This window comes from Chiloscyllium punctatum, chromosome 29 (genome assembly GCF_047496795.1).
Source record: "Chiloscyllium punctatum isolate Juve2018m chromosome 29, sChiPun1.3, whole genome shotgun sequence".
In the NCBI taxonomy this organism is placed as follows: domain Eukaryota; kingdom Metazoa; phylum Chordata; class Chondrichthyes; order Orectolobiformes; family Hemiscylliidae; genus Chiloscyllium; species Chiloscyllium punctatum.
The window spans coordinates 74,006,833-74,148,258 of record NC_092767.1 but is presented as its reverse complement, the minus strand read 5'-3'; the positions used below and the strand labels follow the sequence as shown (position 1 = coordinate 74,148,258).

The 141,426-nt window shown below is 46.0% G+C and overlaps 2 protein-coding genes across 9 annotated transcripts in view; one reads left to right on the top strand and one right to left on the bottom strand.

The window, feature by feature from the left end:
- Positions 1 to 42,864, top strand: part of znf296 (zinc finger protein 296) — a 45,579-nt gene extending 2,715 nt beyond the window's left edge. Inside the window, exons 2-4 of the mRNA XM_072549438.1 lie at positions 11,369 to 11,674; positions 32,650 to 33,509; positions 36,761 to 42,864. Of these exons, the coding sequence (XP_072405539.1) occupies positions 11,369 to 11,674; positions 32,650 to 33,509; positions 36,761 to 37,582 (1,988 nt within the window). The 3' untranslated portion in view covers positions 37,583 to 42,864. The remainder of the gene's footprint in view (positions 1 to 11,368; positions 11,675 to 32,649; positions 33,510 to 36,760) is intronic.
- Positions 42,865 to 70,943: 28,079 nt separating this feature from the next.
- clasrp (CLK4-associating serine/arginine rich protein) lies at positions 70,944 to 132,309 on the bottom strand. 8 transcript variants are annotated; one of them, XM_072549437.1, is made up of 22 exons: positions 132,224 to 132,309; positions 129,867 to 129,938; positions 125,782 to 125,916; positions 125,187 to 125,284; positions 121,175 to 121,276; positions 119,097 to 119,176; positions 118,213 to 118,297; positions 116,420 to 116,562; positions 114,230 to 114,326; positions 113,095 to 113,173; positions 112,853 to 112,926; positions 111,719 to 111,760; positions 106,494 to 106,712; positions 99,417 to 99,662; positions 94,503 to 94,706; positions 92,882 to 92,921; positions 89,434 to 89,494; positions 87,711 to 87,769; positions 83,683 to 83,729; positions 80,360 to 80,442; positions 73,798 to 73,825; positions 70,944 to 72,760 (listed from the first exon to the last, which is right to left on the bottom strand). In XM_072549437.1, the coding sequence occupies exons 3-22, from the start codon at positions 125,878 to 125,880 to the stop codon at positions 72,718 to 72,720; spliced, it is 1,929 nt and encodes a 642-aa protein (XP_072405538.1). In that variant the 5' UTR covers positions 125,881 to 125,916; positions 129,867 to 129,938; positions 132,224 to 132,309; the 3' UTR covers positions 70,944 to 72,717. The 8 variants fall into 8 exon arrangements, 7 of the variants coding, with proteins under 7 accessions (XP_072405538.1, XP_072405536.1, XP_072405535.1 ...); XR_011952714.1 differs by lacking the exons at positions 70,944 to 72,760; positions 73,798 to 73,825 and having other exon boundaries at positions 80,390 to 80,442; positions 92,878 to 92,921; XM_072549435.1 differs by lacking the exons at positions 70,944 to 72,760; positions 73,798 to 73,825; positions 80,360 to 80,442 and adding an exon at positions 80,483 to 81,511 and having other exon boundaries at positions 129,871 to 129,938; positions 132,152 to 132,284.
- Between the last annotated feature and the right edge of the window lie 9,117 nt (positions 132,310 to 141,426).

Sequence of the window (141,426 nt, the reverse complement as noted above, 5' to 3'; positions counted from 1 at the left end):
GCCCATTGTTTCGATGGAGAGGAGGGGAATTCTGTTCTGGGGCTAATACCACTTAAGCTGGTGCTATCACATAGTGTCTGTGGGATCTTGCTGTGTGGAAATTGGCTGCAGTGTTTCCCAGTAATCCAGACAAGGTCTGTCATGCTCCACTGCTTCTTAGGAACATAGCAGGAGCAGGTCATAGGCTCAGTCCGCCATTCAACAGGATCATGGCTGATCTTCCCCATTGGTCCCACTTCCCCATACTATTCCTTATATCTCTGTCCTGAATATACCTGATACTTTGTTGGCTGTGAAATGCTTTGTGTCGGAGGGGGAGGGCATCCTGGGGTCATGGAAGACGCTATAGAAATTCACACCTGACTTCCTTTCTAGTTGGACTCTGTATAAATGGCTTCATGCTACACAGGTTCACTGAAGCAAGCAAACACGAGTTATTAAGCATCTACCATGTGACCGCTCCACTTAGCTTCAATCTTGGCATAGAGGAGGGTTTAAGCCATCAGACTGGGAGGGGAGTTTACCCAGATGCTCCCTTGCCCCTTCAGAATGCTCTCCTGGTCTCTGATCTCTTCAGGCCTCCCATCTCAACCAATTTGGGTCTTGCTGATTGTTGAGTGTAAACCGGGAGAGTGTGATCAAGGTTTAGTTGAATAAGGCTGAGAGTGGGATCAATGAGATCATCACCGTTGACACCTATGGAGATGGCATGGCCGCCCCTAGCCTTACTAACAATGTCTTCGGTCATTCTTCTGTAGAATCTGATGGCCCCCAACCTACTATTTTTATTTGGGTTTCTGTGGGGACAGTCAGAAAGCTTTGTGCTTTTCGTCACGAGGGAAGTAACACACAGAATTCCAGGTTTGCCTACTTCCCAGCAAAACCCCAGGAGTTGTGTGTGAGGCAGAAGATGGTGTATGTATGGAATGAGCTGCCAGAGGAAGTGGTGGAGGCTGATACACATCTATGAATTACAACATTTAAAATGCATCTGGATGGGTACATGATAGGAAGGGTTAGAAGGATCTAGGCAAATGGGACTAGATTAATATATGGACTGAAGGGTCTGTTTCTGTGCTGTACAGCGCTAGGACTCTTAATTGTGACATCTCTATGCTTCAGGGATTCTAGCCTCTTGGACACTCCCAATTCCCAATACTCCACCATTGGTGGAGTTTCCCTTCATGCACTCAGGCCCTAATGTTTGTGAATCCCCTTCAAAAACTTCTCCCTCACCTCTAAGAAGGCTCTGCCCGCTTCAAAATCTCCCTGTGCATCTTGGTGTCTGATAATGCGTGTGTGAAATGCCTTTTAAAAGTCGCTATGCCAAAGCAAGTTATTGTTGTTTTCTGACTTAGGGGATGAGTACCGGGCTGTCTATGGCACTGGCAGTACTGGGGGCACATTGAGTGTTACACGAGTGAGGTTGCTATCGCATTTCTAAGGTCTACTAGATTAAGTGGAGGAAACAATCAGAGTGTTTGTCACTTTGTGCGCAGTAATCAAATCTCCCATCAAAGGGTTTCCTGTGACATTGTAACAGAATCAGCTTATAATTCTGTTGTACGCAACTTCGATTTTTAAGATAATAGCTCCTCATCATCTAGACCCCTCTGTGAGCACCGACGCTCCTCCCAACATCCCCCCCCCCTTCGCTGCCACTCCCCTGATGCCAAACGTTGCCCAAACACGGAGCCAGGCAGCTGGAGCTTGGTCTCAATCCGCTGGGACCTTGTGCAAGATTGGCCTGAAGCAATTCACCTGACACCCTCCCAGTGTGCTGTAGCCTAGACTCCCTTCCCCAGTGATCCAGACAAGGTCTGTCATGCTCCACTGCCTCTTAGGAACATAACAGGAGCAGGAGCAGGTCATAGGCTCAGTCCGCCATTCAACAAGATCATGGCTGATCTTCCCCATTGGTCCCACATCCACATACAATTCATTATATCTCTGACCTGAATGTACCTGATGCCTGAGCATTCACAGCTCCGGGGCTACAGGATCCCAAGATTTATAATCCTTCTTTAATGTATTCTTTCGTGGGATATGTGTGTCACTGGTAAGGCCAGTATTTGTCGCTCATTCCTATTTGCCCTTGAACAGAGTGGTTTCTTCAGCCATTTAGCCAAGCAAGAGTCACCTTCATTGCTGTGGATCTGGAGCTATGTGTGGCCCAGACCAGACCAGGAGGGCAGATTTCCTTTTCCTCAAGGGAATAATTGTAAAATGCCATTGCCAAAAGATGATGGTTGGCATGACTGAACCAGGAGTGCTCTGTTTCCTCCCATAGGGCAAAGATGTGCAGGTCAGGTGGACTGGCCGTGGGAATTGGGATTTAAGGGAGAGGATAGGGGTGTTAGTCTGGGTGGGTTGCTCTTCAGAAGATCAGTGTGGACTTGATGGGCCAAATGGCCTGCTTCCACACTGTAGGTATTCTATAAAAATCCAGATTTATTATTTGAATTTAAATTCCACCAGCTACCACAATGGGATCCGAACCAATGTCTCCCAAGCACTGACCAGACCTTACTGGATTACTATTGCTGGTGATGCTACCATTACCTCCCCACTGAAGAACGTTTGCCACATCTCAATGCTAAATAGCCGACTCTTTATCCTGAGACTGAGATGCTTGCTCTCCATTCTCTATTTAGCAAAACCAATCACTCAGTAAAAGTATTAAGAATCTTATACTTTTACATAGTCTTCATGGCAGAATGTGTTGGAATCCAGGTCTGTTATAGCCGATATCTCAATATAAAGCAACTTTTCGTGGAACCATATTGCTCTGAAAGAGGCCGTTCAGCACATTGTTCCTGTACCAGCTCTTCAGAGCTGTCTAATTAGTTTAATTCCACTGCTCTTGCCCCCATTATCCTGCAATTTGTTTTATAGACCATTTCAAATGTTTATCCCAGTTTTCTTTCAAAAGATTATCTTCAAATCTACTTCTATTGCATTCCAGATGATGACAACTTGCAGTGTACTAGTCTCACCTCCCCTCTCTGACTCCTTTGTCCATTCAATTGTGAAAATGTGCCCCCACCAGCCCCCATAGTTACTAAGCCTTCTGCCAATGGAAACAAATTCTCCATATTTACTCTGGTGAAACCCTTCATTCTTTTGAACACCCCCCCATGAAATTGTGTCTTTCTTATCCCTACGTTGAGGAGAACAATCAGAGCTTCTCCAATTGCTCCATGTCACTGAGGTCCGTCATCCCTGGTCCAATTCTACCACCTCTCCTTTGTACCCTCTCACAAGGACCTGACACCTTTCCTAAAGTGTGGGGCCCAGAATTGCATCGTGAGGTCTGTAAACTGATGTTTTTAAAGGTTTGGCATAGCTTTCTTGCTTTTAGAATATGTACTGTAAATCCTAGGATCGTGTGTGCGTTCTTTAACAGCCTCAACTTATCATTCCACTTTCAAATCTACTTGTGACTCGTGTACTATGAGGGCGTAATGGAGAGGTAGCAGGGGGAGGATGGGCCGTGTCTGTGCTTACCCCACTATACCATGCCATCACAAACATGTTTGTGGTCTCTTATATGTAGTCACCCTTGAAGAATGATCACTGACATAAGGAACTGAGGATGTCTGTTTAACTAGACCTCAATACCATCACAATTATGTGATGCAGAATCACAGTAGGGGGCTGTTCAGCTCATCATTACTGCCCAGGCTCTATAAACAACCAGTAGACCTAGCACCACTCCCTGAAACTCCACTCATTACTCTTTTTCAGGTAATAATCCAATTCCCTCATAAAAGCCTCTGTTGAACGTGCCTCACTCTCAGGCGGGCAAGACTGCAGACGCTAGAGATCAGAGTCGAGAGGGTGGTGCTGGAAAAGCACTGCAGGTCAGACAGCATCCGAGGAGCAGGAGAACCGACATTTCGGGCAAAAGCACTCTCAGGCAGCCCATCCCACTCCTGATAAAGGGCTTTTGCCTGAAATGTCGATGTTCCTGCTCCTCGGATGCTGCCTGACCTGCTGTGCTTTTCCAGCACCACTCTAATCTGGACTCTCATCTCTGGCATCTGCAGTACCCACTTTCGCTCTCAGCCCATCCCAGACCCTGACCACTTACTGTGTGAAAAGCTTTCTACTTATGCATTTTTTTTTTGCTGATCACTGTAAATCTGGTCTGACTCATTCTAGGTCCCATCATGAGTGGGAACAGTTTGTCTCTCTGTCTGTTTCTAATCTGCCCAAATCACTCATTTTGAACGTATTAAGTTGTGCGACATTTTTAAGTTGTTCACCACCAGCACCTCCCCTCCCCTCCCCACATTTAACCCCTGCTGCTGCCAGTGACAGACTTCTGCGGAACCCAAAGGTTGAACATCTCAAAATACCCTCCATTGTTGTTTGGGATGGCAGACGTCTGGAACAGAGGGACTGGTGGGATACTAATTCGACCAGTTTGACCCCTTTTCCCATTGGAAAAGTCAAAATGACCCCTCCAGGTGTCTTCAGGATAAAAAAAGGGGAGAAGATGCCTTCTTCAAGAATGAGAGGGAAATTCTAGTGTAAAACACGCTGTATGTAAGCCTGGTGCGATAGTTGCCTTATACCCCATTTCTGGGCCAAAGGAAGGGCTTGTGTAACATTGACAGAGATGCAGTGTTTCGAATCAGATCTTGAACTGAGGCACTTGTCTGCTTTGTATGAGTGGGTGTCAAAACATCCCACTGCCACTATTTGGAAGAAGAACATTCTTCCCAATGTTCTGGGGTCAGTACTTCTTTACAAACCGATGTCACTTAAAAGTACACAGAATGTCTGGCCAATTATCTATGTACTGTTTGTGAGATCTTCCAGCAGGCAAATTGTCTCCCTCTTTTGTTTCCTAAATAACTCAGCCTTGCACCGTACAACATCCTGAGGATGTGAAGGGTGCTATATAAATGCCAATCTCTTTTCAAACACGCTGGTGGAGTTTTGGGCTGCAGTTGACAGCAGGACTGATGAAGCAGTGGCTAGCTCACACCTCAAAGCCTGTCTTTGTCAGTTGGAAAACATTGATTGCAACTTTGGTCGGTTTATGAGCTTCTGCGTTGTGTGGCAGTGCATGCTGTGAGGAGGAAGTGTGCTCCAATCACCCCTTACTTGTTATCATGGCCAGCCATGGCTCAGTGGTCAGCACCACTTGCCTCTGAGTCAGAAGACTGTGGGTTCAATTCCCACTCCAGAGATTTGAGTGTGATGTTTAGGCTGATGCCCAGTACTGTGCTGTCAGATGTACGACCTTTCAAAAGATACAGTAGGCCTCACAAATAGAGAGGGGGACAAATATTGCTCAGCACTGTTTCAAAGTGCAGAGGAATGGTTGTCCTGACCAATATTTATCCTTCAATCAACCTTACTAAAAACAGATTATCTGGTCGTTCTCATTTTCCTTTCTGATGGAGGTCACTGTGTACAAACTAGCTACTGTGTTTCCTGCCTTATAACGCTGACCATACTTCAGAAGTACTTCATTGTTTGCCTACCGTTTTGAGGTTATGATAGCTGCTATATGAATGCAGGTTAGATGGGAAGAAACTATCGACTTGTAAAAGGACAACAAAGAGAGGATATTGATTTAAAGAGATTTGCAAATGAAGTAAAGATGATATGAGAAAAATCTTTTTCACTTGGCAAATAGTTAGGGTGTGAAATGCATTGCTTGGAGGTTCAGTAGTTCAGTTGAATCATTCAAGAGAATATTGGATGACTATTTGGTAGAAATAACATGCAAGGGCAATGGGAGAACAGGAGCTTGGCACTAGGTAATGATGCTCATTTGAAGAGCAGGCATGATAGCCTGAATGGCCTCCTTCTGTAAGATTCAATGAAAACACCTTTGTCTCTGGAAATGTATAATGCACTTAGTGCGTAAGTGGATATGTGTGAGAGAGAAAGTGGTAGCTTGTTAAGTTGACAGATAGGTTGAATGGGTAGTAGAGGCTTGATTAGATTAGATTCCCTACATTGCGGAAACAGGCCCTTCGGCCCAACAAGTCCACACTGGCCCTCCAAAGAGTAACCCACCCAGACCCATTCCCCTTCACTTACCCCTGACTAACACTACGGGCAATTTAGCATGGCCAATTCACCTGACCTGCACATCTTTGGACTGTGGGAGGAAACCCACACAGACACGAGGAGAACGTGCAAACTCCACACAGACAGTTGCCCCAGGCTGGAACTGAACCTGGCCCCCTGGTGCCGTGATGCAGCAGTGCAAATCACTGAGCCACCGTGCCACCCACGAAACATGAAATATTGTCGAGGTGGGCTGACATGCCTGTCTTTGTTCAATTTTGACAATGTCTGGATCCAGAAAAACCATTATAGCGTCATTACTGCACAGAAGGAATTCAGCCATAGAATCGTAGAGCTGCATAGCATGGAAAAGATCCTTCGGTCCAACTGAGCCATGCCGACCCGATATCCAAAATTAATCTGGCCCTGTTTGCCATAATTTAGCCCATATCTCTCGGGACCTTTCCTATTCATAATTTTTGTCAGTGTTGTAATTGTAGCAGCCTCCACCACCACCTCTAGCAGCTCATTCTATACACTCATCATCCTCTGCTGGTCCGTCATTCCCATTTTCCCACTTTTTTTAAAATTCATTCGTGGCACGCGGGTGTCATTGGCTGGACCAGCATTTGTTATACCTAATTGCCTCCTCATCTGAATGGCTTTGGCCATTTCAGAGGGCACTTGAGAGTCACCCACAGTGCTGTGGGTGTTACATGTAGCCCAGAGCAGGTAAGAACAGCAGATTTCATTTCCCCACAGGACATTAGCGAACAAGCAGGGTTTTTCAGACAAGTGATGGTCATTACTTGATCGCCATTAGATTAGATACTTCTTTAATTCAAATTTCACCATCTGCCAAGATGGGATTTTAACCCATCATTCCCCACAAGGTCAGCCTGAGGTTCTGGATTACTAGTCCAGTGATATTACCACTACACAACTGCACCCACCACCACCCTCCCCAAACTTCTGTAGCCCTTGTATAAATCCCCATATGTCTTAAAAACTTTACATGCTTGTTCCCTGGTCTTTGTGCAGTGAACTAATGGGAACAACTCTTCTTTGTCTGCCAAGGGAGAGGTGATGGCACGGTGTTAGTTTCTACTAATCCAGACGGCCCCTGGCTATTGCTCTGGGGAAATGGGTTCAAATCCCAAAATACTGGATTAGTGGTGCTGGAAGAACTCAGCAGTTCAGGCAGCATCCAACGAGCAGCAAAATCCGCCTGAACTGCTGTGCTCTTCCAGCACCACTAATCCAGTATTTGGTTTCCAGCATCTGCAGTTATTGTTTTTACCTCAAATCCCAAAATGGCTGGTGGAATTTAAATTGAATTAATGGTTTTGGAAAATAAAACTAGTCCCAATGATAATGACCATCATCAATTGGTGTAAAGGCCCATCTGGTTCACTCATTGTCTCTTCGGGAAGGGATTCTGCTGCCGTTACCTGGTCTGGCCCCTGTGATAGTCAGGGATTGAGCAGCTTCCTTGACAGGGCTGACCAAAGCAGAGGACAGGTAGAGGTCAAAGTCTGTGTGTGTTAAGCTGTGGGAAGGAAGTGTACTAGGTGTACAGTTACCCTTCTCTTTGTTATGTTGTCACAATGCACAGCAGTTTCCAGCCTTGGGTTTACTATCCTAACAAATGCAAAGCATTTTACCTTATGCAAATATCTCATCTTGTTTTCAAATCCTCATTTGGCATCCCCGCTCCCTATCTCGGCCACTTCCTCGAGTCCTACCAGCTTCCAAGATCTCTGCACTCCTCCTGTACTGTATCTCCTTGATTTTAATTGTTCCTTCATCTGTCTGCACCCTAAACGCTAGAAGTCCCCCCCTAAAACTCTCTGCCTCTAAGTTCTTCTGTTACACTCTTATTAAAACCTTGACAGTCACCTGTTCCAATAGCCCCAGTGCCTGAGTGTCAAACCCTGTTTGATAACAGGACAATGAAGTGCTTTAGGATATTTTTATCCTAAAAGTTAAAGGCACTACGCAAGTGCAAGTTGTTATTTTTGTAGCTGAGTCCTTTTTGTAGCTGAGTCCTCTCGTTGGCCCATAGAAAGACCAAAGGCTGGGACAAAAATTCTTAATATGGAAGACATAAAGGGGAAAATCTAGTCTACACAAGGTAAATGAAGGAGTGGGTTGTAGAGGAGGCTAAAGGGTTGATTAATGATCAAAGAGAATAACATAGATGTTGCGTCAGATGACTATGCTTTGCAGGGGCAGGAACTCAAAGATGGGGAGATTGAAATGAGACTGGGGTGAGCTCAGAGGACACATTGAAGGTCTGGTTTGTGCAGAAAGTTCAGACGCAGAGTCTGGGCATTCTTAGTGAGGTTGTAGGTCTGATGCTGAAATTTCACTCTCCGATGACAAGATGAAACTGGACATTGGAGAGACGGGGACGCAGCAGTAATGATACTGAACTAGTAATCTAGGTGCCTCAGCTAATTCTGTGAGGACAAAGGTTCAAATACCACAATGGTAGCTGATGGAATTTGAATCCAATTAATTAATAAAATCAGGAGGTGCAAGCTAGTCTCAGTGAATGGTGACCATGACAACTATCGTCATGAAACCAGTCAGTTCAAGGGCAATTAGGGAAAAGCAGCAAATGGTCTCCCTAGCAACACCCACGTCCTATGAAGAAGTGAAAGGGGGAGAAAATGACCAACTTTGTGGTTCGTATTGAGAGCTGCCTGTTAGGAAATTCAGATCCAGCTAGGTTGATTGTAAAACTGTGTAGCTCAACTGGACTTGAGCCTAGACTTGGGATTGGCCTGGGAGTAGTGCAGTGGTTGGCACTGCTGCATCACAGTGCCAGGGACCCAGGTTTGATTTCAGCCTTGGGTGACTTTGTGTGGAGCTTGCATGTTCTCCCCGTGTCTGCGTGGGTTTCCTCCGGTTTCCTCCCACAGTCCAAAGATGTGCAGGTGAATTGGCCATGCTAAATTTCCCCATAGTGTTAGATGCAGGGGTAAATATATGGGATTTGGTCTGGGTGGGTTGCTCTTCAGTGGGTCGGTGTGGACTTGTTGGGCCAAAGGGCCTGTTTCCACACTGTAGTGAATCTAATCTAATCTAATACTGGCCATGCAGATCCTGTGAATGAACAAAACAAAAATGCAGCTAAGCAGGATGGGGCCTATGACAAACTGACCAGGAGTGATTTTTGTTTTAATTGTTCATGTGATGTGGGCATTGTTGGCTGGTGTTATTGCTCATCCCTAATTGCCAGAGCACAGTTAAAGAGTCAGCCATATCTATGTGGGCTTGGTGTTACATTGAGGGACTGGCAGACATCCTTCCTTACAGGGCATTACTGAACCCAGATGGGTTGTTACAAATCAAGGCTGGTTACACAGTTGCCATTAGCCTACCCTTTTCCATTCCATAATTTTATCTAAGTATTTGTCATGGTGGGATCTGAATCCCTCTGAACCCAATTTGTTTTGCGTTCTGGATTACTAACCCAATTATATTACTGTTATTACTGCACCCAGCACCTCCTTCCTCTGAATGAGAAGAGTTCTATTCTCACTTTGGTCTCAGTGGGTAGAAGTCTCACCACCTAGTCAGAAGGTTCCAGATTCAAATCTCACTCCAGCGACACATAATCTCAAGTTGACACTTACAGTGCAGGGCTGAAGGAATACAGTGCTGCCAGAGGTGACTCAAAAACCTGAGGGGAATACTAAAACCAGTACCTGAAAGGAAATTTTAAACTTATGCCCTGGTATCCAGGCCAAATATTTGTCTTATCCTTCAGTCAACAGATGATCAGGTCATTATAAGACCCGGAGAAACAAGGGCAGGAGAGAAGGCATTTCATCCTTTCTAACCAACATCACCTCTCAATAAGATTGTGGCTGATCTGATGTGGATTTGACTCTGCTTTCCTACCTGACACCATAACCCTTAGCTCCCTTGTTGATCAATAAACTGTCTTAACTCAGCCTTGAATATGTTCCATGACCCAACCCCACTGCTCTCTGGGGAAGGCAATATCAGAGACTTAACAACTCTCTTGGAGAAAGAAATTCCTCCTTGTCTCCAAATGGAAGACTGTTTAATTTAAATCTGTGCTTCCAATTTCTAAATATCCCCTATGAGGGGAAATATCCTCTGAGCATCTACCTTCAGAAACTTATAGGTATTTTCTAATTGACCTGTGCAGAGATGTTATTATACACCTCAGGAACTTGAACCTGCGTCTCCAGGCTCAGAGATAGGGACATTATCACTGCACTACAAGAGCCTTTGCTCAGAATGTTTTAGTCTTCTATAAGATTACCTCTCATTCATGTGAACGTCAATGAGTATAGACCCAACCAGTTTGAATATTACCAAATAAGACAATCCATTGTCCCAGAAATCAGAATGAGAAGTACCCTCTTTCCCCAAATTGTAAGTGTATCCCTCAGTGGGATCTTGCTGTGTATAGCCACAAAGGTACTGGATTGTCTGCGTGCCACCTTTTGCATTTCCTGGGGTCATCATAGGCACAGTATAAATGAAAACTTGTCTGTCTTTGTGCTTGGAGCAGGAGGGGGAATGGAGAGGAGTGTGTCAGGGGCTGAGGGGTGACCTTATAGAGGTTTATAAAATCATGAGGGGCATGGATAGGGTAAATAGACAAGGTCTTTTCCCCAGGGTGAGGGAGTCCAAAACTAGAGGGCATAGGTTTAAGGTTAGAGGAGAAAGATTTAAGAGGGACCTTAGGGCAATCTTTTCATGTAGAGGGTGGTGCGTGTATGAAATGAGCTGCTGAAGGAAGTGGTGGAGGATGGTACAATAACAACATTTAAAGGTCAGAAGTCACACGACACCAGGCGAAGTCTGATGAAAGAGCAGCGCTCCGAAAGCTTGTGATTTCAAATAAACCTGTTGGAAGTTAAAAATCACACAACACCAGGTTATAGTCCAACAGATTTAATTGGAAGCACTAGCTTTCAGAGCGCTGCTCCTTCATCAGGTGGTTGTGCCAGCGCTCCGAAAGCTAGTGCTTCCAATTAAACCTGTTGGACTATAACCTGGTGTTGGGTGATTTTTAACTTTGCCCACCCTAGTCCAACACCGGCATCGCTAAACCTGTTGGACTATAACCTGGTTCACTTGACTTCTGACCTTAGTCTATGCCGATCCAACACTGGCACCTCCACATCATGGCTAACACTTAAAAGGCATCTGAGTAGTTTTATGAATAGGAAAGATTTAGAGGGATATGGGCAAACAGGATGAGATTAATTTAGGACAAGTTGGACCGAAGCGTCTGTTTCCGTGCTGTAAAACTTTATGACTAAAAATTGGGCTTTTTCTTTTGCAGGTGAGGACACAGCGTTGGATGAGGCCTCGACCCAGAAGGTTGCCATGCCGCCACAGCCCGACCCACGGCACCAGGACCTCCTGACCTGTGGCCAATGTGGCCGCAATTTCCTCCTCCGCAATATCCTGGGCTTCATTGAGCACAAGAAGAGCCGCTGCCAGAGGCCCGCTCGCCTCAGAGATATGGGCGGGGGTCCGCATTCCCCTCTCGCTGCCCAGCAGGCAACGGCCGACCCACTCGTGACCAGCGAGGACATGTATTCAGCCAGCATTTCAGAGATTGGAGTGGAGGACAATCCCGTGGGAGGCAAGTCTGCTTTTTTCTTTATAAAAATAAACTTCAATTATCATTAGTGTTGTCCACATATGAGTTTTGGATAAATTGCACACAGCTGAATTGGTAGCATGTTGGCCTCTGAGCCTCAAGGTCCTGGGTTCAAGTCCCACACAGGGGCCTGAGTACAAAAATCAATGATGATACTCCAATGCAGTGCTGAGGGAGTGCCCTGCCACTGGAGTGTTGACTTTCCCAAGAGATGGCCCCGTGAGTCCTCTCAGATTGATGTTAAGCATTGCATGACATTGTTTTGAAGGAGAGCATGGGAGTGCTCCCTGATTTCCTGGACAATATTTCTCCCTCAGTCAGCATCACAAGAAAACAGATCATCAGGTCATCAGCACATTGTTGTTTGTGAGAGCAAATTAGCTGCTACATTTCAATAGCACGGTGACTGCACTTCAGTAAAAGTACTTGATTGGCTATAAAGAGCCTTGAGGTGCCTGGTGAAGATAGCTGTATAAGTGCTATCTTTTGATAATGCAGAAACACTGCCATTTGGCCCATTGGCCCTATGCTTCTAATCCATTGCAAACCTCCAGAATTCACCAGACTGATCCCTGGGAGGAACGTCGCACCAAACACCAACATCCCCAACATTGACTACCTTGATCGGCTGCGGTGGACTGGGCACATCGTCTGTATGATCGACATGAGACTCCCCAAGCAGGTGCTCTACTCCTAGCTTTGAAATGGTAGGCGAGCCCCAAGTGAACAGAGGAAGCCCTTCAGTGGTACCCTCAATGGCAAAGTGCAGCGTTCCCATCGACACCTGGGAACTACTGGCCCAAGAACCCCCCCCCCACCACAAAGTGAAGAAGGAGCATCCACGAAGGCATCGAGCACCTCGAGAGATTGCCGTTGGGAAAAAGTGGAAGCCAGGCAGAAACAGTGTAAGGAGCGTGTTGCTGCACCCACCTCTTCTGCCCCAAGTGTAACAGAGCCTGCAGAAGCCACACTGGTCTGGACAGCCACCTATGGACTCACCACACAAGTGGAAGAGAGTCATCCTCATCTGTGAGGGACCGCTGATGATGATGATGACGACGAAAGAAAGACTGAGCCATGTATTTGCTAGACGTCAGAAGAATGAGAAGTGACCTAACTGAAGCATGTATGATTGATACAGGTCTCAACAGGATGTAGAAAGAACAGACTGATAAAAAGTGTAGTCTAGAATCAGGAGACAAAGTCTCATAATAAGACTGGGATGAGGAGGAATTTCTTCACTCGGACAGTGGTGAAAGTTTGGATTCTGTATCCCAGAGGGCATTGGGGGCTAAGCCATTGAATAAATTCAAGACAGAGATCATGAGCAGATACCTGGGAACAACACCACCTACAAATTCCAAATCACTCACAATCCTGGCTTGGAAATATATTGGCGTTCCTTCCCTGTCACTGAGTCAAACTCCTGCAACACCATCCCAACCAGCATTGAGAATCTACTTGGAGCACATGGAAGGAGAGTGGTTCAAGGAGGCAGCTCACCACCATCTCAAGGGGCATCTAGGGATGGGCAATAAAGGCTGCCCCTGCCAGCAATGCCTACGTTCTATTAATGCTTTTTTTAAAAAAGTTGGATTTCTAGTTACAAATGGCATCAAGGAATAGTGTAGAAATATAGCATTGAGGTAGATTACCAACTGTGATGATCTAGAATGGTACTGCATGCTTGGGGATCCAACTGGCTTACTCCTGCTCCTGTTTCTTGTTTCTGATGAAAATGACGTGAAGTAGCAGATCAGTCATGATCCAAGTGATTGGTCAAGCAGGATTGGAGGACCGAATGGCCTACACTTGCTCTTAAGTTCTCCTGTCCTGCTTCATCTCACTCCCATCAGTACAGCCTTCTATCCCTTCTCCCTCATGTGTTTATCACTTGCCTTAAGTGCGTCAATACAACTGACCTTGAGCATTGCCTGTGTAGCAAATTCCAGGCTCTCCAGACTCTGCATTTTTATTTTCTGAATTCCCAGTTGGATTTACTGGTAACTAATCTTATATTTATGACCCCTGGTTTAGATCCCCTCCTTTAGAAGTGGAAACATCTTTTGTGTGTCTCCTCTAGCGAACCACTTCAGGATTTTAAAGATCAATAATAGGTCACCTTTCAGAGTTGAGGTTGTTCAGTCATTCCTGTCTCCTGAGCAGCGCCACTCGATGGCTTCCATCAGTCTATGAACTTTACAGTTCAGGAACACCCTATATATACAGAGTGAGGGGAGAATGTTCCAAGCGAGGTGGAGGGGTTTAGGGAGGGTATATCAAAGCTCAGGGTCCCGAGGTGGCTCAGTTGAAAATCAGGGACAAACAAGAAACCAGAATTGAAGATAGAGTCATAGAGATGTACAGCACGGAAACAGACCTTTCGGTCCAACTCGAACATTGCTTAGGCAATGGCTGTTTTCCCTGGAGCATCGGAGGCTGAGGGGTGACCTTATAGAGGTTTATAAAATTATGAAGGGCATGGATAGGATAAATAGACAAAGTATTTTCCCTGGTGTGGGGAGTTCCGAACCAGAGGGGATAGGTTTAGGGTGAGAGGGGAAAGATATAAAAGGGACCTAAGGGGCAACTGTTTCACTGAGGGTGGTACGTGTATGGAATGAGCTGCTACAGGAAGTAGTGGAGGCTGGTACAATTGCAACGTTTAAAAGACATCTGGATGGGCAAATGAATAGGAAGGGTTTGGAGGGATATGGGCTGGCTGCTGACAGGTGGAACTAGAAAGATGTCTGAAATCATTGGAGGGTCATGCGGCTAGAGGAAATTAAGGACATATTTGAGGAGGAGGGACAGGAGGAAGACCGTGGAGAGTTTTGGAAACAAAGATACGAGTCTTAAAGTCAAGGAAATACTTGACTGGAAGCCAGTGTTGCTTACTGAGCATAAGTTGACAGGAAAACCAGGCTGAGTGTGAGTTGTTCTGTTGATTTATGGGATGTGGGTTTTGCTGGCCCTCCTTAGTTGCCATTTGAGAAGGTGACGGTGAGCTGTCTTCTTGAACCGCTGCAATAAATGTTCTGGAGGTAGACCACAGTGGCATTAGGAAGAGAATTCCAGGATTTTGATTCAGTGACAGTAAAGGAATGACAATATATTTCCATGTCAGGATGGCAATTGGTTTGGAGGGAATTCTTCCAGGTGCTGGTGGTGCCCTGGTATACAGTATCTGCTGCCTTGTCCTTCTAGTGCTCCTGAGTTTAGAAGGTGCTTTCTAAGGAGCATTGGTGAATTTCTGCAGTGCATCTTGTAGATGGCACACACTGCAGCTACTGAGTGTCAGTGGTGGAGGGACTTGATTCTTATGGATGTGAGGCCACTCCATCAGGTTTCTTTGTCCTGGATGGTGCCAAGTTTCTTGAATGTTGTTGGAGCTGCGGTCATTCATGCAAGCGAGTAGTATTCTATCATACTCGTGACATGTGCTTTATAGATGGTGGACAGGCTACGGGAGTGAGGAGGTGAGCTACTTGCTTCAAGATTCCTAACTTCTGACCTGCTGTTGTAACCACAATATGTCTATGGCTAGTCCAGTTCAGTTTCTGGTCAATGGTAACCCCAGGATCTTGATAATGGGGGTTCAATGATGATAACACCATTGGATGTCAAGGGATGAGGGTAAGATTCTCTATCGTTGGAGATAGTCATTGCCTGGTTTTTATGTGATGTGAATGTTACTCGCCACTTCACAGCCCACACCTGAATAGATCCAAATGGTGTCATGTTTGGCCATGGACTGCTTCAGTACCTGAGGAGTCATGAGTGGTGCTGAATGTTGTGTAATTATCAACAAACATCCCCACTTGTGACCTTATGATGGAGGGAAGGTAATTGATGAGGAACTTTTACAAAGATGTCCTGAAACTAAGATGACAGACTTCCAACAACTTTAACCATCTTCTATTGTTCCCGGAATGACTTCAACTAGCGGAGGGTTTTCCCCATGACTTCCAATAATTCCAGTTTTGCTCAGGTTCCTTGATGCCACACTCGATCAAATGCAGCCTTGATGTCAAGGGCTGTCTCTCTGAACCACCCCCTGTAAACTTTTCCTCTAAATTCAGTCTCCTACGATCTTATACTCCACAACCACCTGATGAAGGAACAGCACTCCGAAAGCTAGTGCTTCCACATAAACCTGTTGGACTGTAACCTGGTGTTGTGATTTTTAACTTTGTCCAACCCAGTCCAACACCGGCATCTCCAAATCATGACCCCTGGAAATGAGTTGTTTTGTTCCAAGTTTGAACCGAGGCTGTAACGAGATCAAGAGCTGAGTGGCTTTGGTGGATGCCAAACTAGGTATCAGTGAGCAGATTATTGTTAAAAGTACTGTTTGATAGTGTTATTTGTTGATGCGTTCTGTCACTTTACTTATCAACAGGGACATGATAGTTTGAATTAAGTTGCCAGGTGTGAGTCAGAATTAGTCAAGTCTAGAGATAGGAAAGGACTAATGAGGAATTCAGCAGTTGACGAGCTGAGACAGTCTTGGACTGGGTAATGTTACTGAGGTAGTAAGGGATGGTTTTTCTAATGAAGAAGTGTGGAGTTTGAAACTCTGTCAAGATCTAACAGGACAAAGAACAGAGAGAAAAAGTTCTACTGTGCAATGTAGAAAGATGGAAGCCATTCAGCCCATCTCGTCTGCCATAGCTGTTTTGAAAAAGTTACCCAATTAGTCCCATTTACCTATTCTTTGGAGGCGCTCTTGTGGTTCAGTGGGTAGTGTACCTGCCTCTGAGCCAGAAGCTCCAGGGTTAAGTCCAGCCCCAGGACTTGATTGGAAGGAAGGTGAGTTTGTAATGTAGCGAATAAAGGTTGGTTATCAATTCCTGCAAATGGCAGGCAGTAAGAGCAGGTGAGACTCCTAGTCAGCTGTGTGATAGAACAAAACTGGAGCCTCTTTCTACCGCTATCCATAGCTCCGCAAATCTAAAAGTGTATGTCGCTATAGCAACTCAAACACCCCTAGTGAACTGTAACACACCACCACCTACTCTTTCCCCATAGCCGTCTAATTGTTTTCAATTCCCTTTTCAAAGTTACGATTGAATATTGAATGTAATGAGTTCGGAGCAGGAGTCAACCATTTGGCTCCTGAAGCCTTCTCTGCCATTGAGTAAGATCATGGCTGATTTGATTGCTCTATATTCCCACCTCCTCTGATAATCTTTCAGCTCCTTGCTTATCGAGAATCTCTCCACCCCTTGCTTTAAAAATATTCAAAGATTCTGCTTCCACCACCTTTTATGAACAAAATTCCACAGAGTCTTATTCACTTAATGGTAAGGTCCTAGGGAGTGTTGTTGAACAAAGAGACCTTGGAGAGCAGGTTCATAGCTCCTTGAAAGTGGAGTCACAGGTAGATAAGATAGTGAAGAAGGCGCTTGCTATGCTTTCTTTTATTGGTCAGAGTATTGAGTACAGGAGTTGGGAGGTCATGTTGCAGCTGTACAGGACATTGGTTAGGCCACTGTTGGAATATTGCGAGCAATTCTGGTCATCTTCCTATCGGAAAGACGTTGTGAAACTTGAAAGGGTTCAGAAAAGATTTACAAGAATGTTGCCAGGGTTGGAGGACTTGAGCTATGGGGAGAGGCTGAACAGGCTGGGGCTGTTTTCCCTGAAGCATCGGAGGCTGAGGGGTGACCTTATAGAGGTTTACAAAATTATGAGAGGCATGGCTAGAATAAATAGACAAAGTCTCTTCCCTGGGGTGGGGGAGTCCAGAACTAGAGGGCATAGGTTTAGGGTGAGAAGGGAAAAATATAAAAGGGACCTAAGGGACAACTTTTTCACGCAGAGGGTGGTACATGTATGGAATGAGCTGCCAGAGGAAGTGGTGGAGGCTGGTACAACTGCAACATTTTGGATGGGTTTATGAATAGGAAGGGTTTGGAGGGATATGGGCCAGGTGCTGGCAGGTGGGACTAGATTGGGTTAGGATATCTAGTTGGCATGGACAGGTTGGACGGAAGGGTCTGTTTCCATGCTGTACATCTCTATGACTCATGACCCTCTGATGCAATTCATCTCTGTTTTAATGGTCAACACCTTATTTTTAAACAGTGACCCATAGTTTTAAATTTTCGCATAAGAGGCAGAGGGAGAAACATCCTGTCCACGTCCAGCCTGTCAAAACCCTTTGGGATCTTACATTTCAATCAAATTGCTGGAATTTCAAAGAGTAAAGGCAAAAACAGATATTAGTTTGATAAAGCTTCTCTGAATTGTCTCCAACACATCTACATCCTTTCTTAAACAAAGGGGCCAACACTGTGCACAATACTCCAGATGTAGTCTTGCCCATGCCCTGTACTACTGAAGCATAACCTCCCTATTTTTGTATGCAGTTCTCTTCACAATAAATGATAACATTCAGCTTCTACTGCCCTTGAGGCACTGCATTCCAGATCACAACAACTTGTTGTGGGGAAAAAAAAAGTCATCTTATCTCCCCTCTGGTTCTTTTGCCAATTAACTTTAAACGTGTGTCCTCTGGTTACTGATCCTCACTCCTCCAGCGGAAAGTTTCTCCCAGTCTAGTCTGTCAAAGCCCTTCACAATTCTCTCTCAATTCTCCTTCTACGATTTGTTTCTGTAGTGTGAACAAACCCAGTTTAGCGTCACAACCAGCAGGTGTTGGACATTCAGCCTCTTGAACCTGTTCTGCCACTTGATGAGATCATGGTCGACTTTTATCTTAATTCCAGTTCCCGCCTTGGTTTCGTAACCCTTGACTCTCTCTCCATTCCACTGGAGCTCAGTGTTGTCATTATTTGTCATGGAAAGCTAGCGTCAACAGCCTTTTAGGGGCGGGAGTTCCTGGTTTCATAGTAGCATAAAACCATACAGTACAGAAGCCCTTTGGCCCATCTAGTCTGTACTGCCTAAAGTACACTAAATCTACACTAATCCCACTTTCCCACACTAGGCCAATGGCCTGAATACTTCAAGTGTTCATCAAGTACTTTTTAAAGGTTGTGAGGTTTCCCACCTCATTTACCGTCCCAGGCAGTGCATTCCAGACCCCTACTAGCCTCTGGGTGACAAAAAGATTGCCTTCAAGGACCCTCTAAACTTAAAAGTGAGTCCCCTTGTTATTGACCCTTCAGCTAAGGGGAACAGCTGTTTTCTATCCACCTTGTCCAAACCCTTCATAATATGATTCACCCTTATCAGGTCACCGCCTCAACCTTCTCTGCTGTAAAGAAAACAACCTGAGCTTATCCTCACTTTGTAGCATTTTGGAAAGGCAAATCAGGGCAGGACGTATGCATTTGGTGGGAAGGTCCGAGGGACTGTTGCTGGACAAAGAGACTTTGGAGTGCAGGTTCATGGTTCTTTGAAAGTGAAGTCCCAAGTAGACAGGATAGTGAAGAAAGCATTTGGTATGCTTGCCTTTATTGGTCAGTGCATTGAGTGTAGGAGTTGGGATATCATGTTGCGGCTTTACAGGACATCGGTTAGGCCACTATTGGAACACTGTGTGCAATTCTAGTCTCCCTGCTATAGGAAGGATGTTGTGAAACATGAAAGGTTTCAGAAAAGACTTACGAGGATGTTGAACTATAGGGAGAGGCTGAATAGTCTGGGGGTATTTTCCCTGGAGCATCAGAGGCTGAGGGGTGACCTTTATAGAGGTTTATAAAATCATGAGGGGAATGGATAGGCTAAATAGACAAAGTCTCTTCCCTGGGCTGGGGGAGTCCAAAACTAGAGGGCATTGGTTTAGGGTGAGAGGGGAAAGATATAAAAGAGACCTAAGGGGCAACTTTTTCACACAGAGGGTGGTACGTGTATGGAATGAGCTGCAGTGGAACTGGAGGAGGCTGGTACAATTACAACATTTAAAAGGCAACTGGATGGGTTATATGAATAGGAAGGGTTTAAAGGGATATGAGTAAAATGCTGGCATATGGGACCAGATTTATTTAGGATATCTGGTTGACATGGACAAGTTGGACTGAAGGGTGTATATGCTGGGAGTATTCCATTCTATGCTGTGTATCTCAATGACTCTTAAGATGCTGTGTTCCAGACAATATGCTGATGAATATCCTCTGCATCCTCTCCAGTGTAATCACATCCTTCCTACAGTGCACATGGTATTCTAGCTGTGAACTAACCAAAGTTCTGTGCACTCCAGCATAACTTCCCTGCTGTTATGCCTCAAATGACAAAGACAAGCATCCTATATGCCGCCTTAACCACCCCAATAACCTGCCCTGGCACCTTTAGGGATTTGTGAACAAGCACTCCAAGATCCCTCTGTTCCACTGTCTTGCCATTTCATTGAGTACTCCCGTGTCTTGTTACTTCTTCCCCTTTGCATAAGGAAGTGCTTTCTGACATCAGAAATGTAATTTCAAGGTGATGCAATACTCCCTCTTGTTCTCTACCCTTTAACACCTCCTGTATCTTACTCTCTTTCACCACCCCCACTAACCCACCAAAGAGATAATTTCTATCTGCTCCATAGTTGACACTCCAAATCCCTGCTATTATTTTTCATATTTTTCTTCATTGAGATTTTGGGATAACTCTGGTGCTGGGATATCGTACAATCCTTTATTATATAGTCATGGCTGATTGTCTATCTCAACACCATTTTCTGGTGCTATCCCTCGATGTCATGAATAAATAGAAACCTTTTAAACTCTGTTTTGACTATGGCTTAAAGGCTGAGCTTCCACAACCCTTTAGGGTAGAGAATTCCAAAGATTCACCTCTCTCTGAGTGAAGAGATGTTTCCTCCTCTCAGTCCTAAATGGCAGACCCCTTATTTCCGAGACTATGTCCCTGTGCCTTCAGTTGCCTGGGCCACAGATTCCAGAATCTCCTCCTCCTTAAACTGCTCCATTTTTTGTCTTTCCTTTTCTGACATTGATCCATGTAAAGGAACCTCTAGAGAAGAAGAACAAAACATTCAGTTAAGGAGGTAAACTTTAAAGGGGAGAGAGAGAAAGAAATTGGTGGAGACATTTAAGGAAGGACTTCCAGAGCCAAGGGCGAAGGCATTTGAAGGTGTGGCTACCTGTGGTGGAGCCATTAAAATTGGGGATAAATAAGAGCCTGGGGTTGGATGAGTGCTACATGACTCTTAAAATATGTGGAGAGGTCATAACCCAATACAATCCTCTCCAGTTTCTGCAGACACACACGGCCTTTATAAGCTTATCTGGCTGGAGTGTCTCATTGCAGAGTGATCAGGAGCAGGAACCCTGGCCGATTCTCTTACCCTACTTCAGCTTGTGCTGATGTCAAATGTCATGATGACGAGGCAGTGTCACTGGACTAGTAATCCAGAGGCCCAGGCAATGCTCTGGGAGCATGGCTTCAAATTCAGCTGGAATTAAAAGCTTGTTTCAGTAATAGCAGCCACAAAATCCGTTGTCATAAAAATTTATCTGGTTCAGTGATGTTATCTAGGGAAACAAAATCTGCCTTCCTCACTCAAATCTGGCCCTATATGTGACTCCTGATCCATAGTAATATAGCTGTCACTTAACCTGCCCTCTGCAATGGCTAAGTGAGGCACTCGGCACTCAGATTAAAGGCAATTTAATTACCCAGGGAGGCAATGGACAAATCATATTATCACTAGACTATTTAGCCAGAAACTCAACTAATATTTCAGGGAGAAAGTGAGGACTGCAGATGCTGGAGATCAGAGCTGAAAATGTGTTGCTGGAAAAGCGCAGCAGGTCAGGCAGCATCCAAGGAGCAGGAGAATCGACGTTTCGGGCATGAGCCCTTCTTTAGGATTCCTGAAGAAGGGCTTATGCCCGAAACGTCGATTCTCCTGCTCCTTGGATGCTTCCTGACCTGCTGCGCTTTTCCAGCAACACATTTTCAGCTAACATTTCAGGGATCAAGTTTTAAATAACGCCATGGTGCACTGGTGGAATTTGAATTCAATAAAGACTCTGAAAATTTAAGAGTCTAATAATGACTAAAACCATTGCCAAAAAACCCCACCTGGTTCACCAATATTGTTTCAGGAAGGAAATCTGCTGTCCTTACTTGGTCTGGCCAGACATGACTCCAGACCCACGGCTGACTCTTAACTGCCCTCTTGGTGATTAGGAATAGGCAATAAATGCTGGGCTAGCCCGAGAGACCCACATCCCATGAGTGAATAAGAACAAAATTAGCCCATGGGGTATACAGTGCTTTAGTTCCCCCAAAACAATAAGGGGTGGCACAGTGGCCCAGTGGTTAGCATTGCTGCCTCACAGCACCAGGGATCCGGTTTCAATTCTGGCCTCGAGCGACTTTCTGTGTGCAGTTTTGCACATTCTCCCCGTGTCTGCGTGGGTTTCCTCCGGGTGCTCTGGTTTCCTCAAACAGTCCAAAGGTTAGGTGGATTGGCCATGCTAAATTGCCTGTAGTGTTAGGTGTATTAGTCAGGGGGAAATGAGTCTGGGTGGGTTACTCTTTGGAGGGTTGGTGTGGACTTGTTGGGCTGAAGGGCCTGTTTCCACACTGTGGGAATCTAATCTAATAAAAACTCCATTTTGATTTAGTCCCACTCACCTTTGATGGTATGTATTGCCATAATGAGGCATAATTGCTTTTAAATGTTCAATGTAAGGAATGATCTGCCAGAGGAGTTGGTGAAGGTTGCTACAATTACAACATTTAAAAAGTGTCTGGATAGGTACATAAATGGAAAGGGTTTAGAGAGATATAGGCCAAATGCTAGCAACTGTAACTAGATTAATTTAAGATACTGGGTCGGCATGGACAAGTCAGACCAAAGGGTCTGTTTCCGTGCCGTATGACTCTAATTGGTCACCATGGTGGTAGTTAAAAGCCGGGGGATAAAGAAATGAGAAGAAAAAAGGTCACAGTGATTTTAGTGGTGGGCAAGTCATTGAGTTGGGTGGCTCAGTGGTTAGTACTGCTCCCGCACAGTGCCAGGGACCCGGCTTCGATTCCAGCTTAAGGCAACTCTCTGTGTGGAGTTTGCACATTCTCCCTGTGTCTGCGTGGGTTTCCTATAGGTGCTCCGGTTTCCTCCCACAATTCAACGATGTGCAGGTTAAGTGAATTGGTTATGGGAAATTGCCCTACGGTGTCCAGGGTGGATTAGTCATGGGGAAATGCAGGGTTACACGGATGAGACAGAGTGGGATGCTGGTCTGTGCGGACTCGTTGGGCCGAATGGCATGCTTTCCACAGTGTAGGGATTCTATACTTTAAAGAAAAGAACAAAACTAAATGGGTAACAACCTAACCAGTGACAATTTAAAAAAGAATCATACCATGAAAGAATAAAGAGAAGGACCTTGCCCCTCACACAGGACAAACACAGGCAGAGGTACGGGGGAGGGGTGGGAGGTAAACCTTAGACTTGGGGCAATGCCCTCTCCTCTATTTCTCTCTCCATTTGCAGCCTTGGGGAGTGGGTGCAGATCGGTTGAGGTTGAGGCTGAGCCACCCCCCTCAGGCCCTGACCACCGGACACTCGGTTGGTCTCCCCCAACCCATGCCTGCTCAGGAACAAACAAAATAAAAGCCACAGTTCGTAGCTTTTTTTGAAAATAAGAAAAGTCCCCTCAGGCTGGGAGGAGGAAGTGAATATTCAAATCATAACATCTGCAGCTCCAGGAGCTTCTGCTTTTGCTCAGCGGCCACCCCATCCACTAAGTCCCGCCCCTTCCCCCTTCTCCCAGTCACATCAGGGGCCTCGCTGACATTTTAGGAGGAAGAGGTAACGGTGGGGTCCAGGATTCCCACGGTTGCAGGCCCATGGGGTGCCCGGGATTGCCACGGTTGCAGGCCCATGGGGTGCCCGGGATTGCCACGGTTGCAGGCCCATGGGGTGCCCGGGATTGCCACGGTTGCAGGCCCATGGGGTGCCTGGGATTGCCATGGTTGCAGGCCCATGGGTGGCTCCAGAATTGCCATGGTTACAGGCCCATGGGTGGGGTCTGGGATTGCCATGGTTACAGACCCATGGGGGGGGGTCCAGGATTGTCGTGGTTACAGGCCCATGGGGGAGGTCCAGGATTGCCATGGTTACAGGCCCATGGGGGGGGTCCAGGATTGCCATGGTTACAGGCACATGGGGGGGGGGGTCCAGGATTACCATGGTTACAGGCCCATGGGGGGGGTCCAGGATTGCCATGGTTACAGGCGCATGGGGGGGGGTCCAGGATTGCCATGGTTACAGGCACATGGGGGGGTCCAGGATTACCATGGTTACAGGCTCATGGGGGGGTCCAGGATTGCCATGGTTACAGGCACATGGGGGGTCCAGGATTACCATGGTAACAGGCCCATGGGTGGGGGATCTGGGATTGCCATGGTTACAGGCCCATGGCTGGGGTCCAGGATTGCCATGGTTACAGGACCATGGGGGGGGTGGGGTCTGGTATTGCCATGGTTACAGGACCATGGGGGGGGTGGGGTCTGGTATTGCCATGGTTACAGGCCCATTGGGGGTGGGGTCTGGGATTGCCATGGTTACAGACCCATGGGGGGGTGTCTAGGATTGCCATGGTAACCGGGGGGGGGAAGGTTCCGGGGTTGCCATGGTAACGCGCTGTGTGTGGGTCCGGGGCTGCCATGGTAACGGGCCTGGGGGGGGGGGGGGGTAGAGTCCGCCAGCGACATCGGGGAGGTGGGTGAACGCAGAAGGTGGCGTGAGGCGGGCGGGCTGGAACCTTGTTCGCAGCCGGTGTCCTCCGCCCAGTTTGTGGGGGGGCGGGGGTGGGGGGGGGGGGGTGTGTGTCCGCCTCTGAGAGAGGGAGGGGGGGGGAAGGAGGCCGGTAGCTGTAGGGCCCGCCTCTGGTCTCCTTGTGGCTGCCTCTCACCTGCACCACAAACCTGCACCAACCGGTATTTGGCAGCCACGCCCTTAACCTTGGGGATGCCTGGAGCTGGGCCAGGACAGTCAGACAAGATGATAATCTAAACACGTTTGATTTGAGGAAGCTTTGCAATGGCTTCAGGGAGGGCACTGCGCTCTCTATGTGCCATTCTGGTTCCTTCTAGCTGCACCTAGAGACACCACACACACACACACACATACGCTGTTCCTCACACCACCCCTCTCAGGTTTAAAAAAAATAATCAACCTTTGCTCCACACTGCCCTCCAACCCCTTCCCCTGGCTCCATGGGATCTCCTCCCTTCCCCTTCAGCCTCCACACAGGGGCTGGCCTTTGGATCACTGCCAGCCTCTGAGTCATAAGGCCATGGGTTCAGGCCTAAGGCCTGAAAACTCCCCGTGCCCCATACCGAGGGAGTGCTGCACTGTTGAAAACAGTGCCTTTCGGATGAGGTGAAGGTGGTTAAACCGAGCCGTCCTCCCCCACCCCACAAAACTGTGCCCTCCTCCCTCTCATGTGGATTCCCCGCCTGAAGAAAAGCTGGGGAGATTCCAACCCCCGGTCCCAATATACTGGGCCAATATTTGTCCTTCTTATAAAAAAATACACAGATATTCTGGTCATTGTTTCTGTGCGGTTTTGGGATCTTGCTGTGTGCCAGTTGGTTGCAGTTATGTTTCCTAGTGGCTACACTCAGAAAAAGTATTCTGTTGACTATAAAATGCTTCAGGGTGTCCTAAGATTGTCAAAACAGTAACTGTCCTTTTGTTTTAAATCTGAGCTTCAAGTCAATCTTCCCTTCTGTCATCTGTGCCGGTGCTGACTTTTCACCCGATGTTTACAGTGAAAGAAAGGACAAAGTTCAGGATCCTGTGGACTGCCTTGGTCTAGAATGGCATTTTTTTTATTGTGCGTTGACAGAATGTAGACGTCACTGGCTGGGCCAGCTTCTGTTGCCCATTCCTGACTGTTCCTTGAGGGGTAGCAGTGAGCCACCTTCTTGAGTTGCTGTAGTCCATGTTGTATAGAGTTACCCACATTGCTGTTAGGGAGGGAATTCCAGGATTTTGACCCAGTGACATTAAAGGAACAAAGATCTTTTCCAAGTTGGGATGGTGAGTTACTGCTATGTGCTCTGTAGTCGGTGATGTATTGCAACACTGAGCAATTACATTGTGTTCCCACTCTTGGGACCTGAAGCTTGTCAAGGTCTTTCAGGTCATTTTAAAGTTTAGGAGTCATCCTTTCCAAATCTCTTTGCTTCCATACCCCTTCCCTACCCCAAATACTGACAATACGCCTCTTCTCGTTTAAGACTTGTTTTAAAATCTACCAAAACCTTTCACCACCTCTCATACTTTGAGGCAGTATCACCTTTGCACCCAGACATGCTTTGTTAATGCAGCTTAAGTTGCTGCTGAATCATTGAGTTTCTCAGGTTGGTTCCCACTTGAGTCATGAGAAGCAAAGGAGGAATTGTAGTCCTACAGTAGGCTCCACGTTTATAGATGGGTTGGGTGGAGGGATGGTTTGCACAGGGTGATGTTTGAAAAGTAATCCTTCATCACAGTCTTCATGACACCCCACCCAGAACAATGTTATGTTTTAATTTCATGTTTCCTTCAAGATTTTAACATTTCTGTTAGTGTCACCATCTAATTTGGTTTAATTTGTATGATTGGCTTAATCAAAATAGTATAAAAGGAAAACAGGTGGGACTGGTGTTTCCAAGGAGTATAGCATAAGTACAAGGACCTGTTGTGGTGCAGTGGTGGCATCCCTACTCCCTGGACTGGGAGGCCTGAGTTCAGGTCCCACCTGCTCCTGAGTTGTGTAATAACAAGTCTGAACAGATTGATTAGAAAAATAGGTTAGCATAAAAAAATTAGACTGAGCAGACCTCCAATTCCGTTTTGATTTAGCCCCTTTCTGCGTGCCTACTAACCCCCCTTCACTTTTGATTATTCACATTGTAGTAATGGTCTTTCCTTGTAAATATCTCATTGGTTACATGAGTGTTTTACTGATGATGGTGACTGTTTGGAAAGAAAAGCAAAAATAACAAGAGTCATGGTGATTTTGGTGGTGGGAAGTTCACACAGTTGTGTGCAAAAGCACCTCTTGGAAATAAAGAAAAGTAAGACTAGTTAAGGGTTTTGATGTATGGTGTCCTATCCTATGGGCCAGGAGGCCTGGGTTCAAGTCCTATGTTGCTGAGGTGTGTAATAACATCTCTCAACAGGTTGATCAACAGGAAAAAAACAATAGAGGGCTCTACTGGTATTCTGTAATAACTTAGGAAGCCCGACTGAAAAGGAACATCATTTATAAAAGAAAGGTGTTTTGTTTTCTATCTCACTGTCTGGCTTGGATTCAAATTGGCAGTCACCTACTGTGGACATAATGACTCTCTGAATGAGATGATCTATTGGCTATGAACACTTATGCTCACCCTGAGCTTAAATGTCCCATCTTGAGTATATACTGAGTCAGAAGATTTGTGAGTTCAGCCACAGAAATGAAATGTTTGTGTGACGTCCCAAGACCATGATCTATAATAAAAGCAAAATACCGTAGGTGCTAGAGATCTGAAACAAACACAAATTGTTGGAGAAACTCAGCAGGTCTGACAGCATCTGTGGAGAGAGACACAGAGTTAACACTTATCGTTCTGGAGAAGATTCTTATCAAACTCAGATTGTATGAGTCCCACTCCAAACTTGAGCTCAGAAATCTAGACTGTCAGTGTCCCACATATCAGAGCTATATTTTGGGTGAGGTGTTAAACTGAGGCCCCAGCTGTCCTTAGGTGGATCCCTTGGCCAGTATTTTGAAGTGTTCTCCCCAGTGCCTTAGCCATTGTTTATCCCTCAATCAACATCATAAAAACAGATTATCCGGTTGTTTTCAAGTTAGTGTTGTCAGATCTTTTGCTGTGTTCGGATTGGTTGCAGCATTTCCTGCATTATAACAGTGCGGACACTTCAAACAAATAGCTAACTGACCATAAAGCAACATTGGTGGTTGTGTAAAGTGCTATATAAATGCAAATCTTTACTTACTATGGGGGATTAAAACACACAGGTACAACCCAAGCCACACAGGTTCTGATGCACCCCATACGGAACACACAGATGCTAACTTCAGTCCTCACATCTGGGCTGATCCCTAGGGGGTGAAGAGCAAGCTGTTATAATTTGCCCAAAAGTGACGGTGTTTGGCCATGCTGCGATGGCTCCCATGGCCGAATGGCCACTCGGTGGGGGCGGGATGTGGGAAAGGCTGAAGCTTGACCAGCTCCCAATATAGTGCAACTGACCAGCTCCCAATGCAGTGGGACTGCCTGCCATTGGAAGCGGGGAATAAAGACTCTCGTCCACATTTCACTGCCTGTCTAGAGTTACACGCCACTGTGGTTGCCTCTGGTAACCAGCCTGGCTGTAATCTCTCCCGACACAGGCCTGGAGCCACACCACCGTGCAATTTGAAGCACTCAGTGGAGCTTTTGTTAATTTGCATATTAACATATGTCTCCAAATCCCCGAGGTGTTGTCTGTTCATTAATATTCCTCCCGTTCCCAATCCCGGGACAGTTCCCTGTGGAGTCTCCTGTGCATCTCTGAAATTAACATTTGCGGGTGTGAGATGGGGACGGGAGGGGGTCTGGGGAATGGGAGAGAGAATTTGCATTTTTTAATTAGTCTGGATAATTATTATTTGCTGAATATTCATTCGACTGACTGCCTGCGGAACCATCTCATCCAGGACGCGGTAGAAAATATCCTTACCCCACAGCGCTTTGCAGGATTAGGAAGATGCACCTGTGTCAGGTCCAGTGAGACCCACTGCGGAAAAAAACACAAAAAGAAAAAATGATTAACCCCCCACAAACCGTGACGGGGTATTTGTTTTCTTTCTGATGAGCACAGGAGATGTCAGAGGCAGGTTCTTTACTCAGAGTGGTAAGGGCGTGGAATGCCCTGCCTGCTAATGTAGTTAACTCAGCCACATTAGCGGCATTTAAACAGTCCTTCGATAAGCACATGGATGATGATGGGATAGTGTAGGGGGATGGGCTTAGATTAGTTCACAGGTCGGCACAACATCGAGGGCCGAAGGGCCTGTTCTGCACTGCATTGTTCTATGTTCTACGTTCTATCTGTTACACGGGAGCTCTGCCTGATGTTTTCACCCCAGGAGCTATTCTGCAACAGTACAGAGTTGGAGTAGGTCTGCTGTCAAAAGTTTGAATCTTGGTTGAATAATGTTTTGTTCCTCGTTTGTCCCTTATCGCCAACTGCATCCTCGGGCCTGTTGTTTCCTCCTGTTCTTAGCTGATGCTTGGAAAGAAATACCTGCATTTAAATAGCACCGATCGCCAACGCCCCCCCCCCCCCCCCCCCCCCCCCCCCACCACAAGATGCCCCAAAGCTTCGGTCACTTTCCTTCACTGGCCTGTTCAGACATGTTAATACACATCCTCTGGAGGCAGGTGGGACTTGAACCCAGGTCTCCTGGCCCAGAGATAGGGGCACCATCGATGTACTGCAAACATCTCTTTGCACATTTTTTGAAGGGCTGGTCACTATGGTATTGTAGAACGTTGCAGCAGCTGCACTGAGGTAATGACCCAGATAATCAGTTACTAACTGTAGAATCGCTCCAGTGCAAATGTGGGGGGCAGGGGAATTCGGCCCATCGTATTTAAAGTCATAGAGATGTACAGCACGGAAGCAGACCCTTCAGTCCAACTGTCCCTGCTAACGAGATATCCTAAATTAATCTAGTCCTATTTACCAGCTTTTGGCCCAAATCCCTCCAATTTCCTATTCATATACCTTTTAAATATTGTAATTGTACCAGCCTCCACCACTTCCCCTGGCAGTTCGTTCCATACATGCACCACCCTCTGTGTGAAAAAGTTGCCCTTCAGGTCCCTTTTAAATCTCTCCCGTCTCATTTTAAATCTATTCCCTTTCGTTTTTGGACTCCCCTACCCTGAAAAAAACGACCTTGGCCATTCACTCTATCCATGCCCCTCATGATTTTATAAACCCCTGTAAGGTGACCCCTCAGCCTCCGACATCCCCTAGCCTATTCAGCCTCTCCCTATAGCTCAAACCCTCCAGCCCGGCAACACCCTTGTAAATCTTTGCTGTGCCCTTCCAAGCTTAACAACATCTTTCCTACAGCATGATGTAGCCCCAGCTTTCTGAATGAGGATTTCACTCAGTGCTGTTCTCTTGCCCTATAACCCTGCATTTTCTTCTTTCTCAGATAACCGTCTAATTTTGTTTTGCAGAAACTGCAGTGCAGAGAAAGTGAGGACTGCAGATGTTAGAGAGTCAGAGTTGTAAAAGGTGGCACTGGAAAAGCACAGCAGGTCAGGCAGCAGCCGAGGAGCAGGAGAGTTGACATTTCGGACATAAGCCCTTCATTAGGAACCCTGATGAAGGGCTTATGCCCGAAACATCGACTCTCCTGCTCCTCAGCTGCTGTCTGACCTGCTGTGCTTTTCCAGCACCACCCTTTCGACATAGAAACTGCAGTGCCTTAAATGGCATCGTTTTGTTAATTAGTACTAAATCTTAGTATCCGGTGGATGACACACATTTTACAAGAGCTTTCAAGAGGGAAATGGAGAAATTTTCAGGGCTTTGGGGCAAGAGCTGTGCGGAAAAAGATGAATTAGATAGCCCTTTCCAAGGGCCAGTACAGGCACAATGGGCAGATCATCCTCTGTGGATCTTTCCAGGGAAAAGGAGGCTGATGAACATCTGAAAATGATGGGTATAGAGTGTCAGGTAGGATGAAGATTAAGGGGGAGAACTAGGTGGAGCAGAAATGCCAATCTGGATGAATTTGCAGTGAGTTACACTGTACAGGATGCCATTCAGCCTTTGTGCCTGTACCAGCTCTCTGCAAGAGCACAAAATCTTGTGCTGCTCACCTGCACTTTCCCCCGCAGACTTCCAAATACTTTTTTCTTTGCATAATCAGATTCCCCTCCTGTAGCCTCAAAATACCCTACCACTTCCACACTCCAGGCAGAGTATTCCAAATCCCTACCCACTCACTGCGTAAAAATGTTTTTCCTCATGTTGCCCATGCTACTTTTGCCGAATCACCATAAGTAGGTAGGCCAAGGGCTCTGTTCTGTGCAGTAACTTCGAAGCTAAATAGGTTGGAGCTGTTTTCCCTGGAGCGTTAGAGGCTGAGGGATGACCTTATAGAGTGGCATGGATATGGTAAATAGACAAAGTCTTTTCCTTGGGGTGAGGGAGTCCAGAACTAGAGGGCATAGGTTTAAGGGGAGAGGGGGAAAGATTTAAAAAAAAACTTAAGGGGCAACTTTTTTTATGCAGAAGGTGGTGCACGTATAGAACGAGCTGCCAGAGGAAGTGGTGGAGGCTGATACAATTACAACATTTAAAAGGCACCTGGATGGGTATATGCATAGAAAGGGTTTAGGGGGATATGGGCCAAGTGCTGGCAAATGGGATTAGATTAATTAAGGATATCTGTTCGGCATGGACGAACTGGACCAAAGAGTCTGTTTCCGTACATCTCTGAATCTAAATTTGGGTTGACCACTTTCAGTGGCGACAACATCCATGGACTAGAGGGAGCCTCAGCTACTTCTACACAGACCTTGGAAGCTATAATTAAACATTTGTGACAAACGTGTGACAGTCAGAAGTTAATTTATTTAGGCAGGAAGTGGATGCAGATGTAACGTATTAATAGATGTATCAAATATTATGTAAGGCAAACAACAACAAGCTGCATTTGTGTAGCTCCTTATCTGTAATATCTCCTGAGACGAGGCATGTGAGTGTCATCAAATAATGTGACTCCGAGCTGCAAACAGACATGGCAGGAACTGTGACCACACAACTGGTTTAAACTGTTCAAAGTCGAGCTTTGTAAGGAAGGAGAAGTTTGGGGCGGGCTCAGACAACTAAAGTCACGACTGTTACAGGTTAAAATCTGCTGCTGCTAGAATTGGAGGATCCGAGATCTTTATTTATTCTTTCACAGGATATGGGTGTGCTTGTTGCCCATGCCTAATTGCCCTTGCTCGAGATGGCTCTGTGTTTCTGAGGGCAAGTTAAGAGTCAATCACATTGCTGTGAGTTTGGAGTCGCATGTAGGCCCAGACTATATAAAGATGGCAGATTTCCTTCCTATTATTGAACTCTATGAGCTTTTACAATAATTGATGATAGTTGTCAATGTCTCCCTCATTTTGTCAAGCTCACCTTTCCAGGTTTTATTAATTGAATTTAGACTCTACCAGCAGCCATGCTGGAATTTGAACCCCTGTCTCCAGAATATTAGCATTACTAATTGGATGACTGGTCCAGTACCATTACCAGGACACCACCATCTAACTGCATGGAAATAAGGAGGTGGGCAGAGGCATTGGGAAACAAGGATAAGATTTTGGAACCTGTGGGGGGTTGGGGGAGATCACTGGAATGGGAACTGATGCAGATCAGAGGAGCTGAGTACAGAGGGTCAGAGTGAGTAAAACTGATGTCCTCTGATTAAAAAAAGAAAGAAGAACTGCAGATGCTGGAAATCAGAAATTGCTGGAGAAACTCAGCAGGTCTGGCAGCATCTGTGCAGTGAAAGCAGCGTTGATGTTTCAGTTCTGAAGAAGGGTCACTGGGCCTGCAAACGGTAACGCTGCTTTCTCTCCACAGATGTTGCCAGCCCTGCTGGGTGTTTTCCAGCAATTTTTGATTTTGTTTCTGATGCCCTCCAACCGTTTGTCCTAAGTTAGATTGCAATTAGATTTGCCACAACCGAGCTTTCAAGAGGCAACTGCAGGGAATGTCAAATTCCAATGCTTGCTTTGTCTTTAGATCCAAAGACTGTACAGAGCTGCCTTAGTACCTGTGTAGGTACCTCAAGATAAATTATGAACAAAGTACATTTTTAAAATAACAAAAACTAGGCTCTGAAGAAGATTGGGTTGAAAAGGTCAACTCTGTTTCTCTCTTCACAGATACTACCACATTTGTTGAGTTTCTCCAGCGCATTCTGATTTTTTAATTTATTATTGTTGGTGTCTCTTTTCTTTCACAGATGAGTTGGAACCTGCGTATTATGTCTGCACCTCCTGTGAGGAGCCCTTTTCCAATGCTAGGGTCCTGCTGCACCATGCACAGTACACCCATGGCCTGCAGATCTACCTGGAACTGGATGATTCGGAGAGGACGGGGATCCCTCCATCGCCCGGGGAGGAGCAGGTCGCTCCATTCGCCTCCATGCTCGAGGGGAGCCCCTTCGAGGAGCCACGATGCCCCGAATCCTCAGTGCGTGGGCCCCGCTCCCCGGCCAACTCACTGCTCTTCGGCCCATCGGCCCTGGGCCAGCCGGAGTACAGCGACAGCGGCTCCGAGGAGGCCGTCTCCCGCCACCGTGCCACCGAGCGGACCTTCCCTATGAGGATGCCGGCGAAGGCAATGGACTTTTCCCGGAGGCTGCGTAAGCTGGCGGCGGGAGGTTTGGGGCCTGGTGCAGGAGGCCGACCGGCCTTCCTCTCGGGTCTTGCTTCATCTCCACCGCCCGCTTCCTCCTCCTCCTCCTCCTCCAGGCCCCACGGCCGCAGCAAGGAGTGTGAGTTCTGCGGCAAGAGCTTCAAGTTCCCCAGCAACCTGGTGGTGCACCGGAGGAGCCACACTGGCGAGAAGCCGTACCGGTGCCCCTTCTGCGACCACGCCTGCAGCCAGTCCAGCAAGCTCAAGCGCCACATGAAGACGCACATCAACCACGCCGGCATCCTCAACGGCTGGGCCGCAGCTCTGCCCGATGGCCCCCTCCTGGAGGATGGCTACCGACACCGGGCCTACCAGGCACCAGGCCTGGAGAATGGCATGGCCGAGGACGGCGACGAACACACCACCACCGACTACCCAGCTCTCAGCACTGAGCATGACATAAAGGTGAGGTCTGGCAAGTTACTCATCCTCCAGCTTCCTTCCCCTCAGCACCCAGTACAGGAGGAGGCCATTCGCCCCATCATACCTTTTGGAAGTACAATCAACTCCTTTTCCCCTCCCATCTTTTCCCATCGCCCTGCAATATTACTTCCTCAAGTCAATAAATGTAAGCCTGAGCAAGTTACTCACTCTCCTGTTTACCTCCCTTCGCGTTCCATCACATGCGAAGGCCATTCATCCCAAGGTGCTCTTTGAAAGAGTAATGCAGCTCCTAGCCTCCTTGCGTCAAATCAAACATGAGCCCTGGCTTACACCGCCTCCCCCAGTCCGAGACAACATGTGAGCAGGCCATTTGCCCCATTGTGCTCTTTGTGAGTGCTATCCAAATCTTTCTCCTGCAGCCCTGTAATATTTCCTGTGCAAGTCACTCTTGACCTAAAGGTGAGCTCTAGCAAGTAACTCACTCTCCAATTTCCTCCTCTCAGGAGCCAGCACAAAGAGAAGGCCATTCGCCCCATTGTGCGATCCAACTCCTTTCACCTCCATCCTGCTGTTTTCCCACAGCCCTGCAATATTGCCTCCTCAACTGGATACTCAGTAGCAGCAGTGTGTACCAGTGACAAGTTGCACTGCAGAAGTTCACCAAAGATCCTCAGATAGCCCCTTCTAAACCCACAACAACTTCCATCTGGAAGGACAAGGGCAGCAGATACATTGGAACACCACCAACTCCCGTCTAAGTCACTCACCCTCCTGACTTGGAAATATATCAGCGTCTTTCACTGCTGCTGCTGCACCCAAATCCTGGAATTCCCTCCCTGAGGGCACTGTGGCACAACCTCCATCATATGGACTGCAGCAGTTGAAGAAGGCCTTTAACCTTCCCAAAGGCAACACGCAATAAATGCTGACCAACCAGCGGCACCCGCATCCCACAAACACACCAGGAGATATAAGATCTTAATATTTAGGAGCAAGATTAGGCCATTCAGCCCATCAATCCTCTTCCACAACTGTAAGACTTTGGCTGATCTGTTTGTGGTCTCACCTCCACATTCCTCCCTACCCCCATTATAATTTGGGACCACTTAGATGATTAAAAATCTGTTTTATTCAGTCTTGAATTTATTCAATGACACACCGTCCATCCCACCACACCCCGGCAGTCTCCAGGGCAGCAAATTGCAAAGGCTAAAATTACTCTGAGAGAAGAAATTCCTCCTCATTTCCATCGTAACTGGGAGACCCCTTATCTTTACGCTGTACCCTAGTTTCCCTCAGGAAAGGAAATGTTCTCCTCTCAAATCCATTTAAATCTTAAGTCTCCTCTGATTCTTCCAGACGCCAATGAGTGTAGTTGTAAATAGCGATTTCTTAAAGAGTTGTTGAATGGATTCTGGCCATGGCTAGTGTTTACTGCCCATACCTAATTACCCTTGAGAAAGTGCTAGTGAGGCTCTTTCTCCAATCACTGCAGTCGATAAACATGAGAGAGGAAGCTAATCTTTAAATTGAGGTGGAGGAGAGGTGGGGTGGGGGTCTTTGACATTTTAGAGAAGAAGACATTGTGGATGCTCGGTCATTGAAAACGTTGAATAATTTGAGATATTTTGGGAATTGAAGGGTGTCGAGATAGTGTGGGGAGATGGAGTTGTGATTTGATGGGCTTAATAAATGGTAGAGGCGACTCGAGATTGACTAAGGTGACTAAGGGCAGATGGTGGCCTATAGTACTATCGCTGGACCCCAGACAATGCAGAGAGCCAGGTAATGTTTCAGGGACCCGGGTTCAAATCCCACCCTGGCAGATGGTGGCATTTGAATTAAATAGAAATCTGGAACTCAGAATCTAATGATGTCCATGAATCCATTATCACTTGTTGGGAAAAACCCATCGGTTCACTAATGTCCTTTAGGGAGGGAGACTGCCAACTTTACCTGGTTTGGACCACAGCAATGTGGTTGACTCTTAACTGCTCTCTGGGCAGTTAGGGATGGACAATAAATACTGGCTGGCTCCTAGCCGGCGATGTCCTCATCCCATGCAAACTTCTGCAAACAGGTGTCACTGCATTAGTAATTCAGATCTGCAGGGCTAAATCCCACCATGGAAAATGGTGAAATTTGAATTTGGTAAAGATCTGGAATTAAAAGAGAAATGAGCAAACATCTAACGATTGATTGTCATAATAAAGTGATCTAGTTCACTGTAGGGAAGGAAACTGCTGTCCTTACCTGGTAAAAACAATAACTGCAGATGCTGGAATGCAAATACTGGATTAGTGGTGCTGGAAGAGCACAGCAGTTCAGGCAACATCCAACGAGCAGCGAAATCGACATTTCGCGGAAAAGCCCTCCTGATGAAGGGCTTTTGCCCGAAACGTCGATTTCACTGCTCGTTGGATGCTGCCTGAATTGCTGTCCTTACCTGGTCTGGTCTACATGTGACTCCAAAGCCACAGCGATGTGGTTGACTTTTTAAAAATATTTATAATAAATATATATTTACATTGAAATACAATTTAAAATCAGAGCTTCTGGAAGAACCATTTATTCTTTCCTGTCTTGCACCATTCGTTCAAACTTCCCATCTGGCTTTACACTTCAGAGTAGGATTCCTCAAAACTCCCTTACTCACAACAGTCTTATCCAGGGGAATGTACAATGGTTGGCATCAGCTGGTTGTAGTTATGTACTTTTCATAAAGGACTTGACCTTGGCCACCTTCATCTTGCCCATTTTGGCAGTCACCTTACACAGGTAACGATCCACACCAGCAACAAGGATGTTACATTAAAGTCTGTCAGAGGTCCCATCATTGACGTTCTTTACACTGACATCTTTGCTAAATGCCTTTGTGCAATAAATGCTGGCCCAGTCATTGACACCCACATCCTGTGACCAATGAGGAAAAAAGCCATAGCAGAGAGATGGGCTTGGTTAGCCTTGGGTGACTGTGTGGAGTTTGCATGTTCCCCCGTGTCTGTGCGGGCTTCCTCCCACAGTCCAAAGATGTGCAGGTTAGGTGGGTTAGTGATGGGAAATGCGGTTTATGAGGTTAAGGTGGGATGCTGTTTGGAGGATCCTTGCTGAATTAATGGGCTGAATGGCCTCTTTCTGTAATGTTGAGATTTTATGATAACTGTGAAGAAGTAGGAATGTAAACGCAGGCCTGTACTGTTAGGCTGCAGGGGCCATTTTGCTGAGCTGTCACATTCACAATAACTCTTGTTGTATATTGTGTATCACAACAGATAAAGGTCCTGAAGGAGGAACCAGAGTCGGGTGAAGATCAGCAGCTGGGGAAACTCAAGGAGCAGTTGGACTGCCAGGCAAATGAGGCCCTGTCTGAGTCAGAACGCCTCCAGATGGAGGGGGACAGTGACCTTGCTAACGGTGAGACCGAATCGGCCAGGGCCTCTCCGCCAGGCCTGGCCAACGGTTTTGGCTTTCATTCCAAGCGGCTTCTTGCACCCCCACGGGGCCCCAGCCTTCTGAGAGGGACTCTCAGGCAGATCAAGGCCGAGAAAGACCACCTGTCGGAGGAGGCCAGCCGGAACTTCTACTCCCGGTGGCTGGCTGACTGCGCAGCCTCCCGGAGACCGGCGGGAGCCCCCTCCTCTACGGCCGCCGGCGCCCGGGCCTCCCCGTCGTCCGAGAACTCCGTCGAGAATGCCGGCTCCTGCTCCTCCAGCCCGCCCCGGGAGGCGTCGGCAGACAGCGGCACGGCCAGCGGGCACAGCACGCCGAAACGGCTGGGCGTCGGGCGGGGGCTGGGCGAGGGGCGCCGCCGCAACACCTGCGAGTTCTGTGGCAAGACCTTCCGCAATGCCAGCAACCTGACGGTGCACCGGAGGAGCCACACGGGGGAGAGGCCATACCGCTGCGAGCTCTGCAGCTACGCCTGCACTCAGAGCAGCAAGCTGACCCGGCACATGAAGACACATATGCAGCCGGGCAAGGAAGTCTTCCGCTGCAACACGTGCAACATCCCCTTCAGTATCTACAGCACCTTGGAGAAGCACATGAAAAAACGCCACAGTGAACACCTCCAGGAGCCCCAGCTCTCCAATTGAGGTGGGGAGGTGGTGGGGGAAGTGACATCATAGCCCGGTTCATGGGGGGGGACTTGGGGTGTAGGACCCTGACAGAGGAAAGGATGGACCTTCTAGATGGAGGGTGCAGTGAGAAAACTTTCCCTCAGTCATTCTGTACAGAACTTATGGGGCATAAGGACCAGGGCAGAGATGTGGGCTGAATGGTCTGGGTTCCAATTGGTAAAATTTGATGTAATCCCCGTGAAGATGAATGTTCTTCCCAGTCCCCATCCAATATGTTTATGAACATTTAAAGTTTCAGGCATTTAAACCTTAGCCGCGGCGGTGTGGGGAGCATGGGGGTTTCCCAGAACAAACAAGAGCCAAGTGGTGCCATTGTTGGCCAATTTTCAGTTGGGACGGAGGCCTTCCTGAGCTAGGAGTGGGATGTTATGGATAAATGGAGTGAGGAGGAGGACCATTGGTAGATGATGTTGGGGAGGAGGAAAGGAAGAGAATAGGAAGAGCTTTATTGGCCAGTTGGACAATATTTGAGGGGTGGGGTGCCAACCTCACACGCAGGAGGATACTCCGCTGTGCCAGCATTCTTCAGTTAGAATTTTTCTCGTGGGTGAGGAGAATGGAGGCATTGATCTGCCACTGAAAGGAAGTGCCTTAGAACTACACAGGGCCCCACATGGAGACTTCAAGTGTGGGACTCTCAAGGGACTAGAGACAATGGCAGAGAAACACCCACACCAGCGCGAGTGCCCACGGCACCCAGTGTTCCTTTGAAGCTGTGCAGCTGCCCGGAGGTCTGTGCACATGGATTGGAAATGTCTTGACATGACCTTACAGCTCCAACAGCTGTGCCCTCCCATCTCCGAAACGCCTCCTGTATTGGTTTCCTGACCCCCTTCTGCTCCTGGCACTCACCCCCCCCCCACCCCCAATCCTCTCAGATAGGTGAATGCCAGATATTTCCGAGTTTACATTCATCGCAATCCAAAGGCTCAGGTTCGTGCTCAGGGTACTTGGTAGCTGTGGAAGGTTAAAATTCAATAAACTGAGACCTTTTTGAACAGAGGAGCAGGGGCTGATGGCCTGCTCCTGCTCTGACGGAATTTGTTGTGATGCACACTGAGGTTGAATAGCTGAGACTCATTGTCAAGGCTCACTCGATAAGAACGGCCTATTAGGTGGGATAGTGAAGACAGGTGGGTGTCTCACTCATGTTGATCACTGAGCGTGTGACCCCTCTGCTCTCAAAGAGACTTCCATATTTGTGAACAGCAGCACCATTCTCTGATGGGTCAGAAGCGAAGCACTCTCCTTGGTCCCTTAGGCCTTTGAAAGGACTGCTGAGGAGTTCTCGCTGCTCCATGCTGACCCTCATGAGTCAGCCTCATGGTCTCGATCACACAAAACCAGTTTAGGAGGCCTGCTTGTGTTTGTAAGTGGGGCTGGGGTGATGAAGAGGGTGCTCAGGGGTGAGAATAACCTCCTGGAGCGGTGGAGGGAGTCACAGGTCCCTTTTTCCCTTGGGGTGGGCTATTATACTTGATGCCCGTATCAAATACCACTCCGTGGGCACAGGATTAAAGCCATTCAGCTCCTCAAGTATTTCAATAGAAATCGCTTTGAGCTGTCATGATCTTGTAAAAGTCTATATATAAATGCAGGTCTTTCACACCACATCAAGTCCAAATCTCTCGAAGTCATTACTCTGTAAAAATCCAACCCACTAATCATCAAAGCCACTGTTCTGACCCCTCCAACATCCTCTCCATTTTGAGATGGCAAGTTGCAAGTTTCAAATTTCCACCACCCTTTGCATGGAAGGGAATTTCCTGAGTTTTACTCCAGGACAGCCTGGTTTTTATTAAGACCTATAATGGATTTCCCCTCACCAGCACTGACAGGGATGATGTCAAACTGATAGCAGTCATATTGTTCAACAGTTCAGGCACATCAAAGCACCTTAGGCAAAACCGACAGCAATTTTAACTTTGGCTATTCTCTTCTCAACAACAAGGTGCATTTATTTAGCCCCTCTAAGGTTGCACTTCACAGGAGCATTACCAGTTTGATGCCATTTAAGGAGATATTAGACACACACCACCAAAACCTGGATGATGAAAGTTTTTGATGAATGGCTCAAAAGGATGTGAGAGAGGCAGAGGGGTTGAGGGACAGAGTTCTAGAACCACCCAAAGCCTACATTTCCCTGTCAGATTGCTTTGGTGGTCACTGCCATGGTGTGTCAGTTCAGTGTTTCTCCAGTGAACACCCTCAGTTGGAAGGCTGGCGGGTGGAGAAGCGGCTAGGAGAGGTGATTCAGTCCCCTCTGCCAATCACTTCCTGAGATGTCCAGCGAAAACTGCATTATGGAGTTCAACTGTGTTGCCATCCTTTGTCGAAGAGCTTACCAACTTGGTCTGGACTTGCCACAGTGGTATTTCAATCTGTGCAGAGAGCTGGTACGCCATTGCAATGACACGTCGCAAGAAGATGGTAAAGCCTGGGTCCTGTGAGGGATGGGGGGTGTTTTATCTGCAGCATTTTAAATCACGGTGCCCAGCACCTGGAATGACTTGGATCTGCAAAAGTTATCAGTGATGATACAGGGGCTGGTAAACGAGGTGTCTATTGGGGTAGTGGTGCACGTGTGCCAGTGAGTGTAATGGTTCAAGGAGCCTACCAGAATTGCACCTCCATCGGAGAGTTGGGTAGACTCCTCTGTATTTTTCTAATAGTCATGTATTTTTTACATGGTGCGCTGGGAGCGAAGCAGTTTTTTTCTTTGTAATGTATTTCACGCTGAAAGCAGTCAGGGTGCCCCAGGATTAGGGCAAAGGGTGCGTTTTGTATGACAATTTTTTGTATTACCAGTGTGTTTGTGATAACTTGTGTGGGTTTGGGTCAGTGTCAAACACGATTCTAATTCAAGAAGAAAGCTCGGGGAGGGTGGGACGGGCACAAAAGTACATTTGTTGAATGTTGTATAGTTTAATATTGTGAATGACTGAAAACTGGCATGTTCAGGGGTGGGGTGGGATGGGTAGAATTGCAGTAAAACTGTACAATATTTGCCAGACAGCACTGACCTCATCTGTTTTACTTTGTCACTGTGGGGAGTATATCTTTTGGCTGATGGGCTTTATTGTAATGTTTGGTAGGGAATTCTTTAGAGCAAGGCTTGTTTCACTATGCGGTGGGGGTGGGGTAAGTGTTTAAAGGGAGTGTGACATGTAGCAATGTTGTCACTGGATGTACTAGTTTGGGTGTTAACAGGAGATAATACACCCTTGCATGTAGTCTCTCACTCTCACAGTCACACTCATACATGCAAAGCCGCACTCTCTCAAACACGCACAGCCGCACTCTTAACACTTGACAACATACACTGATACTCACACCTACACACACTTCCACAGCCCCACACTCATCCTCACTCACCGACACACCCTCAAAACACTTTCACACCCACACACACACACACACACACATATATACAGAGACACAAATCACAATTCCCCTGATCTTTAGCTGTCAGAATCAGCTCTGCATCTCAAACCGATCTCATTGGTGTCCACTTGGGGATTGCTGATGGAGTCTGGTCAGCCATAGCCCTCTGAAACAGAAAGTGAAGGCTTTGAGTCCCCACTGCAGAGTCATGAGGGTCATATTTCAAGCAGACACAGTGTTCCACACTTGGAAGAGTCGTCTTTCGGACTAAGACGTTAAACCAAAGTCCTGTCTGCCCCTTGGGCAGACATAAAAGACCCCTTGGCCACTATACAGGAGAAGCTGGGAATTTCTCCCTGGCGTCCTGGCCAATGTTTATCACTGAACCAAATGCACAATAAAACTGATTACTTATCATTTATTGCTGTGATGTTGCAACTGAGGCTTTGGAGGGACACATTATTGCTTTAGTCCCACTACTCCATTGGTCACAATATGAAATAAAAATACTTCTCCCAGTTACCAAGATGGCCAATTAAATAAAGATGCAATAAATGGTTTATATGCACAGTCAGTAATAAAGGAGTATAAAACCTTATGACTGTCAATGTCCTCAAAAACCCACACATTCCCATATGTAGACATGCTTCAGGAAAAGAGAAAAAAATTAAAGAAAGCTCTAATGGATGGTTCTGTGGCTTAATTGGTTAAAGCGTCTATCCAATAAACTGGAAATGCACGGTTCAAATCCCAGTGGTACCTACTCATTGTATCGAAGGCTCCTTGTTTCAGATTCTTGCAAGGGCTGTAGTGGTGATCAAGCAAAACACCGTCCTGGTTGAGTTTCAGCCTGTTCAGACCTGGCTGGTCTGTGATACAGAGTAACGCCATCAGTGTGGGTTCAATTCCCGCACCAGCTGAGGTTACCATGAAGGTCCCCACCTTCTCAACCTCACCCCTTGCCTAAGGTGTGGTGACCCTCAGTTTAAACCACCAGCAGTCCTCTCTTTCTAATGACTATAATGATTTTTACAATTGTCTCTGGAGCCTTTTTGGCATATTTTGTTCAAAAAAAAGCAATCACTATTTCAAATAAACAAGCAGGCTTCACCTGGAGTGTTTTTTTTTTCAGCGATCAGTTGGATAGCTTGTTCTTTAGCAGGCTTTCCTCCTACTCCGCTTTGTCCTCAGTGATCTTCCCTTCAACTGAACCAGGTAAAACCTCCCAAGCCAGTCATTGTTCAAACAGCCCTAGCAGTGGTCTGAAGCAAAGCAAGCAGTCATGTGATTTCTAGGAAGACTAGTTTAAAAAAACCTCTCCAATGTCCACAGTGGCCGTCCAACTACCTCTTTGGAAAAAATCACTCCAGATATGTCCACAAAACTGGCAATACATTCATTCTTTTTCCACACGCATCTAACTCCTCCAAAGAATTTTTAAAATATCAAATAACAAGTTTCTTTGTAACACTGGGAGCTAGCTATGTGCAAAGTGTCCACATGCCCCATGGTATAACAATGGGTACAAGTCAGAGATGTTTGAATGGCTGTTAAACCTTCTTAGCAGGCTGTATAAACACTTCACTATATTGTGGAACAGCTAATGGTAGGGGTCCAGCTTTAAAGTGCAGTTAGTCTATGATTACACGGCTGGATTATCAGTAGTCATCGCAGTCCAGTGACAACATTGGGAAGCGGGAAGGGGAGGGGGAGTAGAAATGGGGGCTGGGGAAGTATTTTGTAAAAATACTGTCAACCCAAGTTTTGAAGAGCAAATATTTTTAATGTATTTTATAAAATTGAACTTCAGTGAAAAGCAACTTGCTGCATCACCTGAATTAAAAAAAAGAGAGATTTGGAAAGTGCAGTTGGCTTTTGATTTATCATCCTCTCTCACCCATGAGATGTTACTCAGTTGATAATAGTCATGGCCTAAACTAGGATCCCAGGTCTTAATCTGAGCCCGTGTTGAACTGAGCCTGGCTGACAGGCAGAGGTTTGGCCTCAGGACCACTGTCTGTAAAGCACACTCCCCTCTCCTTGCTCCCACCCCATGTTGAAGGGAGAGAACCTCACCCTCTCTTTTGTTAGCAAATAGAGTAACACAGCACAGAAACTGAGCCTTTGTCCCAACCAGTTCATGCTGAACATAATCCCAAACCAGGTTAAAATGAGGACTGCAGATGCTGGAGATGAGAGTCAAGAGTGTGGTGCTGGAAAAGCACAGCAGGTCAGGCAGCATCTGAGAAGCAGGAAAATAGATGTTTCGGGCAAAAGCCCTTCCCAACTAAACTAGGCCTACCTGCCTGTGCTTGGCCTATATCCCTCCAACCATTTCTTATTCATGTACTTATCTAATTGTCTTTGAGACATTGTAAGTTTTACTGCATCAACCACTTCCTCTGGAAGTTCATTCCATACATAAACCACTCCCTGTGTAAAAGAATTGCACCTAATATCTTTTTAAAATCTTTCTCCTCTAACCTTAAAAATATACCCCCTAGTCTTCAAATCGCACACCCTAGGGAAAAGAGACATGCCATTCACCTTATCTATGTATGCCTTTCATGATTTTATAAACCTCTATAAGGTCATCCCTCAACCTACACACCAGTGAAAAAGGTCCCAGCATATCCAGTGTCTCCTTATAACTCAAATCCTCAATTCCAGGCTACGTCCTGTTCTTCTGAACTCTCGCCAGCTTAATAATATCCTTCCTACAACAAGGAGACCAGAACTGGACACTGTACTCACCAATGTCCTGCACAAACTCAACATCATGTCTAACTCCTATACTCAAAAGGTCTGAGCAATGAAGGATACACACCTTCTTCAAGACAAAAAACTGCAGATGCTGGAATCCAAGGTAGACAAGCAGGAGGCTGGAAGAACACAGCAAGCCAGGCAGCAGCCTATGCATATGTGGTGCAAACTTCAAAGAATTATGTACCTGAACACCTAGGACTCTGTTCTATAACATTACCCAAAGCCCTACTTTTAATTGTATAAGACTTGCTTTTATTTGTTTCACCAAAATGCAATTTATCCAAATTAAACCCCATCTTTCTTTGCTCCGGTTTACTCCCACAGTCTAAAGGTGTGCAAGTTAGGTGGGTTGGCCATGCTAAATTGCTGAGGAGAAAGTGAGGACTGCAGATGCTGGAGATCAGAGCTGAAAATGTGTTGCTGGAGAATTCCTGAAGAAGGGCTCATGCCCGAAACGTCGATTCTCCTGCTCCTTGGATGCTGCCTGACCTGCTGCGCTTTTCCAGCAACACATTTTCAGCTCATGCTAAATTGCCCTAGTGTTCAGGGATGGAAAATGGAGAAGGACCTGAACCCTCCATGTTGTAGGTTGGGATGCTCTTTGGAGATTCAGTGTGGACTCGATAGGCCAAATGGCCTGCTTTTATACTCGAAAGGATTCTTTTCTGTTGTAAAAATGTGTATTGGGTGTGGGAAGGATTGAACACAGCTGTGATGGCTGATCCCTTCATGGCTGAACAGCTCAACGAAGCTCCCCTCCACCCAATAAAACACACAACATGGACAACAAAGAAATGATGCACATCAAAAGGTAGAGGGTTCAGATCCCACTGCATAGGCTTGACCTCATAAAATATTGTGACACACCCAGTGCCAGTACTGAGGGAGTGCTGCACTGTCAGAGGTGCTAGTTATTGAATGGCATATTAAATGGAGATTTCAGCTCTCCTCCTGGTAAGATGGAAAAGATTCCACTGTCGCTTTGAAAAGAAAAGCAGGTGGAATTCTACCGCAAAGTCCCGGCCAAAATGTATCCCTCAACCGACCACAAGAAGTAGATGATGGGAGTTTGCTGTTTGCAAATTGGCTGCTGTGTTTCTTGGGTTACAACAGTGACTTTCACTTCAAAGCAGACTGGGGACATTCTGAAGTCTGAAGGTCAAGCCTTGGATCCCAAATTCTATCCGACTCCTGACCTTGTCCTCTGTGACAATCCGCATATTTGGATGCTAAGTTGCAAAATTCTTGCAAACGGCAGAGGTAGAAGTTGCTTTGATCTCAGTTTTAGAGGGCCAGGGAGTGAGGATGAAGGGATATTGGTAACGGATTATTTGTTAAACCTTTGTAGGGTGGCACAGTGTTTAGCACTGCTGCCTCACAGTGCTACGGACCTGGGTTCGATTCCAGCCTCGGGTGACTGTCTGTGTGGAGTTTGCACATTCTCCTCGTGTCTCCATGGGTTTCCTCCCACAGTCCAAAGATGTGTAGTTTAGGTGAATTGGCCAAGCTAAATTGCCCGTAGTGTTAGGTGCATTAGTCAGAGGGAAATGGGTCTGGGTGGGTTACTCTTCGGAGGGTCGATGTGCACTTGTTGGGCCAAATGGCCTGTTTCTACACTGTAGGGAATCTAATCTAATCGGGAGCAGGCCAACAATGAGAGGCAGAAAACAACTCAGCTGCACCCAGCCTGTCTCTCTCGCGCGCGAACACCCGGAAATCTCCACTCAGAGGTTTATGGAGACTAGATCACAGAAAATATTTAGAGAGGAGGTAGACGGATGTTTGAAATATTGGAAATTTGAGTGCTATGAGAAGCTGGCACACAAGAGGAGTTGAGGCCTAGGACAGATCACCTATGATCTTCCTGACTTGGCGGGGCAGACTTGATGGGCCGAATGGTCTATTTCAGCTCCTGTTTCTTATGTGTTTCTCTCAGGAATGTCCCAGGGCACTTTAGAGCCAGTGAAACCCTTTGTGAAATGTAGTACGTATTATGAGGGAAAAGCAGCAGCCAGTTTGTACGCAGTCCCACAAACAGCAATGTCATCGTGTCCAAATCCTGAATGTTTTTAATCTTGAGATGTTGGTAGAAGCACAAACATCAGCCAGGACACTGGGCACTGGCGGAGCCTGAGGAGGCAGTAGTCTCCCTGATCTTGTTTGTGTTAGTGATCACTGGATCTTTTAGGCTGGTCTCGGTTTAGTTGCTAGGCCAAAATACGGCACCTTCTGACAGTGCAGCACTCCCTCAGCACCAGCCTCACTGTTTTGACATTAAGAACTGAAGAGGAACTTGAATCTCTGATACAGTGACAAGACTGCTTGTTAGGAAGTCACTTCTGAGGGAACAATGCACTGAAATTTGGTCTCTTACCTCAAAAACTGAGCTCCTTCTGCATCTCACACTGAACCAGAGTGTTTTTAATCACTGTATCTGCCTCCAAATTAACATTCTGACAATCCCTCCCCCAACCTTTTTAGAAAAAATGCTTTCTATTTTGACTCTATTCTGAAAATAAATTTTAACAGGTTATCAGCGCCCAATACAAAATCAAGCGATTAACAGAAGCTTCAGAAAATCAAAAAAGCTAACATTATTTGGGGTGATGATGTACCCCAGCCCCTGCAGTGCCCGCTGGACTCTGATTCTGATTCTATTCTTGTGGCACTGCCACTTCCAATCGTTCAAGATGTGCAGGCCAGTTGAATTGGCTATGCTAATAGTGTTAGATGCATTAGTCAGAGGGAAATGGGTCTGGGGGGGGTTACTCTTTGGAGGGTCAGTGTGGACTGGTTGGGCCGAAGGGCCTGTTTCTACACTGTAGGGAATCTAATCCATCACAGAAGCCAATCTTCCATCCATTGACTCCGCCTACACTTCCCACTGCCTCGGGAAGGCAGCCAACATCATCAAAGACCCCTCCCACCCCCGTTATACCAACCTCCTCCGTCAGGCAGAAAATACAAAAGCTTAAACACACATACCAACAAGTTCAAGAACATCCTTCCCCACACTGTTATTAGACTGCTTAATGGACCTCTCAAATTCCAAATCTGATTTTGATCATGCACCTTCATTGTGGCCATAACTTTGCATTCCTCTCTGTGTTCTATCGCCCCATGTACTTTGTGTAGTATTACTTAGATTAGATTACTTACAGTGTGGAAACAGTCCCTTCGGCGCAATAAACCCACACTGACCCACCGAAGCGCAACCCACCTAGACCCATTCCCCTACATTTACCCCTTCACCTAACACTACGGGCAATTTAGCATGGCCAATTCACCTAACCTGCACATCTTTGGACTGTGGGAGCACCTGGAGGAAACCCACACAGACACAGGGAGAACGTGCAAACTCCACACAGTCAGTCACCTGAGGCAGGAATTGAACCCAGGTCCCTGGCGCTGTGAGGTAGCAGTGCTAATCACTGTGCCGCCCACAGAGTACGATCTGCCTGCATGCAAAACAAAACTTTTCACTGCACCTAGGTACATCTGACAATAATAAATCAAATCAAATCAAAAGAAATGGCTGGAAAAGCTCAGAATATTCTTCAGAAGTGGACCCGAACCATTAACTTTGCTTTCTCTCTCCAGATGCTGCCAGACCTGCTGAGTTTCACTGGCGATTTCTATTTTTGTTACTTCTCTGCCCAGGCCTTTATTAGCTACAGATTTGACCAATGCAGCCTTGTTTTCCTTGGCCCCAAATAAGCTGCAACCAATCTCAACTCTGCCTTCTGTCCAATTCTACACCAGGTTGTGTTTGCCCAACCTTCCTGCTTTGACTGACTGCAATTTACTGCAGCCCCACAATCCTTCAGGGTTTACCATCTCCTTGGGCATTTCACAGAATTACTGGACTGTTATGGCACAGGAGGCCATTCGGCTCACGTTAGCATCAGTTCTCCTGCTTTTTCCCTGTAACCATTCCTTTAGAGAAAACAGTCCAATTCCTTTAAATTGAATGTGACTGAACCTCTGCCACCCCACACTCACGAAGCGCATTCCAGGCCTTAACCCCACAGTGTGGGAAGAAGATTTTCCTCATGTCACTTCTGCCAATTACCTTAAAGCTGTGCCCTCTCATTTTCCAACATTTCACTGATGGGATCAGTTAGTCCCTCTGTAGCCACCTCATAATTTGAAAAACTCGAGCAAACCGCCCCTCAACCTTCTCCAATCTCACCACTTACCGAAAATCCTCATCCCTGGAACCATCCTGTTGAATGTCTTCTGGATTTTTTTCCTTAACCTCACCCACCTCACCATCAGTGAACCAACTGTGAACTCCCAGGGCCCGGCAGATAATGGAATTCTCTGCCTAAACTTCTCAGTCTCTCTTCATCTGAGAACCTAATGAAGATCCAAAACCTTTCATCCCCTGTTTTGAATTTTGAAATGTTCTTTTAGGATGTTACTTTTCCTCTTGATTAAGCAAGGTTGCATTCTTGGGTACAAGTTTGTTCTCTGTAACCTCCTCTAGCCCTCGCACAGACAGAATCCCTACAGTGCAGATAGATTTGGCCCGTCAGGTCTGCACTGACCCTCTGAAGAGCATCCAATCCAAACCCACCTATCCTTGTAACCCTGCATTTCCCATGGCTAACCCACCTAGCCTACACATCCCTAGAGACTACAGGGTAATTTAGCACGGCCAATCCACCTGCACATAGAGTCATACAGCATGGAAGCAGACCCATTGATCCAAACCCGTCCATGCCGACCAGATATCTTAAATTAATCTAATCCCATTTGACCCATATCCCTTAAACCCTTCCTATTCATGTACCCAACTTCTTTGGACTGTAGGAGAAACACACATAGACACAGGGAGTACATGCAAACTCTGTTGCCCAAGGCTGGAATCAACCCCAGGTCCCTGGCACTGTGATGTGGTAGTGCCAACCACTGAGCCAACATGTCACCCTATTCCCCTGAAATATCTCCCCTCAACTAACTCTGGCCTCTTAAGTCTCCCCAGACTTTAATCCAGTCTATCATTTAACAGGTTATAGATAGGGAATTTAACAGAAACAGCCATGCCTAGACTCCAAACTCGAGAGCTCCCTCTCTAAGCTTTTCCATCCCCCTGCTACCTCCTTAATGCAACTTAAAACCAACCATTTTAGCCAAGCTTTCAGCCACCTGACCTAGTACTGCAGATCCTTCTGTTAAACTTTATTTTCGCTGAAAGCACCATGGGACTTTTGATTACGTTTAAAAGGTGCTACACAAATAAATTTTGTTTCTGGTTACTATAAAGTCACTTTCACATCCTCAGGAAGTCACACTGCACTTGGCAGCTCATGAATTATTTTTGAAGTGCAGTCATTGTGAAGCCTTTCTTATACGGCATGGTCTCACAACCACCACAAGATAAAGTAACAATTCCAGGACTAGTTAAGAGAGAAATCATGTTCAGGAGGGAATATTCCCTGGCTCTTCATCAAGATAGTTCACAACGAGTTTCTTGCGCCTATCAGAAAAGGCCAAGGTTCAACATTGGATTAGGAATCCCAATTCTTCGCTAGATCTACTCATGGTCTTGCATTACCAGGTCGTTATCAGATTGCTGTTCATGGGACATTAACACAAAGCAGTTGCCACTTTTCCCACAACAGCACAGTGACGACACTTCAAATGTACTGCAGAGTGTTAAGAGTTTAGAAAACATCCTGATGGGTGGCTCGGTGGTTAACGCCGCTGCTTCACAGCACCAGAGACCCAGGTTCGATCCTACACTTGGGTGACTGCGGAGTTTGCACATCATCTGCATGGGTTTCCTCTGGGTGCTCTAGATTCCCCCCACCCAGGGGGGATCAGCTGTGCTGAGTTGCCCATCGTCTGCAGGCTGGATGGGTTTTTTTAGATTAGATTCCCTACAGTTTGGAAACAGGCCCTTCAGCCCAACAAGTCCACACCGACCCTCTGAAGAGCGACCCACCCCCTACATTTACCCCTTCACCTAACACTACAGGCAATTTAGCATAGTCAATTCACCTAACCTGCACATCTTTGGACTGTGAGAGGAAACTGGAGCAAACCTACGCAGACACGGGGGAGAATGTGCAAACTCCACACAGACAGTTGCCTGAGGTGGGAATTGAACCCAGGTCTCTGGCGCTGTGAGGCAGCAGTGCTAACCACTGTGCCACCGTGGGAAATGCGGGGTTAGAGGGATAGAGTATGGGGCTGAGTGGGCTGCTCTTCAGAGGGTTGGTGTGGACTCAATGGGCCAAATGGCCTGTTTCCACACTGTACAGAATCTATGATGTTGTGCTGGACACCAAGAGAAATGTGAGTCTATACTTTTCCCAAGTTCCCCACCTCCCTCGGCTTTGTGCTGTTGGTCATCCATGTGGTCAATCCTCATGCCATATAGTAGGAGTGGGCCATTCAGCCCGCAAGCCTATGGCACCATTTCAGATCATGGCCGACCATGTGTAGCAATGACATTTTCCCACACCATCCTCATATCCTTGGTGTCTTTAATATCAAGAAATACTTCAAACCCTGTCTTGAAAGGGGTGGCCCGATGGCTCAGTGGTTAGCACTGCTGCCTCATGGCACCAGGGTCCCAGGTTCGATTCCAGCCTCGGGTTACTGTCTGTGTGGAGTTTGCACATTCTCCCCGTGTCTGTGTGGGTTTCCTCCCACAGTCCAAAGATGTGCAGGTCAGGTGAATTGGCCATGCTAAATTGCCCACAGTGTTAGGTCAGAGGGAAATGGGTCTGGGTGGGTTACTCTTCGGAGGGTCGGTGTGGACTGGTTGGGCTGAAGAGCCTGTCTCCACACTGTAGGGAATCTAAAAAAAATACTCAATGACTTGAGTGTTCTGTGACAGAGAATTTCAAAGATTTCGTCATCCCCTGAAGAAAGTCCCCCTCATGTCAGTCCTAAAATGGCTTACTTTTTATTCCGAAACAGTGTACCCTGGTTCTAGAACCCACAACCAGGGAGAAACATCCTTTCTGCATTTACTCTGTCTGTCCCTTTAAGAATGATGTAAGATTTTAAGAGATTGCCTCTCACTCCTAAAACCAAAGACTACAGGCTTAATCTCTGCAAAGATCAGTCCCACCACCCAAAGAATCAGTCTGGTGAAGCTCTGCTGCATTTCTTACATGGCAAATATAGTGTTCCTCAAACCAGAGGGGCAGGACTTCACAAATACTCCCAAGATGCGGTCTCGGTTTATTCTACAGAATGGTAGCAAGACATCTTTGCAGCTGTGTTCATATTTGTGATAAATATGTCCATTTGCCTTCCAAAAGTCCTGCTGCACCTGACTCATGAACAAGGACACCCAGGTCCCTTTGGACGTCAAAACTTTCCAATTGCTCACCATTTAAGAAATCCTCTGCACCTGACTTAACCACCTTCATTGTTGTTAAAATTAATAAACAGAAGCGTTAAAGATAACAAAAGAAAAGTTTCCCCAGGGTGTTGCTCAGAGCAATGACCCAGAGTTTAAAGCATCAGTTCCAGGGGATTCGAGACAGACTAAACAAGGAGAAGGAAGATTATGTTTAATGTTATATCTGAAAGATATAGTGCTTCAAAACCACCAAGATCTCTCAACAAGGAAACAGTCTCTCGGTTCAAGTGCCTAAGGTGAAACTTGAACTCGCAACTGACAATTAAGGCTAATTCTCTGATTGCAAATTGTCAATTTCAATGCAACTCTGACCTGCGATCCCTGATGACTTGGGGGGAGGGGAGGGGGGGGAACTGGGGACGGCTGGGAGGCGAGTTGGGGGGGCGTGGTGGTCCCTCATGAGAACGAGAGAGGGAGCGAGACAGACAAACACTCCCACGCACAGAAAGAGTCACAGGCATGGGTCACATGACTGGGAGCAACTTGTCAAAGTGTCTGGGCACCAGATCTCTCTGTGTCTGAACTCTCGGCAATTTTGGCAGGAGCAGGAAGGCGAGCATTTTTTTTTTTTAGCAAAGAGAAACGTTTTGCAAAGCAGATGTTAATTTTCCCTCGAAGGGCTTTGACCTGCTCACCTGCCCTCCAAGGGCAAGAACTCAGACTGGATTGGCCCCAGTCTCTCAGACGCTGTTGAGTCAGCAGGCAGTGGTTACCTTAGCCCTATTGATTGGACCTGACCTGCCAAAATAACAATGACCTGTGAATTGTAGGGGTCGATAGGCAGCCAAGTGCAGAGTGGATTGTGGACCCCTCCCTGACCCAGGGGAATTGAGGGATATCTCTGGATACCTACCAGCCTGGTTCCCACGGACGATAGGCACTAGTCAAAATGCCAGCTCTTTTTTTTAATTCACTCATAGGATGCATGAGTTGCTGGTTGGGCCCAGCATTTATTGCTTGTCCCTAGCTGCCCCTTGAGAAGGTGGGGGGGGGAGCTGCCTTCTTGAACCGCTGCAGTCCACCTGCTGTGGGCTGACCCACAATGCCCTGAGGGAGGGAGCTGAACTCTCCCAACCCCAGGTTTTCTGATCCCCCCATTTGCATTGATCGTTTTACAGAATGACATACAAATTAGGATCAGGAATAGGGCATTCGAGCCCTCGAGCCTGGTCTGTCATTCAATAAGATCATGGCTGATCTGATTATGACCTCAACCCCACCCCCTTGGCTAGATAAGCACCTATCGACCTCAGCTTCAAGATGTTCAGCAACTCTCTGCAAGGGAAAAGGAGTTTTGTAACCCTCTGGGAGATAAATATTTCTCCTTGTCTCATAGGATCTCAATAGTGCAGATAGAGGGCATTCGGCCCATCGAGCACGCATCAACGCTCTACCATAACCCCATATATACCATGGCTAACCCACCTCGCCTGCACATCCCTGGACACTATGGGCAATTTAGCACGTCCAATCCACCCTAACCAGCACATCTTTGGACAGTAGGAGGAAACTGGAGCACCCAGAGGAAACCCACGCAGACACGGGGAGAACGTGCACACCCCACCTGAGGGTGTAATCAAACCTGTGTCCCTAGTGTGTTCAAGTAGCAGTGCTAACCACTGTGCCCCCTAAATGGGAGATCCCTTATTTTTAAAGTGTCCTCCCCTAGTTCTATTCTCTCCCATGAGGGGAAAACATACCCATCTCAATAACACCACATCTCATTCTTCCCAACTCCAAAGGATAGAGGCTCAATCTCTTCGGATAAATGTCTCCTCCCTGGTCCCTAGTTAATCCGTGATGCATCACATCCTTTCATAGAAACTGCCGCATAACCTTTACCCTCTTTACCTCTGTAACACCCTCCAGTCCTCACAACTCTGTGCGATATCTCCACCCATCTAACTCTGGCCTCTTGCTCATCCCTAGATTTCAATGGGTGGGGCACTTCTTTAGCTCTGTTATTCCCTCCGTAAACCTCTGCCCATCTCAATTTTCTCCCTCAAGAAAGCTCTTTAAAATCCTCCTCTTTGACTGAGTTGTTGGCCTTCCCGTTATCCATGTGAGTGACTCGTACTGCGGTGCAGCACTCTTTGTCATAGAGACATACAGCACGGAAACAGACCCTTCGGCCCAACCCGTCCATGCCGACCAGGTTTCCTAAACTGAACTGGCCCCATTTGCCTGCTCTTGGCCCATATCCTGCTAAACTAAGGTGGTTAGCACTGCTGCCTCATAGCGCCAGGGCCTTGGGTTCGATCCCACCCTTGGGCGACTCTCTGTGTGGAGTTTGCACATTCTCCCCGTGTCTGGGTGGGTTTCTTCCGGGTGCTCCGGTTTCCTCACACAATCCAAAAGATGTGCAGGTCAGGTGGATCGGCCTCGCTAAATTGCCCACAGTGTTAGGTGCATTAGTCAGAGGGAAATGGGTCTGGGTGGGTTACTCTTCGGAGGCTTGGTGTGGACTTGTTGGGCCGAAGGGCCTGTTTCCACACTGTAGGGAATTCTAATTTAATCTAAACCTTTCTTATCCACGTACCTGACTTCCTCTGGCAGCTCGCTCCATACTCGCACGATCCCCTGCGTGAAAAAGTTGCCCCTCAGGTCCCTTTTAAATCTTTACTCTCTCACCTTAAACCTATGCCCTCTGGTTTTGGATTCCCCTATCCTTGGGAAAGAGCTTTGGCCTTTCGCCTCATCTAAGCCCCTCGTGATTTTATAAACCTCGATAAGGTCACCCTTTTGTTCCATGCCAGGTGCTGGATAAATGCAAGTCGTACCAGGAAATTCTCCAGTCCTTTTTCTTCCAAGTGACGCTCACGGCCCTCTCGGAGGAAAGCCCTCTGGTGCATTAGATGCTGTTTGGAAGTTTGGTTGTTAAGTGGTCTGGCTGTCATCCCAGTCTAATGAACAGACTAAATCCCCCATTCAGATAATTAGTGTCCAATTACTAGATCAGGATGCACATTATGCAGAGAGAGAGAGAGAGAGAGAGAGAGGGTGAATGCACCCTCATCTTAGACAGGGAAAACTCAGCCTCTCCAACCCACCTGAGATTGGCTCGACTTAGTGGGGTTCCGGATAATATAAACCCTGTGGATTTTCCTGCATATAGTTAACCACCTCGCAATTTGGAGCTGTTAATTAATTTGGAAAAGCGTGCGAATGCAAGTGAGCCTCAATCAGAGCACCCCCAACCATCCCTGTCAGATTTAACCCTGACATAAGGTCATAGACCGCCCCCCTGTGCAATGCCCTCAACTATTAAACGCTGCGCCAGCCAACACTGATCTCTGCCATCTGCGGCAGCCCAGACTCTACTCCCTTTCCTTGGCCACGGGAGACCACAAGGAACAGATGTAGGTAATTTCTACCTGGGCACAGAGCAGCCTGGTAATTACAGTCCTGGTGTGTGGGGGCTGGCAGGTTTGGAGGTGGGGCGGGGGTGCTGATAGAATGCCCAGCCATTGCTCGCTGAGCCAAGGCAGCTGGCCAAACATGAGAGGTCAGTGTTTCTACACAATGCCCCGTGCCAGAGAGCACTACCTCACTGAGTTTTATAAAGAGAAAGGATGTTAGAAAGGCGAATGCAAACGACAACCCTTGCTGCAGAACCAGCCTGCCCTGCGTCAATCTCCCACCATCCCCCTCCTACCTCCCTCAATCCCCCCGAAACAACAATGAACTGAGAAGCTCCTTTGAGGCCCCATATCCTAACAGCTACAGACCAGTACTGTTTGGGGGCAGGGTAGGTGATAGTGTCATAGGATGTGGCAGTGGTGTTGGGGGTGGGGTGGGGTATAGATGGTGTTGGGTTGGTAATGGCTTGGGGGTGTTATAGTGGATAATGGTCTTGGAGTTGGGTGGGTGATGGAGTGGGGGTTGATGGGTACAGGGTGAGTGATGATGTGGGGGAGCAAGTTAGCTGATGGGGTGATGGGTGAAGGGTGGGTGATGGAATGGGGGGTAAAGGATGGGTGATGGGGTGATAGAATGGGGGGGTGAAGGGTGCGTGATGGGGTGGAGGGGTGAGTGATGGGGTGGGGGGTGAAGGGTGGGTGATGGGGTGGGGGGTGAAGGGTGAGTGATGGGGTGGAGGAGTGAAATGGTGAGTGATGGGGTGGGGTGGTGAAGGGTGAGTGATGGGGTGGGTGGTGAAGGGTGAGTGATGGGGTGGGGGTGGTGAAGGGTGGGTGATGGGGTGGGGGGTGAAGGGTGAGTGATGGGGTGGGGGTGGTGAAGGGTGAGTGATGGGGTGCGGGTGGTGAAGGGTGGGTGAAGGGGTGAGGGTCATGGGATGGGGGTGCATGGTGAGGGGTCATTGTGCCTGAGTTGGGGTCCTCCCAGCCCTGTGGAGGGTGGGGGAGGGGGAACTGTCAGAAGCTCTGGGTGGGGCATTACCCTGAAGGGATGGGAGAAATGTTATGTCTCTCCCAGACCCGCTCTCGGTGGGATCTTGCTGTGTGCAAAATGGCCACTGTCCTTCCTGTGCTCAAAATCCAGTCCCCGAGAAGGCGCCACACAAATGCAACTCCATCACCAGGTCCCGAGGAGAGACTGGGATCGAGGTAAAGGGCGGACATGAAGGGGTTAGTGAGTGACTCAGTCAAAGCCCCCTGGGCTGGGGGGATCCCGCCAACATTGACCTCACCAATCCCCGCCCCATACACACACCCCCACACACACATATATACATCACCAAACTCTCTCCCGACCCCCGCATTCCCTTCCACCATCCCCTCTCTTCTCCCTTTTTTCCTAACACTTCTCCCCCATCCCTCCTCCTCTCCCCCACTCTCTTATCCCACCTTTCCCCCCTCTCCCCATCCCTCCTCCTCTCCTTTTCCCCCATCCCTCCTCCTCTCCCCTCTCTTTCCCATCCCTCCCTGTCTTCCTCATCCCCATTCTCCCCTCCCTCCCACTCACTTCCCCTCTCCCCGTCCCTCCTCCTCTCCCTCCTTTTTTCCCCTCCTACCGTTTCCTCCACCCACTCCCCTCATCCCCCTCCCTACATTCCCCCTCTCCCTTTGCCACTCCCCCCTTTCTCCTCGTCCCTATCCCTTCCTCCCCCTCACTCCCTCTCTCCCCTGTTCCCCCTCTGCCTCCCCTGCTCTCTTCAACACCCCACCTCCCCCACACCCAGGCTTCACTCTCCTTCTCTGCCTTCCCTCATTATCTCTCTTTCTGCATTCCCCCAATTCCCCCCCACCCCGGTCGCTTTCAGACACCGCCTAGATCCCAGCCCAACTCCCACCCCCTCCTCCACACACCGCAACCCCCCCACCCCCCCACCCACCCACCCCCCTCCTCACAGGTGGTGTTTCAATAAACACAGGTGTCTCATTCTTGTCAGGAACTGGCTGAACCAGGGCCTCCATCCCAGCCTCGGGCTATTTCTCTGTCTGGGTGCTTTTGGTAACCTCGCGACCTCGCTGTCTGGTCATCTGGGGTCAAGGAATCCCTTTCAGCTGGGAAAGAAGCTTTGAGAGTGACCCTGACCCTCACAGACCCAGACTGTGGGACCTGTGATTGCCTGTTTCCAACTCAGTGAATCCTTCCAGCTCTGGGTGTCGTTTGACAGAGACAGACTTTACAAGAATCATTAGGGAGGTTTGGATTAAATTGAGTCACCATTGCTTCACAGTCCCAGCCTGAACACGGGGATTTAATCCACCGTCCTTGCTAACTGTGTTCACTGCCTGTTCCTGGCTGATTAGGGTGGCACGGTGGTTAGCACTGCTACCTCACAGCGCCAGGGACCCAGGTTCGATTCCAGCCTCAGGTGACTGTCTGTGTGGAGTTTGCACATTTTCCCCGTGTCTGCGTGGGTGTGCTCTGGTTTCCTCCCACAGTCCAAAGACATGCAGGTCAGGGTGAATTGGCCGTGCTAAATTGCCCACAGTGTTAGGTGCATTAGTCAGAGAGAAGTGGGTCTGGGTGGGTTACTCTTCGGAGGATCGGTGTGGACTTGTTGGGCCGAAGGGCCTGTTTCCACACTGTAGGGAATCTAATCTAATCCCCAGCTGCACCCCTGAAGAGGCCAGTTGTATTTCCTGCACCGAGTTGACCATGAAGCATGCTGGGGAATCCTGAGGTGATGTACGTTGCTGAATAAATGCACTTTGGCTGTTTCTCTTCATTTATGAACCCACACTGAAAATGCGGACATCCTCTGTTTTCCCAGGATTCCACAGACACTCGGAGTTTGGGGACCCGTGACATATTTTACGAGACACAAAATTCAACAGTCACCGTTTGCCGCTCGGGTTTAAGGTTTACCAAGAGCTTTTTAAAATCAGTTTTATGGGATGTGAGTGTCGCTGGGTGGGGCCATCATTTGTTGCCCATCTTTTATTTTTGGTTTGATTTATTATTGTCACATGTACAGTGAAAAGTTTTGTTTTGCAGATCATACCATACAAAATGCACCGGGGTAATAGAACAGAACGAAAAATACCACGTTACAGCTGCAGAAAAGGTTCACAAAGAGTGAGATTAACATTAAATTTGAGAGGCCCATTCAGAAGTCAAATAACAGCAGCAAAGAATCTGTTCTGGAATCTCTAGTTGCCCTTGAGCTGTGTGGGTTGTTCGACCATTTCAGAGGGCAGCTAAGAATCAGCTACATTGCTGTGGAGGGTTTTTTTTTGGCTAACTGGAACTCTATCAATAAACCCATTGACTTGGATCCCATATACCACCACCTGAGAAAAAGAACAGGAAATGGCATCACCATAGGAAGTGATGTATCTACAGGAAATGATGTCACCAACCCCAGGAAACCCAAACCTAAAAATAGAAAGCAGGAAACACCCGCAGTGCTTTGTCCGGAGGCTAACTGAAGATGTTTCCTAGTACGGTGACACAACATCTGAAAATGAACCTTCCAGCTCAGCGAGCAAATGTATATCTGTTGCTGTTGATGTAGAGTCCCATGTGAGCCAGACTAGGTGAGGATGGCAGATTTCCTTCTCTGACGGCCATCAGTGAACCAGATGGGTCTTGAAATCACCATTGATAGTTTCATGGCCACCGTCACCAAGATCAGCTTTCAGTTCCAGATTTACTAAGTGAATTTGGATTTTACTTGCTGGGATTTGAACACGTGCTCCCAGAGTATTAGCTCAGGCCTCTAGACGACTCGCCCAGTGACATTACCAGTCAGTCATTATCCCTTGGTTTGTTAGAGTTAGAATTAGGTTAAGTTTGGGTTGAAGTTGGGGTTGGGTTGAGTTAGAAACGTTAAGTCTAGGAGCAGGTGGAGGCCATTTGGCCCTTCGAGCCTGCTCCACCAACCATCATGATCATGGTTGATCCTTTCTGTCATAATCCTACATCCCTCCATGACCTTACATTTGGTTTAGGGTTAGGTTATTAGTGCGTTTGGATTAGGGTTACCATTTGGTTTGGATCATTAGGGTTGGGTTAGCTTTGGTTAAGGTTTAGGATTAGAGATAGGTTTAAGGTTGGGTTAAGGTTAGGGGTGGGACACTGGTTAGCACTACTGCCTCACAGCACCAGGGACCCAGGTTCAATTCCAGCCTTGGGCAGCTGACTGTGTGGAGTTTGCACGTTCTCCCCATGTCTGCATGGGTGTGCTCCAGTTTCCTCCCACAGTCCAAAGATGTGCAGCTGAGGGTGGATTGGCTATGGGAAATTGCCCATAGTGTCCAGGGATATGTTAGTTTACCATGGGAAATCCAGGGGGATAGAGTGGGTATGGCCTGCTTCCACACTGTAGAGCTTCTGTGAAATCAGGGACGTTCGCTTTTGGTATAATCTATTTAAATTGGTTGGTTTTACTCCTCAGAGTCCCAGTTTGGGGCATTTGGATTTTGGATGGAAAGGTTGCGGTTAGGATTAGGGTTAGGGTCAACATGCATTGGTAACCACGAGGAGACAACACAGGCAGAAGCAATTTGGATCCTTTGTTGTCCTGATAGCCTGCAAGCACCATTTCGGAGAGAGGTTGGGAGGGGGGGAGCTGGATGTAAATTGGTTATTCCTGCCTCACCCTTGGGTTCCAACGCCGTCTTTCTCTCCCCTGAGGGTGGGGTGGAGCTATCAGGAATGTACAGACACTGGACCTTATTGCAGGGTAGCTCAGTGGTTACCACTGCTGCTTTACAGCACCAGGGTCCCAGGTTCAGTTCCAGCCTCGGGCGACTGTGTGGAGTTTGCACATTCTCTGCGTGTCTGTGTGGGTTTCCTCCAGGTGCTCTGGTTTCCTCCTACAGTCCAAAAGATGTGCAGGTTAGGTGGATTGGCCATGCTAAATTGCCCGTAGTGTTAGGTGCATTAGTCAGAGGGAAATGACCCTGGGTGGATTTCTCTTCGGAGGGTCAGTATGGACTGGTTGGGCTGAAGGGCCTGTTTCCACACTGTCAGGAATCTAATCTCATCTACCTCTGAGGTGTTCAAAGTAGGTCGGGAGAAGCTTTCCCACTTGTGAAAAAATCGAGATTTAAGAAAATACAAAAGTAATTGGGGAAAGAAATCCTTTTGATCCGGTGAGTGGCTAAGCCATTACCAGTGCTGTCCGTGAGTGGTGCAGGGAGCTATCAGAAGAGAATTTGACTCTTATCTGAAAGAAAGTCCTGGTGCTAGGGAGAAGGCAGGGGAACTGTAGTCATTCTGAGATTCTGTGAACATCCACGTTACAATATATAGAGTCACACAGCATTGAAATTGACCCCTTTGGTCCAACCAGTCCATGCCAAACATAATTCCACATTAAACTAGTCCCACCTGCCTGCCCCTGGCCCACATCTCTCTAAACCTCTCCTATTCATGTACTAATCTAAATGTCTTTTAAATGTTGTAATTCTATCCACAATCACCACTTCCTCTGCAGGTTCATTCCACAGGCCAACCACCCTCTTGAGGAAAAAGAATTGCCCCTCGTGTCTTTTTAAAATCTCTCTCCTCTCACCTTAAAAATATGCCCCCTAGTCTTGAATTGCCCCATCCTAGGCAAAAGACAACTACCATTAACTCTATCTATAAGGTCACCTTAGGGTGGCATGGTGGCCCAGTGGTTAGCACTGCTGCCTCACAACACCAGGGTCCCAGGTTTGATTCCAGTCTCGGGTGACTGACTGTGTGGAGTTTGCACATTCTCCCAGTGTCTGCGTGGGTTTCCTCCGGGTGCTCCGGTTTCCTCCCACAGTCCAAAGATGTGCAGGTCAGGTGGATTGGCTATGGGAAATTGTGCATAGTGTTAGGTGCATTAGTCAGAGGGAATTGGGTCTGGGTGGGTTACTCTTTGGAGTGGATTTGTTGGACCAAATGGCCTGTTTCCACACTGTAGGCAATCGAATATAATCACCTCTCAACCTCCTATGCTCCAGTGAAATATGTCCCAGGCTATCCAGCCTTTTTTTATAACTCAAACCTTCCATACCTGGCAATATTCTGGTCAATAATTTCTTCACCCTCTCCAGCTTAACAGTATCCTTCCTATAACTAGCAGAAAGGCCTCTTTAAAGGGGTTGTAAAAGATAAACCACCTGAGTTGGATTGTGAGAAGATAACTCTTGGATTGCTAGGTTCACCCAGTCCCTGGCTTCGATCTCCTGCAGTGTATTCCCACCACTTTTCCCTTCTAACTTCGTAGTGCATATTCTAAACCCCTATCCCTGTCCAAATCCACCTTTCCTGGTTTTGGGTGAACACAGTTGCATTTTCCTGGAAAACCCTTTTTGTCCACCTAGTGTTAAATGATGTTCATCTTGTAATCTGAAATATAACAATTAAGTTAGGGGTGTGCTGTTAACTCAGAGAAAGTGAGGACTGCAGATGATGGAGATCAGATTCAAAAAGTGGTATCTTCCCTCATCTGGAACATGGTATTTTCTGATAAACATTCTGATGAACAGCTTATGCTTGAAACATCAACTCTCCTGCTCCTTGGATGCTGCCTGACTGACTGTGCTTTTCCAGCATGTGTGCTGTTAATTGTTGGACTATAACTTACACACCCATTTCCCATTGTCTCTCCCAGCCTGCCTCAACACCTTCCAAATTCATGATAGTGACAAACTGACAGTGAAACAAACACAGTCTCTCTGGTACTTAACTGCTGTCAAAAGCTCTGCACCATTCCATAGAGTGAGTGCAATGAAAATCCACCAGATTGTACACTGCGATGGTGGGATTGCCCCTTCAGGAGAGATTGAAGAGTCTAGGGCTGTATTACTGGGAGTTCAGACAAACGAGAGGTGATCTCATTCATAGTTTACAAGATTTTTTACAGGGTAGATGCAGAAATGATGTTCACCCTCCAGGTTAGAGGTTAGGGAGAGGGTCAAGAACCAGGGGACATGGTCTTAGAATAAGAAGTAGACCATCGAGGACTGAGATGAGGAGTAATTTCTTCACGGAGAGGATGGGGAATCTTTGGAATTCTCTACCCCCTAGAGTTGAGTTTGTTTAAGACAGATTAATATCGACAAGTCTGGCAAAGATATCAAGGGATATGATACCCAAAGGGAGAAATCTGTAATATTTGGAAGTGAAATTACTGGAATCCTATTTGAAGTAGACAGGACCACTGTATATCATTTGCAAGTTTTAATGGTTTGATAGTGCAGGAAAATAGCATCCAGGTCGTTGATCAGCTATAATCTAGGTGAACAGCAGAGTAAGCTTGAGGGGCCAAATGGTCTACTCCCGCTCCTATTTCCTGTGGTCTTACCTTATCTCTATTGCTCTCTCCCTCACTGTCTTATATCTGTCTCTCACCATCAATCCCTCCTTCCCTCCCTCTGTCATGCTCTACTGTAATCCCTTTCTATTATTCGATATTTTGGTATCACACTCTCAGTTTTCTTTCCCCCTTACATTCACTTCTGCAGCTCCCTCAGGGCTGTCCGTCTTTAATGCTTGAGTATTGATTAAAATCTCGTGTTCCAATTCCTCCCCAGATTTGATTGCCACCCTCTCTCAAACCTTAATCTTCACAACCCTCTGAAATCTCTGCCTTCATCGGTCAAAGCATTGAGTATAGGAGTTGGGATGTCATGTTACAGCCCGACAAGACATTGGTGAGGCCACCTTTAGAGTACGGCATACAATTCTGGATGCCTTGCTATAGGAAGAATGTTATTAAACTGCAAGAAAGATTTACAAGGATGTTACTGAGCCTAAAAGGTTTGAATTATAAAGAGAGGCTGAACAGGCTGGGACATGTTTCCCTTGGAGCGTAGGAGGCTGACCTTCTAGAGGTGTATAAAATCATGGGGGGCGTGGATAGGGTGAATGACCAAGGTCTTTTCCCTGGGGTAGGGAAGTCCAGAATTAAAGGGAATAGGTTTAATGTGAGAGGGGTAAGATTTACAAAGGACCTAAGGGGCAACTTTTTCACGCAGAGGGTGGTGCGTATGCGGAGTGAACTGCCAGAGGAAGTGGTAGACATTTACAACATTTAAAAGGCATTTGGACAGGTACATGGATAGGAAAGGTTTAGGAGGGATATGGGCCAAGCGCAGGCAAGTGGGACTAGTTCGGTTTAGGAAACCTGGTGGGCATGGACAAGTTGGACTGAAGGGCCTGTTTCTGCGCTATAGGATTCTACTTCCAGCCTCTTGATTTTAATTGATCCACCATCAACTATACCTTCTGCAGCCTGGGTTCCGAGCTCGAGAATTCTCTCCCTAAACCTTTCTGCCCCCCTCACTCTCTCACTCCTTTGAGCCACTCGTAAAAACCTACCTCATTGACCAAATCTTCTCTCACGTAACTTAACATTCTTCTAGATTAGATTAGATCACTTAGTGTGGAAATAGGCCCTTTGGCTCAACAAGTCCACACCGACCCTCCGAAGAGCAATCCACCCAGACCCATTCCCCTACATTTACCCCTTCACCTAACACTACGGGCAATTTAGCACGGCCAATTCACCTGACCTGCACATCTTTGGACTGTGGGAGGGAACTGGAGCACCCGGAGGAAACCCACGCAGACACGGGGAGAATGTGCAAACTCCACACAGAGAGTCGCCTGAGGCGGGAATTGAACCCAGGTCTCTGGCGCTGTAAGGCAGCGGTGCTAACCATTTGGAGATGCCGGTGTTGGACGGGGGTGTACAAAGTTAAAAATCACACAGCAGCAGGTTATAGTCCAACAGGTTTATTTGGAAGTACTAGATTTTGGAGCGACGCTCCTTCATCAGGTGGTTGTGGAGCATCGCTCCGAAAGCTAGTGCTTTCAATTAAACCTGTTGGACTATAACCTGGTGTTATTTAATTTTTAACTTTGTACACTCCAGTCCAACAGCGGCATCTCCAAATCCTTTTTGTAGCGCACTGTCAAATTCTGCTTGATGGTCATTGCTATGAATCCACCTTGGAGGCATTTTGGTACATTAAGGCATTACAAGTTTATTCCTCCCCCTCCCCTCTCCCCGAACCCCCCCAACAAAAGCATTATTCAAAACAAAATACACCCTTTACAGAGAGGCCCCATGCAGACAGGTTGGCAGAGCATATCTGCTGATATCACCTCTGTCTGGTAGGTGTTGGGGAGGTTAATACCAGTGTTAACTGAAAGCCTGGAGGGTTGTAAAAGGGATTAGTGACTCTTGTCTGTCTGCTACTAATACCTTGGGAATGAAAAATCTTCTCACAGAGAAAAGCTCCATTTACAGAGTCACAGACACAGCCAAATTCCCCTTCATCTCCACAACATCTAACTTTACTCTGTGGTGGTGGTGGGGGGGGAGGATAATGAATTATCTTATTCTCCTCTGACAGTCCACTTTCAGTGCTCCTTCTTGCTGAACTTTAGCCCTGTACAGCTCAGGTGTGACCTTTGTTTCTTTACTTTAGAAACACAGAGTTTAGGATAACGGCTAGGCCATTCGGCCCGTCGAGTCTGCTCTGCCATTCAGTATGATCATGGCTGCTCGAGGGATTCAACTGCATTTCCCTTCTCGCTCCCCATTATCCTTGATTCACCAAGAGACCAAGTATGTATCTATCCTAGCCTTCAACATTAGAGGACGCCCAATCCTCTAGGGTAGAGGATTTCAAAAGCTCAGAACCCTTTGCACGAAAAGATTCCTCATTTTCAGTTTCCAGATCAGCAATGCCTTATCCTGAGACTGTGTTCCCTGAGTTAGAACATAGAATATTCCAGCGCAGTACAGGCCCTTTGGCCCTCGATGTTGTGCTGACCTGTGAAACTAATCTGAAACCCATCTAACCTACATTATTTCATTATCATCCATATGTTTATCCAATGACCATTTAAATGCCCTTAAAGTTGGCAGGTCCATCACTGTTCCAGGCAGGGCGTTCCACAGCCTCACTACTCTAAGTAAAGAACCTTTCCTCTAATATTAGCGCTGGGCATTGTCAAGAACGGCCCTGGACATATTTGAATGCACTGAGAAAGAGACCTTTCCATACGACAACACCTCTGGCATTGCAGCAGTCCCTCAGCACTGCACTTGGTGCAAAACAGCCTGGGTGGAGTTGTTCAGATTTCATGAGTGACATTTGAACCAATGAACTTCTGAGTCAGATTGATAAGGATTAAACATAAAATATGCAAGGCAGCTAGGTTTAAGGTGAGAGGGGAAAAGATTTAAAAGGGACATAAAGGACAACTTTTTTCACACAGAAGGCGGTGTATGTAAGGAATGAGCTGCCAGAGGTGGGTATAATCACACCATTTAAAAGACATTTGGACAGGGTACATGGATAGGACAGGTTTAGAGGGGGATGGGCCAAAGACAGGTAAATAGGAGTAGTGGTGCTGTAAGAGCACAGCAGTTCAGGTAAATAGGAGTAGTTCAGTTCAGGAAACCAGGTCAGCATAGACAAGTTGGGCCGAAGGGTCTGTTTCCGTGCTGTATGACGCAGGGAAGGTTGCTACCCACTCTGTTATAGTTGTCTTCAGGCGTATGGTAACAGCCCAGAATCTTTCTCTCCCTCCTCAAACCAACTAGTCCTGATGGAAAGTGGAGAAACGAGAGGATATAGTAACAATGTGCAAATCTACATTAATCTGCCTGTGTTTCTGCTTTCCTCGTCCAATTCTATCCCCCCGCCTTGCGTAGGCTAAGATTCCATTTCACAGGAGCTCTGTATCCAGCTTGTGTGACTGCCTCTGGCTGAGGCTGCTCAACTGTGGAGGCATCACTGTCTGCGTTTGTTCTTAATTTCACTTGCCAGCGGTTGGGAGCATTCTCAAACCTGACTTTTGCGTTGCTGGGATGAGCCAGTTTAGAATGTAGCAAACACCAAGAGTCAGGATCTTAAGTGAAGAATTGTTAACATGCGTTTTGTGTGGCACCGTTAGCAAAGTAAAAGGGTCCTCCTGTGGTGCAGCGGGAACATCCTTACCACTGGACGGGGAGGCCCGGGTTCAAGTGCCAAATGCTCCAGAGGTGTGTAATAATGTCTCTGAACGGGTTGATTAGAAAAACAGTAAAAACATCAGAGCATTTCAGAGGGGCGTTGTGTCTAAATTCGACACTGAGCCACACAAGGTGGTGTTGAGAGAGGTGTCCAAAAGTGTGTTCAAAGAAATGGATTTTAGCAAGTATCTAGAAGAGATAGGGTAACACAGTGGCTCAGTGGTTAGCACTGCTGCCTCACAGCACCAGGGACCCAGGTTCGATTCCAGCCTCTGATGACTGTCTGTGTGGAGTTTGCACATTCTCCCTGTGTCTGCGTGGGTTTCCTCCGGGTGCTCCGGTTTCCTCCCACAATCCAAAGATGTGCAGGTTAGGGTGAATTGACCATACTAAATTGCCCATAGTGTTAGGTATATTCGTCAGGGGTAAATGCAGGGGAATGGGTCTGGGTGGGTTACTGTTCGGAGGGTTGCTGTGGACTTGTTGGGCCGAAGGGCCTGTTTTCAAGTGTAGGGAATCTGAAGAGGAGAGAGAAGCAGAGATGCTTCCAAAAGGAATTCCAGAGCCTGGGACCCAGGCAGTTGAAGGCACAACTGGTGTAGGGGAGGCAGTCCTGGCACTTAACCTTGGAGCACCAAGTGCCATGGGGCTTGGAGCAGAGCAGAGATGGTTGTGGGGTTGAGGTCTGGATAAAAACAATGACTGCAGATGCTGGAGACCAGATTCTGGATTAGAGTGGTGCTGGAAAAGCACAGCAGGTCAGGTAGCATCCGAGGAGCAGGAAAATCGACGTTTCTGAGGAAGGGCTTTTGCCTGAAACGTCGAGTTTACTGCTCCTTGGATTATGCCTGAACTGCTGTGCTTTTCCAGCATCACTAATCCAGTGTTGGGGTCTGGTGCGGGCGGTTAGATCATGTGTGAAGGTCCTGCACTGAGTTGCTACACTGTAATGTCTACTTGAAATTTCCTACCTTACTGCAATGTTAGCGATGTACTATTTTTAACTTTTAACTCAGTAAGTAATGCAACTACTTTTATTTCTCTGCTGTTTCCAAGAATTGTACCTGGGTACTTCCACCTAAGATGTCAGCATGGACAAGTTGGGCCAAAGGCTCTGAGACTGCGGTAAGATTGCTGTCCACTATGCCACAGTTCTCTACAAGTATACGGTAAGAATCTTTGCTTGGGTGAGGTGACCTGAGGAACATGCTGTCGAGAGGAGATTCTCAAGCAGGGCTCAAAGAAACGACGAATTCTTTGTAACGATGAAACCTTCCCGCCTCAGTGTTCCAGTGCGGCAGGGTTCCCCTCTCTCATGGCTGGCTGAGAACAGATCCCTACCCACCAGCAGAGCGGCCACTCACTTCACAAGCCACAGTATCCGGCAGGTCAGGAAGATAAGGAAACTCACTCCAGTTCCCCCAGCGGGCCTCACAAACCACCAGCAAACACACACAGTCACGATGGTCAGTACAGATGGTCATTGTGGTCAGGCTGCAATCGAGCTGACATTTCCCACAGACAGCTTTCGTTTCCCACACTCTGGATCTCCCCCCTACCCCCCGTTCACTCCTTCCCTCTTGCTCAGCTTCTTCCCAAGGCCAGAGTGGGGTGGAGGCGGGGGGAGGGGTTGGTAGATTTAGCAGCATCAATCAAGGGACAGATGATCATTCAGCCCCTCCATGCGCGTGTTGCCCTTCCTTTCTAACATGTCTAATTTGTACCCAAACTCACCCCATTCTTAGTCTCAGTGCTGAAATTTTCAATTTGTACCCCCCCCCCCCCCCCCCCAGTTTTTGGGGTTCAGGTTTTCTGCATCCAGCCCAAACAGATCGATATTTTTACTCTCCACGTTAGCACCACCTCCTTTTCATCCACATAATCTTTAATGCGTCTCATCTTAATTTACATCGAGTTTTCCCCTTTAATGCATGTGCAAGGCCAATACATTCCCTAACTTTATGGGGGGGGAGGGAGGGGGGTTAATCCCTACCCTAACCCACACCCAGACCGAAACCTCAACGGTCAGGACAAGCATATCTCCGTCTTCCAGCTTCCCCAGGCAATTCTGTGTCGTTCTCAAAAGGCACTTCCTCAGATTAGCTCTCTCTCCATCCTCCCCCCAGTGCTCCTGCATTGACAATGAGTGAGACAGTGGCTATCACTATTCTGCCAGTAGCAGCAGGGAAATACACAGAAAGCACAGCCTCAGCATCTACCTCAATGCTCGTAGCTGGTGTAGACACTTTGCTCATCAGGTCACATATATGCTGTTCCTACTCTGGTAGTGTTTGATGGGGACAGTATGGACGGAGTTTTACTCTGTCTAACCCCATGCTGTCCCTGTCCTGGGAGTGTTTGATGGGGACAGTATGGACGGAGTTTTACTCTGTCTAACCCCATGCTGTCCCTGTCCTGGGAGTGTTTGATGGGGACAGTATAGAAGGAGTTTTACTCTGGATCTAATCCAGTGTTGTCCCTGTCCTGGGAGTGTTTGATAGGGACAGTATAGAAGGAGTTTTACTCTGGATCTAACCCGGTGTTGTCCCTGTCCTGGGAGTGTTTGGTGGGCATAGAATAGAAGGAGCTTTACTTTCAGTTTAAAAAGGTAGAGATACCATTTCATTCAGTTTTACAGCGTAGGAGCCTTATTCTGTATCAAACCCCACGCTGTTCCTGTCCTGGGAGTGTTTGATGGGGACAGTGTCAAGGAAGGAAGTGAGGACTGCAGATGCTGGTGGGGGAGAACATCTGCTTCCCTGTCCAGCCACAACATGGCCTCAAAAAACAGTGAACCATGTCTGCCTAAGCCACAAGAGAAACTACCCAGAGTGCCTCAGCCTTGACCAAAAGGCTAGCTAAGACACTTGGCAACAAACAGGAGATGACTCAAGCCACTTCCAGACTGGGGAGTACACTTCCCAAGACGGCCTGACAATAGACTTCCTAGCCCTCTGTAAGCACAACTGCACCTGATGCCCTAAGGGCAGCCTCATTCCTCACACAGACTGGAACTGCACAAAGGGTGCTCAGACTGAAAGGCACCAAGATACCTTGCTTGCGGACTAACCACAATGGAAGCCCCGTTGATGCCAGGATGAGAGACATTATCACCTACTCTCTCAGAGGATCGGAATCTTTTAACTCAATCACAGACTGATTGCTGCTGATTGTCCTCCCATTGATTGTGTTTTACTCTTGATCGTACTGTAATTCACACCACATTACTGTACCCCTATAAAACTGCCTGTACCCACTGCTCAGGGAAGGGAACCCTTGGTCTACCTGTACAGGCTGTCAGTTCTGTGTCAGCCTAGTCAGAGACGTAGAGCACAGAAATAGTCCCTTCGGTCCAACCCGTCCAGATATCCCAATCCAATCTAGTCCCACCTGCCAGCACACGGCCCGTATCCCTCCAAACCCTTCCTATTCATATACCCATCCAAGTGCCTCTTAAATGTTGTAATTGTACCAGCCTCCACCACTTCCTCTGGCAGCTCATTCCATACACATACCACCCTCTGCATGAAAACGTTGCCCCAAACGTCTCTTTTATATCTTTCCCCTCTCACCCTAAACCTATGCCCTCTAGTTCTAGACTCCCCCCACCTCAGGGAAAAGACTTTTGTCTATTTACCCTATCCATGCCTCTCATAACTTTACAAAACTCTAAGGTCACCCCTCAGCCTCCGGTGCTCCAGGGAAAACAGCCCCAGCCGATTCAGCCTCTCCCTGTAGCTCAAAACCTCCAACCCTGGCAACATCCTTGTAAATCTTTTCTGAACCCTTTCAAGTTTCACAACACCTTTCCGATAGGAAGGAGACCAGGAGTGCAGGCAATATTCCAACAGTGGTCTAACCAATGTCCTGTACAGCTGCAACATGACCTCCCAACTACTGTACTCAATACTCAGACTAATAAAGGAAAGCATACCAAATGCCTTCCTCACTATCTTATCTACCTGCGTCTCTACTTTCAAGGAGCTACCAACCTGCATTCCAAGGTCTCTTTGTTAGGCAACACTCCCTAGGACCTTACCATTAAGTATATAATTCCTGCTAAGATTTGCTTTCCCAAAATGCAGCAGCACTGCACATTTATCTAAATTAAACTCCATCTGCCACTTCACAGCCCATTGGCTGATCTGGTCCAGATCCTGTTGTAATCTGAGGTAACCTTCTTCGCTGTCCACTACACCTCCAATTTTGGTGTCATCTGAAAACTTACTAACTATACCTCTTGTGCTCACATCCAAATCATTTAGATAACTGATGAAAAGTAGAGGACCCAGCACCGATCCTTGTGGCACTCCACTGGTCACAGGCCTCCAGTCTGAAAAACCCTCCACCACCACCCTCTGTCTTCTATCTTTGAGCCAATTCTGTATCCAAAAGGCTAGTCCTCCCTATATTCCATGAGATCTAACCTTGCTAATCAGTCTCCCATGGGGAACCTTGTTGAATGCCTCACTGAAGTCCATATAGATCATATCTATCGCTCTGCCCTCATCAATCCTCTTTGTTACTTCTTAAAAAAAAACCTCAATCAAATTTGTGAGACACAATTTCCCACGCACGAAGTCATGTTGACTATCCCTAATCAATCCTGGACTTTCCAAACACATGTACATCCTGTCCCTCAGGATTCCCTCCAACAACTTGCCCACCACCGAGGTCAGGCTCACCGGTCTATAGTTCCCTGGCTTGTCCTTACCACCCTTCGTAAACAGTGGCACCACGTTAGCCAACCTCCAGTCTTCCGGCACCTCACCTGTGACTATCGATGATACAACTATCTCAGCAAGAGGCCCAGCAATCACTTCTCTAGCTTCCCACAGAGTTCTCGGGTATACCTGATCAGGTCCTGGGGTTTTAATCCACCTTTATGCATTTCAAGACATCCAGCACTTCCTCCTCTGTAATATGGACATTTTGCAAGATGTCACCATCTGTTTCCCTACAGTCTATATCTCCCATATCCTTTTCCACAGTAAATACTGATGCAAAAAAACTCATTTAATATCTCCCCCATTTTCTGCAGCTCCACACAAAGGCCACTTTGTGTCATTTTCTCTTCCAGCCTAATTGCTTGTAATAAACAGCTTGTCAATTTCACCTGATCCGTGCTAGTTGGTCTCTGTTCAATTGGGCAATTTCTCCGACAGCCGGAGATCAGAGTCGCGAATGGGGTACTGGAAAAGTCGATGTTTCGGGCATGAGACCGTCATCAGGAATGAAGAAGGGTTCTTGCTCAAAACATCAATACTCCTGCTCCTCGGATACTGCCTGATCGCCTGTGCTTTTCCAGCACCACAGCCTCGACAGTGTCAAGGAACACTTACTTTCTGTTTATAAGAGTAGAGGCAGCTTTATTCTGTGCTTGTCCAGCACTCATTTGGGAAAAAAAATGAAAATAATACTAGCCAGAGAAAACAGAAACTTTTACTTTTTGTTAAAGAAGAAACATTTTACAGAAATTGAGGCAAAAATTACAAACTGTACATGACAAAAACGCCTAAAAACGTTTAAACACTTGTCTGAGTTAAACTAGTGAAGCCCGAATCAGTCTGCAGTCACTGAGAGACACGATAATCACAGAATTACACCTTCACAAGCTGGGCCCTCCTTCCCATAGATACAAGAGAGGGAACAAAACAAGACAGACGATGTCAATGAATTAATGCAGCCCAAAGGGTAGTGAGCTGGAGGAGAGGCAATGTCAACTTGAGAAACACAGATGGTTTCCTAATTGATCTGAAAATTAACAACAAGTGATAAACCAAATCACTGCATTGGAATTTCAGAGCAGGTATTGTCCAGGACAGACACCTGCTGAAACCAGCCCCAAAACAGGACATCAATAAAGCCCTTCAATAGGGGGTCTGGGCTGGACCTGACAGCACATACCTAAGAGTAAACTCTGTAGAGAAATTGTGATGCTTTCTGGTAAATAATTTTCTTTTCAACTCAGCGATTGAAAACTTGTCAGGCACAGCATTTCTGCGGAACCAAACTGTCCGACACTTTAAACAGGACAGATGTTTCCTCCTGGTGGGGCTGTCTACCTGGAGTTCTACTTTCTGTTATGATGCTGTGCTTCACAGCCTGTTGGGTGCAGATTTGTTGCCAAAGTTATTTACAGAGTGATAAGAAACATTTAGCAACAGGACTTCAATTCGGAAGGACACTGGTATTTTGGGAGGGGGCGAAGGAAAGAGTGGGGTCACCACTGGCACACTGGGTGGGAACAGTACAACAGCCTAGAACAGACCTGTGCCAGAAAGCACAGCAGAAGTTTTCTTTACAAAAGCGTTACGTTTATTTGACATGGTTCTGCATTCATGCTGCGCAGTCACAGTTCTGTACCATCGGAATGCACTGTCCTGCTCTCAATCTTCCCAGGCAGGAGGGATACCAAGGTGATGGGCAAACCCTCACTGTTTGTGGAAATGTCTAATCCCAGTCTGAGCCTACTAACGTATTTCATTTGTCACTAAATACCCATTTCGGTTTTGACACACAATAACGTCTTTCTGGAGTCATCAGAATATCCTAGAAAAGCACGGGGGCCCAGTCTTTGAACAGGGAAGGGAAACCAAACCATGTACCAGACCTTACAGGAAGCACAGTTCAGTTGCTATCACTCGTGCCCTCCAGCACAGTACGGTCATAAACTAAGGCAAGACTTTCACCCACTTCCAGCCCCTTAGACTTACACCAGAGACTTAAGAGGATGGGCAACAAGTGGAGATACAAATGTACACACATTTGTCAATATTGTGACTGAAAAAGCAGACAAAAGGTTACAACAAAAGAAGAGGAAAAAAAGGCGAAGATTAAAAACAGAGCTGTTTGCTGGTACAGTCACTTTAAAGCAAGTCTTTTGAAGCGAGTCACTCTTTACTGTACTAAATGAAACTGTGAAAATTACAGACGTGCTTTGCTTCCATCCCTGGGTTATACACAGCTGCAGTACAGATAGAACCCAAAGTGAATGGGTGTACATTGCTGACACGATAAATAGTATGTACATACATACAGGCGCACGTGCACTGTAGTCATTACGCACTCAGCTCCTGCAGCTAGTTCTTGACTGCTGTGCATGGAGAGAACGCTTCGTTACCAGCCGTGTCAGTGGATCAAGAGGGATGCTACAGTCAGCAAGGGGGCCAACTGAAGGATGAGCATTGGCTTCTAATGACGATGGTGAGGGCTTCTCGAACGTGAGCGAGAACGTCTAGAAGATGAGAGAACGAAACAAACAAGTTATTCTCGGGAAATCATTATTTTTCATTACCCTGCTATCTCCATTTTCCTCCCAGAATGCTAATCCTCCTCCTGGGAGCAATTCTACACGGGGTTAGGAACCAACTGGATAGTTACATCAAAGAGGTTGATGGAGGATCGATGGACTAAATGGCTACTTTCAGAGTTACATGATTCTTCGAAAGATGAGCACCTCTGACTGCTGCACTCCCTCAGCACTGGGCTACTTCAGCCTCTACATTATGCTCAGGTCTCTGGTACAACAACTGGGACAATTTCAATTCAATTAATAAAATGGAATTGAATTTGAGTCTTAATCATCACCAAAAAGGAATAGATCTGCTGTTTCTACCTGCTCTGTCCAACATGTAACTGATAGATCAGATTAGATTATTTACAGTGTGGAATCAGGCCCTTCGGCCCAACAAGTCCACACCGACCCTCCGAAGAGCAACCCACCCAGACCCATTCCCCTACATTTACCCCTTCACCTAACACTACGGGCAATTTAACATGGCCAATTTACCTAACCTGCACATTTTTGGCATGTGGGAGGAAACCGACGCAGACACGGGGAGAACGTGCAAATTCCACACAGACAGTTGCCCGAGGCAGGAATTGAACCCAGGTAGCTGGCGCTGGGAGGCAGCAGTACTAAGCACTGTGCCGCCCATGCAGACCTGAAATTTCACACAAAAGGGTCAGGAGCAAGTGCCAATTTGAGACTGAGTGGATTGGTAGAGGAGCAGGGGGGGGGGGGGGGGGGGGGCTGGAGCAAGTCTCCACATTTATACAGCAGTCAGTTGATGGATCAGCTAAGGAATGGTCTGAAAATGTTGTGCTCCATCTGTGGTAAACCTTCAACACCAGTCCAGGACTGATGCATCAGACAGTTCAGGTCTGTACTGTTCAGTCAGCACACAGGACACTTCCAACCCCTCAGAGGGCAAGGTCTGGTTCACAAAAGACATATTCCTGCGATAGCGTGCAAAGACTAGTTTCTCTTACCTTCGTGATGAGCTGCTGTAATCACGGCCTAGAATAGAAGACAAGAAAATCAGTCACATTGGGAGATGGAATCATTGTGGATCCTCCGTACACCCACGTCACCTGATTCCAGACCACTGCACACAGAGTGTGAGCAACTCAATTCGCAGAAAGAGGGTGATTTCACTTAACCAGCTTGTCTGTTTCTGTACCAAGTGTGGTATTTTGGGTGGGGGAGCTGGAAGACAGGAGCACTGCATTGCTGCAGGTGCTGTCTTTCAGATGCAATATTGAACCGGACCTTTACCAAGTAATGCAGAAGAGACTATCTGTTATCCCAAGATTGACTTTCATTCAGAGTAAGGATAACCTTCTAATGGAAAGAATGTCAATGCACACTCTCTAGGCACAGCAGACAGATTCCTCTCTGACTGTAGCTCTCTTTAAGGCTGCACTACCAACATGTGTCATTCTTTATGATCCTTCAGCCACTCATTTGTACCCTTAAGACAGCCTTGCATTTATAGAGCACATTTCACAATCTCAAGATGTCACAAAATGGTACACAGCCACTAAAGAACGTTTTAAGGTGTGAGCACTTGCGTGCAATGTGAGAAATACAACAATTTCTCTACTGCAAGATCTCACAAACAAGTGATGTGATAAAAAGACCAGGTCACCTGCAGCAGGCACTGAGAAGGGAATTCATATCAAGTGGGAGACCGTTCCAAAGGATCTGTTTCCATGGTGCTTCCATGACTCTATATTGTTAAATTTGTCAGGGCCCAGAAAAGATTTACAAGGATGTAGCTGGGATATGAGGGTTTGAGCTTTAGGTAGAGGCTGAATAGGCTGGGCTATTCTCTCTGGAGTGTCAGAGGATGAGGGGGTCCTTACAGGGGTTTATAAAATCATGAGGGGCATGGATAGGGCAAATTGCCAAAACTAGTTTCCCCAGGGTAAGGGAGTCCAAAACTAGAGGGCACAGGTTTAAAGTGAGAGGGGTAAGATTTAAAAGGGACCTGAGGGGCAACTTGTTCATGTTGAGGGTGGCGTATGTATGGAACAAGCTGCCAGAGGAAGTGGTGGAGGAGAGTACAATTACAACATTTAAATGGAATCTGGATGGGATATCTGGACCTAAGGGTCTATTTCCATTCTGTGTAATTCTATACTATGAATGCTGGTGTTGCTTGGTACATCATAAAACCAGAGTTTAGGTTTCCCCAAATGCCAGCACTGAGATCCCGATTGCTGTCCAGGGAATTACATGCAGAATTAGGTCATTCAGCCCCTCAAACCTGTTCCACAATTCAATACAGATCAAGTCTGATCTGTCTATGTCTTTATCTCCACCTTCCTGTCTGAAGCCCATAACCTAGTTTTGCCTACTCTCTGGGAAAGAGTTCCGCAGATTAATGAGATAAAACAATTCTGCTCTTCTCCATCGTAAATGGAAGACCCTTAACCAAGTTCCCTAATTCCAAACATCTCCTCAATTCCATGGTCAAGCAGCCTCAGGACCTAGAGTGCCTCAATCGGATCACCTCTCATTGATCTAGGCCTGAATGGGTATGGGCCCAACCTGGTCAATCTTTCTGGATAAACTGAACCTTTTGTCCTAATAATCTTAAAACATTCCCTGAGCCATTTCCACTGCCATTTTATACTTAAGCAACTGTAAAGCTTGCATTCCTTGAACGTAGAACAGAACAGCACAGGAACAGGCCCTTCGGCCCACTGTGTCTGTGCTGACCAGGAAGCCACTCTAAACCAATCCCATCTGCCTGCTCATGGTTCCTATCCCTTCGCTCGATTTCCTGTCTCTGTTCATGTGTCTGTCTAAATGTCTCTTAAATGTTGCTATTCTGTCTGCTTCTAGCACCTCCCCCTGGCAGCGCATTCCAGGCACCTATCACTCTCTGTGAAAGCAAAAGGATGGGATCCCTTTTTCTAACATGGTGCTTATTTAAGATATTTAACATACAGCTCAGGCTGGATTTCATGGTTGCGTTGACGATCGAGCTGAAATGTTGCTTGTCACAGGCACCCCACAGGCTGAGGGGATGTAATCCTGTCTGACCCATCTCAGCTCAATCATGAATAAAGATAGGGGCTTGGAATAAGGCAATGCCTGCTGAGCAGTGGGAGGTGCGGCCATTTGCATACATAGCCAGCAGACACAGACAGACAGACAAACAAACAAATCGGCAGACAGACAGATACTAGTGGGAGACGGTGACTGCAAATTTGGATCAAGGGGACGAGAAGAAGAAAAAAGGATGTTATTCTGAACAATGCACAGTTCCCGCTGTCTCTCCCACAAACACTGCAACATGTGGAAAATTAAACCATGCAGGAAAACCGTGCGAAGTGGGCAATACTGGCACAGCCACTTTACAGGGAAAAAGCACAACTGGCAACAGCAAGTGCTATCTTTATTGTCAGCATGCCACTATCTTGTGGGTGTCGGCACACTGTCAGCAAAGGACAGCATCACTGTCTTCTCAAAAGACTGGGGATTTAACAGCATTAGTGACTAAACGAAGCTGATGATACAGAGTGTGCGCCCAGGAGGGACCCAAAGTGGGTGCCTCGTTTCCTGAACAACAATGCCCAGACTTCAGAAGACGGTTCACTGGCTGTGAAGTCCTCTGGGTCACGTTGAGGCCACGGAAGATGCTATACAAATGCAAGGTCTTCTCTCCCCGATGGTAGATGCTGTTGGCATTTCAGATGGTGAAAGCAGCCCTCTGGTGCCTCACAGGCCTGAGGTCCTGGTCACTGGTCTGTGACAAGCAGGCACCACACTCAAGGTGATCAGACCTTGCCAGAGCAAGTCATAGAGATGTACAGCATGGAGTGGAGCCTGGTACAATTTCAACATTTAAAAGACATCGGAAAGGGTATATAAATAGGAAGAGTTTACAGGTATATGGGGCAATTGCTGGCAAATGGGATTAGATTTAATCGGAGATATCTGATTGGCGTGGACGAAGGGTCTGTGTACGTGCTCTATGACTGTACGAACCCTGGGTCAGAGAGGAGTGTGAATGATAGATCCGACCCTCACTCGTGGTCAATATCCAGGTGGACGAGGTCAACATGGAGCAGTGACGCCCCTAGAGTTCAATCTCCCATTGTTAGTCAGGTGAACACAGCCACTGACGAAATTGGAACAGTACCCTAGTTAAGGGTCAGGAGAGGTGAGGAGAAAATTAGGTTGTAATTAAATTGAAAGGTCGAGCCGATAGCAGGTTGTGAAAAGTGAAACTTGCTTCATTCAGCTTTGAAAGCTTTGGGGTGTCTCTGAAAGACGTGATAAATGTTACATAATGCCTCGGCTCTTTCTTTCTCTCTCAACCGTGCCCAGCGTTCATAATCGGTGTTAAAAAAAAACACAACAGGCTAGTTTCTTGGATCCCTCCCTCCCACATCGTTTACTTTTCCAGGAAAAGAAAGGTTCCTTTTGGTGACAAACAGAAACTAGAGAGCAGCAGAACTGAGCAGTGTTGCACAGCACTGGGGGAGATCCCACAGAACTCCCCATCCTGAGGCACGGAACTACCTCAATAACTTGCATTTTCATAGTGCCCTAACTGTAATAAAGCATTGAGGAGCTACGTACAAAATCTGACACATGTAGGTCAGGTGACCCAAGAAACAGTTTGAGGAATTTCTTAGAGGTGGAGAGGAAGGAGTGAGGTTTTGGGAGTGAATTCCAGAGCTCAGGGCCCAGGCAGCTGAAGGCACAGCCACCAATGGTTCAGTGATTATTATCAGGAATTTCAACAGCCCCAGATATCCTCATAGCACTAACACTCGCTGGAGGTAGGAAACATCACTGTGTGGATTCAAAGAATAAAGTTGGTTGTAAAATTGGTCACAGTGGAGGGCGAATAAGGAGTCATTTTCTCTCCCCACTCAAAACCCATTATCGCTTTGTCCTGCCACACTGTTTCAATAGACAATAGGTGCAGGAGTAGGCCATTCTGCCCTTCGAGCCAGCACCACCATTCATTATGATCATGGCTGATTATCCTCAATCAGTATCCTGTTCCTGCCTTATCCCCATAACCCTTGGTTCCACTATCCTTAAGAGCTCTATCTAACTCTTTCTTGAAAGTATCCAGAGACTTGACCTCCACAGTCTTCTGGGGCAGAGCGTTCCACACACCCACCACTCTCTGGGTGAAGAAGTTTCTCCTCAACTCTGTTCTAAATGGCCTACCCCTTATTTTTAAACCGAGTCCTCTGGTTCTGGACTCACCCATCAGTAGAAACATGTTTCCTGCCTCCAGAGTGTCCAATCCTTTAATAATCTTATATGTCTCAATCAGATCCCCTCTCAGCCTTGTAAACTCAAGCGTATACAAGCCCAGTCGCCCCAATCTTTCAACGTAAGATAGTCCCGACACTCCGGGAATTAACCTTGTGAACCTATGCTGCACTCTCTCAATAGCCAGAATGTCTTTCCTCAAATTTGGAGACCAAAACTGCACACAATATTCCAGGTGCGGTCTCACCAGGGCCCTGTACAACTGCAGAAGAACCTCTTTACTTCTCTACTCAATCCCTCTTGTTATGAAGGCCAGCATGCTTTTGGCTTTCTTCACTACCTGCTGTACCTGCATGCTTGCTTTCATTGACTGATATACAAGAACACCTAAATCTCGTTGTATTGCCCCTTTACCTAACTTGACTCCACTTAGGTAGTAATCTGCCTTCCTGTTCTTGCCACCAAAGTGGATAACCACACATTTATCCACATTAAACTGCATCTGCCATGCATCTGTCCACTCACCTAACTTGTCCAGATCACCCTGTAATCTCCTAACATCCTCCTCACATTTCACCCTGCCACCCAGCTTTGTATCATCAGCAAATTTGCTAATATTACTTTTAATACCATCATTTATATCATTAATGTATATTGTAAAAAGCTGCAGTACCAGCACTGATTCCTGGGGTACCCACCGGTCACCACCTGCCATTCCGAAAGGGAGCCGTTTATCGCTCCTCTTTGTTTCCTGTCAGCCAACCAATTTTCAATCCAAGTCAGTATTTTGCCCCCAATACCATGCGCCCTAATTTTGCTCACTAACCTCCTATGTGGGACTTTTATCAGCTGCCCCAAAGCTTTAGCTGGAGCTGACAAACAACGGGAAACAAAAGGAGTGACCACAAAGAAGCCAGAGATATGCACAGTCCAAACTTTTCCACAACTCCTGAGAGGCAGGCTGAACATTCCAGCCACACAGAGTTAATAACGACAGCCTGGCCCAAAGCTCTGACCCACTTTCACCTGCATGAGCGGTTTGCATTTTCTGGGGCTGGAATGATGCTGCACAGAGGCTATTCGTCCCACTGTGCCTCTGCTGTTCCTTCCCAATTTATCTTGCTAAGATACAAAGGATCTGAGCACAATGAAGAGATTGCACCATCTGGTGGCACAATACATCACTACAACACAAACCTCTAATAGAGACTTTATTTACAGAACACCCATCACAACATTGGGACCTGGCAAAATGCTCTACAAAACAGAGCACTTTTGAAATGCAGTGACTACAGCCTTTTTATTCTTTTACAGGGTGTAGACTAGCATTTATTGCTCAGTACCCTCTTGAACCACTGGAGTCCACTTGGTGAAGGGATGCCCGGTTCAGTTTGGGAGGCAGTTCCAAGATTTTCACCAGAAACTCTGAAGGAACGATGACATATTCCCAAATCAAGATGGTGAGTAGCTGGAGTGGGGGGGTGGTGTATCCCATGTATCTGCTGCCCTTGTCCTTCTATAGGGTTGTGGGTTTGGAAGGTGCTAATGAAGGAGCCTTGGTGAGCTCCTGCATCTGCTAACTCGTACATATGGTTGTGGTAATGTAACAGCCGACATGAGTGTAGCAAGCTCTCACAAACAGTGAAGTGATAATGACTAGACCATTTCGGAATGTTGTTTGTGAATAACTGCTGGTTGGGATGCCACACCACCCTGATCCTCTTGTAATTTGTTCTTTACATCCACCCACCAGGACAGCCGGGGTCCTCCATCTAAAACCTCATCTGACAGGTTAGTGCCATGTTGAAAGCACATTTTACGGTCTCAGTAAGCATTTTCTACTGTCCCTGCCAACCTGATCTGTGCGTATTTTCTCCCTTTACGTTAAAGCAAGAGATAAAATATTATTCATGAGCATGTTAGAATAAAATGATGCAGATTGTAAATTCCTAGCTAGTTCTCAGCAAATTTAACCAGTGATAAGGCAGTCAAATCTTCAACCACAGACTTCTACAGCACAGAAAGAGGCCTTTCAGTCCAACCCATCCATGATGATGTTTATGCTCCACACCATTTGACCAGCATTTCTTAAGGTAGCACCTCCAACAATGCAGCACTCCTTCAGTACTGCAGCAGGCATACTATTTGGTGCTCTGTGCTCCAGGCACTGGGGTGTGACACGAACCCTGTGACCATCAGAACATACCCGCTCCAAGACTCGGACAGCAGAGAATGGAAGGGAATTGCAATCCCACCAACCTAAGGCTTCTGTCACATGAGAACTCAGAGACAGTGAATGCATACCGTGTCTTGGGGAGCACGAACGGCTCCTTCTCGGGTACTCCTTCTCCCACTCGTCCCTTTCTTTATCTCTGCGTTCTCGCTCCCTGCATTTTGTTTTGGCGAATTGTGGGGGGGGGGGTAAGGAGGAGAGAGAACGGGAAGTAAAATTAACAAACAGTACTGTACAACAAAAACAAAACACAACAAATTGTGGTCCTCGATGCTATCTGAACAACTACGCAGTTCCTAACTCCGATATTCTACTGGCTGGTCACCCCACAGGATAACTATCCACTTGACTACTTTTGCTCACTTTCCCCATCATAATGTTCTCACCCTAGATATTAAACATTTCAAAGGATATGGAGATGGTGCAGGAAAGTACAGGACAGGCTGAATGGCCTACTCCTGCTCCTATATTCTAGGTTCTTCCAACCCCTCCATAGCTTTGGAGCACCCGTTGGTTATGGTCAGCAACACTGGCTCCTCTGCAGTGAGGCCATTATCCAAAGGCAAAGCTAAACCTCTAGCAGGAACAGCACAGCATCTGTAACAGTGCACTGTTGGCTGTGCACACACAAAGACAGCCATTGTTTTTAGATTAGATTACCTACAGCGTGGAAACAGGCCCTTCGGTCCAACAAGTCCACACCGACCTTCCGAAGAGTAACCCACCCAGACCTATTTCCCTCTGACTATAGCAGCTAACACCACGGGCAATTTAGCATGGCCAAATCACTTGACCTGCACATCTTTGGACTGTGGGAGGAAACCGGAGCACCCGGAGGAAATCCACATAGACACGGGGAGAATGTGCGAACTCCACACAGACAGTCGCCCGAGGGTGGAATCGAACCCCGGTCCCTGATACTGAGGCAGCAGTGCTAACCACTGAGCCACTGTGCCATCCTAAAGAAGGGAAATTATTTTTGAAACTCTTCATGACGAAACAAGGGCCCAGAGGTATTGATATAACAAATAGTTGATCAATTAACTATGTAACTGAATGTGTTGGTTAACAGATGAAAAAATACCAAGGGTAATTTGGTGATGGTGGTGCCAAAAAAAGACTTCACTTGTATGTAAGAACACCTCTGGATATAAGGAAAAAAACCTAACTGATTGGGTACAGCCAGTTCTTCTTTCATGTAACGGTTGTGTTCTGAGGCAATCCTGCATTACAGAAAAATCACGCTTCAGAAACAGCACTTAGTGTTGGTGCTGTACTTGTGTTATAGCCAATGCACGTTTTAAACATTTGCGCTTTAGGAACAGTTCACAATTCGTCATGTTACAGTGAAATCGTGTTAACGAATTGCGCGTTATAGCAGAAACAACCTGCAGATGCTTGCGGTACAGTGGCAGTGACCCTAACTCTGTGCATGGAGGACTGGATTCTAGTCCCACCTGCTCCAGAGATGTGCAATTATATTTCTGAACAGGTTGATTTGAGAAATATCTAAAAGACGCCCAAGTGGAATCGCTGTGTGGGAGGAGTTGTAAGGCGGACTAGTAAACCCTGACCACAAAGGACGGTGACTGGCTTGGATCCAGATTGACAACAAGCAGATTCTGAAGGCAGCATTAAAAAAATTACTCTAAATGATCCACTCGAGGAATTTATGTTCTGTTCATGAGAAGTATTCTGGCACCACCTTTTGGGAGAGAAGAATTCAATGGAAGAAGCAGTGACCTTGCCCTTGATCATCCCACCCGCCCCCCCCCCCCCCCCCCCCCCCCCCCCCACCCCGTCAGAGTGCTGGAAATTGCAGAGTATGCCTGAACTTGCCAACAAATCAATTTTAATCAATGATAAGTTAGCCTTCTAAGGAGCATACGCAGTAGCAGCAGATCTGGATCATTTGGCCCCTTGAGCTTGTTCCATCATTCCATTCAATAAGGTTGTGGCTGATCGGACTGCTGTCAATTGGACCTTCTTGCCTGACCCAACAACCCCCACCCTCCAGCCCCTCATCTGTAACAACCTGCAATTCCATCAAAAATCTGACACAGCCGTAAATATAATCAACGGGTCAGGGTGGCACGGTGGTTCAGTGGTTAGCACTGCAGCCTCACAGCACCAGGGATCTGGGTTTGATTCTAATCTCGGACGATTGGCTGTGTGGAGTTTGCTCATTCTCCCTTGCTCAAGGGCAAGGTCACTGCTTCTTCCATTGAATTCTTCTCTCCCAAAAGGTGGTGCCAGAATACTTCTCATGAACAGAACATAAATTCCTCGAGTGGATCATTTAGAGTAATTTTTTTAATGCTGCCTTCAGAATCTGCTTGTTGTCAATCTGGATCCAAGCCAGTCACCGTCCTTTGTGGTCAGGGTTTACTAGTCCGCCTTACCACTCCTCCCACACAGCGATTCCACTTGGGCGTCTTTTAGATATTTCTCAAATCAACCTGTTCAGAAATATAATTACATTCTCCCAGTGGTCTGCATGGATTTCCTTTGGGTGCTCCAGTTTCCTCCCACAGTCCAAAGATGTGCCGGTTTGGTGAATTGGCCATGTCAACTTGCACATAGTGTCCAGAGATATGTAGGTTAGGTGCATTAGTCAGGGGAAAGTGTAGAGTAATACAGTCGTGGAATGGGTCTGGGTGGGTTACTCTTCGGAGGGTCAGTGTGGACTTGTTGGGCCGAAGGGCCTGTTTCCATACTGTAGGGATTCTGTGATTTGACCCAGCCTTCTCTGCTCCTTTTTCTGGGGGGGGGGGGAAAGAGGGGTGGGGTCTTGGGCAAATTCCAAACATTGATTATCCTTGAAGAAATTTCCTCCCATCTCCATGGACAGACAGCACCTCCCACCACAGCTCATACTGAAACACTGATGTCTGGAGTTAAACCATGGACGTTAGTTGATCTTGGGGAGGGCAGTACTTAAAAAGGACTTATATTCAAACAGCAAGGTCACTTGGTGAGGGACTGGCAAGTGTGTGGTGGATCGCAGCGAGAACAGGATTGAGCCAGTAGTTTGGCAACAGATCACCCCACCTGTATTTTGGCAACAAGCATGGGTCTGGGTACCAATAACAGCTGAAAAAGGGAACAAGCAGGGGAGCGCAAGTGGCCCTGAACTGTCTTTGCTGCTTTGGATAAACACATAAATTGTTCAAAACACAAGAATGTACAAATTATAACTGCTTTTCCCCTTGCTTCCCTGTTGGATCCACAAGATTGGTCACAATTAGTGAAGCTAAGTGGAGATCTGAATGCTAATCGAAGCAGAGATTACAGCAGATTTTTAAAGTAATTTACTGCGTGCAGAGAGAGAGAGAGCATGAGCGAGAGAGAGAGATAGCGAGAGAGAGAGATGGAGGGAGTAGTAAAGTATTACTTTAGTCGAATCTTTCGAGCCATGGCTCGTAGTTCATCCTCACGTTCCTGAAAAGAGAAACAGAAACACAGTTCAATCGAAGTGTTTAATCATAGATTGTTTCAAACTTCGTGCATGTAACAAGGTTCCCTTCCACCCAACTAGGTGGAAGTCCCAGGGTTGCAGCTTCCACTGATACTGTCACTGTTCACCGCTCACCACCACTGGCCTGACCCGACATTCCACTGCGACCCCCCACACTCTCCCTCTCAGCCACCCTCCTCTTCTGATCCACCAGCCCCCTAATCTCCTCCTGCATGCACAATGCCCCTCTTGCTCAACCAGCACATTCCAGTGACCCACTCTTTATTCACGGTCAACCAGCCTCAATGTTATCTGTGATGCAAAATTCCTTGCTCGCTCTTGTCCAGTTTCTCCAATTGCAGCATTCATACCCTCTCTCAGTATTTACATCTTGATTAAGCAGTGATAATGTTTGTTCTGCCCCTGGAATAAGTCTCCCACCCTAAAGCACTTTCACCAATACCTTAAATCCCAAAGCCCTCTCCTTCAGCTGTCTATCACGGTCATCACAAACCTGCTGAACATTCTCTTCTTCAACTTCTCATCAAGTTCCTTCCAGTCTCCTAATAACCTGTCTTGCACCATGCTCAAACCCATCAACTCTCTTAGCTCCACATCATCAGATCTGAGGCCAGAAGGCCTATTAACAGATCTAGCATGACCACTTTAAGAAATACACTGGCGAGACTGCTTTAATGCAGTCCGTTATGGCGCAGTTCCAGATTCAGTGGTCTGCTTATAGCAAAGACTGCCGTAAGGGATCATGATAAAGAATCAGTTTAAGTGCCGTAAGGTAAGACTTAAACCCACAACCTGTAGGGGCCAAACTGACAATTAGGTCTGGGGAAGGCAGTGGGGTAGTGATAATGTTACTGGATTAGTATTGCAGATATGCCAGGCCAATGTTCTGAGAACATGGGCTTGAATCCCACCATGGCGGGAGGAGACCTACAGCGTTCCTGCGTCCCACTCCCATTGGTGTCTCAGCCCTACAGACTGTCCTTGTCGAGCAGATCGCCAATTTCTTTGTGAAAGTTAACAAACAGGTGGCACGGTGGCTCAGTGGTTAGCACTGCTGCCTCCCAGCGCTAGGGACCCAGGTTCGATTCCAATCTTGGGCGATTATATGTGTGGAGTTTGCACATTCGCCCAGTGTCTGTGTGAATTTCCTCTGGGTGCTCCGGTTTCCTCCCACAGTCCAAAGATGTGCAAATTAGGTGAATTGACTGTGCTATATTGTCCCATAGTGTCCAGGGATGTTAGGTTAGGTACATAGTCAGGGTAAATGTACAGTAATAGGGCAGGGGAATGGATCTGGATGGGTTACTCTTTGGAGGGTCGGTGTGGACTTGTTGGGCCGAAGGGCCTGTTTCCACACTGTAGGGATTCTATGGTCTCGCTGCGTCAAAACACTTCCATCTCCAGCCTGGCTCTAGCATTCTTAAACTGTTGTCCTGTGGTTACTAACACAATGGTAGCTTCAGGCGACCAAACGATTGCAATCAAGGTGAGGGGCAGCAACACACTTGTGTTATTTATACTTGTATTTGGTACTTATCAAATTTTGTTGGAACCATTCCTCATTGGTGGATAAATCCCCAATCTGAGCACCAGGATCTGCTGGTAAACACAACTCTAAGTCATAACATTGTAAGAGAAGGGCAACTGGACCTTCAGGCCTACTTTGCCATTTGTTAAGTGACTGAGGTGACTGTGGTCTTAACTCCATTTCCCTCCCTGGTGCCTTCATAACCCTTGACTCTCCTGGCAATCAAAAAATCTTCACTAACTCAGTCCTGAATAAGTTAAATGATCCAGCCCCCACCGCTCTCTGGGAAGAGAATTAAATGGGAGATGCCTTGTTTTTAAACTGCACCCCTGGTTCGAGATTCCATACAAGATCCTTTCAGCAGCTATGCTATCAAGTTGCCTAAGAATACTATACATTTTTCTAAGGTCACCTCCCTACCTCCAAGCCCCACTATAAAGGCCCAGTCTGCTCAACCTATCCTCCGAGGACAATCACAACAACACATTCCAGGCATTAGCTTGGGACTCTTTTTTGAACTGATTACATTGTAAGTATATTCCTTCTTTAAGAAGGAAGCTAAAACTAGACACAGGACTCAAATGAGGTCAAACCAAGGTCCTGTTCAGTTGTTGCAAAGCTTTGCTACTTTTAAAACCCTCCCAGTAAAGACCAACTTTCCACTTGTCTCCTTAATTACCTAGTGTCCCAGCTGCAATACCAACATTTTGTGATGCACAAGTGATACTAGATTCCGTCAGTACTGTAACATTCTGCAGTCTCTCCTTCTCCAATTAATTAAATTACAGTCAGTGGAAATGAATATGAACAGGAATTTAAATATTATGACGTCTCCCTGCACACCCAAGAAATGCAGCAGTTCAGCTTTGAGGACAGAACCCTGTTCTAGACTAAGCACTACCCACATGTGATAAAGTTACGAAATACAACATTTTAAATACGAAGCAATCAATCAAAGAATCAAAAATGGCTAACTTCTATCTGAAGGCAGCTGCAATATAAAAGACAAAGTTTTATTTTAAGTTAATAGAGCCTTGGTCTGAAGCATCTGAAGCAAAACATTCTCTGAAAAGAGATAGTTGTATTTGGAAGGGAGCACTCTGCTCGAGTTAGAGGATAGGCTGTTTCGGCTTGACTTCGAGGTCGGAGCCCAATGTAAAGACAATGTCAAAGTGACACAGGGATCGAGAAATGCAATGGCCTGGTGGTATTATTGCTGGACTGTTAATCCAGAGACCCAGGTAATGTTTCTGGGGGACAAAGGTTCAAATCCTGCCACAGCAGGTGGTGGAATTTGAATTCAATAAAAATTGACCGACAGGTTTAGACATTACATCTGGATCGGCTCAGGCTTGGAGGGCCGAAGGGCCTGTTCCTGGGCTGTAAATTTTCTTTGTTCTTTATCAGGAATTAGGAATCTAATAAAGGCTGATTGTCAGGAAGAAAACGCCATCTGGTTGATTCATGTCCTTTTGGGAAGGAAACTGCCATCCTTACCTGTCTGGCCTATGGCAAGGCGGTTGACTCTTAGCTGCCCTCTGAGCAATTAGGGTTGGGCAATAAATGCTGGCCCAGCCAGTAACACTCACGTCCCGTGAATGAATTAAAATAAAGGAACCTGTTCCCGTCCCGAGTGATTTTGGAACAATCTAATCGAGAGATAACTTTTAGAGCCAGTGAAACCAGCACTTCTTCACACAAAGGGAATTTGGAAGTCACCTTCCTGAAAAGGTGTGGGATGCTTGAGACATTTGCAAGACTAATAATAGCTGTTTTCTGTTCACTGTTCCTCCTGGCAATGCATTGGTACAAAAGGTGATGTCACTGTCTTCATTTTGTACAGGCTGTAGCTACTTTTCCTTTGCTGCCCTCACTTGTCAGTCTTCTTGATGCCTGACTGTCTCCTTCCCACCCCCCCCCCCCACCCCCTCACCTCCTTCCCACCCCCCCCCACCACCACCCTCACCCCTCCCCCGGTGTTTCGAGAACACCTCTGAGTCAACGGTTTTGCAAACACTTTATAACTGGAAGATTTAACATAAAAACAAGAGGAAAATGTATCAGGACTTCCCAAAGCGGTAAGCCTGATTCAGGAAGGGAAGGTCTCTGGCAAGCCTGGATTGAAATGGAAAGAATGTTTTCAGATGCAGGCAGCTACATGCAGGATTGTGGGCAATGATGTCACACACTGATGCTGCCTGGGTGGTGAGTACATCGCCTTTTGGTTTAGCTAAGCATTTTATGGATTACGTGACAACAGCAGTTTAGTACAATTAAGCTACAGATCAGCTACGATCTGATGGGGCAGGATGAATAGGCTCAAGGGCCTTCCTTCTGTTCCAACGTTTGCCAACTTCCCACATCTGTTACAATCCTTCCTGTGGCTTGATTGGTTGTTGATGACCTGGGAGATTACCTGTCGCTCCTGTTCTTGCTGCATCTGTTTCTCCTGAGCCGCTTTCTTGTCAGCTTTGACTGGAGGGGGGAAAAGAAAAATAAAGGATGAACTTTTCTTCGTACCTGCCTGAAGAGGTATTCCCACTCCCACCCACCTCATCCTCACGTACTGGCTCCATCCAGGGCAGTCAACCCCCAGCCACACTCAATTCCTCTGGATGATGTGATGGATCCACTTGTGACCGTGTGACTGAGACCGACAGAGTGACGGCACCTTGGTCCTCAGTTTGTAATGGAATAGTTGGCCTGGAGCCAGCTGCGAGGGGTAATTTATATCTCACCCAAAATACATCTGGGCCTGGCAGCCACAGGATGGAGCAAATGGAGTGGGAGAATCAGTCAGGGTTTCCTTCCCCCAGACTTCAGCCTCAGAGACAACATGCACATACTGTGGACAGTGGGCACGGCTGGGTTTGATCATAATGACTTTTAGAGACAAACAGCTACTCCTCAGTCACTGTTCAAGGTCATGTGTAAATAGCGTGGTGTAGCTAGGGGACAACTTGTTGCTGTAGAATTGAGAGATAAAGAGTCACATGTATCAGGTCACAGAGGTCTACAGCACAGAGAGAGGCCTAGGCCCTTTGGACCATTGGAATCTGCACCAGACAAAGACAATCATCTAACCATTCGAGTTCCATTTCCCAACTTATAAGGCAGCACCTTTCACAACTGGACCATCACAAAGCATTTAATAGCCAGTGCAGTGCTTTTCGAAACATAGTCACCACCACAGCATGCTCCCACTAACAGCAATGTGACAGAGACCCAGATTCTCCTTTTTGTGTGTAAGACGTTGATGGAGTGATAAATACTGGACCAGGGCACTGGAAAGAATCCCCCTGTTCTTTGAAATAGCAGCCCCGGGATCTTTTACATCCACCTGAGCAGACAATTTAATGTTTTATCAGAAAGTCAGCACTTCCCTCAATACCACATTGGAGTGTCAGTATTGGTCTGTATGTTCAAGCTCCCAGATGGCCCTTTGGAAAAAAATGGGAGCTTTCCTCTGTATCAGTTCTGTGCTGTACCTGTCCTGGGAATGTTTGATGGGGCCATTGTAAACTGAGCTTTCCTCCATGTCTCAGTCCCGTGCTGTACCTGTCCTGGGAATGTTTGATGGGGCCATTGTAAACTGAGCTTTCCTCCATGTCTCAGTCCCGTGCTGTGTCTGTCCTGGGAGTGTTTGATGGGGCCATTGTAAACTGAGCTTTCCTCCATGTCTCAGTCCCGTGCTGTGTCTGTCCTGGGAGTGTTTGATGGGGCCATTGTAAACTGAGCTTTCCTCCATGTCTCAGTCCCGTGCTGTACCTGTCCTGGGAATGTTTGATGGGGCCATTGTAAACTGAGCTTTCCTCCATGTCTCAGTCCCGTGCTGTGTCTGTCCTGGGAATGTTTGATGGGGCCATTGTAAACTGAGCTTTCCTCCATGTCTCAGTCCCGTGCTGTGTCTGTCCTGGGAATGTTTGATGGGGCCATTGTAAACTGAGCTTTCCTCCATGTCTCAGTCCCGTGCTGTGTCTGTCCTGGGAATGTTTGATGAGAGTGTATTATTTATTATTATTTATGTAACACAGAATTAGGAGAACTGGTTGCTTGGTCAAAGCATCAACATAACCATCACCTTGAAGGACACAAAGCTAACAAAATTCCAGGAAACAAACTAGGACTTGGATCCTTACACTGTTTATTCAGTGCCTTTTGCATGCGGAGTTTCAGCTTCTCCTGTGGTGTCAGCTTTGGCTGGAAGAAAGAAAAAAAGGTGACATTTGTTCGAAGCCAATATTAGAGCAAGTCAGACAGTATTAAAAATCCTGCAGCATCACGTCGAGAGAAACAGCACAGAACAGGACTCATTTTTCACCCTGGAAACTGACTGCCTTGGCAACAGTCAACCAACCAGCCTGTGGGTAAGGGAGAGCCCAACACAGACCTGGGAGATTTTACACCATTTCAGGTTACATTTAAGTGTCTCCTGCAACCTAGATGAATGCAAACATAAGGTAAAGGTTTACTGCACACAGTACGCTCAGTAATGATTCTGAACAACAGCAGATGCAATCGGATTTTAAACTCTCTGCAAAATAGGATGCAAGGGTCTGACAACCGTGCCATTAGGAAATGCTGGCTGGCACTGTTGACCAGCCCCTAAATTACAACGTGCTAACCACATGCAGCACTGTTGCAAAGATTACTGATTGCAACATCATGGCAACTTCTCTGTTTGGTACTGAGCCGTTCAGGAAGTTAACACTTGATATTAGTATCCTGGGCAGCTCAATTTACGTTCATGACACATTGCAGTCTTGAGAACCCTGTTGGAATCTCATTGCTGAACATGTAGGCAGGTCCAAGCCACAGTCAAACCAACCTCAATATGATAATTCAGTTTTGTGGCCTAACCCCTTCTGGGATCAAATGGTCATTAAAAAATTGACAGAACATACTTTCTGTTAAGCACAGGACTAACACTTAAATGCCTCAATGAGGATTCCATGTGAAAACCTCCAGACATTAATCAGTGAACGCAAGTCAGCTTTGATCAGGCAACTACTCATATTTATAAAAAGAGATGGAATTGACCATAAGAAATTCAACATCATCGAACCTGGGGCCTCGAGTCTGGGATTCAAGAGGAAATGTTCAGGATGAGGTGGTCATATTTCTCGGTTTGCACCTCAAATATAACAGTGTTGGGAAAAATTCTGCACCCGCATTTTCTCCCCACTCTCACTGAGGTTATAGACTTAATGCTAAGTTTACTGCTGCTGCTGTGTTCTAATAAAGTAATGTCTAGTGTGACCACTGGCAGCTTAACTGAATTGAGAATATGGGGGTCTAGAGTAGAGGGGTGCTGGAAAAGCACAGCAGGTCAGGCAGCATCTGAGGAGCAGGGGAAAAAAAAACATCAACATTTCAGACAAAAGCCCTTCATCAGGAAGCCCTTCCTGATGAAGGGCTTTTGTCTGAAATGTTGATGTTTTTTTTTCCCCTGCTCCTCAGATGCTGCCTGACCTGCTGTGCTTTTCCAGCACCACTCTAATCTAGAGTCTGATCTCCAGCAACTGCAGTCCTCACTTTCGCCTGGGTTGAGAAGATGGTTTAACTAAATCTGAAAGTTGAGCTTAAAACCCACCCCAACGCAAGACTTGCAATTATGCAGCACCTTCCTCAAGATCCAAAGCACTTCACAATGAACTATGATTTGAAGGGTGATCTCTGTTGGAAATGCAGCAGCCAATTTGCCTACAAGCTCCCACAAACAGCAGTGTGACAGTTTCCAGATCAATTGTTTTAGTGATGTTGAAGGATAAGAACATTAGAGACAACTCCCCCCCCCCCCACACCACACAGTCTTGTGCCAGAGGATCTTCCAAAAGGCACCTCTGACAGCACAGTGTCCTCTCAGCGCTGACTGGAACGTTGACCTGGATCAGAGGCAACTTGTCAATGACACAACCGTGCAGTAAGGCAGACATCTCAGTACAGTACTGAGAGGAGACGTTTATCGGAGGGCCTGTTACAGGTAAATATAAAAGATGCTCTCATGCTTTTCTTGGGAGAGGTGAAGTGCCCTGGTTAATGGGTCTCACATACAAACACTAGTTATTTTTCTCATTAAAAGTCTGCCTAAATTGCCCCGTCATGTTTGTCCTGCACAAAAACAGACTGCACTTCCAAAACAATAGTTTGCTTAGTGCTATGCTGGCATTTGGTCATATAAACTAGCTGTGCTTTTCAGAGCGACACAATTTCTTTCTGGGCGGTTTAAAATGGCCACAATAACTCTAACTAGATCCTTGGAATGTGTGTAAATGTACATGGGATTACAAAGGACAGTGTTAGAATGTGCATCAGCTCCCTACGAGTCTGATCTTATTCATTCAGCATGTCATTCCCATAGAATAGCTTGGGAAAGTTTATTTTAAAAATAAAAGCTACTTTTAGTAACTCAGACTCAACATGATCAAAGTGAACGTGGAAAACTCCTGGCTTCCCAGTCATATAAACCTTCATCACACCTATTGCTGAACTCTACAGCTTTCCCAACACATTGGTCTGAAGGTTCGTGCACCATTCTGCTCCTTACTGAAAACGTTCAAACCTCCGTTGGAAAACTTTGAACACTGAACTGCCTTACCCCAAACACCTTATGAATTTTTACTGCCTACCCTGATGCGTTTAACCTTTTGTGGGATGCAGTTCAACAAACATCAGTTTGCGCTGTGCACAAGGCAGACAGAAGGGACTGTTGTATGGTGGAAGATGAACACTCACTGGATGGTTGCAGTACGTAGGCAAGCCAAAGGGAGCCACTCTACAGCCAGAAGAAAAGACCTGGCTTTACTTCCTCCTGGTCGCTGCACAATGTCTGAAAACGCTGCCCTAGGCAAGGTCACCATTGACGGCTTAGGGAGCACAGGGGACTTTCAGGTCTGTACGACTCAGAAAAATGCCTAACTTAGGACGATTTATTGGAATAGGTGTCGTGGTGATTCAAAAAGATTTAAAATAAGTTGCCTTATGACACTGTACAACCAATTAGCTAACACTGGCAAACCACCTCTACTGTTGCATGTTCAGCTGACAGAATTGAAATACTCTTCAGAAACTCACTTGAGTGCCCCTAGTGGCTAGGAGCTGCAAGTACAACTGTGACAGTTGACATAGCAAAATTCAATGGAAAATATGATACGTCATTAGAAAAGCTAACCAGCAATTATAACAACGTGGAAGCATTAAGCCAGAAAAATATAGATAGTAGACGACCTGTAACAAATTCTAAAATATCTCAGCAGTAACTTTAGAGCATTCACAGAATCACGGGAGAGAGGAAGGTTAGGAGATGAGCCTTATTGGTTCTTCGGCAGTACTTTGCCATTGAATTTTAGCACAATTTGGGGGAGACAGAAAGGGACCATAGTAGGAACTCATCACACAATTCTGTGTGTGAGCCAAACTGATATGCACTCTGCTTTGTGTTACCAGTCACTTGGCCTCAAGGACAATTTCAGGTTAGAAAGAAAAGCTACTAAAAGTTGCTGAAAGACTACTTGAGGCTGCATAAGTGTTTCTGTGAGGTTTTCAGAGGGGCTGTGTTAACGGAGGTGAGCTAAAATTCTTACTGACTTTGGCAGCTCCGGACTCTTTACCCACAGGAGTGTCAGACCTGGAATGAGAAAGAGAGAAAGCATAGTTCAGAGGACTACACGACACAATTTAACCAGCATCGGTGGTTCACGACCTGATGGGAAACAACAATACAAACTAGCAGATCCTAAATTTAACTGCTGATCTGTATTACCTCTGATGTTTTGCCTTCATCAGGTGCGAGATGCAAAACTGAACATAATCAACAACAAACTTGGTTTAAGAGTAGAAATTGCTGGAAGAACTCAGCAGCATCTTAGATTAGATTAGATTATCTCTGTGGAGATAAGTCAGAGTTAATGTTTCAGGGTTGAGTGACCCTTCCTCAGGACTGATTCATATTATGGGCCAATGGACTGAGAAGTACCAGATGGATAAATGTGAGGTGCTGCATTTTGGGAAAGCAAATCTTAGCAGGACGTATACACTTAATGGTAAGGTCCTAGGGAGTGTTGCTGAACAAAGAGGCCTTGGAGTGCAGGTTCATAGCTCCTTGAAAGTGGAGTCGCAGGTAGATAGGATAGTGAAGGTGGCGTTTGGTATGTTTAATGGCTTTTATTGGTCAGAGTATTGAGTACATGCAATTCTGGTCTCCTTCCTATCTGAAGGATGTTGTGAAACTTGAAAGGGTTCAGAAAAGATTTACAAGGATGTTGCCAGGGTTGGAGGATCTGAGCTATAGTGAGAGGCTGAACAGGCTGGGGCTGTTTTTCCTGGATCATCAGAGGCTGAGGGGTGACCTTAGAGGTTTATAAAATCATGAGGGACATGGATAGGGTGAATAGACAAAGTCTCTTCCCTGGGGTGGGGGAGTCCAAAACTAGAGGGCATAGGTTTAGGGTGAGAGGGAAAAGGTACGAAAGAGACCTAAGGGGCAACTTTTTCACACAGAGGGTGGTACGTGAACCGCCAGAGGAAGTGGTGGAGGCTGGTACAATTGCAACATTTAAAAAGCATCTGGGTGGGTATATGAATAAGAGGAGTTTGGAGGGATATGGGCCAGGTGTTGACAGATGGGACTAGATTGGGTTAGGATATCTGGTTGGCATGAACGAGTTGGATCGTGCTGTACAACTATATGACTCCATAACTCTGTCTCCCTATCGACTTGTAACAGAAATTGCTTGAAAAGCTCAGCAGGTCTGGCAGCATCTGTGTAGAGAAAAAAATAAGTGTTAATGTTTTGGGGTCGAGTCACTCTGATTTCTCTCCACCGATGCTGCCAGACCTGCTGAACTTTCAGCAATTCCTGTTTTTGTTTCTGATGTTCAGTATCTGCAGTTCTTTTGTTTTGATTTAAGGGCAGTGGGGCCATTCAGCTCCTCCCCACTCCACCTGCTGACTGTTTTAAAGACCCATCCGGTTTCTAATGTCCTTAAGGGAAAGAAATCTGCAGTACTTACAGACGGAACTACCTCCAACTCCAGACCCAAAATAACGCGGTTCACTCAAACGGCCTAACAAGCCTCTCACTTCAAAGGCAATTAGGGATGGACAACAAACAGTGATGCTGCCAGCCACTGCCATATCTCATGAAAGAATAAACTGACAGCCTAAACGTGAAAGATATGAGTGATAGGTGATTCAAAGTCATGCTTACTTTTTCAGTTTCTCGCCCATGGCGGGTGTAGCAGCCACTTTGCCCAGGGTCTCTTTGACGGGGGACAACGATTTGCTCTGACTCTGGGAGCCACTCATACTGTCGCTGCTGCTCTGACTGCTGCTGTTCCGACGTCGGCTTGAGCTGTAGCTTGTCCTGCTGCTCCGGCGATAGCGGTCATCTGAACGGGAATGACTCCTTGACCTTAAATAAGAAGGAAAGAATCCAACAACAGTGTGAAGCAGGGGCAAGGTACACACTGTCAATGTGCATCCAAGCCAGTCAGATAATCTCTATCCCGAGAGGAAGCTATCAACTACTCAGTCTTGCAGCTCTTTCTACACACCATTCCCATCTATTCCCCATCTGGATGCTTTTAATTATCAGAAGATAATTGTAGGCGGTACAGTGGCACAGTGGTTAGCACTGCTGCCTCACAGCCCCAGAGACCCGGGTTCAATTCCCGCCTCAGGCGACTGACTGTGTGGAGTTTGCACGTTCTCCCCGTGTCTGCGTGGGTTTCCTCCGGGTGCTCCGGTTTCCTCCCACAGTCCAAAGATGTGCAGGTCAGGTGAATTGGCCGTGCTAAATTGCCCGTAGTGTTAGGTAAGGGGTAAATGTAGGGGTATGGGTGGGTTGTGCTTCGGCGGGTCGGTGTGGACTTGTTGGGCCGAAGGGCCTGTTTCCACACTGTAATGTAATCTAATCATTATTGAGTAATCTAATCAGGCTAAACTGCAGTGTCGCTACCTCTGAGCCAGGAGCCTGGGTTCAAATCCTACCTGCTCCAAGGTGTGTAATAACATCGCTGAACAGGTTGATTAGAAAATACAAGAAAGACTATACATCTCTAAACAGGTTGATTATAAAGTATCTCAGCCTATTCAGAGGTTATTGTGGCACAGTGGTAATGTGCCCCTCTCAGAGCCAGGAGACTCAGGTTCAAGTCTCTCAGTGGTGTGCATTGGCATCTCTGAACAGTTTGATTGCAAATATCTGAAAACTGGTAGCTGGAAGTGATAACATATAGCTTTTGCATATTTCAAACTGAATACTAGATGGCACGTTCTTTGAGGGGTTCCAGAATGCCAAGTTCAAGCCCTATCCATTCATGAGGTGTGCAATGATATCCTTGAGCAGGTTTAATAGAACATATGTACATTGTATTCAACCTGTTCAAAAATATTATGATACATCTCTCAAACTGGAGCGATTTGAACCCAGGCGTTCTGAGCTAGAGGGAGGGACAGTACTAGTGCACCCAGTGCGTCCCATTTATATCTAGCCAGTCAATTAATCAATCAACTCCAATCTATATTAATAAATTCCTAAGCATTTCCTAGCTCCCTTGTAACTTCCTGCCCTCCTCTCCTGAAGGTACTGACTTGCTGGGTACTGTATTAGCATCACTGGAACTGGATATAAGTATTACTTGAATTCATGGCTCAGACATAGGCCATTCAGCCTTTGTGATCAATGTCTGCATTACAGCACTACATAACCCTCTTTATTTCACGGTCAGCATACCCTTCTAACTAGTCTTTTCTCATTTACCTAACTTCCCTCTCATTATCCGATTGAACACCATGAGTCTGTGTGATACTTGACCATCTACAGTATCAGAGACATGCCTTTTTACTCTGTATGTAAACATATCACCAGTTCTCCAGAAGACCCAAATAATTTTCATTTCCTGACACAGTGTTGACTCCTTGCTCTAACCCTGTAACTCGCTCCTAACAACATTTCTTCGAGTCTAGCTCCACTGCATCACCCCATTGACGGTGGATGAGTGGGTTCGCATTCAAATTCACTTTCTAAAACTATTCTATTGTCTATTTTCCCTTCGGATCCACATTAAAAGCCACATCTACGGTCAAAGCTCTGGTTTCGCTTTTAGCCACTGCAGGTACTATGGGTTGGCTTGCCTCCATTAGCTGTAAGAATCCTGCTCTCTCTTCCTTCCTTCGACCTTCTGGAGAAGTCACACTGGATTTGAAACGTGAGCTCTTTCTTTCTCCACAGATGATGTTGTCAGACCTGTTCAATTTCTCCAGCATTTTGTGTTTACTATTTTCCTATCTATCTTTATGTCATCCACAAATAGCTACCATGCATTTGATCCCTTCATCCAAGTCACTGAAATAGACTGTGAGCAGCTTTGGTCCCAACACTGATCCCTGCAGCACTCCATTACTTCCAGCCTACAGATCTGAAAATGTCTACTGTTTCCCCATTAGCTAACAATCCTGTATCCACAGTAAAACATTACCTTGAAGGCCACAAGTTGTTATTTTGTTCAGTAAAATTTTATTGCAGTAATCTGTCAAATTCTTCTGGAAATCTAAACATTGCTCCACACGATCCATGCCATCTCTTGCTTCCTCAAAGAACCTCAAATACATTAGTCAAATATGATTTCTCTTACATTAAACCATGTTAACGCTGTTTGATGACATTGACATTTAGTAAGAGTCCTGTCATTACATTATTAGATTCCAGCATATTCCCTATGACAGATGTTAAGCCAACTGGTCTATAGTTTCCATTTTCCTGGAACAGAAGAGTCTCTTTTGCTATTTTCAAATCTGAAGGTTATGGGTTTGGAAAATAAGGATAATCTTGTAGATGGCGCACACTGCTGCTACTGTGCACCAATGGTGGAGGGAGTGGATGTTGACAGTGATGGATGGGGAGCCAATCCAGCAAATTCTTTGTCCTGGATGATGTTGAGGTTTTAGTGTTGCTGGAACAGTGCTCATCCAGGCAAGTGGGGAGTGTTTTATCACAATCTTGACTTAATCCTTGTAGGTGCTGGAGAGGCTCTGAGGAATCAGGTACAGAGGAACCTCTATTATCTGAACGAGATGGGCAGGCACTATTTTGTTCGGAAAATTGATTATTTGGTTAATTGCTTCAATGCCTCTCCTCTGGGACTCTGAGTTTTCTGAAGTTTCCTTTCTCCTCGCTCTCCCTGCCTTGCTCCCTCTGTCTGTCTCAGGGTTTGTTTCTGAGCAGACACACACCTGTGTGTGTAAAGGACCTGCAGCTTTGCTGAAGCCTCCCCTCTCCCCTGGTAGGGGGAGAAAGAGTCTCAAAATAGCGCGCACACACAATATTTTAACTGCAACCTTTTGACAAGTTCCACTGTTGCCCTGTAGAGGACAATGTGTGTGTGAGAGAGATTAGGCTACACCCCAGTGTATAACTCCAGAGAAAGTGTGTGGGGGGGGTGGGGGGAGAGAGAGAGAGAGAGAGAGAGAGAGAGAGAGAGAGAGAGAGAGAGAGAGAGGCGGGAGATGGTGCCTGGGCTCCCATCAATATCCAGGACTGTTCTCAGCATTTTTAATCAGTGCAAATAAAACTCTTTGATGTAATGTTTCTATTGGGACCTTGAGATCTTCGGATAATCTGAAATTCAGCTAATCCGAAATTTGGATAATCGAGGTTCCTCTGTACTCACTTAAAATTTCCCAGCCTCAGATGTGTCTTGTAGCCCCTGTATTTATATGGCTAGTCAAGTTCAGTTGCTGGACAATGGTAACCCCCAGGACGTTGATAGTGGAAGGTTGAGCAACGTTAATGCCACTGAATGTCAAAGGGAGAAGGTTAGATTCCCTCAGGTTGGAGGCTGTAACAGCCTGGCACTTGTGTTGTTTTAAAGTGCCTTTAATGTAATTAAAAATGCTCCATGGGATTTTACTTTGCATTAGAAAACAAAAAAAAGGGCCTCATAAAGGCAATATTTGGACCACCTCATTAAAAAGGTAGGTTTTTAAGAAGGACCGTCTTAAGTGAGAAAAACGAGGTGGGGAGACTGAAAGGTTTAAGGAAGGATATTGCAGAGTTTCAGGGGCACATAATCTGAAGGTGTGGCCGCCAATGATGGAATGATTAAAATCAGGATGCTGGTGATGTAACAATTAGAGGAACATAGATCTTAGAGCGTTGTGGGGCTGGAGGAGGGTATACAAATTAAAGGAGGAGGGAAGCACTGGACAGATTTGAAAAAGGGATGGGAATTTTAAAAACTGCTGGGTAAGGATGTTTCTCTTTAAATTCCTTACTGAATTTACAAATGGGTGCCTCATATTAATGGCCCCCGATTATGAATGTCGCTGCAAGTTAAGGCAGTGTTTGGTACACTTGCCTTTATTGGTCGGTGCACTGAGTACAGGAGTTGTGGCTGTACAGTGACATTGATTAGGCCACTTTTGGAATACAGCATTCAATTCTAGCCTCTCTGCTTAGGCAAGATGTTGTTAAACTTGAAAGGATTCAGAAAAGATTTACAAGAATATATAGGGAGAGGTTGAACCAGGCAGCGGCTATTCTCCCTGGAGCATCGGAGGATGAGGGGTGACCTTATAGAAGTTTACAAAATCATGAGGGGCACGGGTAGGGTGAATAACCCTTCACAGGGTAGGGGAGTCCAAAACTAGAAGGCATAGGTTTAAGTTGAGAGGGGATAATTTAAAAAGGGACCCGAGGGGTAACTTTTTCACACAGAGGACGGCGCATGTATGGAACAAGCTGCCAGAGGTGGTGGTGGAGGCTGGTACAATTGCAACGTTTATGAGGCATTTGGATGGGTATATGAATAGGAAGGGTTAGAGGGTGATGGGGTAGATGCTGACAAATGGGACTAGATTAATTTAGGATATCTGGTTGGCATGGACGAGTTGAACTGAAGGGTTTGTTTCTATGCTGTGTGACTCTATGACTGCGGTTCTATATCTGGGTGGTACAGATGAGTTGGACTGAAGGATCTGTTTCCATGCCGTCTAACATCTTTGCCACTTTTTAACCATGGAACGGTTTAGTGTCTTTTTTTGTAAAAGGGCCCGCTCAACCTTTGCCGAGTTTACAACAGATTGCTGTTGTGTTAACCACGACAACGAACCGGCATCATACCTGGACCGCCTGCCGCGGCTGCGGGAGCTGACGTATCGCGTCCTGTCGGCCGAGCGAGACTGCGAGCGCGAGCAGCGGCGCCCATCTCGGGAACACCCCCTGCCATACCGCCCGTGGGACCCAGAGTAGTGCCTGTTGCGCGAGCGGGAGCGCGAGTAGCGGCTTGACCGCCGGTGCCCACGGGAACGGTAGTTGCGAGAGCCTGACCGAGACCTGGAGGACCTGGAAGAGGAAGAGGAACGACGCCTGTGGAAGTAAACAAAAAGAGAAGGCGGGGGGGGGGGGGGGGAGAAAATGAAAATCAACGGAATATACCCTATTACAGAACGCAAGCACCGAGACCAAACATGCCGCAACTTTCTCATACTCAAACCCTCATGATTGTTGAGTCACAAATGCAAAAATGAGTGGGGCAGAGGTGAAATTCAAGGGTGCCTTACCCTGGGCTTGAAACTGCACCAACATTAAAAAAAAACAACTAAAGTTAGAAAACTATTATAAAGACAGAAAATGTTGGAAATACTCAGGCTTGACAGATCCCTGAAGTGAGGGAGATGAAAAAAAATTCATATTTCAGGTTGATGACCTATCATAACCAAGAAATTGAGCAATTTAAGCAATAAGTGAGTGGGAAAAATGACAAAATAGAATTCCTATGATAGAGATGTGATATCTGACTTGCATCCTAACAGCTTCCAGCTCCAATGATAGGTTACTGACCTGAGGTGTTAACTCTTTGGTCACTATGTCTCCAGAGACATGACCTGACCTGCTGAGTATTTCCAGCATTTTCTGTCTCGATTTCTCAATTTAAGGGTCAGCTTGGTTTAAGTAGCTCCGCTGAGCTAAGGAATTTTTGCCTCATCCTGGGAAATCAGCACACAATCTAGGTTGACACACCATTGCAGTGTCAAATCGACTGTTGTACTGAATGAGGGGGAAGAGTTGGACTGTGATGGGGCAGAAGGATGTCAAAGAAATCTACCACTGCCAGAAAAGGATTATCAGGTTGTGCAACACAATTGTTCTTTGGGATCTCACGGTGTGCAAAATAGCCCTCATTTGCCTACACGACAATCACAGCGTCTCAAATTAACCGCTGAGAAAGGTTGAGGTGCTTTGCAAGATGAGCAGCTTAACATGGCCAAGTCTTACTTTGTTAAAACAGCCACAGCCTCTCATTAATCTCTATCCAGAAAACCTTTCTTCAAATAGAAGCACTGATATCATCAAAATTACTCTGGTATGGCTTGCCATCATGTCCACTTGCAGTGTCCTTAACATGGAAGGACACTCATGATGCCTAATGCCATCAATATGCAGCCTAAGTATCCATTTACTATGTAGGAAGAAATGCAGTCTAACTTCTGGTGAGTATTCTCCCTATCAATAGCATATACCATACAGGCAATAACATGGCTTAACACTTTGACAAAATATTGTAACCAGCCAAGTGCCATGACGGTTCATGTCCTCAATGTTTAAAAATAAAAACTTTTTGTGACTCCATATCAAAAACTGAGTCTATCTTCCTGTATTTCATCTCTTCCTGCTCTCTTGCCCATTGCACTTTACCCAAAGAATTAAATGACTTCGGCAGTTAGCCCTCACCAAAAACTGTCACCACTGCACCTCTCCCCCTTGAAATATCCCACCATTGAGCCAGTGCAAAGATGTGCACGCTGGTTGCCCAGAGTGTTCAGGGATGTGCAGGCTAGGTGGATTAGCCATGGGAAATGCAGGTTTATGGGGATATGGTCGAGGTTAGATCTGGATGGGATGCTCTTTGGAGGGTCCACACTGTAGGGATTCTATGATTCTTTCACCTCTTGCTCCCTATCCAACCTTCACTTCCTCAGGACATTAGGAAACCACCTTCACCAAAGTAACCCAACTGAAATTCTTTTCAATGTGGTTTGATTCAGCAGCAAATGAGCAGCTCAGCATGTTATTCCTCGCCTGTCTCCACAACACCATCTGGTCTCTGTGGTTCGCTTCATGTAAGTAATACAGCTCCAGTAAACTTGCTCCATCTACCTACTTCTGCAGACTCTGCTAACAGATGCTGTTCCTCATTAAAGCTTCTAGCGTTACCTCCAATGTTACAATCCTACATCCTACAGTTTGTGCTGCCCACTCAGGGCATTAAATCATCTGCAGGAGGAGGTGCGGTTCAGCCCCTCAAGCTTGTTTATCGTTGATCTGACCATGTTCTCAACTCCACTTTGCTGCCTTCCTCCCACCACCCTTACTCACTTGACCAACTAGTCTTGGCCTCAGCCGTGAGTACGTTTGATGACCTTTCCTCCACGCTCGGAGTGCAGAGGCTTTCACAGAACAATAACCCACAGAAAATAATTTCCCTAATCTCCCTCTTCAGAGTAATTCTCAAACCGTACTCTCCTAGTTCTTGGTTCTGTGAAGAGGGGAAACATCACTCCCAGCATCTACCCTTGTTCAGACCCCTCAGGATCTTACATCTCCTTTCAGTCAACTAAACTCTAATGAGTACTGGCCCAAAACTGCTCAACTTTTCCTCATAAGAAAACCCCTTCATCCCATGAATCTGTCTGACACTGAACAATAAATTACTTCCTTCAGCTTAACACCAGCAAGACTGAACCCATGCTGTTAGAAGCTTGACCTCAGGCACTGCATTCCCCCACCAGGATTCATCACAACACTGGAAAACGCAAGGACTCTACTAAAGGCTTCAAGCTCAAATCTTACTTGCCTGCAAAGTAAAAACTTCACCAGAACTACAAACTAACAACCTACCTTTTCCAGACACATGCTGCAGTTTCCTCGGTGCCCATTATTGCCCTTTATAAATTAATGTTCCCTTTTTAAGTTTCTTTCCTTGCATGTCAGGCCTGATGAATGCAAGATGAAAAGCTCTGACTTGCTGTCTCTTTGTAGCCACACTGCTCTTTTTAGAAAACCCCTTGCATTGTTAATCTCATATCTTTTATTCTGATACGGTGTCAGAGTATTATACAACATTTTGAAAGTGAAGGAATAACAGCTGCTGGACACTGAACTGAAACTTGAATTATTCCAGTGAATTGACCTGAGCAAAGCCCCTCACAGTTCAGAACACAAGCCCCTTTAGGACAGGGATTCCCAAGCTCTGTGCCAAGCACCCCACTGGGGTCACAGTCATAGAGATGTACAGCACGGAAACAGACCCTTTGGTCCAACTCATCCATGCCAAGCAGATCATGAGAACAGACCTTGGGCTTGTGGATTCCCGAGCACCAATGGCTGCTATGAAGCTCAGACAGATTTCTGACAGCTTTACATTCTTGTATATAGCTATTTTATTACTAGATATGGCTAATGGACTGCTGTCCAAAGCCCAGCTGCTGCTATTGCTACTTCTGTAAAAACCCTGTGGATAGGGAGAACTGGTACTTTCTTTGGGAAAAATCATGCCTTTTCATCAACGGAGATAGTGGAAATGTCACTTAACTAGTAAATCAATGGTCATAATGTGCTGGGAGAGCAAGACTCAAATCCTACCACTATTAATCACAGAATCTAAATGTAATTAACAAATCTGCAATATCATCGATCAGTTTTATGGTAATCTACTTCACTAATATCCTTTTACATAGACCACCACGCAGTACAGCACAGGTCATCCTCATCTGTATGGGACTGCCAATGATGACAGCACTGGTATAGGCCCTTCAGCCCACCATGTCTGTGCTGACCATGATGCCAATCTAATCTAATGCCACCTCTCTACACATGGCCCATATCCATTCTCTGCCTGTTCATTGTCTGTCTAAACGCCTCTTAAACATTGTTATCATATCTGCTTCTACCACCTCCCATGACAGCACGTTCCAGACAACCACCACCCTTTGTGTAAAAAAAATTTTCCTTTCACATCTTTAAACTTCTCCCCTCTCACCCTATACCTGTGTCCCCTTTTCGACCCCAGGACGATGACTACCAATGCTTCTCATAGTTTTATAAATTTTTAACAAGTCAGCGTCTATTGCTCTAGCAAAAACAATCCAAGTTGTCCAAACTCTCCTTGTAGCTAATACACTCCAATCCAGGCAACATCCTGATGAACTTCTTTTGCACCTTCTCCAAAGCCTCCATGTCCTTCCTATATCCTGGGGACCAGAACTGCACATAATATTCCAAATGTGGCCTAACTGAAGTCTTATACATCTGTGACACCACTTGCCAGCTTTTATACACATCCCTCCAGTCAGAAAAATACCTCTGCCCAACTACCTGCTGTCTCCTATGACCAAGCCAATCTTGTATCCAATTTGCCAACTTATTATGGAGCCTATGCAACTTAAATCATCTAGACCAGCCTAACAGGAGGGAACCTTGTCAAATACTTTAGTAAAAGTCATGGAGACAACATACACTCCCTACCTTCATCATTCATCTTCTTCATTTTCTCAAGAAGTTCAATCAAGTTTGAGAGGTAAGACCTCCCCGCATGAGGCCATACTGACTATCTGTAATAAATCCATTGAGTAAATCCTGTCCCTAAGAATCTTTCCCTATTACTGATGCAAGACTCACGAGCTTAACATTTCCTGGGTTATCCCTGTGGCCTTCTTTAACAAAAGAATAACATTGGCTATTTTCCAGTCTTCTGGGGCCTCACCTGTGGTTAAAGACAATACAAAGACCTCTGTCAAGGCCGCAGCGATCTCCTCCTTTACCACCTTCAGTATCTGGGGATAGATCCCATCAGGGCCTGAGGACTTATCTAGCTTAATATTTTTCAAGACATTCAATATCACCACCTTTTTAATATCAACGTGCGCCTGAATATCAACATAGCCCTCCCTAATCTTACCACTATCCAAGTCCTTTTCCGCGGTGAATACCAATGTGAAACTCTCAGTATGGACTTCACCCACTTCTCTGGCTCCACACGAATTCTCTGTTATATCCTTGTGTGGACCTATCATTTCCTCTGTTATCCTCTTGCATGAGGTGTATAAAATGCCTTGGGATTCTCCTTAATCCTATGTACCAAGAACATTTTGTGGCCCCTTCTCACCCTCCTAATATCTTGTGTAAGTTCTTTTCTGCTTTGTTTATATTTCTGAAGAACCCAGTTTGATTTCAGTTTACTAACCCTTACATAAACTTCCTTTTCCTTTCCAACCAAACTTTCAATATCTCTTGTCATCCAAGGTTCCCAAATCTCACCATCCTTATCTTTCATTTCCACAGGAACATGCTGGACCTGAACTCTGATCAACTGACCTTAAAAAAAAATCCCACACAGGATTTAATCTTAAACGGCTGCCCCAATCTAATTTCTCCAGTTTCTGCCTAATACTGTTGTAATCAGCCTCCTCCTAATTTAGCACTTTCACCAGAGTCTTGTCTTTATCAGTCGAGAATTATGATCACTATTCCCAAAATGCTCCCCCAACTGAAGCATCAATCACCTGGCCAGGCTCATTCCACAATACCAGATCCAACAAAGAAAAGAACAAAGAACAAAGAAAATTTTCGAGCCCAGGAACAGGCCCTTCAGCCCTCCAACCCTGAGCCGATCCAAATCTACTGTCTAAACGTGTCACCCAATTCCTAAGCATCTGTATCCCTGTGCTCCCCACCTATTCATGGCATGACCCCTTTCCTAGTTAGACTATGTCTTGTTTCAAGAAATCCTCCTGGATGCACCCATCAAATTCTGCCCTATCCAAGCCCCTGGCACCAAGGGAGTCCCAGTCAATATGAAGTAAAAATCACCCACGTTGATTTTTTTAATATCTTTCCCTCATCAAGTGGCTCTCTAAATTCTTTATTAAAATTATTCTGTGAACGTTGCTACATATGAGCGACAGTACACACTTCACTATTTTGTATTGAATGCATGTGACAATAAAGGATATTCACTCATTACATATCTGTTCATCTATTTCCCCACTGTCTATTGGAAGGCCTATAGGGTATAGGGAACAAAATGTGCTCTCTAGCCTAAATGAGACTACAGATTCTCAATTACCCTCAAACTCCTGCTCCCTGTCAGGACAGGACAACAAACTAATCCCTTGCTCAGTTGAACCTGACCTAACAGCGGAAGTCTGCACCCCCCTGCCCACTTAATTCTTGCACGCCCTCAAATTTTCACTCCAGTGTCTCACTGGAGAAAAGTTTGGGAAGCACCACTTCAGGACCAAGCAGGTAAAACTAAGATTCCAACAGCTCGTTTCTTACTCAGAGAGCAGTGTTATTCTGCCCACGCCAATGAGGGGAGGGAGGAGGGGGGGGGGGGGGGGTGGTGTGCGGGGGAGTGAAAATGATCTGCCCATTATATGCCTTGCTCATTTCTAGAGTACAGCATATTTGGAAACCATCACTGTACTGAATAATTTGTCCAGTTAGGTCCTGTCACTTCCCCTGCATAAGCTTATAATTCCCATGGAACTCTTGTAATGCAGTGGTAATGTCCCTGCCTCTGAACCAGGAGGCCTGGGCTGATATCCCACCTGTTCTAGAGGTATGTCATAACATCTCTGAACAGATCGATTAGAAAATATCTAGGATTGATCGAGCAAAAGAGGCAAGTCATTCTAAACCTTCTGACCCACGCTCATGTTGGTAAGAAGTTTACTGCAGTAAACAGGGCTAGTGGGACAGAGACAGGGGCAGGACTCAGACTGTGTCAGGGTTTAGGTCCACAAAAAGCCTAAACCTCAAGCTTGGGTGCCCTGCTCTTTCAAGCCAAAGCCCTGTATATCACTCAGACCTATCAGACTGTCCCTCAGACTTACAGAGCCACGCTCATTTGCAACACTGGACTCCCAGACGACCTCTCAATGATCCAGGGGGCTATTAAAATTCAGGTTTAGTGTCAGTTCCCTGCTTTCGGATTGATTTCTGCTTCTGCATGACCTGTCTCCAACAATAGCAACATGCTCTCTACTGCACAAGCCCCTGGCTGCTCTCAGAATTAAACTAAATACCAGATGGTGAAAACACGAAAACTCCCCTCTTTTGGACGTTCCAACCTTTCACCCTAGAAGCACAAGCAGCGTCTTTGGGAACGGTAAAGGAATGATTTTGAAAATTACCGACCGGGAAGAGCTGGTATGACCTGTGCCAGAGCTTTGCAGCGAGTTGGAAGTCCGGTGCCTGCTCAATGGGGTCTTGGCTGTGGCCACTCCCGCCTGTGCAGCTGATCCACCCTCATCTTCACTGCCCCCGAAACTCGTGATGTAAGTGATCTTCTCCTCGTGGGCCGGAGAGTTCGAACGTGACCGTGATCTCGTCCCGGAGCTGGATTCAGACTGCGATCTGAAAGATCCACAAACAGTCCTGCATGTTACATTTGAGATTTGGGCAGCAAAGTGCCTGAAGAACCACCCATCAACAAAACACAATAATGGTTAAAAAGGCAGAGTAAAGCTTCTTCCCTGAGTCGTCAATAACTCCCAGCACAGCCCTGTTTACTGAGTAAAGTGCCTTTTGGCCTGTCCAAATTCTAACATTAGCATCTCTGACCACACGCTTTGTGAGAGTTTCCTCCAGATTTATGGGCAGTTTTATGCTATGCAAGCATGACCACAATGAAGTATAACTTATCAGACTGAAAAGACTAACTGAAGCAAGAGTTAAAAAAATAATAAAACAGATATGGTGTCGTGGAGACTAGTAACCCAAAGGCTCAAACACTCTGGGAAAGTGGGTTAAAACTCTGCGGACTTTAAACTGAATTACTGAACAAAACAATCTGGAATTGAAAGCTAGCCTTACTGACCTTCAATGGTGGTGAAAACCTGTCTGGTTCAATAATGTCCTCCTTGGGAAGGAAGCTTGCCGACATTATCTGTGATTACATACGATTCCAGACAGGCAAAGTGGATGACTCTTATCCACCTTCTGAAATGGTCAAGTAAGCCACTCAGTTCAAAGGCAGTTCGGGATTGTCAATATATGCAGGCCTTGCCAGTGTGCTAATGTACCACGATAAAGTAAAGAAAGTTGCCCTCACACAAGTACAATTCAGAATAAAGTAAACCGGAACCAGCAAGACAATAACAGCATATCCAGACAGGCTGCTGTATTACTGCTTAGTGTATTACTTGCAACACGTGCAACGTTTTGTCACCAACAGTTTACAAGATTAATCATGCTGTGCGCATTCCTGTACAAACTGGAAGTATTGTAACTGAATCATTTGAGCCATTAAGATTGTACAACAAAATTTTGGAAGGTAAACCACTGAAAGGCTTAGCTTGTTCGATATGATAACTTGCTATCGCCTGTTCCTCGGGTTCAAAAGGGTGAGGTCAACTTGGGGAGATGGGAGACAGCCACCAAGAATACTACAGTCTATTTGATGGGGCCAGCTGGAACAAATGGGCACAATCTGAAAAGATTGGTACAATCAATGACTCTTAAAACAAAAGGTAGCTCGTTTAGAAAAATCAAGAGATATTTTTTCCCTTGAGAAAAGGGGAGTGGGAATCTGGAACACTCTTCCTCAAAAGATCTGCAGGTCAATCCAGATTTCTGAGATTGATATGTGATTGTTCAAAAAGGTGACACAGGGACAAATGAAGCAAAGGATGGTGTATGAATCTAAGAGAATAATAGAACAGGCTCAAGGGTCTGGATGGTTTGCTCCTGTTCTTCCCCCTCACAGATTGGGACGTACCAATTTCATTTGTTAGTAGCATTGGTTTTGTGTTACAGTTCAGAGTCTGAGTTGCTGTGACAACATGTACTTTTTAAAATGTGCCTGTAGTCTGTAGTTTGGCCAGTGGTGGCTTCTCAAAGTGACAGCTGTGATCCCTAGTGGAATTGCAAATGGAAATCTGAGAGTTGGGAGCTTTCGGGCAACAATGGCTGCCACGGAGCTCTGATGGACCTTCAAGGTCACCTTAAATCCTCACAGATTAACATTAGCACTAATTAAAAGGCGGCTAGAACATAACAGCTGCTAAGACTGGATATGGTTCTTGTCAGCATTTGGAATATTGAGAGAAGCTTTGGGCCCAGCATCTAAGGAATGATGTGCTAGAGTTAGAAGGGGTCCAGAGGAGGTTTACAAGAATGATCTTGGGGATAAAGGGCTTGTCATACGAGGACTGGTTGAGGATCTGGGTCTGTACTCGATGGGAGTTCAGAAGGATGAGGGAGAATCTGACTGAAATGTACAGAATGCTGAGAGGCCTGGATACAGTGGACATGCAGAGGTTTCCAAGAGTAGGAGAGACTAGGACGCGAGGACACAGCCTCAAAGTGAAATGATGATCCTTCAGAACGGAAATGAGAAATTTCTTCAGCCACAAGGTGCTGAATCTGTGGAACTCATTACTGCAGAAGGCTGTGGAGGACAAATCATTGACTATCTTTAAGATCATCAGATATAGGCTCTTGACTGGTAAAGGAATCAAAGGTTGTGGGTAGGAGGGAGGAGAATGGGATTGAGAAACATATCAGCCATGATCGAAGGGTGGAACAGATGCAATGTGCTGAATGCCCTAATTCTGTTCTAATATTTTATGGTTTTACTTTTTTTTATTGGTGGCTTAAATGGCCAATATTTGAAAGTCCAGTGAAAAGGGAGTCGCTTTTTAATTAAAAAGCTGATTGTTTAAATGGGCCGCCCCCTTTCTCGGCTCTGCCTCGCCCGCACCACCCCCCACCTCTCAGCTCTACCTCTAAACCATTCCTAATCATGTATCTGTCCAATGTCTTTTAAATGTTGTAATTCTAACAGCATCTGCTACTTTCTTTGGCAGCTCATTCCATATCTGCACACCCTCTGTGAGAATGAGTTGCCCCTTAGGTCCCTTTTAAATCTTTCCCCTCTGACATTAAACCGATGCCCTTATTTTGGACTCCCCTACACTGGGACAAAATACCTCGGCTAATTATTCCATCCATGCCCCTCAAGCTTTTATAAATCTCTAGAAGGTCACCCTCAGCCTCCGAAGCTCCAGGGAAAATAGCCCCGGCCTCTCCATATTACTCAAACCCTCCAGTCCAGACAACACCCTCGTAAATATTTTCTGTGCTATTTCTAGTTTAACAACATCCTTCCTATTGTGAAGCGACCAGACTGTATGCATATTCCAAAAGCGGCCTCACCAATATCTTGTACTGCCGCAACACGAACCCTGCTCTCCACCCACCCTATACTCTCTGTTCTGTTTGCTCCCAACCCAATCTCTTGGCTCAGGCTCCAGAGCTCGGGCATCTTCCAACCTTCAGAATGTGGTCACTGAGGAAAACATGTTTGGGGAGCACCGTGGTAGAGGCATTAATGCTTTTTTTCACCACGTGAATCTCCAGGAATCTCAACCGCTCTTACCGCCTACCTTCAGTGTGTGTTGGAAGGATGTGGAGATTGATACTCAACCTGTTCAGGCGAGTTACAAACTCATCTTTGGTTGGTTATCAGGTCCCAGGAGTGGAACCTGGAGCTTCTGATTCAGAAGGAAAGAGTACGACCCACTGTGCCACAAGACCCCTATATCTAATAGCACTCACTCATTTAAGAATTTGCTTTGACAGTTCTGCTTCCCAAACCAGTTAATAGCCCAGATACCAACATTCCACTCCTCCTCTGCCACCCCACCCTAAAACAATATGGCAACAGCGTGGGACTACCATGCTGGAGCACGTCTGCTCTGCCCACTTTTTAAAAATCATTTATTTTATACCAAATACTTAAATAGCTTAGGGTGTAGGTTTGCTCGTTGAGCCATAGGTTTGATATCCAGACGTTTCATTACCTGGCTAGGTAACATCATCAGTGGCAACCTCCAAGTGAAGCAAAGCTGTTGTCTCCTGCTTTCTATTTATATCTTTCTCCTGGATGGGGTTCCTGGGTGATGTCATTTCCTGTTCATTTTTTGAGGGGTTGATAGATGGTATCTAGATCTGTGTGTTTGTTTATGGCGTTGTGGTTGGAGTGCCAGGCCTCTAGGAATTCTCTGGCACGTACTGTCCCAGTCGAAATGGTGTTTTTTTTTCATCCGTGTGTAGGGATACGAGGGAGAGAGGGTCGTGTCTTTTTGTGTCTTACAGTGCGCAGATTCCTCAAGAACAAACCACGACAAGCAGACCAAACACAGCCAGAAACCCTAACCACCTTACTATACATCAAAGAAGTTTCAGAAATGACAGCCAGACTACTGAGACCCCTCGGACTCCTAGTAGCACACAAACCCACTAACACTCTCAAACAAAAACTAACAAACTTAAAAGACCCAGTACAACCCATGGACAAAACCAACATCATCTACAAAATTCCATGCAAGGACTGCCACAAACACTACGTAGGACAAACAGGAAGAAAGTTAGCCACCAGGAAACACGAACATCAGCTAGCCACAAAAAGACACGACCCTCTCTCCCTCGTATCCCTACACACGGATGAAAAAAAACCGCCATTTCGACTGGGACAACACATCTATCCTGGGACAGGCTAAGCAAAGACATGCCAGAGAATTCCTAGAGGCCTGGCATTCCAACCACAACGCCATAAACAAACACACAGATCTAGCTGCCATCTATCAACCCCTCAGAAAATGGAACAGGAAATGACATCACCACAAACCCCAGGAACCCCATCCAGGAGAAAGATATAAATAGAAAGCAGGAGACAACAGCTTCGCTTCACTTGGAGGTCGCCATTGATGATGTTACCTAGCCAGGTAATGAAAGGTCTGGATATCAAACCTATAGCTCAGCGAGTAAACCTACACCCTAAACCTCAACCTGAGCTACAAACCTTCACAAACCTTGCACTTAAGTAGCTGTACCTAGGTATCTTGTACCTAAGATGATGCCATAAGTGGCAACACTGCAAACGTTTCAACTCACTCATTCAATTCAAAACACGACTCGCCTCAGTGACAGCAGGGAGGGTACTCAAACTGGCTTTCACTCATAATTAACAGCGGGAATAATAAATCCCATCACCCAGTCCAGAACACCAGCTAGTAAATGCCTGCTAGAATCTATCAGATGGAGGACAGGATAGAAGTACAGCCCTGAAGCCTCCGTTCACTGCCTGCTAAAACATTTGTCCAGTCTCACAGTTGAGACGCCAGAAGCTCCGGAGCTTGTGGAACTGGACAAGCAGGAGGGAAGTAAATAGATGCAAAAAAGTAGGAAGAAGAGGATTTCAAAAATATTTTTTTTCCCTGAAACTACATGGTCTCTTTCCCCAAAAATATTTCTGCAAATTATTTACAAATCAAATTGTGTTATTCCCTCAGGAGTTGATTGATCTACTAGTTAGCATTCTCTTCTCTGTACTTCAGTTGGATTAGTTATAAATTTACCTTTTGTATGGATCATATGTTGGGCTGTCTCTCCTTGCATAACTGAAAAGGAAAGTAAACAACGTCAAACACCATCTCTTACTTGCATCTGCTCACCCTGCCTTGTCCCTTAAGTGATGCTCGCTGCCGGTGAGATGAGTTTGCCTGACATAGCAACAATACATTTCATTGAATGACGAGACAGTTTCAATCCTTTACTCCTCCAGTGCCTTAATCACTCCCTTCTACTGTGGACCAATGGCTGCTACCCTTTCACTATGGAGTATCCCTAAGCTTTTGCTGCTCAGTCAACAAACCACATGCCTCTGAATGTAGCTTGTGGGTTTGTGTCCTACACACCAGAGACTTGAGCACAAAACCCAGGCCGACACTCCCAGTACTGAGGGAACAAGGTACAGCAGGGAGGTGTCATCTTTCAGTGGAGATGTCAAACCCAATGTCTCATCTGTTCTCTCAGGTGGATGCAGAAGATTCTGTTGTAATTTCTTTAGAACAACAACTGAGCTTTCCCCTGGATAACTGTTACCTCTCACTTATTTCTCAGATTGCTATCACCATGCTGGTTGTGGAAACTTACTGTGCAAAAAAAAAATAATTTTTTTTAAATATATGACAATGGTGACATAATTTGAAAAGCACTCCATCAGCTGCAAAGTGCATTGGGATGTGCTTGTGAAAGATTTAGTGTAGAGCTCACCCACACTGCAGCACAGCCTCCAATTTGAATTTTGGGACATGCTGATCTCAGCTGGGATGGCAAACTGCCCTCAGTCACCCTCAGTGGAGCACAGACATGCTGATGTTAGGCAAGTACACTTGTCTTTAGTGGTGATGCTCTCTGCAGTTGAATACTCTGGACACTTATTATCCATACACACACAAGGGATGGACACATGGGTGAGGTATCAGAAAATGACTAAGTGGAACTGAGCCCTAACCATCAGTATACTTTGGATAGAATTGAAGGGGCAAATCTAAAGGCCATTTTTAAAAACCATGGCACGTATCTTCGCCCATGTCAGTGTGACACCGACAGATAGGCCACGTAGAGGAAAAATGGTAGAACATAAAAGGGTGGGACAGAAGGGAGGAGGCTTTTCAGTGATTGGAGACGTTGAGGAGAATGGTCTGTACCTGGGTGGGCTGATTTTCCTCCCCTTCAAACGCTTTTCTCTGAATTCTCTCCTTTGCCGTCGTGACCTTCGCCCCTACAAATGGAAAACATGGCAAAATAATTGCATGGCTTGCCTGTGCCAAACTCTGGCACCATCAGTAATGCACGTGCTCCCACGGTTGACATGTGGATTTAGATTCAGATTTCTTACAGTGTGAAAACAGACCCTTTGGCCCAACAAGAGAACAATGAAAATCCTTACCGAGTACATCGCCTTCTCCTCCTCCAAAGCCTTGGCGTGTTTAATTGCTTCCACCTCCTCTTTGTCCTTCCGTAACATCCTTCAGAGAGAAACAAGAATCCTACTGTAAACATTGGATGACAGGCTGGTGCACTGCACCTTCCACTACACTGTGCGAGGTGGTGAAGAGACAGATGTGGCGTCCCCATTCCCTCCCCCTCCCCCGCCCCAATCCAGCCGATCACCCTTCAATTAACATTTGTCCCCCAAAACAAGTCTACACTAGGAAGTGACGGTATAAATGCAGCTCCTTAACACAAGCCCAAAGTATAAACCCTATCCCTACTAATTTAGCACTCACTAGCTTGAGTCAGGAATTTTTCTGTTGAAGGGGTCTTCCATTTAAGACAGTGATGAAGACCGATTTCTGGGGTTGGATTCTATCCCCACATTGAATATACTCAAGGGTGAGTCAGACAGATTTTTATTCAACAACAGAATGGGAACAATTAATTTGAAGCCACAAGAGACCAGAAGGTAAGTTAGCTGGATGGCTGCTTTAAGATGTAGAGGCTGGTTCAATTCCCTGCGCTGGCTGAGATCACCTGTGGGGCAGTGAACCTCAAGTTAGAATCATGATAAGTCATCTCTTCAGATTAGATTAGATTCCCTACAGTGTGGAAACAGGCCATTCGGCCCAACCAGTCCACACCGACCCTCCGAAGAGTAACCCACCCAGACCCAATTCCCTCTGACTAAATGAGCTAACACTATGGGGCAATTTAGCACGGTCAATTCACCTGATCTGCACATCTTTGGACCGTGGGAGGAAACCGCACCACTCGGAGGAAACCCACACAGACACAGGGAGAATGTACAAAACTCCACACAGACAGTCACCTGAGGCTGGAATCGAACCTGGTGCTGTGAGGCAGCAGTGCTAACTACTGAGCTACTGTGCCGCCCCTTTCTAATGAGGGGGCAGCCAGTGGTCCTCAGGGCCGGTGACAACTTTCACTTGCAATTTTCAGCCCAGTCTTATAATCTTAACGAGTGGCAATTTAGCCTGAGGGGCCAAATGGCCTTCTCTTTCTCATGATTGTCAGGAGATGGGGATACCTCTGCCAGATGAAGGACAGACAAGTTACACCCTCACCTGACAAAGTCACCTTCAGACATCCCGTACGTGGTAGCGAGTTTGTTCAGCTCCAAAGTTTGTTCAGAGTTTAATTCATCAACATCCACTTCAACATCTTAAAGGTAGGAAGTAAATATTCAGAAAACGTTACACAAGAACGATTGAGACTAGCAGAAGAAATAAACCCTTAACCATGTACTGGCCTTCAGAGGTAAAGAGGGACAACCTGCACATTCAGCAACAAATTGGAGGTGCTCTCCCTTCCAGACTAAATCATTTGTAAAACAAAAATAACAACTATGCTGCAAGAAGTCTGTACAAGCTAGAATACAGTCACCTCCAAGATGTTTGCATGGTCTATTGCTCCAACTATTTCCTATGATGGATTTGTAAGATGCTTTATTTAACAGATTTTTGCAGATTTCTTTAACAGAAAAGGAAACAATATTTTTTTTAAAAATGCGCTCATGGGATGGAGCATCAATGGCAAGGCCAGCATTTGTTATCCATCTCCAATTGCCTTTGGGAGCAGTTAAGAGTTCTCTACACTCTGTCACAGATTGTATTTTAAAACAGAGTACAATTAGTGAGAAATCCAGCTCATTTCTCATTCTCCACTTGTTTCTTGCTTTATTCCTTCACAGGATGGGAGTGTGTTGCTGGTCTTTGTCAGCCTTCCCCAAGTTACCTCGAACCAAGTGGCTTTCTAGGACCATTTCAGACAGCAGTGAAGACTCAGCTACATTGCTATGGTCTGGAGTCGTATGATGGCCAAACCAGGTAAGGACAGCAGACCCCCTTCCCTCAAGGAAAGTTGATGATTGTTTCCTGGTCACCATTATTTTTCTCAACTTTTAATATCTTTCTTGGTGGGATTCGAGCCTATATCCCCAAAGCATTAGCCTAGGTCACTGGATAACTAGTCCAACATTACCACTACATCACCATCTCCACCCACCTCTTCTAGTACTTCACCTCACAGCATAACATTGGTACTCTGAATTCACCAGATGGTTTTAACTTCATTATGTTACTGGTTAGGTAGCTAGAGACATTTATGACGGAGTGAAGAATTTATTGCCACCATGCAAATTAAATTAAACATGTCAGCTTGATTCAGTTAACCAGAACCATAAAGTGACAGGCTAGAGCTTGACTCTCAAGACAGAAACATACAGCACGACACTTCAGTGGAGTGCTGCACTGTCAAGACAGGAAACTTTCAGACGAAAAGTCAAACCTGACATTAAAAGGTAATACTCAAGGAGTTCTCCCTCCAACACAACGAAGATAGAATTATTGTTTGTTCACCTCATGTATCAGTGGAATTTATGCACTTGCATACATTTCAAAAATGACTAACTTTTGAAGTATGCTCCTTCAGTCAGTCTTACCTTTAAATAATACTTTTACTTCAATTCAGCTGTATCATAATAGCAATTTATTAAACTGGCTACAGCACCCTCTTACCCCTGAAAAGTACTGCAGGCTGACTCACAACTCCAAGGGTAACTATATTAAAGGTTTATTCAGGATGCAGATGCCCTGTCAGAATGGAATTCCTTTCAAGCATTTGCATCTAAAACATTAAGCATGGCTTTCTCCTGTCTGTCCTATTCCATATTTTTAGCAATTTTCTAATTTATTTCAGGTCACACAGTTTCATCAATAAATTTCCCTATAAAAATCACTTTGCTTCTGAAAGCCAGGCAAGGTGCTGCCCAAATCTCAGGAAAACTCACAAGACTACTAGGGTCAGAAATTTGATCTTTAAATATTAACAGGTGAAGGCCTAGTGGTATTACAGTTAGACTGTTAATCCAGAAACACAGGTAATGTTCTGGGGACCTGAGTTCGAATCCCACCATGGCAGATGCTAGAATTTGAATTCAATAATAATCTGGAATTAAGAGTCTAATGATAACCATCAAACCATTGCCGATTGTCAGGAAAACCCACGTAATGTCCTTTAGGGAAGGTATTCTGTCATCCTTACCTGGTCTGCCTCCTTACCTACAACAATGCGGCTGACTCTTAACTTACGAAATTAGGGATGGGCAATAAATGCTGGTCCAGTCAGTGACACGCACATCCATGGACGAATAAAAATAAAAGTTATTCTACCTTCCTGTTTACAATATTTGACATTGCCCCCCTTCGGCTACAAAGGTTTTGGGGACAGTTTTCAGAAACTTTACAGTCGCTCACCTATGTCTGGAATTTCTTCATCCGAGTCACTCTTCTCATCGGAATCTTCCTCTTCATCTTCGTCTCTCTCCTCGATCTTTTCATCTGTGGTGACTGAGCTGTCATCGTAAGTGTAGCCAATGGAAGCTTTCTTTTCTGCCAGTCTGTTATGGAGGAAGGTGGACAGATGGTTAGCTGGTCATGCGGGGTGAAGGAGGAGGTCGGCTGTCATCAAATACTTGCTGTAGTCACTAAGTAACGAAAGTCGTAGTTCAGGAATGTAGTTTATTATACATGGAGCTCTTTTGCACATTTCTTTCTGCAAGTTGTTATGAGTGTGTCAAAGTTGCTACCACATGGACTAGTTGAGGTAAATAGCACTGATGCATTTAAGAAGTTAAGTAGATAAACAGAAATCAAAAGGATAAGCTGATCAGGTGGTGGGAAGGGAGAGCCATGTTACAAAGAGGAGAGGCTCATATGGAGCGTAAACACCAGAATGGAGCAGTTTGGCCCGTTTCTGGTGTGGCAAGATTTCCGTAACATTATTGTACAAAACTTCTGAGAGACCTGATAAGCCAATTCTTTGATATCTTTCTTAAGATAATTCTTTGATTGGCCTATCCCTCAGCATCTAAAGAGCACTCAATAAACAGTTAAAGATTTACAGATTCCAGTTAGCTGAGGGAAATGTTTTACAGCCGTTACCAAAGTGATGGCATTCAAAGCAGGAGGCAAAAGGTGACAGGAAAGGAGACTTTGTCCCCAGTCTATCCCACCAGGAATGACATTCCGCTATTCGAGATAAAAGCCTTGGAATTCAAATCTGGCAGGAATCACTACTGCAGTTAATGGTGTTATAGAATTCAGATGCATTGAAAATGCAAAGTTACTTCAAACAGTCAAACTAGTCAGCACAGCAGTGGAATGAATTCTGACACACATATCTATTTTTTTTTTTACAGCTTGCACTTCTGAATTCGCAATATTTCACAGGCACATTTTGTTTGGGTATCTGCAAACTATTCTACTGCAGGGGTATTGCAGGTGAGCCCCACCTCAAGATTATAGGGGTGGGTTGGGGGATTGGATGCTCTTCAGAAGGTCAGTGCTTCCACACTGTAACAATTTATAATCTCTAACCTGACCAGACAGCCAGCAGGAATAGGAATGCCAGCAGGAAACATTTTAGCTATTAGGAAAGAAGTGAACAGGTTGGAGCTCTTTTCTGTAGAGAGGCTGATCTGAGAGCTGCTTAAGATTACGAAATGCTTTGACAGGCTGGATGCAGAGAAGCTGTTTCCATTTGAAAGCAAGATCAGAACTAGGGGCTATAAGCATAAGACAGTTGTTAATAAATCCCAGGGAATTCAGGAGAAACAACTCCACCCAAAGAGTGGGGAGAATGTGGAACTTGCCAATTGCCTCTGAAGCGAACAGCGCTGGACACAATTAAGGGAAAGATAAATAAATAAACTGGAGAAAGGAATCAAAAGATATATTTATTAGGTGAGATGCACAGGGTTGGGATTAGGCTCATATGGGAACATTAACACCACTACTGACCAGCTGGACCGAATGGGCATTTCCTGAGCTATAAATGCACTTTCCTTCTCTGCGTTCATCACCCATCCCTTCAAGAGGGCAAAACTGCCACCTGCTGTAGCCCTGATTAACATCAATTCACTCAACACAAACCTGGTCCATTTGGGCACTAAGGTATCAGAAAGTCTGGACAACAAAAGAGAGGGATAATGCATAGCTACTTCCTGTTGCATCCTTTCACCCTCCCTCCCCCTGGATCCTGCACATACTTCTTCTTCTCATCATCGTTGGGTTTCTGCATGCCCCCGTACAGCTCATCGATGTAGATCTGGTACAGACACTGCTCCTCAGCAACTGAAATACAGAAAGACACCAGTCGGTTTAAAGCTTTAAAAGAAGGAATCGCCCAGTTAAGACAGAAGAACAGCAATTTTATTCTCAGAGAGCTGTTCACCTTTAAAATGCTGTAAAGCTTGGTTTACTCTAAGACGAGGCAGTCAGGTTTTTGATCAGCAAGGGAGTTAAGAGTTGAGGTCAGGCAGCAAAGTGGAGTGAGGCAATTATCATATCATCTACGATTTTATTGAATGAGAAAGCATGATTGATGGGCTGAATAGCCTCTTATCTTTTGATGTATTAGATGGGTTAATGCATCAGCTCTGTCACACTTCAAACATTGAACAAGTCGGATAATTGGACAGCTAAGATACAGATGAACAATGATCTAACTGGAAGCTAGAACAGGTTTGAAAGACTGATTGGCTTCTCACCTAGCTCCTACATTCCTATACATTTCCCCCTCCAGGTGGCTGTTGCATATTCCCAGTATTTCTAACACATCTTTCACCAAATGATGGCACAACAATTGTAATGGAGGAGCTGCAACCAACAATGGAAGCCAATCAAAATTCATCAGTACTTTTGGGAAATAGAAAATAAAATTAATCTCCCTGGAATTGCCTGTGGACCAACAAGGAAAACCGACAGAGCATATCATCACGAGAAACTGAACGGGCTGTCTTTTTCGTTTAAAAAGATTAGGACAACCACCATTTTGGCCAATTTGCCAGGTGATGTATCACAACAGCATCACTGATAGAAATTCAGCGAGGATTACTGGTTGGGTAATTCAAGAAACAATCTGGAAACTTACTGCCTGCAAAATCATTCTGCACCAGACCTCTGTATCGCTCGTAATTACACTTCCGTTCATCATTGTCATGTTCTGGAGAGCTAAAGAAGAAAAATTAAACCTTCATCACATGTTCAAAGAGTAAAGTGTTTGACTCAAGACAAGAGTCTTTTCTTCAAACAACCACCAAATGGTTTAGTAAGAGATGTTACTTGAGTTTGCAACTTCCAAGTCAACAATAAGCTGGTGTGAAGCTCTGACAGGTTAGATTGCAAAATATACCAGGGGGAGGTAAGTACAGGAAAGGGGTCAGCTGTTTCAGACAGACATGAAGATGAATTCTTTCATTACAGGACTGTGGATTACTGCAATTCTCTGCCCAAAACTTGTATTCAGGGGTGAGCTCAATCTCCTTTCTTGTTTAGAGTCAGAGTTGAACAGCATGGAAACAGATCTGTCACTCCAACTCGTCCATACCGACCAGATATCCTAAATTAATATTGTCCCATTTACCAGCATTTGGCTCATATTTCTCTAAACCCTTCCTTTTCATATACCCATCACATTGTGTTTTCTTTATTCTTTCGTGGCATGTGTGTGTTGTTGGCAGGTCTGGCATCTCTAATTGCCCTTGAACAGAGTGCCTTGCTCATTCATTTCACAGGGCAGTTAAAGTCAACCACATTGCTGGAAAATTCTGTAGTCCAGAGCAAGTAAAAGGACACCAGTAAACCAAATAGGATTTTCTGATGGATTGACAATAGTTTCTTGATCACCATTACTTTTCCAGTTTTTTAACCTTTGAAGGAAATATTGATTTTTAATTCCTCCAGATGCTGTGGTTATGCTCAGAGGGCACAGTCCTTGGTCTCTGGATTACTAGTCTAGTGATATTACCACTACACCACTGTCTCTCCTAGGGACAGACGCCAACCTTGACACACTACCTTATTTAAGATAAAGAAATGCAATAGGGTCTAATGCAGCTGTGGGAGCTTCACAATAGGGAAGATCATTTAGATCAGGACAGATGTTTGCTCACCAGGCCAATGGGGAGCGTGGTGATAACTTGGATTAAGGATGCCCTGTGTAATGACAGGCTGTTCCTTTACAGATGTAATTCTGTGCAACCTTCAACAACACATACCAACCTGAGACTAACACTGATTGGATGGCATTTTGAGGAAAGGTTGGGACAGGCAAGGCTGGAGTTTAGAGGAATAAAAAGTGACTTGGGCTCTTGTGGCACATTGGTAGTGTCCCTGTTTCCTGAGTTCCACCTGCTCCAGAAACATGTCAGACAGTGTCTGAACAAGTACTTTAGAACAAGCTAAAACCTAAATTTGATAGGTCATTGTTTAAAAAATAAAGGGCTGCTTGAAGACAGAGATGAAGAGAATTTTTCTCTCAGAGTTGACAGCCTTTGGAATTTCTTCATCACAGGACAGTGAGGCATAAGTTTTGAAAAATTTTAAGGCAGAGGTAGATACCTTCTTGATAAGCAACATCATCTTTTAAATTCACTCTTAGGATGTGAAAAATCACTGTCTGGATCACCATTTATTGCCTTCCTGTAATGGCTCTTAAAAAGATGGTATTATTTTGTACTTCCGCAGTCTATTTGGTGCAGGTACACCCAAGTGTTTGCGGAGGGAGTTCCAGGATTTTGACTCAGTGACACTGAAGGAACGGCAATATATTTCAAACCAGGATGGTGAGTGGCTTGGAAGGGAACTTGTAGGTAATGGTATTCAAATGTTTCTTTTTCCCTTGCCTTTCAAGATGTTAAATGGTGGGATTTCAAGTTGCTGTCTAGAGAGAGGTTATTGGGACTAGGTGGAAATATGGTGTGGAGGGCACAATCGGAGCAGCCATGATCTTACAGAACGGTGGAGCAGGTTTGAAGGGTCAAGAGTCCTGCTCCTGTTATTAATTGTATTGCCGCAACCCCCATTAGTTGAAGTAGCAATGAACAGGAGCTTGGGTAGAAGTGTGTGGAAGTCTGTGATTGTCAGGATCTTTGGAGGCTGAAAGGAAAGGAGTTTAAATTGACTAAGAATTAGGTAAGTTTCTCTTTCTTCCATCATGTCGATACTCACAGAGCACTCAGGAAAGGAGGGGTGTACTCCAGGATGTAATCCAGATGAGCCCGAACATCAAACCGATCGATCATGTTGTTGGTATCACCCTGCCAGGGCATCCTTGAGAAATAACAACAGGGAGCCATGAGCGAGACTGGCTGACCACTAGTGGCAATGCACAGGGAATGAATCAGCACCGACACTGGGAATCCCCATGTGAATTATGGACACAAGCCTCCAAAGGAGGAATTGAACCCACAACTTGTAATGCTACCCCTACAACAAGGATTGTTAGAAATAATGTTAACAAATTCAGAAATGCTGGCCTAGCCATCATGGCCCAAGTCACTCGAGTGAAATAAAAGCATCTTTTAATTTTAGAAGAGCATAAAATCTGGTGTGCAAATTGAAATCCGTAAAACAAAAGTTGAGATTTCAGTCAACAGGATAATTTGAAGTTTTACTCTTAATCAACAGTAATGGAGGAGATGCAACCAACAATGGAAGCCAATCAAAATTCATCTGTACTTTTGGGAAACAGAAAACAAAACTCTAGAGGAAGTGCACAACTGTTGGAAGCAGTTAGCGTGGGTGTCATACAATTCTCTAATAATGCCCCATAATTCTGTGAACTAAGCTATCACTTCAGCAATGAAGCCTTCTTAGCACAGAAACTACAGAAGCTCGACCACATGTGGCAATTCCAGCCAAACCCTCAGTGTTCGATTTATCAGTCTACTCCTGTTCTTACCTCTTCCTGTAGTCACTGACAGATGGCAGACCACTAACTTTGTGTCACCTTGCATACTAAGGTACCAAGAAGGTAACAGCACCAAAGCACATCTCGGCAGCAGACAAAACACTGGGCATTAACGGAAAAGGGAAGGGAGTGGCAGCCATAGCTCAATGGGTAGCATGCTTGCTTTACGGTCAGAAGGTAGCACATGGATTAAGGCTGACACTCCAGGGCATTATAGAGGAGTACTGCACTGTCAGAGATGCAAACATCCCCAGTGAGATGCTAAGTCCCCAGCTGTCATCATGAATGCATGGCACTCTTTCAAAAACAGCAGCTGGCATTCCAGTCAATCTTTACCTTGACTTTCAAAGTCAGAGCCTTTACAGCACAGAAAGCAGTCCGTTGTCTCCATGGTGATCACTAAACATCCTTTATGCTAATCCCATTTTCCAGCACTTGGCTCATAACCTTGTAGGCCTCGGTGTTTCAAGTGCTCATCTAAGTAGTTCTTGTATGTTGAGGGTTCCCAACTCCATAACTCTCCTAGGCAGTGACATCAATTTATCCACAATCCTCTGTGCCAAAATCATGTTTCCTCAAACCCCTCTAAACCACCTGCTCCTTACTTTAAAAACATACCCTCTGGTTACTGAGAGATTATTGAGAAATGTCTCCTTTTCTGTTCTATCTACAACCCATCATGACTACATCCCAATGAGATCCTGCCCCAAGCCTGCTCTGCTCTAAGGAAAACAACATCAGCCTATTCAACCTCTCTCTTCATAACAGAATGGTTCCAGACCAGGCAACATGCTGGTAAAGGCAAAAGTGAGGACTACTGATGCTGGAAATCAGAGTCTGGATTAGAGTGGTGCTGGAAAAGCACAGCAGGTCAGGCAGCATCCGAGAAGCAGGAAAGTCAACATTTCGGGCAAAAGCCCTTAAATCTTTTCCAAGCCCCCTCTAGTGCAATCACGCCATAGCAACAGTAGTAGGTCATTCAGCCCCTTGAGCCTGTTCTGCCATTTAATTAGATGTGACCTAACTACATATACTTTAACTCATATCCCTTAATACCTTTACTGAAAAAACATATCTATCTCAGATTTAAAATTAACAACTGATCTAGCATCCATGATCATTTGTGGAAGAGTGTTTCAAACCTCTCCCATCCTTTGGGTGTATAAGAGCTTTCGAACATCTCTCCTGAACAGTCTGGCCCTAATTCTCAGACTAAGCCCCCTAGTTCTAGAATCCCCACCCAGTGGAAACAGTTACCTTTATGCATTCTATATTTTCCAGTTAATACCATGAAGACTTCCATCAGATCATCTATATTCAAGTAAACAAAAGGCCTAATTTGTATAATCTCTCCTCATAACCTAACCCTGAACCTAACCATTCTTGTAAACCTGCGTTGTACTGCCTCCATAACCAATTAATCCCTGCTAAGGTGGAGTGCCCAGATCTGCTCTCAGTACTCCAAGTGGGATCTAATCAGAGTTTTGTATAAGTACAGTTTTCAAAGTTTGTGAGAAGATTTGTAGCTCGGGTGCTCGTTGTTGTGGTTCTGTTCGCCGAGCTGGGAATTTGTATGGCACTCATCCACAGACTCTAACAAACACATCGACCTGGACCCAATATACCGGCCACTGCAGCGGACAGCTTGAACCGACAACCAGAAGCGGCAGAGACAGGCCACTATAAATGCTGGAGGAAACAGCACAGAAGCGCATCACAGGAGGCTCCCAAGCACTGAGGATGTCACCTAGACAGGGGACGAAACGTTTGCAAGACAAATTCCCAGCTCGGCGAACAGAACCACAACAATAAGTACAGTTTGTACTCTAGTCTTCTGGACATAAAGACCATCATTCCATTAGCTTCTTGATTATTTTCTGCATCTATTTGCGCCATTTTAAAGATCTGTGCAACTGAATCGCCGCCCCCGCTCCCCCCCCCCCCCCCCCCCCCCCCCAGTCACTTCGGACATTCAATGTATTTAACTTCATACCATCTAGAAATGCAACATCACACACATTAGCTTCCTGCTGACGCACCAACCTCGTGTCCCAGCTGTGCCTTTGCAAACCCAAGTCAAACAAATTCAAGTGACAGGTTTACTAAGGAACCTCTCAAAGGTGAACCGCAACAAACAACTTTAATAGTTTCCATATAATTTTTAAACCATAAAACAAATGAAATAAACTGATGAACAATTCCTTTCGAAGGGAGTGCCATTGTATACACTCGAGCAAACATTTAAAAAGTATTTAATTCGATGAAAACCTCTTAAAGGAGAAGTCCCCTTTTAATACTCCTTAATAACCAATAATGAAATTAGCTAATATTCAGCCTCTTAAAATACCATTCCAGGGGCTAAAATCTACTTTTATAATTAATCGATTTGCTTTGATGTCTCGTGTCACAGCTTGATGGATCATGACCTGGACCTTCTGGCTTAGAGGGCTGGTCGGTATAAAGACCTAGGAGCGTTAACCACATTGAAACTCCATGAAGCTGATCTGATTTTTTTTAGATTAGATTCCCTACAGTGTGGAAACAGGCCCTTTGGCCCAACAACTCCACACCGACCCTCCGAAGAGTAAGACACTCAAACCCATATCCCTCTGACTAATGCACCTAACACTATGGGGCAATATAGCGTGGCCAATTCACCTAACCTGCACATCTTTGGACTGTGGCAGGAAACCGGAGCACCCAGAGGAAACCCACTCAGACACGGGGAGAATGTGCAAACTCCACACAGTCACCCGATGGATTCTTCATATGTGGCCTATGTTTTGAGATACCACCAGTACTACACAGGATTTTTAGATATTAAAGTCATCAAGGGGTGTGAAGGGAAAGCAGGAATATGGCATTGTTATTCAGGATCCACCACGATCATACTGAAGGCCGGAGCAGGCTCAAGGGCCAAACGGCCTACTCCTGCTCTTAGTTTCTATGTTTGACTTTCATCTTTTAATATCAACTGGATTCAGGCATGTTGTGGCAGTGCTCCAGGGCAGATAGACCTTGAACCCAAAATCAGAGGTGAGGACACCACTACTGTGCCACAAGACCCAAAGTCCATTTTGATTTAAAAAATCATTTTGTCTGAATGACTTAGAACACACCACCATTTCAGGTGGGACTTAAACCCAAACCCACCCCTGTGCCACAAGAGCTGTGTTTAAGATACTTAATCGATTAGCAGCCTCCACTCGCATGCTCTTAACAAAACTGTTAACATTAACAGTCCAGCAGTTCAGATAAGGTATCACTTACATGTTGAGGGGACTCTCTGCTGCAAGAGCCACGGCAGAATCCAGGTGAATTTTACACGCTCGACCATGTACCTGCAGGAACTGTGCTGGATCTTTTTTCTGGAAATCAAAGATGGCAGAATGCCGCATACATTGGGAAAAGAATTTTCAGATTCTCTGTTTAATATCAATTAACCCCAATGTTATACAGTCATACATCACGTAAGCAGATCCTTCGGTTCAACTTGTCCACATTGACCATGTTCCCAAACTAAACTATCCCCTTTTGCCTGCATTTGGTCCATAGCCCTCTAAGCCTTTTCTATCCATGTACTTATTCAAATGTCTTTTAAAAGTTGCAACTGTACCTGCATCCACCACTTCCTCTGGCAGTACATTCCATATACAAACCATCTTCTGTGGAAAAAACGTTGTCCCTCATGTCCTCTTTAAAACTTTCACCTCACACCTTAAAAGCAGGCCTTTTGGTTTTGAACTCGAAAATACCCTTGCTTTTTATCATATCTATGCCCCTCGTGATTTTATAAACCTCTATAAGGTCACCCCTCAATATCTAAATCGGAACAATGGACGTTACAATATCATGGCACACTCACTATCTTCTCATAGTACTCCCTGCGTCGTTCAGCCCGTTTCTTGTAGTCCACCATCATCCCACGCAGTTTCCGCTCATGTTTCCGAGCCTCGTGCCACATCCTGGATTCCTGACGTGACGTGACAAAACGGCAAATCTGAAGACACACAAAAAGTGATTCCCAATGAACAGCCCAACTTTCAACAACATGCTGCATTTAATTAGAGTCCTGAATGCACAACACAACCCAAGGCATTTCACGGATATGTCACCAGATTAAATGTGACATCAAGCCATAGCAAGGTGAGACACAGACAAGCAGATTAGGCCAAACTTTTGACCAAAGAGGAAGATTATAAGGATTATAAGGAATGCCATAAAAGAGAGAGTTAGAATGGCAGAGAGGATAAACACAGCAGGTGGGGGGGGGGGGGGGGGGGGGGGGGGGGGGGCGGACATTAAGGATCAGGTTGGTGAAGGCACAGCTGCCTATTAAAATTGGAGATATTTAAAAGCCCAGAATTGGACAAATATTGAGATTGTGGAAGGTTTCACAGATCAGGAGGGGTCACGTCCATGGAGAGGTCTGAAAACAAGGCAAAGAATATTAAAAGCAAGACACTGCTGGATCAGGAGTCAATGTGGGTGAGCAAAATCTGGTGAGAGACACCGTGTGGCTAGCAGACTGATATTTCCTTCTGTTGCTTATAAAGATTGACATCTGGAATGTGCCTAAAATAAAATACACATTGCATTTCTCCTCTATATTTCAAAGTACAGAGGATTAGCAATCAGGTTCAACACCAAGAAAAAGGTTATGACTGTGCTTTCCTTCACAGCGTGGTACCCAGCCATAAATAACAAATTTGATCCCTGATGAGCCCTAAAACACTAACTCTGGAAGTATACATAAATGTACGACATTTAATACATGGAAGATCATAGATGTACATGCTGGTAATCTCCTGAGAAATTGCTCAGTGACTCAGAACACGCTGGCCACCAGTTGAAACCAGTTCTTCAATGTTATTCCAATTTTGGAGATAATGAATGCAGGCTGAATCCTGACACTGAGGCTCATGGGACATAAGGAACTGCACACACAGCTGCCATCTGCATTTATCTCTGCTTTCATTCTCTCACAGGACATGGGGAAAGGTAATATTTCCCTATTAACTTGAAATTTTACAAGACTTGCTCTCTGTACAAGTGATTCCAGCATCTGCTGCCCTTTATTCCAATTGTTTATACATTTGAGTGGGCAGAATTGATTGGCCATTCCTAATTATCCTTGAGCTGAGTGGAATGGACAGTTAAGAGTCAAACGCATCACTGAGGATCTGGAGTCATGTGTAGGTCAGGATTGTAGATCACATTACACTGAAGAACATTAATGAACCAGATAGGTTTTTAGGACAACTGATGATAGTTTGACAGTCACTGTTACTGAGGTTAGCTTGTAACTCAAGATTTATTACTGACTGAATTTAAAATCTGCCTGCTTCTGTGCTGGATGTAAATCTATAGCCTGGGCCTCTGGATTACAACTCTAGTGACATCAAAGTCTCAAAAACAGACCGTTAACTGCAGATATATGATCACCAATAGAGGACCAAAGATTAGATTAGATTAGATTACTTACAGTGTGGAAACAGGCCCTTCGGCCCAACAAGTCCACACCGCCCGCCGAAGCGCAACCCACCCATACCCCTACATCTACCCCTTACCTAACACGGGCAATTTAGTATGGCCAATTCACCTGACCTGCACATCTTTGGAGTGTGGGAGGAAACCGGAGCACCCGGAGGAAACCCACGCAGACACGGGGAGAACGTGCAAACTCCACACAGAGAGTTGCCTGAGGCGGGAATTGAACCCAGGTCTCTGGCGCTGTGAGGCAGCAGTGCTAACCACTGTGCCACCGTGCCGCCCATGGGTTGGACAGTTGTGCATTTGAAAATGCACTTAGTTTTATAATCTTGATTCAGATGCAAAAAAAAAAGTGATGTTGGAAGTTGGTATGGGTAGGAACCAAGGGCAGTAAATTAACTAAACCAGATGCCAGTGAATACATGTGGCTTTCACCTGGGTCAGATTTGAGGAGGACAGTGAATCCAAAGCAGGTGAAATGGAACAAGCTTGAGAAACTCCAAAGATGAGGACACAGCTCCTTCACCTTTGAACAACATCCCAAGGCATTTCATTGATAAACAAAGAAAATAGATGCTCTACCAGGGTTTGAGTTTTAAGGATCAAGGGTGCATCATAGCCGTTAGGTTCCTTCTAAGCCACATGACACATTGAACATTTAACATTGTTCCATCATTGTTGCTGAGTCAAAAACATGGGACATAGGACATCAATTTCAGTATTCGAAGAGAGATTGAACAGTTTAAACTTATATTTCTGGAGTTTAGAAGAATGAAATGAGATCTAACTGAGGGGATTGACAGAGTAGATGTAGAAAGAACGTTTCCTCATCAGGCAGTCTAGAACGAAAGGTCATAATTTTAGGATAAGGGGTTAGCAGATTTAAAACAGAAGTGAAGAGAAATTATTTTTATTCCATTCATGGGATGAGGGCATTGCTGGCTTTTATTTTTTTTTCCACATTCCCGCCTAACTGCAGTAGTGCTTATCTTTTCCCCAGCATCCATGTTGTGTGTCTGCAGGTGTGAGACACAGTGAGAGACACAAGGTGCATGAATCTTTATTCAAATTTCCACCACCAGGAAGAGAGGAAACACCTGAGTGGCCAGTGACAAGCACTGCCCTTCACATCAAAGGGCAATGCTGCGTGATCAAACAGAGAAGGGGAGGGCAGGGACTAAATCAAAATAGAGTTGGAGGGGGAAATAATGCACTCCACTCCCTGCGGCGCCCACCTCTTCCTGAACAACTCCAGGGTGTTTGTGGAGACTGCATGCTCCTTCTCCAAGGACACCCAGGCCCTAATGTAACCGCGTAAGAGGCAGTCGGCCCTAACAACCCCCTCCAGGGCCCGCTGCCTCGACCTGTTGATGGCCAGTTTGGCCAGGCCCAGGAGCAGACCCACGAGGAGGTCTTCAGACCTGCCCTCCTCCCTCCGTACCGGGAGCCCGAAGATCAGGAGCGTGGGACAACCAAAAGCAGAGGAGGAGGTTTTTAAAAAAATCAAAAAGGGTGTGCAAACGCTCATACCCAATATACACGTGGTCCACGGACTCCACAGTACCACAGAACAAGCAGTTGGGCTGAGAGTCCGTGAACCACCTCAATCTGCGGTTGCAGGGGACTGCTGCGTGCAGCACCCTCCACCCCAGATCCCCGAGAGAAAGGGGAAGGACTCCCGCGTAGAGAGCCCTCCACTGGGGATCCCCACCGCCCGATGGCAAATGGGCACGCCAAGGCGTGTCCGGACGGTGGATGAGGGAGAAGAGGTGGACGGTGTGCAGCAGCTGTCAATACACCGCATGCCGTTTTACGTCCTGAAAGGAAACACAATTAAAATTCCAGAGGCGGCTCAGGTTGTGGGGCACAGGCTCCCGCGGGAAGTAGGGGACCTTGGGGCCAATGTGAAATTCCATCTGGCAAATGGCAGTTTCCTTCCCTATAGAGCATTAGTGAACCGTCATCAGGTTCTTAATCCCATAAATTTATTGATTTTCAACTTCCACCATCTGATCTGACAAAATTCAAATCCAGGACCCCAGAACATTACCTGGGTGCCTGGATTAACATCCTCCCCAAAGGATTGTGATTCTGTGGAATTCACTACCCCAGAGTTCAGTGGATGCTGGCATATTGAGTAAATTTGAAGAGACAGACAGATGTTTAAATAGCAATGGGTCAGAGGGCTATGGAGAGCGGCAGAAAAGTGAAGTTGAGGGTGAGAAGAGGTCAACCATGCCAAAAATCAAGTGGCGAAGCAGGTTTGAGGGGCTGAATGGCCTCCTCTTGCTCTTAGTTCTCATGGAAAGTGGGGATGGACAAGGAGCTTGGTTGAATTTATGGAAATATTCCAGTTCAGTGTCATTTTAAGAAGCTGAAGACAGCAACAAAACAAAAGGAATAAATACCATTCCAAACCTTTAACCTTTTGTGTGTCCTTGTAAAAACAATACTCACTCACTTCCCTTGTTCAAGAGGTGCTGAGCTGCTCTGCTTAAGAAGGTGGAAAGATAGGTAGTGGCATTCAACCTGGAGGGAGACAGAATTGATGTGTCAGATGTTAGGAGGGAATAAAAACTTGCATCTCCAGGACCTTTCACACAGAGGTCATCTTGTGGCACCTCTCCATCCACCCATCGTTCCCCCTGCAACCTCATACCCCACACTCTCTCATTCATCTTCACCCCACACACCCACCTACTCCTGGACCCTTTCCCTCTCCTAACCCACTCCTGCACCTCCCACCAAAACTTATCCTACACCACCTTCCCACACATACACCGCTCCTGAATCCACCCACCCTAATTTTTAACCCTCTTCTATATCCCCTGCCCCTGCACTTACCCCTCGCTCTCTGCTGCAACCTCATCAACTCACCCCCCTCTCAGCCATGACCGCCTCTAAAACTTACCCCCCCCCATCCCCGACACAACAACCCGCCCCAACTCAACCACCCGGATCCTCCCACAGCTCCACCCCGAAACCCTCCCCCCCATCCCAGATTCCCCCCCCTGAGCCCCAATACCCCCCACTACACCACCTCCGCCCCGATACCCCTCACACCCCCACCTCTACCCTGATACCCCACAGCTCTGCTCCGATACCCCCCACACCCCCAGCTCTGCCCTGATACCCCCCACAACCCTGCCCCGATACCCCCCACACCCCCACTCCACCTCGATATCCCCCACCTCTTTAAAATACCCTCCACTCTGCTGCGATAGACCCTACCTCCACCCGATACCCCCCACACTCTCCCTGTCCTCCCAACAGCCCCTTCGATAGCCCCCTCTCCCCTTCCATACCCCCCTCCTTCTCCTCAATTCCCCTCTCTGCCCCGATTGCCCCCTCCCTGCCCCGATTGCCCCCTCCCCCTCAATTCACCCCTCTCCGCCCCGATACTCCAGCCTCCAACCTGCCCTGACCCCTCTGTCTCACCCTGCCAACACCAAAATTGGAAGTGTAGTGGACAGCGAAGAGGGTTACCTCAGATTACAAAGGGATCTTGAACAGATGGGTCAACGGGCTAAGAAGTGGCAGATGGAGTTTAATTCAGATAAATGCGAAATGCTGCATTTTGGGAAAGCGAATCTTAGCAGGACTTATACACTTAATGGTAAGGTCCTAGGGAATGTTGCTGAACAAAGAGACCTTGGAGTGCAGGTTCATAGCTGCTTGAAAGTCAAGTCACAGATAGATAGGATAGTGAAGGCGGCATTTTGGTATGCTATCCTTTATTTATCAGAGTAAAGAGTAAAGGAGTTGGGAGGTCACGTTGCACTGTACAGAACATTAGTTTGGCCACTGTTGGAATATTGTATGCAATTCTGGTCTCCTTCCTATCGAAACTTGAAAGGGTTCAGAAAAGATTTATAAGTATGTTGCCAGGGTTGGAGGATTTGAGCTATAGGGAAAGGTTGAACAGGCTGGGGCTGTTTTCCCTGGAGCGTCGGAGGCTGAGGGGTGACATTATAGCGGGTTATAAAACGACGTGGGGAATGGATAGGATAAATAGACAAAATTTTTTTCCCTGGGGTGGGGAGTCCAGAAGTCAGGGGGCATAGGTTTAGGGCGAGAGGGAAAAGATATAAAATAGACGGAAGAGGCAACTTTTTCACTCAGAGGGTGGTGAATGTATGGAATGAGCTGCATGAGGAAGTGGTGGAGGCTGGTACAATCACAACATTGAAAAGGCATCTGGATGGGTATATGAACAGGAAGGGTTTGGGGGGATATGGGCCGGGTGCTGGCAGGTGGGACTAGATTGGGTTGGGATATCTGGTCAGCATGGACGAGTTGGACCGCAGGGTCTGTTTCCACGCTGTACATCTTTGTGACTCAAATCCCCCCCCACCCTCCCCGACTCATCCCCCCCCCAACTCATCCCCCCCCACCCCGAACCCCCCCAACCTGACTCACCTCCAATCCCCCAACTCACCCCCTACCCCCAACTCACCCCCAACTTACCACCCCACCCCACATCCAATCCCAGACTCCCCCTCCCACCCCCAACCTCCTCCAACTCACGTACCCCTATCCCCTCTTTCCCCATAACCCCCTTCCTCCCAACCTACCCCTATTCCTCCTCCAATGTACCCCTATGCCCCAACCCGCTCCCCGTCCCCAACTTACCCCCCCCCGTACCCCAATTATGTCCCCCTCCCCCATCGCATTCTTTCCCCGCCCCTCGTTGCCCGACACCACCGATCCATTCCCAATTCCCCGTCAGCCTCGGGCCTCACTTTCCGTGTTGCTCTCACCCCTTGTCGGTGAGGTGCCTCTCCTTCCAGTCCCCCCGCCCAGCAAGCGTTTACCTGGAGTGAAGCGCTACCAACACTCCGCCATCTTTTCCCTTCTCCTCTCCTCCCCCTTGAGTCCGGCCGCGCACACAACTTCCGCCCCTCGGGATCCGCTACGACCCCGCGCTTTCCCGGCCACTTCCGCCCCGCACCAGGTACCACAAAGAAAATCTTCCTCCACCAACCCAGCTGCATTTTCGGTTCCGCAGAGTGTCCGTTACATGTATTTGGAGTCCTTTTCAATCACTTGTTTTCTATTTTTGGTTTCAGATGTATCAGCATCACAGCCATATAAACTTTTATTAATTCACGGGAAGGGATATAGAGTAAACTATAAATTCTGATATTGATATCCCAGAAAATAAGTTAGGCTAAACTTCTCTTCCCTTTATTCATTCATGGGTGTGGGCATTGTTGGCCTGGGTCATTATTGATCATCCATCCTAATTACTCCTTGAGAATGTGGTGGCAAGCCACCTTCTTGAACCGCTGCATTCCGTGTTGTATAGGTAGACCCCCAATAAACTTGAGGGAGTTCCAGGATTCTGACTTAGTGTCACTGAAGGAATGGCAACAGATTTCCAAATCAGGATGCTGTGTGGTTTGGCAGGGAACTTGCAAGGAATGTTGTTCCCCTTTCCCTGCTGCTTTGGATTTGGATGTGGATGGCACTGACATGGATCTTGTAGATGGTATACATTGCTGCTACTGTGCTTCAGTGATGGAGGGAGTGAATGTTGACGACGGAGGAGGGCGTGTTGAACTGGGGCTGCTTTGGCCTGAATGGTGTTGAGTTTCTTGAGTTTTACTGGCAGATATCTAGATATGTTGATGCTGCTGGCTAAATCAGGCCTGCTGAGATGGTCTTCCTAATGGTAAAAGCATTGAAGTGGAAATAACGTAAGGATGGGAATTTGTGCAACTAAAATGATGTGCTTGATGTAGTTTGTGCTTTTAATATTTAAGCTTCCACATCCTTTCTGTAATGCAGTGACCAGAACTGCACACAATACTCCAGGTGCAGCCTTGCCAGTGTCGTGTACAGTTGAAGCATAACCTCATGGCTCCAAAACTCAATCCACTACCAATAAACACCAACACACCTTATCAACCTGGTTGGCAACTTTCAGGGATCTCTCTGTTCATCTACATTGCCAAGAATTTTACCATTAGCCCAGTACTCTGCGTTCCTGCTACTTCTTCTGAAGTGAACTGCCTCACACTTTTCATTAAACTCCACTTCTCAGCCCAGCTCTGCATCTTCTCTATGTCCCTCTGTAACCCACAACATTCTTTGGCACTATCCACAACTCTACCTACCTTAGTGTCATCCAGAAATTTACTAATCTATCCTTCCATGCCCAAATCCAAATTATTTATAAAAATGACAAATGGCAGTGGCCCCAAAACAGATCCTTGCGGCATACCAATGGTAACTGAGCTCCAGGGTGAACATTTCCCATCAACCACCACCTTCTGTCTTCTTTTAGATGGCCAATTTCTGATCCAAACCTTCAATCCTGAAACTCCGTATTTTGTGCAATAGCCTACCATGTGAAACCTTAAATCTTCTCAAAACTCGCTATGTGGAACCTTATCAAACGCTTTACTGAAATCCATATACACCACATCAACCGCTTTACCTTCATCCATCATTCTCGAAGAACTCAATAAGTTTAGTGAGGCATGACCTACCCTTCACAAAACCATGTTGATTATCCCTACACAAATTATTCTGTTCCAGATGATTATAAATCCTATCTTTTATAACCTTTTCAACTCCTTACCCACCACCGAAGTAAGGCTCAGTGACCTATAATTACCTGGGTTGTCCCGACTCCCCTCCTTAAACACGGGAACAACATTTAGTATCCTCCAGTCTTCTGGCACTTCTGTCAACAATGAAGGCATAAAGATCGAAGCCAAAGGCTTTGCAATCTCCTCCCTGGCTTCCCAGAGAATCCGAGGATAAATCTCTTCCAGCCCTGGGGTCGTATCTATTTTCAGATCTTACAAAATTGCTAAACCTCCTTTTTGTCAATCTCAATCCCATTTAATCTTGTGGCCTATAGCTCCATATTCTCACTAACATTGCCCTTTTCCAATGTGAATACTGACGAAACATATTCCATATGAGCTTCCCTTTTGTCCTCAGATTTCACACACAACTATCTTTGATTGGTCTTAATCTTACTCTAGTCATTCTTTTATTACTGATATACCTATATAAGGCCTTAGGGTTTTCCTTGATCCTATCTGCCAATAACTTATCATGTCCCATCCTGGCTCTTCTTAGCTCTCTCTTTAGTTCTTTCCTGGCTAACTTATAACTCTCAAGCGTCTAACTGAGCTTTCACGCCTCATAATCCTTCTTTTACCTCTTGACAAGAGCTTCAACTTCTTTAGTAAATTCATGATAGACTCCCTACAGTGGTGAAGGAGGCTACTCAGTCCATCAAGTCCTCACTGACCCTCTGAAGAGCATCCCCCCCACTCTATAATCCTACATTTCCCATGGCTAACCCACCTAGCCTGAACATCCCTGGACTCTATGGGTAAGTTAGCATGGCAAATCCACCTAACCTGCAGATGTTTGGACTATGGGAGGAAACTGGAGCACCCAGAAGAAACTCATGCTGACACAGAGAGAATGTACAAACTCCACACAGTCACTCAGGAGTGGAACTGAACCTGTGACCCTGGTACTGTGAGGCAGCAGTGCTAACCACTGAGCCACCTCCTGCCTCTCAATACTAGATTATACTTGAACTGGAATTTTATTTTCCAATTATTCTATAATCATGATTTCCCTCACATTCTCAAATCTTTTCTCCAATATCACTGATTGAAACCATTGAATCCATAACATTTGTAGAAGAATCTAGCAACAGGAGCAGGCCATTCAGCCCCGTTCTGCTATTAATTCAGATCATAGTTCTTCCAGAGGGTTAATAACCAAAACGTTGAGTTGTTCACCTCCTGATGCTGCCTGGCTTGCCAGGTTCTTCCAGCCTCCTGTTTGTCTACATTCATAGTTTTACGGTACCTATTAGAACATGCTGATACATAAAAGAGGTGAAAGTGAGGACTGTAGAGGCAGGAGATTAGAGTCAAGAGTGTGGTGCTGGAAAAGCACAGCAGGTCAGGCAACATCTGAAGAGCAGGAGAATCGACGTTTCAGGCAAAAGCCCTTCATCAGGAATGGGGCTGTGAGCCGAGGGGGCGATGAGATAAATGGGGTGGGGGGGGGGGGGGGGGGAAGATAGCTGAGAGTGCACTGAGTGCGCTAGGTAGATGGAGGTGGGGGTGATGGTGATAGGTCAGAGGGGAGGGTTGAGCCGATAGATAGGAAGAAAGATGGACAGATAGTACAGGTCATGAGGGTGGAATATTCCTGTTGAAGGGTTCCGGCCCGAAACGTCGATTCTCCTGCTCCTCGGATGCTGCCTGAACTGCTGTGCTTTTCCAGCAACACACTCTTGACTCTGATCTCCAGCATCTGCAGACCTCACTTTCTCCAAGTACATGCAAATCCTGGGTCTCCTCCGTCGTCACTTCCTTACCACCTGATGCCTGAAGGAAGAACTCCTAGTCTTACACCTCGGGACCCTCCAACCCCACGTCATCATGTGAATTTCACCAGTTTCCTCATTTCCCCTACCCCCATATTATCCTAGTTCCAAACTTCCAGCTCGGCACGCCCTCATAACCTGCTCCTCAGAAGCTGCCTGATCTGATGTGCTTTTCCAGCGCCACACTCTTGACACCTCTGTAGTCCTCACTTTCACCTCTTTTATATATCAGCATGTTCTAAAGGTACAGTACAAGTATGCATCAGGAATATTCCTTATGAAGGGGTCCAGCCCAAAACGTCAATTCTCCTGCTCCTCAGATGCTGCCTGGCCTGCTGTGCTTTTCCAGCAAAACTCTCGACCCTGCATGTACTTGGCAGAGTGGGAGAGGGTGTTGAATACATAAAAGATCCTAGCATCTTCTGTCCACTTTAATTTCACAATTATCTTTTAAAATGAGTAAGACCCTAGACAGTGGTCTTTCTCCACTCTACCTTGGCAGCAGCTGCTCCAAGCCTTCCTTTCATTATCAAGATGGTGGCAGCAGTATAAGCAGTGTCTAGGGCTGGTACTTTCTTTCCCCTTCTCTTTTCTTCCTTAATTATTTAGAGTTTTATTTTGGCTTGTCACAAAGAGTGGCGACTCTGCGGCAGCTGAGGGCCCAGTGCAGAGCGGGACAGCCAGCAGTTGACGGGCCAGGGCAGAGTGGGATGGCCATTGGTTCATGGGCTGGAGTGAAGCTGCTGGCAGTTTGGGGCCTGGTTGCGGGGGGTTGAGGGGAACTAGGTGGGTGTTGGCTGGCAGACTGGGGCCAGGACACGCAGGTCCTGGGCCTCCTCCACCGCCACTCCCTCACCACCCGCTGCCTGGAGGAAGAACGCCTAATCTTCCACCTCAGAACACTTCAACCCCAGGGCATCAATGTGGACTTCACCAGTTTCCTCATTTCCCCATCCCCCACCTTACCCCAATTCCAAACTTCCAGCTCAGCACCATCCTCATGACCTGTCCTACCTGCCAATCTTCCTTCCCACCTATCCGCTGCACCCTCCTCTCTGACCTATCACCTTCATCCCCACCCCCATCTACCCATTGTACTCTTGGCTACCTTCTCTCCAGCCCCACCCCCCTCCCATTTATCTCTCCACGCTGGAGGCTCCTTGATGAAGGGCTTTTGCCCGAAACGTCGATTTCCCTGCTCCATAGATGCCACCTGACCTGCTGTGCTTTTCCAGCACCACTCTGATCTAGACTCTGATTTCCAGCATCTGCAGTCCTCACTTTTGCCTACAGGTCTCAAGCCTGGCAGCGCTGAGAAAGTAGGCTCTATGTCGAAAGCCCATTGTACGGACAGACTGCAGGCTACAGAAGGACTAACGTTTATCTTTATTTCTTTATCGTCCTAATTTATATACCATGAAGAGCTGTAATGAGGAACTTTTAGGTTTCCTCTTTATTTCTCTATTTTTGTACCTAATCTACTTCAGTAGCTAGGTAGTTTGTACCTAAGATGGCACCTTGTGTGGTGAAATTGTACACAGTTCACCGTACTCCTGTACTTTGTATGAGCGTGCACGAGACAATAAATCTAATTCCAATGCTTTAGTGCATCCCTCAGTGCCGTAGTCTTGAACCTTGGAATGTGCGTCAACTCTTTGCATTAGAAGACCAAATTTTGGGCAGACCAAAGAGCGTCATTCACTGAGTTGATGGTCCTCCAGTTGATTCTTGGTGCGCATGCCAGGGAACAGCCCGTACAGTACTGAGTCCTGCTCCTAAATTCTCAATGCCTGCCTCTATTTGGCTGGTTAGGTCTCCTCTAACATCTAAAGTCTCTCTCCTCTCTTTTCAAGCAAACAATTTACATGAAGGTTTACAAGATTCTTACACAAAGAACTCCTGCATGAGAACATTTAATCAGAAACTTTTAATTTTGAATCCAATTAATTTTACTTTTCAACAATCAATTGGTGTCAGAAAAGAAAACAGGTTATATAAACACTGTTCAAATGAACATCCTCAGCCAATCTGAACAACGCACGTATTACAAGAGCATATCCCGTGAGTCTCAATTAGCAATACATTGGAGAATCATACACTCTGGTTAAAAGTGTGGGATTAAAAAGTAAATCAGACATCCCGTGGTGGTTTCAGAACTGCTTGACCTTTCTTTTGCGATAACCCCCGTGGGGAAATCAGAGATCCAGGGTGCAGTCTGCAGAACTGTTTTTCCTAGACTTGGAGTGGCCTATGTATGCCGTGAGTAATGACTCTATTTTGACGTTCAATAATAAATTATGCTCTTTTCCAGTCAGGCTTCCTGAGATATTACATTGGCAACAAAAATAAAGTTTCAGACAGTCTCGCCTTTCAACGAACCTGGTAAGACCATGACAGCAGAATATTGGGAATCCAGTTGTTTGGGAAACTGGACCATTATGGTCAGGGTGTGGAGGATTAGCCCCAGTACATCAAAAGAATTAAATACCTTTTCAGACAAAAACAAACGTCATTCTCCTGACCACTTGTGGAGGCCTGACTTTCAGTGTCAAAGCGTTTAGCCCACTCAGCAACCCTGCAGGCAAAATCCTTTGATGAACTAAAACAGAAACTACTGGAGAAACTCAGGTCAGACAGCATCTGTGGGAAGAAAACAGAGTTGACGTTTTGGGTCCGGTGACTGTAATCAGAACTCTCAGCAGGTGAAGCATTACAGGAGTTGAAAGGTCAACTCTGCTTATTCCCCACAGATGCTGCCAGACCTGTTGAGTTTCTCCAACAAAATACCATTTTTTGTTTCAGACCTTCAGCGTTGGCAGTTCTTTGCTTCCTTTGACGAGGTGATTGATATGGTTGTGGAATGCTACAACACCAAATCATCCGTTAAATTACAAGGCTGCAGGTTTAACATGGTAAATAGATGGCCCCGGGAACCGTTTACTGAATTCTCAAAAAGACTGCCGAAAATGTTGGAACATTGAGACGACAGATCAGCTCTTTGGGAAATGTTATGGCTTGTGGAATGAACAACATTGCTACCCAAAGGAAGCTACTGACCAAACCAGATCAAGACTCCAAGAAAGGCGTAGACTGGCTCTTTCCCATGAAAGCATGGGCTCAGGAGATTCAGGGGTCCATAGACTGTACCATTGTCAGCCTTGGACTACTGCCAGACCACTGAGTCAAGTCCCTAGTGGATAGTACTCATGGCTCCCATTGGTTGCCAAGGAAGAGTGATTGGAGTCAGAGGCCCACAAGGTTCCAGAAGTGGGCAGGAAGTTTCACAGAATACAATGAGCAGTAAAAGCCATACTTCACTTGCAATCATAGGGTTCACCCCAGACAAGGCTACCAAAGCACGCATTACACATACTGCTCCGTACTGAAGCATGTTGTCACCTCTAGACAGGGCCTTGCAAATGAATTAGCTGGTGGAAGAGGAATTGATACTGCTAAATTACATTGCTGCTCCCAAACTGGCCCCAAGAAAGATAAAATTCCAGGTAAATGGCCATCCCTAGCCATGGAGGTAGACACAGGTACCACTGTATCTATTCTTGGGGAGCAAATCATTAGAAACTGGTGGGGCATCTTGCCTTAAGTTTGCGAAACACATGGTTACATTGGCCACATGGTTGTCCATTTGGATATATTTAAGAGGCATCGATGAAATGCTTTTGCTACAAAACCATCATGTTTACAATCTTGACAGCAAGTTACCACAGCTGCAGGGAATCTCAAACAAAGGCACAAAATGCTGGAAATACTCATGTCAGGTATTGTCTGTGGAAGGGGGACTGGCACAAACTCGACAAAACAACTGATAAGTCTGGTGCTGTACAACAAGTTGTCCACGTATTTTTACTTTAATTGAGTAAAATTTGAAAAAAAAACGTTTGGCACATTCTGAAAATATCTTTGGACTACTTGCAGTTTTTAGGCAGCCACTTTTGAGATTGTATACCCATATTTCTCTATTCATAGATACTATCAGTCCTGCATTTACAGTCATACAGCACTGGCCCAAATAGTCAGTGCTGAACATAATCCCAAACTAAACTAGATCCATCTCCCTCCAAATACTTATCCAAATGTCTTTTAAACATTGTAACTGTACCCGCATCCACCACTTCCTCTGGAAGTTCATTCCACTGATGAACTATCCTGTGTGTAAAAAACATTTGCCTCCATGTCTTAAAAACGTGCCCCCTAGTCTTGATTCCCCCATCCCAGGGATAGGACAACTATCATTAACTCTATTTCTCAATATTTTCTGCCTTTGCATTAAAACTGCACACGGTCTTTTCATTTATTCACGGATCTGGGCAGCGCTGGTTAGGGCAGAGTTTATTTGCCATCCCCATTTGTCAAGAAGGCAGTTACAATTTAACTGCATTGCCACAGGGTGGAGTCTCACACAGGCCAGACAGAGTGAGGACATCAGAGTTTTCTCCCCAAAGGACAAGAGTTTTCACAACAGTCGACAGTGATGACATCATTGCCATTAGACTAGCTTCTCGTTCCAGATCTTTATGAAATTAAAATTTTAACCATTGCCAACGGTGGAATTGGAATCCACATCCTATCAGTTTGAACCCATGTCAATCATCAAAATTGGATGAATTATTGCAGAGGCCTAATTCAGACAATGCTGGATATTCCCCAATCACCATCCTTGACAAAATTAAAAATTGCACAACACTAGGTTATAGTCCAACAGGTTTGACCATCCTCGATGTTATAGCTAGCCAACAGGGAAAGGCAAGTATTAAGTCAAAACAAAGCAGCTAAATCTTAGCTAGCCGAGGTGATTTTGAAGCTAAGGCTGAAAAATGGAGCTAGGATGTAAATCAGAATAACGTGACCAAATGATGGAATAGGCATACCAGGCTGAATGGAATACTCCTGTCACAGGCAGACAGGAGTATTCCATTTGACTGGGTTCCATTCTGGAGTCTGTTTGCAAGTTGATTTGTAGTCAAGTTGGAACATAATGCAGGACAACAGAAAGAAGCCATTTGTAAGTTAGGGAAATGTTCATATGAAGGGTGTTTAGCGAAGTGTAACAATCTGCAGAACATGCTCTTGTTGAACACAGCTCAGGCAACATCCGAGGAGCAGGAATCCTGATGCAGGACTTATGTCTGAAACGTCGAACTTTCCTGCTCCTCGGATGCTGCCTGACTTGCTGTGCTTTTCCAGCACCACACTCTTGACTTCAGCATCTGCAGACCTTCTTGTTGAAGAAGGTCCAGTTTATGTTCCAGGTGGAGAAGAGTTCCGGACGAGAGCAAGAGAAAGAGAAACACAAAAACAAAAACAGATGTGGTATAATTTAAGAAATTTTTTTTATTTTTAATTATTAACCAAGATTCTGAATAAACCCAAAGATGCTGTAAAACTCACATAATTGCACTGGGTTCATTTCAGAGCCTGGGGAGACTCAGTGGAAATATGCCCACTTACCCAGAATCAACAGATTAATCAAGTATTTTGTACAAGTGCAGGTACTTGAGGAGGCATCAACATACATTGATCATGGGCAGAGATGCATGCTCCATCATCCATGGATACAACAGTGAAAGAAAAGCAACACCGACTCTGGGGGAACCTCATCTCATCTTTAATAAAATAGATTATTAGCAA

Bases quoted from the DNA above. Each gene is read 5' to 3' on its own strand.
- clasrp (XM_072549430.1), bottom strand. From the start codon at position 125,880: ATGTGGCACGAGGCTCGGAAACATGAGCGGAAACTGCGTGGGATGATG. The intron at 116,563-118,212 runs GTATGTGCAGGA...CCTCCATAACAG, and splicing joins AACGATGATGAGAAGAAGAA to ACTGGCAGAAAAGAAAGCTT. The intron at 112,927-113,094 runs GTAAGGATTTTC...TTCCATTTGTAG, and splicing joins AGGAGAAGGCGATGTACTCG to GGGCGAAGGTCACGACGGCA.